The sequence below is a fragment of the Passer montanus genome, unplaced genomic scaffold (assembly GCF_014805655.1).
Source record: "Passer montanus isolate IOZ18808 unplaced genomic scaffold, ASM1480565v1 scaffold85, whole genome shotgun sequence".
Classification (NCBI taxonomy): domain Eukaryota; kingdom Metazoa; phylum Chordata; class Aves; order Passeriformes; family Passeridae; genus Passer; species Passer montanus.
The window spans coordinates 1,179,560-1,281,769 of record NW_024373812.1 but is presented as its reverse complement, the minus strand read 5'-3'; the positions used below and the strand labels follow the sequence as shown (position 1 = coordinate 1,281,769).

Sequence of the window (102,210 nt, the reverse complement as noted above, 5' to 3'; positions counted from 1 at the left end):
ATTTCTTCAATAAATATAATAAATTAATTAATTGATTGCTTTTTGGTCCAAATTTATCATAATATCTTCTGTCTATCAGTTGCAGATGAAATTCTTATTTATTCAATACTAAATTTGTGGGATATTATAAGATGGTGTGCTAGCACATGAATATGTCAGTGGTGTGAAGTATGACCTTTGCTAAGGGCTACCACTCCAGCACTGAAGAAAATTGCTAGTTCTGGTTTTAAGGGCAGCTTCAAACTCTTAATATATTCCCCTTTCTAAAGTTACAACTGGCCACTGTGCCACTAAGTATGGACAGAGGGCCCTGGGGAATGCTCTTGACTGTGCACAGCAGCAGTATAAAAAGGTGAGTTTCTAAAGATTTGTCGATGAATGAGAACATAATTTTTCTCCCAAGGTTGAGAAACTTGTAAAACACCCATGACATTATTATAATAGACTCTATGGTTTTGGTGGCATAGGTAAATTGATAAGGTTTTGTTGTTGTTGTTGTTTTTCCTTTTTGTTAATAATAAAATTATCCTTGTCCTGCATTTGAACACCACTGAAATCCTCTGGATTCTTTATGAAATATAAAAAGCTGTTTCATGTTACTTCAGAGCTCCACACCAGCAGCAGAGGGGCAGCAACTCCCACATCACTGCAATGACAGAAACTTAGCAAAGGCTTCTCAGGGTTTTCCTTTGAGGAAGTGAGATGTCATTACATTTAACTGAAGATACAAAGTTTTAAAATCAATGGAAAGACACAACAAGGAATGTGCATAAAGGATTGAGTGAAACTTCTTCTACCCTCCCTACAAAGCAAGCTTCCTCACCTTCTTCCTATACAAACCTAAACAAAGACAAGGATATGCATTTACCAAATCACATATTAAAGTCAAGGAAAATTATATGGTCTATTACATGCTTCTGCTTTTCCCAGCCACAAGTTACTCTCACTGTTTCATACAGGATGTCTGAATTGCCTAAAATATTCAAGGTGACTCAAGGCACTGTGCTTGCTGGTTCAGGTGACCTCAGAAGGGGGTTGGAAGGAGGGAAGCCTGGCAGAGATTGCACTGCTGAAGACAGCAGGTTCTGTCATAGAGTCAACTTTTTAGCCAGAAGAATGTTTCTCTACAGATTCAAAAGTCTGTTCATTTGGTGGTGGGAAATGAGTGTACTACTTCTTGTGCCTTGAAAATCTTCAGTCAACCCTTTAATATTGTTCAATCTAACTGAGCTGATGAAAAAATAACTCCTTTCCTAATTCACTAATGACTTGCTCAGCAAGAACAATATTTACCAAACATTTTTTCCCTAAGATTTCTTGCAAGAACATTTGCAGAAAACACTTTAGATTGTATTGGCGGGGGGGGGGGCAGGTGTGGCAGAGAGAAGAGAGACAACTAAAGAAGGTAATTCCTGGTTTGCCTGACTAATTGTAGTCAGAAAGTTTGGTTTGATTCCCCATTTCTGACTGTTAAGGATTTACAATTAATTTTTGAATAGTTAAAATTACCACAGACTTACTGAATGAGCTCATCTTCAAGGATCATGTGCAGAAAAAGATTATAGTCTTTTAGATAAACCCATCAGCATGAAACTTTGCTCAGCTGTGTTCTACAAACAGCATACTCAATTCCCTTTTGATTTTACATCACACTTTAATTCCACACATCTAGGTGTGAGACCAGAATCCAGGCACAAATACCAGCAGATATTTGGAGTGAAACAGATGTCTTTCGCATCTCTGTGAGGCATCTTACACCTTGGGATAGTCACAAAAGGACTCCAATCTACATTATTGTAAAAACATCCTCCTTTCCCTTGTCCAGTCCTTAATGTGTTCTCACAATGTAAAGTTTCTTAACAGTGCTTTTAACCCACGAAAACAATATGCCTTTGAGCACACATAGTAAGTTAACTCATTACTGCAGCTCACTGCAGTATAACCATTGTGATATTAAAGCTGTAACAAAGATATTTTAATAAAATGAAACACATCTATTTTCAGAGAAAAACACCACAGAAACAAAAGCAACAAAAACCCAAAACCATGCTGGAGAAGGAAGAGAACAGAGAGAACAGTATTAGTATTATCCTTTTCAATGTCTCTTTATTTTATAAAATATTGCACGCAGGAGTTACACAGGTTGAGATAATGAGAAATGTACATCTCTGCTAGGGATGTCTTTCAAAGCCATCATTCATGAAGATTTAACAATTACAGAATAATAACTAGTATACTCCCTTGGGTAAATGAAACAAGACAGTTGTGTTTAACCCATAAAGTGTCTGAGAGGATCTGAACCAAATTTGATCATATTGTAAACAGTGTCCAATCAGTTATGGAATTTATGCTTATAAATTTATGCATTTTAAATGCAACTGTCAAATAAAGGCATGGGAACATGAAAAGATTTCTGTGTTGTTGGGTTGGTCAGATTTCATAATATGTCACCCAGGATAAAGATGTGTATGTGCTGCCAGTGCTCAAGGCAGCACATTTGCAAAGGGAATGGGTACACCAAATGTGCTGCAAATCCTTTTTTTGGGGTTCTTATCTAGTGCCCCCGATTGCTGGCTCCCTCTGTTATCAGTGGGAATGGGAACCAAAGCACCAAAAAGGTTCATCTTAAATTCATATGTCAGTATGGTCCCTGCACAAGGGTGACATGCAAATTCATGAAGCATTCCATATTTTTGGGGCCAGTATGGACAGAACCAAATGTAGAAAAGTGCTCTAATTTGTAGCACACAAATGTTCTAAAATGAACACAAAATGTTCATTTTTGATTCTTCCTCTCTCTCCACACGAAGTATAAATCCAAACTAAAAAAAGCAAAATACTTTTGCTTCCAAGCAACTTTTTTGAACAACAAACTTTTCTTGCTCTGCTACTCTCTAATAATCCCTTTGTTTACTCCCATTAAAAAAAAAATTGTGTTACATGATAACTGTACAGAAAGTCTAGAAGAATCTGGCATAGCACATTGTATAACATAAAATGAAGACAGCAGAATCCTAAACATAGGGAGGAGAAAAAACATCTGTGAAAGGAGGCATGTCATAAAAACAGTCAACCTCCAGCTCCTAGCAAGCTGAAAAGCATACAGCAGAAGGAAAGTAAAATCCAGCTACACACTAAGTCAGCAGAAGTCCTGCTACAATTTAATCCTGAAAGTACAGCACTGTCTAGGTGCTAAGCCCTCCTGCTGGATCGGTACACAGAAGCCATTACCATCCCTGGAGAACATGCTGCTGAGATCTTCTCGGAGTCTGTCTTGAAATTATCTCTTTCCTCCTGCAAGAAAGGAAGCTTTTCCCCTCCTGACCTGCAGACACTGACTGCCTCAAGTCCTGGGCTGTGTATTCAGACTCAGCTCAGCATCACCACCCATCCTTCCAGGCCTGCCTCCTCACTTCTTCCTCCTCAGAACAGGGAAGACAGACAGGGAGTTGATACAACCTAACAAATTCAACCATGCACACTGTGAGGTGGTCATAATGCAGCAACAGGAGCTATATGACAAACTTCAGTATAATTTTCTATTGAAACTGAGGGCTTTGGGATTTTCAAGGATATTTGTCTTTAGTATCCAAACCTCAGTGAACTATTGTGTGATAGGTAGGACTGCTAAATTAGTAAGGCAGCACTGGCCATTTTGTGCTCACTGTGCAGATACCATATTGGCACTTCAACAGCAGCCCAGACCTCTTTTCTTGCCATTGTCTTTGGTAATTGCAAGTTCCTTGCTCCAATTGAAGGTGACACCAGTGGTCTAAAACCATTAAATCATGCTGTTATGGCCGCAGTTACATGAGAAAAGCCCAAAAACCCCAAGAAAATAAAACCCCAAACAAACAGCAGAGCAGCAGAGGAAAGTATGATATTTCCAGTTCTGTTCATTATAATGGTTCACAGATCTTTTCAAGCTTACCTTTCAGAAACCATAGATAGCTGCTCTCTGCTGCTGCTTTCTGGGTAGGCTAAACCAGTTGCCCAAGTTACAGAAGCCACACTAAACACTCGTTCGTTTGCACTCCTGCTCTATAGTCATAATGCACATCCCTGCCTCAGACTATATTTTGTATCAGCAATGGGGCTCTGGGACAACTGTTCTTCACGGCACAAGGAGCTAAAAGGTTACAATTGTCACCAGAGGAATAAAATTTTCTCTGGTACTGATGTATCCATTGCAATTTGGAGAACTTTTAGCAGAGAAACATCTGGTGTTTGGAGATGGGCTGCAGGCTATCTGTAACTGAGGCAGTCTCACCTTTGCCCTGCAGATGGACAGTTTGCAGCCCTTCTTGTGTGCACCCAATTTTTCCACCTTCTCCTAACTAACAGGTTGTCTGAGAAGGACACTGTTGTAGGCATCCACCTTCTTTATTCCTCTGTCTCTAAACTGCAGCACAAGGAAATGTGGCCAGCAAATATTGTAGTGGGACTTAGCAGAGTCTGTCAGGAAAGGAAACCAGAAACAGCAGGCCAAGATTGTAAAGAAAAAGGAAAAAGCAATTAATATAGCCTGCCACACTTCTGCAAGAGGGGATGCATTTCTTCATGCTTTCAGCATTGTGAGGATCAGGCAGGGCAAATAAATACACTTTGGATGCCTACAAGGTGCAGCACCAGGCCTTTGGGATAAATTTCTCTGACAGCACCAAATGGCTTTGCTGATTCAAGAGAAGGTTGGTAAGGTGTGCTGCAATGCTGAAGGAAAGGTTTTAGATGAGACTTTAACAAACATAAAGTGAATGTGACTCAGGATTTCTCACACTGGAAAACTGAAAGTGTCATGCTTGACAGGAGTTTGTCTGTCTCTGTAACAGAAGATGCAGGGGGCTGCCAGTGGTCCAGCAGGCTCCTGTTTTGACTCTGTCAGTGTTATTGTAATGAGAGAGAGTGGAAGTTAAAAGGAAGATGAAAGTGGCCTATGGCTTCAGAAACATCCTTTTTCTGCAAAAAGGACTGAGTATGCAAAAACAAAATAGTAAACAGTATGCAAAAAAATCATAATAAATGGTATCCCCAAAAGAAGATTGAACTCTGCAACCTTTTTTTTAAAATAATACTAGAAAATGTCAGAGAAAGTGTGAAAAAAGGTAAAAGCCAAGAGTGTAAATGCAGAAGGGCATGGTGGGATCTTTTAGGAAGGGAAGAAACAGTGCTTAGGAAGAAACATTAATTTGCCTTCCCTGAGCAACTCTGTGCCCCTGGAAATGCCAAATATAAGAACTGAGTTAGCATGACCAGCACCCTCACCAGCCTGAGGAGTCTTGTCTTGGTGGCTAAAGGTCAACCCTGTTGTTTGGGAGGTACAGTCCCGCTCAAGGAGGTGCATAAAGGGGTACAGTCTATAATTCTTGCTTGGCAGTGGAACGAGCTGCTTCTCCTCCCTGAGTGGGACATTGTGTGAAGCCACCATCACTCAGGAGTTCATGGGCTAGTCCAAGTCAGTCTAAATAGGTGGACACAGGAGACAAGGAAGGAATTGTATCCCTCAGACAGACATGTTGGCCATGGCCCTCTCGTACATGCGCTCCAAGATGCGGTGGATGCTGGCAAAGCCTGGACGGTCAGCAGGCAACTTGCTCCAGCAGAGGCGCATTAGGTTGTAGAGTTCCAGAGGACAATTGTCTGGGCAGGAGAGGACATTCCCATCCCTCACATAGTAGATGACCTCTTCATGAGCCATCCCATAGTAAGGCTGCATGCCGTAGGAGAAGATCTCCCACAGCACCACCCCATAGGCCCACACATCAGACTCTGTGGTGTAGCGGTTGTAGAAAATGGACTCAGGGGGCATCCAGCGGATGGGGATGGCATCATTCTCATTTGCTTTGTAATAGTCAGCTGAATACATGTTCCTTGAGAGACCAAAATCTGCAATTTTCACCACCATGTTCTCCCCCACCAGGCAGTTTCTGGTGGCCAAATCCCGGTGGACAAACTTGCGCTCGGAGAGGTACGCCATGCCGGCAGCAACCTGCTTGGCAATGCAGAGCTGGCTGGTGCAGCACAGCGCCAGCGGGTTCGGGAGGCGGAGCCGTGTGTCCAGGCTGCCCTGCGCCAGGCTGCACAGGTTGCGGGGCGAGCGGTCACGTAAGTACTCATTCAGATCCCCGTAGGCCATGTACTCGAACAGCAGGCACATCGGCTTCCCAACTGCACACACGCCTGGGAGAGGACAGACCACACAGGTCATTGGAGTAGCAAAGAGAGTTCCGCTGTGCAAGAGCCAAAGAGCACAAAAGTCCTTACACAAAAGGGAGGCTTTCAACAATGCAGAGAGACAGGTGACCATGCAAATACCATCCACTTTGCATGCATCCATCATGCATGCTTCCTCTTTTCAAGCTCCTTCATTAGGAACCTGATGCTGAGCTCCGTGGGTGATGTGATGCTAACAAGTCATGCACATGCCTGCATGCACAATTTTTCTTGAGATCGCAGGTAAAACACAGAGTTTTGGAGCTATGTTTAATGAAGAGCCAATCCTGATTAAGTTAACATTAACTAAAGTATTGCCTCTTCCCAGGTGCAACAACAAGGACTTTCAGGAAGTAACCTTTAAAGTTCTGATCAAGTTATTTTTTAATTCTTTTATTTCTTGTGATTGTTGTATTATTACAACAATAATATTGAATGGATGACACATATGCAGGAAGACTTCAAAAGCATTCACATGGGGCATGTTCAAGGGTTCAGTGGAACTCTTGAATTGCAAGGAAACTCCCACCCTTATAGATTTTTCTTTTTTTTTAAACAATTAATGTCAAAAAAAAGTTGGTTAAGGAATTACTTTTGGCATGACAGATATACAAAATTTAAAGAAGGACAAATCAAAAGCAGACAGCTGAAAGGAGACATTTGTCCTGTCAGTTAGATGTAGACAGCAGTCCCACTGAAGGGCACATGCTTGGCACTTTATCAGCTTTATTGGTGGGCCAGCATTAACCACACTTCCTTGAACCTTACTGATCATAGAGTAATATTTGTGGACCTATCATTAAACTGCTAACTAGCAAAAGCCAACAGTTAACATGTATGTGTTTTGCTATCTTAGGGTCATCCTTTAGCAACTGGTGATGCAACTTATTGTGAAATCTGAAATTCTGATTGTTGACCTAATATTTGAATCTTTGAGGAAAAACAAATGGCTGTTCCCAATCTGATGACATCAGGATCTGACAAGCACAACAAGTGCATGTGAGAGATTTACCATCTACATTGTTTTCAACAATGTGGCTATTTCTCCACAGCCCCATGATGTGGTACTAGTTTGTGCCTGTACCTTTGCTGTTTTCTGGCCTAAAATGTATTAACAATAAACACAAAGTTTCATCCAGTTTAGTGCATTTCCTGCTTTCCTTTTCTGTAGCCAAAGTGCCTGTATCAACCCAGCTTTCCCAAAACTGTGGTTTATCTATTTCAAAATGTTCTGGATCTTCCTGCTGAAATAAATTAAGATCTCAGATGCCCCTCTTCATGAGAATCAGATTTGCATATAACAACTTAGAGCAGGATTGCCAGATAAAGATGGCCAGCAGCATCTACTTCAGAAAAAAAAATACAATCTTCTAAAAGAATGTATTTTTGTCAGCAGCTTTTTTTCCTCATAAAGTGCCTTAGTAGACAAGCTTCAGCACCAAGACTTTCTAAAAAAAATCCAACAAAGAAGGATGTCCTTTCAGATGAGAATGGAAGGAAAGAAAGAGACCATTTTTGTGGCTGGCTTTTTTTGTTCATTTAATTTTGGGGTTTTTAATGCTATTAAGTGTTCAGACTCACAATAGTAAGTGGAACTTATAAAACTAACAAGACTTGTGCTATTTCTTTTCAGTACCCACAAAATAAATCACAGCTCCAGGAAGTTCACGTCTTCCCTGTAAGACATCTGGGTTAATGTTATTAGACTGGAAACAGAGTTAGGCAGCAAGATGGCTAGCAGTATACTCAGTGCAGCATGAAGAGGCTTTGATGTGATGCACCATCTTGTTAGGGCAGCAGGATGCCTCACTGAGATACCTAAAAGCTTGACGATATTCGGATTGTCAAACTCTGCCATGAGAGCTGCTTCCCTCTGAAAGTCAGCCTGCATGTCTGCAGATGCTTCCTCCTTCAGCATTTTCACTGCTACCATGGTGAAAGGTTCATATGGCAGCAGCCCTGGAGCCCTGTAAGGAGATGAGGTAAGAGAGGAAATCATCAGTGATGAATACATGCACACTGAATATAGGTTCTGTTTCTGATGCAAAAGGAGAGGCTGACCAAAAAAAAAAAAAAAAAAAAAAAAAAGTGGAAGCCCCAGAACCAACAGAAGGAAAGCCCAGTTTCATCTCTTGGGACTGCAATATGCATTGCATATCATAGAGGTGTTTTATTTGTTTCAGGTACAGGTAGGACTAAATTCAATATAGCTTTTTTTGATCACTGGTCTTGCTGCTTACAGGCTCATCACCATATCAGATAAAGACATAAATAAGTAACAGGTTGGTAAGAAGTAATTGCTCCCTAGGTTGGAAATCACATCATAAACTTTATTAAGGACAGGATGAATTCTTCAGTCCAAACAATTCACTTTTTTTTTTGGGTGTTACAGTAGAGTTAAAAATAAACCTATTTTTTATGAAATTTATGGAAGATCCTCCTTCCCCATACCTGGCACAATGGTGACTTTGGTATATCTGGCTGCTATCAGAGTGAAAGTAACCATTACAGGAAATGTATTTCCTTGGTTTTGTAAGGGAAATAGCCTTTTGTTACTGTTCTCTGTGTATGTGTGTGTGGCATGTGTGTGTACCTTTAACAAGTTATAAAAGCATTTGCTAATTTCAGCTGGATTTAATGTGGTGTAGCTGAGGTCCAGAAAACAATTAATATTCATTCAAGATTTGTGGAAACACTTGACAGGACAGAAGGGACAAATCAAACAGGTGCCTTGTCTGAAGAACAAGTTAATGTGTAAATACACATGTTTTGACACTTACAAATCTTCAACTAAAGCTTATAGGCACAAATCCTTAGGAAACAGAACCCTGACTTAGAGCAACAAACTTGTTTTCTTATCCACATGTTCCTGCAGCAAGTTTAATTAGATGGGCTTGCCAAAGATTTAGGGGTAGCTGTTGCTGGAGAAGAGTAACTTTCCACTCTTCAAACATGCACTAAACCTCAGACGTACATTTTGTTTCCTGCACAAATTCTTCCCAGGGGCCTTGCAGCTAAGACACATTCCGTACAGGTAGCCAGCCAGAGCCCATGGGGAGTGGTGCCCATTTATGTCTCATGTTGCTACACAGCCTGACTGCCTCCCACTGCTTGAATGCCAGGTTATTTTATTGCTCAGTAGCACCTAGAGGAGACTCCAATTTCCAAAGCAAACTTCCAGCTTCCTTGTTTTCTACTTCAGACACATGGCAGTTGCAACAGTTGCACTTGGATGCTGTAAATGTCAAATGTCACTGGATGGCAGGGTGTCCATCAAGATAGGAGTAGGAGGTGGCTAGATCACAGCTGAGACACTCAGGCAAGGAGGTCTGGCATGTCAGAGCAGAGGATCAGACCCCACACTTGTCTGCTACTGCCTTCATTACAGCACATTGTCTTCCTTCTTTCCCCCCATGCTGGCAGCAGTTCCCTGTCTAGGAGGACGGGAGGAGTATGAGCACCTACCACCTGCTGTCAATTCTCAGCACTAGAGCCAGCAGCAGCAGCCTGAACAAAGTAATAGGGAATTCAAAAGTAAAAATAGGAGGGCTTTATGTCTTCCAAATAGTCTCAGAGATCACCACTCATCTCCTACTACAGACCCAGCACAGTGCCAAAGCAGGAGTGGAGAGAGCTCTGTCTCCGCCTGCTTTGGAGACAGAAACTCACCCAAAGCTGATGTACACCCAACCACCCAATTTCACTGAATTCTGTAATGTAAACTAACCTAAATGTAACCAAGTGGGGTTAAGCTGCACAATGCCTTTTTACTGGCCCTCAGGCAAAAGCCAGAAATTTCACCTTTGGTAGCTCGTGGTGATGCACTACAGTTCTTAGCAGACCTGTGAAACTCACACTCCTCTGGCACAGAGGCAGAGACTGAAGTCTTGGCAGACAGCAATCAAATTTGATCCCTTTCATGCCCTAAAGACAGTCTTTGCACAAATGGTAGGGGCACGTCTGCAGGGTAGCAGTGTGAAACTGCTGCCTCTGAACTTGGAGAATTCAGATGGAGGGCCAGAAGGGGTAGTGTTTTTTTGAAAAACAGGTTAATTTTCTCCTAGAACTGGGAAACATCAAAAGAAATTATCTAGGTAATCTCTTTTGCAATTAATGAAAAGCTGAGGAGAAATTTACACTGTTTGTGCACAGGGTGGACAGCAACAGTCCTTTGCCTGCTTCACCACCAATGGATTTGGGCACCAGAGGCATTAATTGGCATTTAAGTGCATGCTGTTCAAAGTACAAACCAGCAGTGCAGTTAAGAATTTCATTCTGATCCTATCTAGATAATGTCTGACTTAAGTTCCCAGTCAGGTTTTCTTTCCTAAACAGTAACAATGTAAAAAAATGAGGATCAGTCTGAATCTGTATTTGAGACTGTCCCCATCTTGCTCACCATAACAGTTGTGTAGCTTCTCTTAGATGATTAAATAATGCAATTAACATCTACCGAGTCTGGTGGGAGCCTACTTTTACCTTATTCTTTGGTTAAGTTAATATGTGAACAGGAGACTGCTCTGAATCAGCAGGAGCTGCTTTTTTAGGGGGAAGGGAAGGTTGGGGTTTTTTTGTTTTATTAATTGACACCCACACTATTTTTCAGCTATATATGAGACAGCAGGTCAAATACTCTTGGCAGATGGAGAGAACATGAGGAGACTTCTGTCAAGAAACTCTGACCTTAGGGAACAGCCTTGTCCCTAAGGAGGGACAACAAGTTGTGCATTTGTAGTGTAGGTCTACCAGCCTGCTAGCCAAAACTCCATACTGGCCTACTAACAAAGACTCCACATCCAGGCTTTTAGGAAATCCTGATCTTCAGGCTTAGCCTGGACCACACAGCTCCAGCTCTTGAAGGAAGTTTTGCATGCTGGTCTGCACTGAACTGCACAGAGCTAGTGCTCTGGTGGCTTGTGTGGCCAGCGTGGTCCTCCCAGGAGGAGAATCAGCCACAAAGACCTAGCTGGACAGACCTGAGTCTGGTCCCGAATTTTGTTTTAAGCATGGTTACTTCCTTATCCTTCCAAGTGTGAAGCTGTTCCTGGTGAAGACAGTAGCCTTTCAGGAGAAGCTAGTAAATGATAGCTAGACACTTCCTGTCCTAACATGTTGCTTGACCCAGGAGTGAGTAAACACTGAATCAGGACTCACAGCAGCCAACTGGCAAAGGCATTGCTGGCACTGAGTGCAGAGCGGTGTTTACAGAAGAGCAAGAAACATGAGAGCAGAAGAAGTAAGAGGATTGCTAAACTTAGCTCGAGATGTCCATTTAACACATGCAGGAAAGTACATTTTATCCTTCTGAGATGGGAAGGCAATAATTTGCATTTTGATAGTTTCAGTAACCTGGATGGACACACAGCTTGTACTAGTGGATTAGTGGTCTGCACTGCTCTGCCAGCAGTGCATATAAATGTCCATATCTTATTATAAGGAATTATAAAGCCTTGGAGGCATTCTTGATAGAGATGGTAATAAAAAAGGAGGTCCATAAGAAGCAATATTTCTGTGGCTCCTTCCCTGAGCCACACAGAGCAAGCATCTCTCAGGATGTGCTACTGCTCACTTTGCAAATGCTAGATAAGATGTAATACTTTCTTTTTTTTTTTTCTGTGTCTTTTTTTCTCATTTTCATTGACAATAACAAAAAGGCTTAATTGAAAGAAATTGCAGTGCTGAAGTGGATGAAATCCACATAAAAGGTCTTTACACCACTTTGGCACTTGCTTAACTAGCACTTTAGTGACAATTGAATGCCCTTTGAGAAGTCTTTCTTGATATCCATGAAAGTCATTTTGAGCTCAGAAAGGTCTGTGCAGCACTCAAATTGTATTACAACCCCCAGAGGACAGCCAAAGCTGCACTTGGGAAGAAGAATGTCTGCCCTGCTTGCACACAGGTGAAGACTCCTGCAGCATGAGCAGAAAGTGATGTACTCAGGGCACCCCGAGCACTGCACGGAGGCTGGGACAACAGCTGCCCTTGCCCCTGGTGTGCAGCACCCCAAGCAGAGCTGCTGTGCAGTTTCTATAGCAGTGTTCTTGTTTCAAGCTCAGATGTGTTTGGCCACCCAGGCTAATAGTTCATCACAGGCTAAGCATCTGTGACAATCCCACTGTGCACCCTTTGAATTTTGTTATTTTTAGTTCTCTCTGTAACAAAGAAAAATATGCTTGCTTTTTTTCCATTAGAAAAAAATTTATCTTTTCTTTGCAAAAAAAAATAAAATCCATCACAGCTATTGAAATTGTTTCCCAGCTGCAACATCTAACCTGTACGGAACTCATTTTCCAGCAGCTACATCAACAGCTTAACTATAAACATTACAAATATCTGCATTATGACTGCTTTTTGCAAGGATAACCCTTTGCTTTGGCAGCCAAGAGAAGAATTTCACCAAGCAGATCTGGGCCCATGGTGGACTCTGATCCTTCCCTGGGTTTTTGTGAGGTTGTCATACACTACTCTACATACAGCTACAAAATCAGCCATGCCCCATCCTTGTTAACTGCAAAGGACAAAGGACTAAGCAGGGAACTATGCAGCCTGTACACTTTCTTCTAGCAATTTGGGGATGGGACTTTAGGAGGAAACAATTATTGCCCAGATTGTCTTGAAATTATGGATTCTGTCAAGAAAAACTAGATATCTTTCATCCTCCTCATTTTTGGGGTTGTCAATTAAAGATTTTTCACATTTGTAAAAGTGCACAATCTCACCTCCCATGATATTATCAGAACTGGGCTGTCTAATACCTTAGGTTTAAAACAGGTAACAGTGGCTGCAAATTCCAAAAACAAAAAATGAGAAATGAACTAAAGGGGACACTGTAGAAGTCTAGAGATAAGGAAATTTATATGTATTACTCAAATACTGATATCCAGATAGCCATGGAGCCAACCAAGGATTGTTATGGCAGAATAAAGGGGTCATACAGAGGTAGGGCAACATTTTTCTGAGACAAGTGTCCTTGTTCTGGCTCCTGGAGATAAGCACAACACTGTACATCAGAGGTGCAGGAATGAGGCTGAGAAGTAGGTGGGAATGGACTGCAAGGGGGCATCAAGAGCACCCACGACCCCCAAAGCCCCCAAACCGTTTCCAGAAAGGTCTGGAAGAAGAGGCTGCCCATGATAACTCATTTTGTACAGAAAGTGAGGAAATTAGGCCCAGGGCACAGAAATTTTACTACAGAAAGCTACCCTGACAAAGCCTAGAAGCACATGTGTCCTGGGACCATGAACTTCCTGTCAGCTGAATTGATGGTGGAGCTTTCCTTTCTTTTTCTTTCTTTCTTTCTTTCTTTCTTTCTTTCTTTCTTTCTTTCTTTCTTTCTTTCTTTCTTTCTTTCTTTCTTTCTTTCTTTCTTTCTTTCCTTTTCTTTTCTTTCTCTTTTCTTTCTCTTTTTTCTCCTCCTGTCTTTAATCCATCTTTTTGTCTCCCTTCCTTTTCACACTACCCCTTTATTCAAAACCCACTGCCCTGTGGTTATATAGGAGGTCAGGGACAATAAAAGAGCTATATCCATGGAAGGCATGTAATTTACTAATAAAAATTTGTTCATTTTTGCAGATACTTCAGCTTTTGCCATTCCTGTCACTCACAAGCATCTACAAATCTTGGATGTGCATTTTCCATTAAGGCTGGGACACCACAGACCATGTGCCCATTCCTCCTTTGCCCCGCCCCTTGCCTATGTAGGGAGGGTTTTTAGGGGATTTTTGGTTTGGTTTGGTTTTGCCACACAATCAAATTGAAATTTGGTTTGGGCTGAACTGTAGCATGACACAATGACTTTTGTGGTAATTACACAGGCCAGAAATGGTGTTTTAATTCTCCCCATACACTGACAATTTATAAATACTGCAAGAACTGTATTGCAAGATGTATTGTATTGGGAGATGCAAGAACTTCACAATAGGTCACATGTTACAGGCAGTACTCTTGGCAAAATTTAGCTGAACTTTTACACCAGACTTTAGTATGTGTGTAAGGCTTTACATCTACTAGGGAGTGGAAAAGAGTAATTTGCAGCAAAAGTTTAACAAACATTGACAGATAGCTCTGGACAACAAAAACAATTATTCAAACCCGCATCTTGTGTACCATTTGGTATGCATGCATTTGAGTGGATGGATGGATGGGTGGATGGATGGATGGATGGATGGATGGATGGATGGATGGATGGATGGATGGATAGTTTCCAGTGCTGATTTTTCACAAGTACATCCAGATAAAGAAGACTCACAAAGAGACTGCTCACCTGGCTTGGAAGACTCTCCCAAATGCTCCCTCCCCAATATCTCTCACATATTCAATATTGTTCCTGGGATACTCCAGGCTAAGCAATTTTGGATTGAGGAGAAGAGGCATGCGCTGGTACATTGGGTTGGGGTGCAGCCGGTCCAGGAGCAGTTCGGAGGGCAGAGTGGTGAGAGTTGGTGTCTCAGACTCTCTGAAACAACGGAGAGATTTTTGGTCAGCGTGTGCATAGCCCTCAATCAGGAGATAACTAGCTTCAGCTCCTCCTGAGCTTGTTTATTTCATAATGAAAAGGAAGGTGCAGCCTGGCTACTGAAGGAACCTTGCAGCAAGGTGTCCATGTCCCTAGTCACCACCTTCTACTCAGGCACAGGAGTTCAACAGAACTTACACTGGGCTCTCACAGGCAAAGGGAGTGCTGCTCTCTCCTCCCAGATGTTTGCATGACTTTTCTCTCAGAAACAAGAAAACCCTTTTTCCAAAGCAGCATTTCTTGCACTGAATTGAGTCCAAGCTTTACCTTTTTTTGTTTTTCCACTGTTTTCGACGACGGCAGCAAACCAGGGTGATAATGCCAAAGATCACAACCAGAGCAAAGCTGGAGATGATTGAGATGATAACAGTCATGGAGTATGTAGGAGAAAATGGAGGAGGAGGGGGAAGATTTAGAGTCTCTCCATTTGGTTTTCTTGTTCCTAGGGATAACAATGCTGTAACGCAAATAAACGCAAATAAAATAAGATTATGCCTCTGCTAGTTTATAGAGCTTTCTCTAAGAGGAATTTACAGAGCTAGCTTGTCACCCTGGGAATTACTGACATTACAGATACAGACCTATGACTGCATGAGAAGATCATACTAGAGAATCTTGATTTGCAGGAAGGAAAACCCATTTGTGCTTGCCACATGTGAAAATCCAAGATCTGGTAAGACCAATACATAGTTCCCATTAAGCTGGAAACACAGTTTTGGTATAGAATATTTGGAAGAGTTACAAATGGGAGGTCACATCTGATAGTCTCAAAAGTATTCAAATATAGTCATGTCTGCAGTGGGAAAGATCAATGGTGCACAATGTAAACCACAATGTATCATGTGTCCTAAAAGGAATCTGCAGGGAGGAGTGTAAGACCAAGCAAGTACAGAGTGATACTTTCCCAAAATATCCTCTTACCCCCAAGAGTTTGCATCTCAGTGTCTTTACAGGACAAATGTGGAAAAGTAGTTTAAAGCACACTTGGCTGAATTATTAGGGAAAAAATCACATCACTACCTGTGGAGTAGTTTCTGAGACATTCTAGAAAATACTGCTCTCTGCATGCAATGTTTGAGAACAGAAAGAAATTTAAACTCTTCTTCTTCTTCTTAATTGCCAGCTAAACTGAAAATTACTTGTGTTCACTTATGTCCATAGAACCTCTGTTTCCTGTGCAGGAAGTTTACAAATGCAGTCTTATTTCTGAGCACTGAAATCCAGAAATTTGGAATCTTGGATGAAATATTTTTCAAAAATTTGTCTATTTTTGAACAAGAAGTTACAGGAAAATTTCACTTCTACATCAAAACACAAAGGTGTTTCCATCTTTTTTTGGCTTATTTTTAGTTTAAATGGGTGGGGAAGGGGGGGTATTACTGAAAAAAAAATCACCCTAAACGAAACAACTTTGGGAAACAGCCTGAAGCTCTATCTTCTAAACTGTGTGACAAAACAGTTTTTCATAATACCACAGGACATTTCACTTCATCTTTGGCATTTATATAACCTAGGGCAAGGTGCTTGATTCATCTGTCTTCATTTTCCCCTCTTCATGGGGCACATTACACCTTCTCGTTAAAGATGCTGTATGAATCTATGAGAAGACGCAGAACTAGCTGAATCCAAAAGACAGAACAGATTGGTGTACTCAGGATGCAAACACCTTGCATGGCCACGAAATAACAACAGTGGCAGAAATCATAAAGTGCAGTTACCTACCATCTCCACAGGGAGACACACTGCAGTACTCCCAGGTCACAGCTGGATCCTTTGTGTAGCACCAGGGACGCTCGTTCTCACCTCCTGGATTGCGGCAGTAATTCTCAGCATCAAACAGCTCTGGGAAAACCTGAGGAGTCCTCCTGTGCAAATGGGGAGCCTTGCGGGAGGAAGCAAATTGTATTAGTGTTTCAGCATAATTTTCCACGCTCTTATTATTAAAGCAAAATGGGAAAGAAAAAAAAAATTAAAAAAAAAAAACCTAAAGGATTGAAGCAAGACAGAGCCTTTGATAAAGTAGCCTTTCAGTCACATGAAATGACAGAGAACACATCTTGACACAGTAAGAGGAACTTGCAGATTGAAATATTATGAGATTATAAAACACCAATGAGCTCAAGAATGAAGGCAACTTGTTCCCTGCTCATCACTTTCACTGAGACTGGGCTGCTTGACTCTGAGAAACTCCTTGGAAAAGCAAACCTCAAGCACAGCTCTCCATTTGGTGGGTCTCACACTGACGCTCACCTGATCACTCCACTTCTGGCAGGGAATGCCAGATGCTGTGACATTGGTCGTGCCCTGATAAAACTGGCCATTGCCGCTGTAGCAAGTCCCTGGGAAAGAAAAAAAAAAAAAAACAACAAACATGGGGTCAAGGGATTTCAGGCCATGTCCTGCAGCAGAGACTCACAAGAATAAAGTTCATGTTGTTACATGAGACCATCTGATGGCATCAAATGTGAAGCACACAGAAGGACTAGACAACACAGGAAGGGTACTGCTTAGATTCCTGTTTACTCTTTAATGGATTTTGCACTCAATACAGAGGCAGAAATCTGCTAAAACTTCAAAGAGGGCACTGCAACTCTCTCAGATTGAGAAAACAGGCCATATACCTGTGATGGTTGAGCTGCAACTACCTAGTTCACAGTACATCATGCAGAAAGTAGGCAGAGCCCACTTGGGTGGGCAGACCCACGCTGAGCCCACCCAAGGTAAACCAAAACAGAAAGCAAATCACAGCACTGGTTCCATGAGTCACAGCCTGCATTCTTACCAGGGCACTAATAGGAAGACACTCATATTCCTCATGTCAGTAGCAGGGAGCTGGGATTCATAAAGTTGCCCTCCTCCTGCTTCTGTACAGTGCTTATCAATACTCTCTGACTATTTGGAAACAGCCTATGGTATTCAGCATGCATGGAAACAATACCCTGAAGTATGATCTGAACTATGATCAAAGGAATGGTATCAGTATAAAACAATGTTCTTTATAACAAAGATAGTGTAATCACTGCATATACAGGGCTTGCTCCAGCTGCAGAAAAATTACGCAGAAAATCTCAGGATTTTACTGCAGGAATATGCACTAATATCCTCCTAGGACATATGTCCTCACATACACCTGTCCCCATAGGAGAGTATAATGCATGATGGCATAATCTAGGAAGCAGAAAGACAGCAGAGGAGATGCAGCCTTACATATTTCAATACATATTAGCTAAAGTCTAAACTCAGCTCAGCTGAGGCTAACATTGTAATAGATGGCGTATATTAGCATCCACTGCATTGTTAGACTTGGTAGAAAAATTAACAAACCAGCAGATTCTTCTGTCATAGTTTTATTTTCTATTGTGTACATAACCTCGCAGCTCGGGAAAAAAAAAAAAAAGAACAAGAAGAAACATGACATGTTCTAAAATAATGAATTTTTTAAGCCAATACTTTTCATCTTCCTGAAAGCCTTGTGTAAGGGTTGACTCAAATTTGACACAAGGCTCTCTGTCTTTGTGGATTGTATTCTTTCTCGTGTACAAGGTATCAACACACCATCATAACTATCTGGTGTTTTCTTCCTGCACTCAGGATTGCAGTTATATATTGTGATAGACTCTTAGCTTACTGAGGCTTTAGCAGGTAGCAGACACTATACACATGTAGGTGGACAAACTGCCTTTAAAGTTTTCACTCCAGTTGAGTGAACTTAAACAAAGAACCAAGTTCATATGGCCCTGAGGCAGCTAAACACTTCAGTAGAGGAATGATCATGGACTTTATGGGAGCATTTAAACCCATGACAAATGCAAAGTAAAATACACTCATGTGGATTTATTTTGCTGATACATAAATACTATTTATGACTCACACCTGCAATAAGATAGCAGCCCCACATGACCAGCACCTGTAGCTCTGCAGAGGTGTAACATCTTAATCAGAGGTGTTAAACTGTCCTGGAACATACTTGTGTACCTGAGATGAGAATTTTACTTATTTCACATTCAAGGGCAAGGAAAGCAGTGCCTGAAACATATCTCACGACACAGTCAGTAATAAACAAGGAAAAGTTTTCTGTATAGATCTGAAATAAATGTCAGTGGGACACCTTAAAAAATTAATGTGGAGAGATTTAGGGGAAAGAGCAGCACTAAGAAAGAACTTCAGAATCCTTCATACTCTGGAAATGCAGATGTTTTCATGGACTGTCTTCCTGCAATGAGGACAGAGGAATAATGGAGTTGGTCCACTTGGGCATTAATGAATAATCTGATAGCAAGCTAGAAAACAGCTCAGTTTTCAACAGTGCTCAACAAACCCTTGTGCACATAAAAATGGGTTTAAAGAAAAAAGAGGGGGCAATGTTACTAAAATGTTACTCTTATGGTTCATGGTTACTCCTGGTTCATGACTGAATATTGTACACTTTGCAATGAATATTGTACTGAATATTGTACACTATTGTGCAATGCCACTCTGGAAAAATGCTGTGGAAGCTGAAACGGAGAGTTCATCCATACACAATACACAAGAGACAGAGGATATGTCCTGAAACATCTGTGGGGAGACTGAAGCCATCCCACAAATGCTCCTCTCATATGCTGACACCCCTCTCTTGTGGTTCCTCTACCAGGGCTGGGATGGCTGCACTTGCAGGCTGTAGGCACTGGCCCAGAGGGTGCTGAAGTCCTTGTCTCCACGTCTGTGTCACCAGGCCCCTAGATCTCAGGTTGTCAGGTGAAGCCAAGATCTTTCCATGAAAGAATATTCCCCAAAATTCTTTATTTGCTTTTTTTTTCTTTTTACTTTGCCTCTCTCTCCATGCATAAGAAGATCTTTCCATGAAAGAATATTCCCCAAAATTCTTTATTTGCTTTTTTTTCTTTTTACTTTGCCTCTCTCCATGCATAAAGTGCATGCCACTGCGAAATCTGCAAACCACACCTGCTTAGATACATGGCAAGAGAGAGACTCTTCCTTTTTCCAGTGAGGTAAGTACAGTGCCTGAGCTTGAAACTGGAATTGCACATGAGTAGAAGAGTTGGGTGTATGTGCTTCAGCCATGACCCGCAGCAGGGGGAAGCCTGACAGAAGTCAAAGCAGCACTGCAGGGGATGTCCGGGTCTCACCACTGGTCATGGGAGGCTCAGACAAGAAACAGCCAGACTTCAGTGGTGATTTGAGGAGAGTACTGGGAGCTTAAGGTCTTGCAAGGCCAGCCTGTCATAAGTAACCATGTTGTTAACATACAAGGCTGGCAGACTTCAGAATCAGAAATACCAATATGGGTAGAGGGGAATGATAGCCAATGGGTAGGTAGAAAAGGAAACAGCTGGAGCGAAGGGCACCACCTAAAACATGCCTCTCTTAAAAAGTTACCAGCCCGTGATCTCCCCAATATCCAAAGAGCTGGAAATGTGTTTCCCCATGCCTTGGATGTGGAAACCCGAATATTCCTCAGTAATACTCTAAATTCAGCCAGACAGGACCAGCAGAAAACATAAAAATATGTGCAAATGGCAGCTTCAATAAAGAATATCATGTCCATCTCTAAAAACATAGAGTCTGGAGCAGTCTACTTACTGGTTATGTTCTCCTTCTTAAAATCTGTAAAAAAACAAGACAAGATGTAAGGAGGGATTGTCCAGGATTCAATATGACCAGATACCAGAAGCATGTTATAGGAAAAAGTTCCCTCCCTAGTAGTGCTTAAACAGCTTGTTTCTTTGCAAAGGCACCTGAGTGGCAATTTTGCTATCATTAAGACTGTTTTTTGAGATTGTTATGATCTTCTCAATAAAAATCCAGGTTTTATTTGCTTGAGGGATTTTTCCCACACCCCAGTAATGAGAGAGGTAAACAGCTAAAGCAGCTGTCACAATTCCATGCACAGGTGCTGACAGGACAGTACCCACCATCAGCTTTTACTTTAGTTGTAAATTATGGATCATACCCTTCCCCTCTCCCTTACCAAGAACACAGTTCTCTGGACAATCAGCAGCATGTGCCACCTTACCAAAGAAAGGGATGCGGGTGCAGGAGCTGGGATTCTGGTGCAGGCTGGGCAACCTGTTGCATTCAGGAAGAGTGAGCAGCATCAGCCCTGGCTTGTAAATCCCCTTCTGAGAGTTCTCCTCCATTGAGAGCCATTCCTTAAAGCAGTAGAGATCCTTTACAGCAAGGCAATTCTCTCTACATTGTTTTGTAAAAAACAGTGAAATACAGCTGTCAATGGCTTGAAAAAAATTGGCTGCACTTAGCAGTGATGTGCAGGGGTTATCAGGCTGACAGAAATCCATTAATGGGGTGATACTTCTTTAAAGCCAGGCTATCTGGCTCATAAACCATAAAAAACCTGTTTGAAATGCAACATCTTCCTTTAAGAAACATACAAACCTACATTTTTAATGAAGCAGAGTTATGCTCAAAACACAACACACACCAAGCTATGAGGAGTTCATTCCTATCTTTTTCTACAGATGTTTTTTTACTTCTTCTAGTAAATATCATAGAATCATGGAATGGTTTGTGTTGGAAGAGGCATCAAAGATCATCTATTTCCAACTCCCTGCCATGGACAGGGTCATCTTCCACTGGACCAGGTTGCTCGAAGATCCATCCAACCTGGCCTTGGACACTTCCAGGGATGAGGCATACACAGCTTCTCTGGGCCACCTGTGCCAGTATCTCACTACGCTCACAGTAAATAATTTCTTCCTATTATCTAATCTAAACCTCTTTCAGTTTGAAGACATTCCCCCTTGTCCTGTCATTACATGCTCTTGTAAATAGTCTCCCTCTCATTTCTAGAATTACAATTTTTAAGAATATCCTAATAATCTCACTTGGCTTCTGTAAATTATATAATAGAAGTGTCATCTACTAAAAGCAAAAGATGAGATGCAATTCTTAACCTTCTTATATTAAACAATTGCATATACTTTTAATCTCACTGAATAAAAAAACAGAATTTTTAAAATTGTCTTTAAAGGCAACTTTAAATCCATTTTTTTCTTTGTAGATATCTGCAGATTGCCTGGTAAAAATGTGACCTGTCTCCCACCTAATGTGTTAGCTCTATAACAATTGGAAATATTCACTGACAAGAAGTGCTTTGGATTTTTAAATGGGCCTTGTATGAGAAATTGTTTGTGGAGAAGGGTGAGGTAGAAATACCCGCACTAGAAGAAAAAAGGAAAAGAAAAAAAAGAAAACACACTATAATGGGAAGTTTGTGGAATTGTTATATTGGTCAATTTATCAGTGATTTGCTTATTTATGTAGCCATTCTTGAGAGCCTGGGTTACAAAATCGGCTTTGAGGTCATATGTAGAGATTTCTTTTGCACAGCTCAGCTGAAGTCTTTCCCACATCCACAACTTTTCCAACCATCACACAATGATGGAGAAAGAGAAATGTGCTTCTGGGGTCTGTGGTAAAGGATTTAGCTAAATTCACCACCTTGTGGGTTGAGGCAACTTCCTTAATTATACAATGGTTTTGACAAGAGCAGATGGTCATGAGTTTCAGCAATGGCTAACAACACTGCATACTGTCTAAAACACCTGAAGGATGGAGGTCATTGAGAATTCTACTAGAGCAACAGCTTTTTGGCAACAGTAATGGTTGCCCCTCAGTTCAGCAGGCTGAAGTCATCAATGCCCAGATACTCTGTGCTTGGTTGTAGCTAGTCCTTCCTCCCTTCTATGGAAGTCAGAATGCAGCCAGATGGCAAATTTATCTTTTTTATGTTTAACAACATGTGGAACAGGAATGACTTTGTGAAGTCTGAAGTAAAGAAATACTTAGAAGGGGAAAGAAATAGTTAGATAGGGAAATGAGAAAAGAAGAAGTAAAGAAATACTTAGATAGGGAAATTATAAAAACTTGTATTTGAAGCACTGGCTGAGACTTGGGCGATACGGTTTGAATTAGCTCTGTTCATTCCTGGATCCTGAGCATCCTCAAATAAGCCCTTTGTTTGGTGTTCAATTGCAAAACGCAGAAGACCACTCTTCTGCAATGCTGTCTGCTCCAGGGCTAAAGGAAGGTTATCTGCACCCTGTGAGAACAGTAAGGCAGCCAGAGGAGGGGTGGTCAATCACTTCTAGCTGGGTTCATACCGTTGTTGTCGCACCCAACGCTGCACACAGAGGGTTTGCTGAGGTCACAGGCAAAGATTACTTCAGGTTATAATTAGAAAAGTTATGTCATGTAAATGACAGATGGACAAAGAATAGTAATGGTAGAAGAAAGCAAGTGTGCCAGTGGTGTTTCTAGGGACCACAAGAGACTATGTAAGGGAGGGTGGGGACACACAGACCCAAACAAAGAGAGACTTTCCCCAACACAAGACTGTTCCCTACAGCCTGATCACTTCCTATCTGCACTGATTGAAACAGAAACTGGGGGTACTTCTGCTGTTGCAATAGCAGCCACAAACAAGAGGCAGACGTAATCAAGAATTATGAGATGAGATATCACTTTCCCTTTAGAACTCTCATTTTAATCAATTTGCATCTAAATTTACATTGAGTGAACTTTTCCCATGTGGTTTTCTTCTGTTTCATTTAATCTTGTTTTACCCCCTTATTATGTTTATAAAAGCTTTACTCAGCCTATCAGTTTTTATTCTCTCCAGCTAGCTTCCAAACCAAAGGAACATTAAAAAAATATGGAAAGAGAAAAACTGGTGAAGAAAATAAATAATAAGATAAAAAGACATGGACATATATTGAGGGCAGTATGTCCCTGAAAAACTGGAAGAGCTCTCCCACATCTGAGAGAGTTAAATTCTTACTCGTGAAGTATTTGAGCTGAAAATTTGTGTAGTCTAGCCAGCTTCTGCAGAAAGCTATAAAGTTGTCAGTAAAAAGAAGTTAAGAGAATTGCAAAGTAACCAAGACCATGGTGAGATGTGTTCAAGAGCGCCCAGACCTCTCTCAGCCATTAAGAAGTATATATTAGACATCTGAGCTATCAAAAGGAGTGTTGGGCTCTGGAAGAACTGCTGTCCAGCTAATGCTCTCTGAGGACAGGAATTCAGAAGGATGCTATTCCAGAACTTTTCTTATTAAGACAGCTGCATTAAAATCAGGGTGGAAGGAGGTAGGAATAATTAATAGAAACCAATATTGACTCATGGATTTGAAGAAAAATGGTCCCAGGCAAGTCCATTAACATTTAGATATATTTGCAAATGTTGTAACTTTTAGCTCAGGTGCATCAAACTCAAATGCATATTTATGTTAGTTTATATAATTCTGACTTTAGAAGTGCCCCAGAAGTACAGGTCTTCAGTCAAATCACTGAGAGTTCTGGTCCTGCAGGGCCACTCATGGGCAGGGGTAAATGAAGCAAGGCCAAGATGTAACTGAAATACCTTGCAGAGCAATGTGCAAAACCCTTAGCTGACTAATGTGCTGTGCATGTGTAGCTGAGATATAAATACGGTCACAGACCTTGAAAAATGGCAGAGCAATCGTGTATTTAAGGGCACAATGACAAAGAGCAGAATGTTGAGGTGGCAGAGAGGAGCCTGCCAGCAAAAGGCAAATGGTAGTACTTGGCTGCATTATTATCTCTGGATACTTGCACATAATCTTGTTTTGTAGGACATATGCCACCCCTGTGTCAATGGTAGAATACTAGGCAGCATAAGTACCAAGTAGAAAGCTAAATGTGTGGTCAATATTCACAGTGGAATTTTCCTCTGTGCCTCTGTTTTAGATATATTAAAGGAGAAGCAACGAAAAAAGTCCCAATTACAAAAACAACATGTTGCTGATTGTCTTAGAAAGTTCCTGTATAACTGGAGAAATTATTCCCATTAGACATCTGGCACAAGTCCAGCAAGCAGTGTGCTTGCCATGTCTGTAGAAAAGATTTGTATTTTATTTGGGACACTAGAGTTGGGGCTACTCTTCCAGTAAACAGAGATCTGAATAGTATTTTAAAATGTGTCTCAAGGAAAACAAGAACAAAGCAGTGCACTTTAGACGAGGATGTCAGTTGCCCAGATGTGAAGTGGGTAATGACTAGTTTTTAGGGGCTGAATATGACAGAGAAAAGAAAGCTTCACCCTGATTATGTGTGTGGGGCGCTGTCCTCTGCAAGAGCACACCAAGTAATCTTCATTCTGTTAGAGTTAAAAATAACCAAATCTGGACTGGGCAGAAGAGCAAAAGCTATGTGCAGGGCTCAGGAAAACCTGTTTTATTCTAGTCAGAGAATCTGGGAAAGATGTAAAATTTCACTGCAACGAGGAAAGAAAGAAACTCGCCTCAATGGCCATGGTGGGAGGGCAAGGAGCAATGAGGCAAGGGCTTTTCAGGACTTTGCATAGGGAGAGAGAAGTGCCTGTCACTGTGATGTGTTTACAAATACCTGTCAACAGTAGATTAGCTATAGTAAGAGATGCTTTGGACTCCTCAGGGTCCCTGTCAGCCCAATTTCAATGCACATTTCTCTGTATATAGAAGGGTACAATAACCACATTTTAGTATTGGTTTATCAGGTACAATTACACAGGCAATGTCTCTGGTCTCATCATTTTTGTCACATTTTTCCTGTCATAGCAAGAAGTGCTAAGTGATCAGTATATTGCCTTGGCCAGATTTGTCGCATCTTCTGGAGTTGCATTTAGTCAAAATTCTAAAGAAGCAATTAGTCTTTATAGTAATAAAAATATAGACACTGGCCTAGTAAGATAACAATAAAAGAAAACAATATGTTAATTATTGAAGCTACTCATGTAATTCAAATTGATAGTTCTTTTCAACACTGTCCTCCAAACACCTGATATAATGTAGAGGTCTGGACTTCAAATTCAGACCACACCCTAGCAATGAGCACAGTGAGACCTGAGTCAGTCTATGTGTACAGAGGAGAGAGCAAAGGGAAAAGCTGTGCAAACCTAGAGGGCTCAGCTTCACTCAGCTTCACTTGCTGCTGCAAGCAAGCCTGGACAGTCCCTCACCACTCCCCTGCTGCATACACATCCCCACAAAATGAAAGTGAAATATGAGCATGTTTTTCTTCATTTACCTGCACACTGGTTTTGGAGCTGGCCCAGCTCCCGAGGGATTGCACTCCTGGAAGATGTAGTTACACAGCAGAGACTCAGCAGCCGGTTGGCAGAATGAACTCACCATTTTCAGTTCAGTCCAGGCAGTGTGCACAAGCAGCTCTTGGGTCTCCTCTGGGTCAGCATACGAGGAGTTGAAGAAAACAAGAGCATTCTTCGCCAAGATAGCACTACACACCTCACCTCTGTATGTGCTGCAGTAGCCTGCGTCACCCTTGTACAGCTTGCTGTCGAGGACAAGAGCACACACGCACAGTAAGCTCACAGACATAAACAGCTGCATGAGCACAATGGCCCTGTTTCTGAATAAAGTGGCATGTGTAAGGCTAATAGAGGGCAGAGAAAATGGTAGATGTTTATACCACTAAAACCAGCTAATACAATGCAAGAATGAAACTTCTGCAGGGTACCCTGGTGTCAGCCCAGGTGAGCTCCAGAGATGATGAGGCCCTGACGAAGTGTTGTTACAGTTATAAGTGGACAGAAGACTGAGCAATCACACAGAACCAGGATGTAGCATGGCCCCTCACCTTGTCCCTGGGGTCTAATGGGAGAATATTTTACTTTCCTGCTTCCCTGCAGTAGGGATCAGCCATGCTTGCTGCTTGCTTGCAGTCCTGTGATAACTCAAGATTTTTCGCTCTGCTGTCTCACAAGAGTTAGAGTTTAATTTAAGATACACTTGATGAGCAGGACCCACGTAAGTTCAACCCATCTTGTGCCAGGGAATTTTTCACAAGGTCAGACCAAGCTCCTGCCTGTCCTTCCACAGCTCCTGCACCACTCCTGACCCTGTCCCTCTTCCACACCTTTAGCTGGGGGACTCAGAGACAAGGAGGACACAAACTTCTGTCTTTTCCTTCCCAGTATTTCTCTGCAAGGTGCATCCTCTGTCTTCACCACATCTCCCATTTTGCTAAGTCCTGACACATAGCATGAAAACAGAGCTATGCAGGAGCTTAAAAATCACAGTAGGGTAATCGTCTTTGAGGGCCGTTTATTTATCTTTCCCATGTTATTTGCATCTAGAAGGAGATCCCTCCCTTCTCCCTTGCTCCCTTCCTCCCCATGGCCATCAAAAGTAAGCAGCAGGGTGAGGGGAATGCACAGGTCAGCATTATAGTAATAAAAATATAGATACTGGCCTAGTAAGATAACAATAAAAGAAAACAATATGTTTCTTCCAGTAGCTCCCATGGTCACCCAACAGCAGTAAGGTCTGCAGGTGAGGAGGTGCCCTCTGCCTAGGCAGCCCATGGGATGCAGTGTCCAGGGTATGGGAGGCAAAGCTGTGAAAACAGACTCCCCGTGTGTGGGACATGGCCAAATCAGGGCAGAGAGGAGGGCTGGGTGCAGCTGTCCCCACTGCCATTCGGTCAGTGTAACTGGGGTCAGAGAGTTCAATTCACAACATGCCAACCATTTGGAGCAGTCAACAGAGCTATTTGTATCTTTGCCTTTTATTTCTTTCCCCTGTCCTAATAATCACCCATTGTTAGATCTGGGGTTTCTTGCTGGTTTTTTTGTTTGTTTGTTTTTGTTTTTGGCGTTTTTTTTTTAGAAAGCTGGAGGTACATGGACAAGGGATTACAGAGGATGCTCACATTTCTGTTCTTCAGATGCTGTTTTCTGCAGATGCTGTTTTCTGGCCCTGTTTTTGGTGCTCTATTTTAGGCTGTATGTGAATTTTTTCTTTAATTTTTTTCTGTGTCACATTGGATAAAAAAATACAGGAAGGCACCAACACGTGAAGTTTACCAAAATGGCAGTGATGCTCTGACACTGCATCATCCCAGGCTTCGTGGACACACTTTCATGTGGCACAGGAGTCTCCCAGCATGCTGCACTAGTCTCACAGCCCATGACATCTCCCCAGCACACAGCAGGTTTCCCCAAAGCAACGCAATAATCCCAGGACCCTGCTAAAACTGCTTTTGACATTGCAGGGGTCATGTTAGTTACATTTCCCTGATGGTTCCCATTGTGCTTAATCTGAAAATTGCATCCTTCTTGTGCCCCAGGGGCAAAAGCAGGGGACAGGTGTGCATGGGGCAGCTGTGCTGCTGACTTCAGGGGCCTGCAGAGGCAGACCAAGAAGAGCTAACAGTGCTAACATTATGTTTCCTTGCTTTTCTAAAATATGCAAGGAGAAACAGACCAAGTGGCAATGGAGAAGTAGCAACAACATGTTTCTCACAATGGTTTGTCACAGAAAGGAAACATCATGCAGCAAATGTTAAGAACACTTATGGGACACCTGGGGTCTGTGTCCCTATGCCTGTCATACCTGCATGGGTGCAGGTGTAAGGCTAAGTCTGCCATCATCATTGTGTGGTGACTTAATCACTTTACAAACTTCCTGAATCAATCTTGCAAGCTCTTGTGAAGGAGGCCTTCGCAGGGAGTCTGTGTCAGCAGAGTGGCAAAGCCATTTGCTCAGACTTTCCCAGGCTCTGCTGTTTTCTGTGGTGGCCAGAAGCTCCCAGCCCATCTCCCAGGCTAACGCTCTCATTTTCCTTCCAGACTGATCAGCCAGTGCAGCATGTAGAAACATGGAAGGATTCTAAGGACAAAAAGCCAGCCAAATTGTTCAGTCCTGCAAAAATTACTAAGCAGAAGTTCATTTCTTATCACATGTAGTTTATTCATCCATAACTCTGCTTGGAACAAATATAATCTTCTCTTGCCCTAATCTGGTGACCCCAAACCAAATTACATTTATTAACTATGAACAGGTAGGAGTTTACCTTGCGTTTAAGCTTTGCCATGAAAATTTATAAGGTCAAGAGAAACTGTGGATCTCTAATCAAATAGAAATTCCTTCAGAATATTCTCCCCACTACCATATTTCAAACACCCTTACTGCTGGCTTGGCTCAAAACCATTGTTAACCACCCAAGCTTAGTCTCCAATTATGCCTCTGTAAAGGAGCTCAGTGACCCCGATGGGTGAATCTCGTCTGCACAGCTGGAATTCAGAAACCCTACCCCTTCATTTAAGCCAAATTAACCAAACCCCCTTGGTTCATCATTCTTCTTCTCCCTGGCCCAGAAAGAGCCTCCACAAAAACACAGAAAGTCATTCTTACCTCCATTCTGCGAAGAGGCACCAGATCCAGGAATTGTGGTGAACCAGGAGAAAGAAGAAATGGAAAAGACATCAGTGACACTTTATTACTCCCTCTGAGATGCATAAGTCAAGATTTTCATGCTAGGAAAAGTGTCTGATAACTGTAAGCTGTATGAAAAAAATGCACCTAAATTCTGTTCCTTTGTATCTTCTTGTGAGGAAGAAAAGTTGGTCAACACCAAACATTGTAAAGTGACAAAGAATGAGGAGGAGGAAGTGGATTGTTGATGGCAGTGCTAGCTGAAGTGGACTCTTGCACCATAAACCCACACTTTTACCCTGATCCTTTGGGTCCCATGTAACCTTTGTTTAAGCCACATGGATATCCATTACTTCAGGCAGCAGCTGTAACAAGTAGGTGAAGCCAGGGCTGGAGATGCAGCACTGGCACACAGCAGTGGCCCTGGCTTGGCATGCCACAGGGAGCTGGACAGTGCCAGCACAGGGAGGAAGCACTGGGCATCATCCAAGGGCCAGGGTACCTCTGCCCTTGGTACCCTGTGAGACGGGGCAAGGCCAAGGCAGAGTCCTTCTCATGTCTAGGGGGTAGTTCTCCTGCTGAGCAATGCAGCCTGGAGGAGTACAACTTCCACCAGCCCCAAGTACGTGTCCACCCCACTGCATTTGTAGGACACCCACTTGCCTGGGCTAAAGGCAGAAATGGGGATGGGAAATACAGCACCAAGTGCTGAGTACATTATGGAGCAGAGATTACTGGTAGGTTTCAATGCCCAGTGTAAGACAGGGCATGATTATTTTCTCAAGAAAGCAGAAGCTAAGACACAGAGAGATAAACAAGTACCTGCCTCATTAAAACCAGAACCAGGGCTACCATCCCATGTCCACTGTGATTCCTCTTTCCTCTTAACTAGATTCCCTTGTACATCCAAAGAGGGATGGGACAAGCTACCACCTTTCTCTCTGTACAACAAATGCTGTTAGTTAGCTGACAGAGGTATTTCTTCACTTTGGAAATTCATTTTCACATTTGGGAGACATCTCTGAGGGAAGAGATAACTTCAGGCAAGGCAGGGTACTACTCTGACAGCAACCACCCTGCTTTCTGGATGCCAACCCCTTGTGAAGCTGAACTGCTTGAAGCTATTTTCACTTTGCTGTTAAATGATACCAACGCTGGGTCATGGCCACAACTTCCTCCATATGGATGAACTTACCAAGTGTGCTTCTGGGACACAAAGTACAAGACAGCATCAAACATTCAGGAAATGACAGCTATGCCCGTCTCCGAAGTGTAAGAGTATATGAGGAAATAGCCTGATGGAGGATGTACTTGTACTCAATTTAGGCCCCCACACATTATCAGCTCTCCAAGGCTTCCTCTCTTCCACCACAGTATTCCACATCCCTTTCCTCTTCCCCAGCAGGAAAGGCAAAAAGAAATAATGGCCTCTTCCTTCCCTGTATACCTGAAATGCTGATGGTTGCTGCTGCTTTTGCGGCTCCAAAAGTTTTGCTGTGCTTGTTTGTGGCAAGACAGGTGAACAGGCCAGGTCGGGTGACGTACACTTGCAGTCTGGAATCAACCACTCTGTCCTTGACGCTTTCTGCTATCGACCCCACAGAAACCTAAAAGAGGGAAAGCCCAGTTCAGCAATATTTCCAACAAAGACACAAACTCGCAAACCAAGGAAAAAATCTAAGAGACGGAGTCCCAAGCATTTAAATTAGCAGAGGAAGATGTGGAGGGAGACAAAAGTGGCAGAGACCTAAAGCTTCTGGTGTTGCTGTGGCACTTTTATAGCCACTGACTTCACACACAGAAATAAATGTTAAAAGATCTCTCCTATTTCGCATTTCAGCAATACTTTTGCAACTAGGTTTCAGCTCAAGAGGGTCATAGTCACAATTGGGTTTATGTAATTGAGCTGGCTAATTACTGCAGGGCTTCTTGTAGTAGATTTTTTGACTCTTCATACCTTAGGAAGGAACAGCACAGGACGACTTTGTGAACATCCACAACACAGAGGAAGAAAAGAAAGTAGTTTGGAAGTCACTGATTCTGGATTAGTGTAACCACTGCAATACTCTGAAAGCAGTCATGAGTATAGAAAGTGCTCTGGCTCCAACACTTCAGCAAAGTATCTGGTAGATTTTCTTATCTTGCAACTAGAAATATGGAAGGGGATGAAAATATGATGATTTTGGCCAGCTTTTATCCCAGATCAGTAATTCACAGTTAAATGAGCTTAAAGCCTAATGATTTTGGCCAGTTGGCCTTGATTTACCATCAAGCTTTTCCTGGCAACATGGCATTCATTAAAGTAGGAGAGCATGGTACATACAGAGTCTGTCTTGCAAAGGCAGTAGGAAGGACAGCATAGCCTGCTTTAACCTTCATACTGATAAGAAGCATCAAATATAATTCAAGTGAGGTATGTTGCCTGTGGACCCCCTAGGTGTGACCTGACTCTAAGGACATTGCAGATTGTCACCCTGGATTCACCCCAGCAAAGCACTCTACCTACACGTGTGACTAAGACAGAAATATCAATCTGATCTCCCTGCAGGTCAATAAAAATGTGCTTTCAATGAGACCTTTCAGTGAAATGAAATACCCATGGGTATTGAGAGCAATAATTGAAAAAGCAAGAGTGTTGTAACATGTCTTGTAAGGAGATTGGATTCTCTATGAAAAGAAAATGTTGAAAAATATATTTGTTTTGACTCTCTCAGAGTCAGCTTGGACTTGTGGTGAGAGAATGTTCATGGGAAGAAATCACTAAATAATCAGACCAACACAGTTTATAAGTACTGCACCAGGTATATCAGCCACTGTGCAAATGAGGGGACCAGGCCTTATATTTGGTCTTATAACATGAAATCAGTTCAAGAGGGTGGGAGCCCAGGGGATATTTTTTCACAGATATGTCTTTTGTTACAGAGCTGCTCAAATTTAATTTTAGAATCCTTGTCTCTCCAGAAACCACTCAGCATTGAAATGGTGCAGGGACCTTCTCAGTGGGAAGGAGGTATTTCCTATAGACCCCCCACCCCGCCTTCCAGCATCGTGGTGGGATAGGTGGCTGCTTGCCCTGAGCAGCTTGTGCTAATCCAGTCTTCTCCCCCTGCTGGCTCCTCAGGCCTCAGATGTACCACATCTGACAGCACTGGACTGTGCCTGCTGAGCACAGATAACTGGGATTGCTCCTTTCAGCTTGGGACACAGGAGGAAGAGGTTGCTCAAGTAACTGCAAGAAGCACAGGCAGTATGCACCAGGTACAGTGGAAAATCACAGGCAGTGGTGCACATCCACACTGGCCATCTGCCGGTTGCTCAAGTAACTGCAAGAAGCACAGGCAGTACGCACCAGGTACAGTGGAAAATCACTGGCAGTGGTGCCTAGGACTTCCACACTGGCCATCTGCTGTTTCCTTTACTGAAAACTTCAAGATGTTCCCTTGTGTTAATTGATTCCCTTGCCTTTTCAAACACATTTCCTGAGATTTTGTTTCTAGGAGTTCTCTTTTTAGCCTTTAAAACATCACCTCAGCTACCAGGAAATTAGAGACCTCTTCATATCTTCACACCTGGCTCATTTATTCCTGGATATGTGGAAAACTACATTATAAGGTCCATGATACCCTGTGGTGCATAGCAGGAGAAAAATGAATTGTGTTTCTAAATAGGCCAGGCAGCTGCTGCACAGAGGAGTTTCCATCCTCCTCTTCCAGGGAAGCTCAATAAGCTCAGCAAACTACTGTTCTTTGAACCCCAGGACAATTACAGGTTGGTGTTCAGAAACCATAATGCCACAGGCATGCTGCTTCTTCAAATGACTCATCCTTGCTGTGAAACAACCCTCAAATTCACCGTGTCCCGTCCACTGGCTTCCTGCTGACTCTCCCAGAGACAGGCTCTCATTAAGGTTTCCTTGCCATATTTAAAGTGAGGCAATCAGGAGCACTACCCTCCTGGGACTGGGCTATGCCTTTCAGACAGGAATGAGGCAGAGCAGATATGACCGGCAGTGGCCCAGGTAGGGGCTGAGCATCATCTCGTGTAGCTCAGCTCTCTGTGGGACTCACTCACTGGGATCTCATCAGAGCACAGGTCTGTGCTCTGGAAATATATTGGTCTTTCCAGGTACCTCAGAATCCTGCAAAAGGTTTCATTCCCAGTGGGGAAGAAGTGTTAAATAAACACTTGCAGTTTTCTCAAACTAAATATTGTCAGAAACCACCAAGAACCCATGGATCTCAGCAGAGGCTGATCTCATCCCTTTTCTGCTCTGCCTAGCAACACTGAAGGAATATAGAACATTAGCCCTAATCAGACTGGAGGACACCATAAGATATAGAGGAGGCAAGGAAGGCAAGACAGCCTGTAGAGTAGCCATGGGGTCTTAATAATGTATTTTAATGTGTGGAGAGAAGAGATACAAACCAGGATGGTGATAACCCCCTCAAGTAAGAGTCAAGTGATTTATTGATCCTCTGGACCAGCAAGTCCACAGGAATGGTCAGGATCAGCCTGTGCTCAGAAGGACTCAGGGCTGACAGGCGGTCCATGAGAAAGAGCAGAGGGAAATTGCCAGCCTGCACTCAGCAGACACTCTACCTGCCTCCACAGAATCATGCCCTGGAGCTCACATCCTTTAAAAAGCTGTCAAAATACCAGAGAGAGTATAAAACATGATCACCTTAAACACATGAAAACTGGAGGGAAGCTATGGCAGGCTTGGGCTGCAGTGCTGCCATCACTGTGGTTCCCTGCTCACTCCCACACAGGCAATACTAGGCATCAAGCAGGTTTTCTCTTCACAGAAATGAAGGCATTGCAACAGCCTACACACAGGCATGAAAGCCAGGCAAATTGAAAAGCAAGAACCCATATTAAGTGGTCAGGATTATTAGACCACAGAAGCTTTCCTATGAGACACAGTGGATTTGCATCCCTTGGTGCCTGCCACTGAAGAGGGTGTGCCTTTCTTAAGAACATGCTTCTGCCCAGGGATAAATTCATGACATATTTCACATCACCTATGTCAGCCTAGAAAATTTCAGATCTATTATCTTCTTCAAATATGCTGTGCATAATGTGGTTCCACAGGTATTTGACCTCAAAACAGTTTGCTCTATCTTACTCCTTGGTTTATGGTACTTTGTAAAATATCCATTTTTGCCTCGTTATTGTTACCACATTATTAAAAAAGGAAAGGAAAGATAGCTGCAGTGACAGACACAATGAAGACCTAGAAATTCTTGGAGGATGATTGGAAGGGTGTAAAGCTCCCTTCATCTTGGACTTTTCAGATCCTAACAAATGAAGTCATACAACACCCTTGTATGACTGACCCTGGATAAGGGGGACAATGTTTTTCCAGAGAAAACTGAAGCAGAGAGATGAGCTGTACTCAACCAGTTTGAAAAACAAGGTGCTAAGTTATGAAGGAATAGAAACCACAGGTGCTGACTAGCAGCCCTTCCAGATGATAGCAGTCCTCCAGGGCCAAAAGGATGAAAAAGAGGCACTTACAGCTTTCCCATTTTCCAACCAGGTGACAGTAGGGACTGGAAGGCCGGTTGCTGTGCACCGCAATGTCACCATGGACCCAAAGGTGATGTTTTGGGATTCAGGAGCCTTCAGGATTCTGGCAAACACTGTAAGAGAGGACAAAGGTGCTAGTTGAATGACAATGTAAAGCTGAGGCTGGTGTCGACATGGGGATACTCCCTCCCCAGCGGGTCTTGATGTAAGTCACAGTTCCATGAATAAGAGTACAGCATAGAACAGGTTTCCCAGTAAGTGACATTCTTGGGAGACACATGAGGAGGAGAAGAAAAATATTTAGTGTGGTTACATTCTGCACTTTACAAACCCAAAGTTTACCTCTGGAAATTTCTGTATCAAGTCCCAAGCCTCAGAGGTTATGTACAAGAAAACCAAGAGGAAACTCTTCAGTAGAAAGCAGATGGAACAGCTTACAACAAAAAAAGCAGCAAGTTACCATGCTGCCCTGCCCAGGTTGACCTGTGAAACTTTGTCCAAACCATTAAGGACCGTCAGTGTGGACATGTGCTGTGATGGGTAAGGGTCAGATAAACATCTCATTCTGATTGCAGTGATTAAGGCTTGCCACGGAGTGCTGCAAACACTGGCATTTTCCATGCAACAACAAGCTGCCCTGAGGGGCAACTGTCTAACATCAAGCATCAAGGTATGAGAGAGCGGCCGGCAAAAACTTTAGGAAGACGAGATTGCAGTAGAAAAGTAGATTTTTAAAATGTTTTTTTATTTCTACGGCTCTTGCTTCTTTTGTGGAAATATGGTTACTGGGCACTTTGCAGATAAGCAAAGTAAGCATTCCCTTCACCCACCCTCCTTCTGTCGTTTTTGGCCGGGGGGGGGGATGGACTGGGGGGATTGTGGTGGGGAGGAAGCGGGAGGACTGTTAGCCAGAAATAACAACTGAAGTATTTTTGCTGAAATCTTATTTTGATCCAGAAACACAACCCTGATGGTCTTAACAAGCTGTACTTGGACCACATAGAGAAAAGCAGAGAAGAGAAACTTCCCACCTGGAACATTTGAGTTTTGACCTAAAATTTTTAATGGAAACACCAGAATGTCTGTATGGAAGCAAGCTCAAAAGCTCTGCCATTTCTTACTCAAATTTCTCATGCCTAGTGAGTAACACCTTCTAGACCACACAGTAATGTCTAAAAATCTCCATCAGAAACTTTAATAAGTAGGGAAGTTTCTCTTGGAGTTGTCAGAAAAGCCTGAAATCTTATTTGCCACTTTCATCTATTGTTTCTCTTTATCAACATACCTCACCATGCCAATATCTTCTGTTTGGTCTGCTCAGAGTTAGAACATCTAGGTGTTCTAATAGTGTCCCCACTATTTGGGATGGGAATGCTTTGTCTGCAAAATTTCAGCTGAACTGAAAAAAAGCATATGTTTTCCACACAGTCCTTCCACCCAGTTCTGAACTGGTATGCAGCTGAGATTTGTTTTGACAAAGAGCCTAAAAACAGCTTTTGCTCATAGACAAGTAGCAGTAGGAGTTAATTTCAGCATGGAAGCCGTTTTGCCTTTCAATAAACTCTTGGGCAGGGGCATTTTGGAAGATCAAGTTTAATGTCAGTTAAGTGAAAATGGTGCAAGGAGAAATATTATTTTGAGTTTCTTAATTCATCTGTGTGCTTCAAGCAATCCCTGTCTCTGCTCAGTGCCACCTGCCTAAAGTTAAAGCAGAGCAGCATCACGCTTCTGCACCCCCTTACCCCTCAGCGAGGCAGCAGGTATGAAGTAATTATCAAAGCTGCAGTCACTGGCCAGAAACTTTTCTCATGAATAATAAGTAAAATGAAACCTTTGTCTGAAGTTTCAGTTCAGGCCATTAACACCAGATGGTTGTGAACTCGGACCCAAGTTTTGCAGGCTAAGCTCATAATTATTTTTATACTTCATTTGGAGAAATACTAAACTTTGGGGCCTGTCCTCTGGCAGCAGTTATGTTCACATGGCTCCAGCTGAAGCCAGCACGTTAGCTTCCAGGGTTGGAACATGGCCCTTAGTGCTTCTCTTGTGCTGCCCAGTATGCTGCTGGGACCCTTGCCCACCTGACGCTGCTCTCTGACTCTGCTGCTCAGATCCTGCCCAGTTAAATTAATACCAAAGTTACAAATTCCAGCACCCAGTTAGCTGATGCTGGACGGTGGAACATATGTCCTCCTCTATACTAGCTGCTCTCCCAAAATCCACTAGGATCTTTCAGCCAGGAAGAAAGAAGGCACACTTTAAAAATGGCAATAGCAAACACAGGGTGCAAAGCCAGAGTAAGCTCACTAATGCCTGGCATGGTGCCTATGGGGAGGTCGGAAAGCTGCATTCCTCTTCGCAGGATCCATCCATTAGCACTGATCACTACACCTGCTTTAGTAGCCCAGTACTGCTAGGTAAGCAGCTGTCTACCACCATAACTAAGGTGAAACATCAGGCCATTCTTAAAATCCTAAAACACCAAATACAGGGAGCAACAGCTCCTAAACCTTCACAGGTTTCTGGTGCCAAGTACTGCAGGGAGGGACGGCTACATAACATTTGGTCTATAAGGAACTAAGCTGATTTCCAAAGTGTGGAAGAATTGAAATTCCTTCTATCCCCAGTGCTATCATGCATTTTTCAAGATCTTCAAAACTGAAGTTACAGATTTAATTCTTTAACATTTCAGATACTTGCATTTGCATGTTTTCAAATATTTTACTTAAAATTTAGCTATACCTTAAGTATGTAGCTGTAGATGGTATTACTGGAATAAATCAGAAGGGGGAGGGATTAAATTATTTTATTTTTAAATGAGACATTTCCTGGCACAAGAGCCAGATTTTCCTGGTCGTAACAGGTTTTGGAGCATGGCTGATTGGTCGATCCAGGGACATATTTTCCAAAGGGCTCTTAATCATTCTGGAAAACAGTATTTAAAAAAAAGTATCATCTGTTTCTCAACCACATAATCTATGGGTAGATGATCACACTGGCACTGCTGTCAGACTTAAGTGCTGTGGGAAAGTCAGGAGGGCTTGCATAAGTGCAGCTAGTGTCACCATCCACCTGTGCAAAGCAGGGCGAGAACACCAGGATGAGCTCAGGGTCCATTTTGGCAACTGCTTGAGCAACAAAACCTGTCCTGTATCTAAATGGCAGAACACAGACTCCTCAACTATTATTTTTCTGTCCCCTCCCTCTTCTCCCCCACCCCCCAATTCCACAAGTGAAGAAAAGAGGCAAAGGCAATTAAGAAATTACAAATCTGCTGCTAGTGTAGGTGGCAGGAAGAGGTGGGTGAAAGGCAAGAGGAAGGATCAGGATATAGCAATAAATGTTTGTAAAATTCATATTTTTGGTGGGCTCAGGACCTTGTCTTGTTCTCAGTTTTCCTCTGAGTGAAAATTTCCAACAATCAGTTGATTTCTAATTTCCATTACTTGTCTGCCTTTTTCCACATCCTCCTGAATGTGGATTTTCCCTTTGCTTGTTTAACTACATTACCATTACAAGGTTAACAATATTCACATCAATACCCCTGGGCTCTCTGCACTGGATTCACCCACAGGCATGCCAAAAAAGCAATTAGGGAAAGTGGGCAAAGACGGCTTTATTTATTTATTTATTTTAGTGGAAAATAAAACAGAGGAGATGTAAATGAAATCCAGAGAGCTAAAAGCCAAGACAGCACGTCAAATTTCACTCCCAAGCCCCTTAATAAATGTATTTTTTTACAGTCTTGGTAAATGATGGTCTGTGCACTGCAGGGCTTGCTAGGAGGTATCTGTACCATGGCCAGCTGCTCTCATTTCTAAGAACTACGTAACATCATCCAGTCCAAACAGTAGGGCTTTAATTCAGTCACAAAATTTTTATACTATAAAAAGATTAAAGCAGCATGCCTTCCCCCCTGCCTCCACATTGAATGGCTAACTCTTTCCAGGTGACTTTTTTTCCCCATTGCCTTTGCCTGAGCTATGTTTCATTTCCTAGATTTGGGATCTGGTCCTGCAGTCCTGGTAGATGCTTGCCCTCAGTTGGGCTAAGGCCTGTTTTTTTGTTAAAGAAGGCTGGATTTGGCCAGTCACAACCAGACAACTGTGTAGGTGGCCTGGGGCTATGCTGCTGCTTTGGGGAAAGGACAAAGTGATGCTGTTTGGTTTTTGTTTTTTACTTTATATATTCTCTGTATTTTTCACACATATATTTGTAGCTCTGTAGCTTATTGTACTAGTGGCTGATTTTCCCATTATTTTTCCATGACATTTCCCTAGGCAGAAAAACAAAAGAACTTCCAGACCTCCAAGCCCTGGGAGGTGCAGGGCCCCTCTGCTGTCTTGGTTCCTCCCGGGAACCAAGGCCTACAACAACTCTTTGGGACACATTTCATGGACAAAGCCCAGCCAGTGCCGAGGGGGACTCCAGAGAAGGGGCTTGACCTGGGTGGTGGGGGGCGATTACATCACTACTTGCCCTCCTAATTGGTGCCTTTTATCAACTATGCTAATTTCCTGAAACGTACAAAAAATGTACTCATCCTTGGGAGTGTGGGACATCTTTCCATAACTGCACCCGAAGGCCTTCAAATAAAGATCCACTCTTATATTACCGCCTTACTAAAATGATCTCAAGTTTCATTTCCAAGTTGGGAAAAAGGCAACACCAGGCCCAGTAAAACACTAGCTTTGGGGTGTGGGGTAGGTTAGTTTTTATCCAGAGGCCACAGTTGCTTTGGTGAACCTTGTATTTAAGAGAATATGAGCAACACTTTCCCATGTATGTGAATTAACTTAGCTTGTCAACATCCACAGGTGTTCATATCCACACGTTTTTTGTCAGAGTCCTGACATACTGTAAAGCATCTGCTTCCCCAGTAGTCCATAGCAAGATAAGGCCACCAGGAGCTAAATTTGTTTTAGCAACCACCTGGCAACATTCCCTTTCCACTGCAGCCAAAGCCTGCCCTCATACATGAGCCAGACCCCATGTGTCCATCCTCCAGATCTGATATCTCAACCCACCTCGCTTTCCACAACTGCTTTGTATTTATCAATGAAACATGGCCTTTTGGGTGACTGAAACCAAGTCTTATGCATTTTTTTTCAGCTAAGCTGTAGAATACAGTGTGTAAATGCAAATCTTGCATGCACAATGCATTTTCCTTTGCATCCAGTGTTGTGTTGATATCCAATGTGTCTACACTGCTGCCGGAACTGGTAAACCACATATTGTCTTGAAAGGTTACCAGATACAAATATCCTGGCAAAGACTTTGCACTGTGCAAAATTCATGTGTAAGTACTTAGCTAAATTGCAAGCATTTTTTGTTTGTGTTTGCCAGTGTTCCTATAGACCTTTTGTACCTGAAGCATGAAGGTCAGAATTATTTCTTGTCTGCAGAAGTGTCTCTGGGCTTAGACTTTGCTTACTAAGCCATAGAAAAAACATTTCTGCTTGGTAGCTATATGCTCTGAAGAACCATGAACTTGTGCCACTATGATTTTTGCTAGTGAGACGTCCATTTTTCTAACTTCCCATTCAGATTCATTCAGAACCATTCACTCTTCCTGACAAGCCTAAACCAGGCAGCCAAGGAGAGGAAAAAAATAGAGGGACTACCATTTCCTTCCTGCTGGTGAGAGATGAGTCTGACAAATACATTTTTAAATACATAGAAACCTGCAGCATTTGTGTTTTCTAACATTACCTGCATTAAAAGAATTCTTGAAATACCAGTGCCAAGAACAGGCCACACACCATGCTCATGGATCAGCAGTCGCAGAGACAGTCATGCCAAGCTGTGGGCAGTAGCTAATCACATTCCAAGAGCCAGGGCTGACCAGACAAGGTACAGTCTCTGCAGCTGACATGACAGAACTTGGAGACATCCCAACTTGGAGACATCAGTCTTGGACTGACTGCGGGCAGCAGCTAATCACATTCCAAGAGCCAGGGCTGACCAGACAAGGTGCAGTCTCTGCAGCTGACATGACAGAACTGAATCCCACCTTGGAGAACAAACATATTCTCCAGCAAGGACGAAGAGACAAGGAGTTAATCATTCCTCTCACAGCAGCAGCAGCAACAGCAGCAGCAGGTTCTGAGTGTGGCTTAGCACTTCCCAAATGGGGATGAGTTAACAATTAAATTCCAAGATAACTGCAAGGTCAGTTTCACTTTGATCTCCAAGTATTTCTTACCTAGGCTGCAGCACTTATCTTTTTTTGTAAGCCTATCAAGTAAATAAAAGAGGAGCAAAACAGCTCCAGCAAAGCTGATATGAGACTCTTCCATTTATCTCTATCAAATTGCTTACCTATTTTATTTAATCTAGGTACAAACATGCTCATTGCTAGAGAACCGTGTGTTATCAAAACAAAAAAAAAGTACACACACAGTGCAGGAAATCCACGTATCTTTTTTTGTAAGCCTATCAAGTAAATAAAAGAGGAGCAAAACATCTCCAGCAAAGCTGATATGAGACTCTTCCATTTATCTCTATCAAATTGCTTACCTATTTTATTTAATCTAGGTACAAACATGCTCATTGCTAGAGAACCATGTGTATACAAGTTATCAAAACAAAAAAAAAGTACACATACAGTGCAGGAAATCCACAAAATCAATGTATTATTTCTCAAGGGACAGCACTATTATGTATGGGGTCCAAAAGAGCAAGGTGAGGAAGAGCTTTACACAAGCTCTAAGCAAGCAGTACTTCATCATCCATTGACCTGCACACTGTTATTGTGATAACCCAGGAGGATAAGCCTTCAATGCATCTGAAGTATCTGCATTTTTTACACAATGGCAAGATGCAAGTTCTTCTGACTCCTGATATATTAGTTAGGACATTTGGGCCTTGTCATAGTCCTTAAAGCGTCATGCAGCACAGGTTAGACTCCACAGCAATACATAGACACTCAGCTTGGATCCTGAGGCTATGAGATGGGCACCAGGGACAATTCAAGATCTGTGTGAAAGGAAGATGCAGCAAAGCACAACAACTCCATCCTGAATCATATGCCTTCAGATTCAAAGCTCTAGTGTCTGATATAAAAGAAATTTTTTTTAGCAAGGCATTATTTTTCAAGCTAACTTTATTTTAGGGTGGACTCCTAGATTTATGGGTGGTAAGGTTATTTGCTTTAGTAGAAGGTTCATGTGATGGTAAACATATCAGCCACTAACTTCTCAGCTGTGGAAGACTTTGCACTGCATGTAGATGTTTCTGGAATCCTAAAAGGAGACACCACAAATACGCAAAGATGTAATAACCAGGAGTAAAATGTAAATAGATAGCTTATATCCTGTGTAACTATATAAAACCTGTTCTGTACAAGAGTTCATCTCTATATACAGAACAAACACTAGATTCAAGGACAAGTGAGGATAATGCGTTCAAATTACTTCCCAAGGAAATGAATGAGGAAATTCTTTTCATGTCATTACTGGTCTTATATATGTGTTTGGTTTCTCTGAAGGAAAGACTCTTTCAAACATCCCCATGCTCTGTCTTGTCTACAGTACAGTCATATCAGGTGCATTTATCTCTGCCTCTACCCACTACTGAATCTGAAATTGGAAAGTTCCCAGCCTCCCAAAGTCAAGGAGAGATTCCTTTGCTAGTTCCACTCATGATCACGACCTGTCATGACTGCTGCTGAGGCTACCAGTCTGTGTGCAGGTATTGAAATCACGGCTATGCGCAAGTCTCCCTCTCCCCCTCCCACTTTAAGGAATTGAGCAAGCAATTATGGGAAATCACTGGGATACCCAAAAATGAGATAATTCTTGCATCATCCTGACATCTGGTCTCCACCACTGGTATTAGCAATGCCATAAATTTAATTACATGTCATGTGAAAAGTACTTCCTTTCATCTACTTTAAAGTGCTGCTAGCAGTAGCTGCTAGGCTGTTCCTAGGTTTGGGGACAGCAAGGAGCCTGTTCCCTGATCACCTTATCCATCACACATGCTTGATTTTTAGTGTTGAAAACTCATCTAGCTCCTCCTACAACAGAGATCCATCTTTTTTTCCAAATTCTCAATTCGCTGTTTGATATACCCTTTTTGTGAGAGTCTATGAGGGGCTCCAGCCACTTCAGAATGCTTGTCTCAGTTTGCTCTGGTTGCCTCTATCTGATGGCTATGGATATTCTCTATCCTCCACTCCCTTCATTGTTCTGAGGGAAGCTCGTGCTTTCTAGCTAGCCAATGGTTTACAAGAGAGAGGGATTTTTAACTGCCATAGCATTTTTCTCTTAAAATCACAATTCATGCAGTGATGTGAGAAGGTCATAAATTTTTCAAATGCCTTCCAAAGGTCTTTGTTAGGGGAAAGAGGTTTTTGTGAAAGGAAATAGCAGGCTCAAATGCTTTTTAAAAAGAATTTTGTGTATGTGCCTTGTTTGAAGCCACATTGCAGCTTCTCATTGCAAGAGGCCACCCTGTGATAATGACTCAAAGGCAGCATGAACTTCATGCCAATGTCACAGCACAGCAAACCTTGGGAGTAAATTGAATATCTCACGCGTACTTGTCATTTGTTGAAGGTCTGAGGCTGTTTTCTTCCTCTAGCAGCTTGCCCTGTTACCCTGTAATTAGGGCTATGATTGGTTCTGCAGTATCTCAGAGCCTTGGGACGACTCTGGGGAGTGCCACAGGTAGGAGGAGATTTAATGAGATATTCTGGGTTTTCAGTTACGCCCATGCCACCGCACTGAGGTCAGTCAAATACTTTGGTATAATTACAGGCAAACTTGTAATGCTTCCTCCCCATAAATCTTTTGTAATGTTTAAAATCAAACTGCTGTATTCAGTCTTTACTGTCATAGGACAATGCCTGCAGGTACATATTGCCGGCAGCAACACAAACAGGAAAGGCATCCTTTCCCAGAGTTTCTGCCTCTGCTCAAGGCCAAGCCAAAGACTCTTCTTCAGTATTGGTATTAGAATTTCCATGAGGAAATTTCATCCAATACTTTAATTAAGAACTTCAAACTTCCTTGTCAGTTTGCTATTTGGCAATTCACCTGACCCAAAACACTCTGCCTCAAAAGATAATAGAGATAAAAATTTTGATTTCACACTGAAATCTAATTTGTGGGAAATGCAAGGCAACAGTGCCAATTGGCTGCTTCAGCAGTCTCTTGGTATCTCCCTTTCCTACATCATCTATGCCAAGTGCAGACAAGTCGACACAAAAGTGTAAAAAAACTTTTTGGATAGCATATCAGGAGTTAGCTTTCGTTCGAAATATAGACCACCTGTGGAATGTGGTCTATTCAAATTGATAGAATTTTCTGCACATGTTTTTATTCCTATTACTTGAGTTTTTATGTGACTTGCTAGCCTGTTGATTTATCTGTGATGCAAATTTATCCCAAGACTATGTAAGATGTCCAAAAAACAGCTGAAAGAAGTTAGTTCTTTACACTTCACAGGTATAGTCTCTTAACTGAGTAGCAATGGCATTGCTTTCTATTGTCAACTAGTCTGCCATCCCCTCATTGGCACAAGAATTAGACTACATGATTAAAATAAAAATCTAGACCAAATCTGGCAAGTCCTTTCTTTTGAAGGGATGGTTCTCCAAGGAAAATCTTCCTATTTTTAAGGCTAAGGCAGTTTTCAGAAGTGGCTTACAGGGGAACATTTTTGTGGCCAGTGGCAGGGTATTATTTTAGTAGCTAGTAATAAGCAACAAAATGTGGCCAGGAAAAGACATCTATCTACCAGAGCTGGAACGCAAAACCAAACATCTAAGTCAGGGGAGTGTAAGGAGATTTGCTTCTACCATTGTTTTAATTTGATTGTTTTATGTGCTGCCACATAGTAGCACAGTATGAAGTGGAGCAGCAACACTTCAGTGGAGAAATTAATTAAACGGCCTGGTTAAAGAAAGGATCAGTAGTCCTGAACCAATAGATGCCTCTTCAGACAGCTGGAAAAAGCAGAGATTTTAACCAAAAATGTTCATATATCCATGGAGAATACAGGTCGTTTTTTTTGTTAAACACACTGCATCTTCTAATGTTTGCCCTGGCTATTTTGTTTGTTTGTTTCCTTACAGATGTATGATTGCTAATTTCTAGACATATGTCTGTAGAGTGATGACTTCAAAACTAAAGGTTATCACACAGTATGCTCCTGAATTCCACAAGTCTCTGGTGCCACAGGCTGGTGGAGATCAAGCTCAGTTTCGTATAAATCACAAGATGGAGTTGCGTCTAACTCAGTACACAACCAACAGGACCATTCACATACTCTCTCCTCTCACATAGCAGTCCCTATATTTATTGCCTTTTTCTACACTTTTCAACATTAAAATGCATCACTGAGCAAACTGGAACTTCAGAGGTTTCGCTAGCTGGATGCAACACTTAGAAACATGGGAAGTTTGTTCTTTACCCGCAGGGGAAGAAAAACCTTTTGTACACCACATTCCAGTAGACCATTCACGCTGTCTTCCTACATCAGAAAACTGCCATTCACATGCTGCTGTTGGATTGGAAGGACACCTCTCAGGAAAATATTTTACCTTCTGTTGTGTTAGTGCCTAATACACCACAACCCTTTGTACATTTCAGTGACAATTACTCGATTAATTTCTAGAAAATGTTCTTTCAATAGTTGAAGCTAAATGTAAGGTTAGGGCTGAAACGTGGTTTATGACATTTTTTAATTTTTAAGCAGGTGTTACTTCTAAACTGTCAGAAATTCATAGTCAACTTTTCAATTTCTTTTGAGATTTTTTTTTTGTTTTGAAGAATGAAGAAGAATGAGAACCCTTCTTCATGTTAATTCTACCAGTTCACAAAATGACACTTTCTTTCCCCTAAGGACAGAGAAAACATTCTCCAAAACAAAGAAAAAAACTAAGCCCAGGTCTGGCAATGACATCTGTAAATCATCACAAAATTTACTGGTTTGTGGCTGTTCTGCAATAGACACTTCTTTTTTGATGCAGGAATTACATATAATCTGAACACTGCTTATAAGGATAACATCTGGAAAAGATAGTAAGAGATTAAAGCAAAACCATCCAATGGAATTTATTTTGCATGTTAAGAAAAAATTAATGAGGCAGCTTTACTCGGTATCTGAGTGATAAGCATGCTCATAACAGGGATATTCCCATGCTTCACATCACACAAGAACTCATGCCTTTAAATATACTCTTTTAATATCACACAATTCACACATAACGGATGAATATAATTCTTAACTCATGTCAGACCTTGGAGACTGTACAGTTTTAGGCAGCAGGCCCAGAAGCTGAACCTGAAAAGCTCTTGCATGGCTTTTGTGGAACTGGTCCTATTAATGGCCCAGTCTGATGTCACTGCAGATACCAACAAAAATGAAAATTCCTCCCCTTCTATGGCCTATGTACATAAATAGCTGTCTAATGCACCAAGGAAAAAACCAAAGGTCTTACAGACCTACAGGTTTCAAATGCTCAGAGAAGGTCCAAAAAATGCCTTCTAGGTACAGCTTAAATCTTTATACCCTGTTCTAAGTTTTCCCTTTCATCAATGGTAATTTCTGCATTTGATGACAAGTCTAAACACTATTGATGGCAATGACTGCTTCTCTATTTCCAAATGAGTGATTTCAGATAAAAGTGCAACATCTTAGCCATCTCAGTCAATATCTTGTCAATAAACTTCAGCCTTCAGACATCTGTGTGAACTACATATCAGGTAAGCAAGAAAATGCCTGTATTCAACCATAGTCCTGAATCTTGGATTAATTTGGGAACCTTCAGCCAGAGATTCACTTTGATAATCAATACAGCAAACAACAAGAAATCTGTGGAACTGCTTTGGCAATGTACTGCTTCACTGAGTGTATAAATACTCTTCTAGGTTTTTCAGAAGTCTATATTACCAAAGTTAATAATGTAGTGATTAAAAAGCCAGTTAGCAAAATGTTTAAGATGATATAAAATTAATACAAAACTGCAGGTCAGAAATGTTGCCTCCAGGAAATTAAAAACTCATTTCTTGGCAAACAGTCAAGATTATAATATTGTTCCTTTACCTCAATGCACATGTTACCTTCTGTATCTCAATGCACCTTCTACCTTGTTACCTTCTGTATCTCAATGCACCTTCTACCTTCTGGATGAACATAGCAAGAGGAAGTAATCTTCACATGCTAATTTTAGCAAACCAAAAAGACTCAGCATTTCTTATTTGTTTGGCTTTGCAGAAAGCAAAACCCTTTTCCTTTGTGGAAAAGGCTTGTTTCTGCCTATTGAACTTCTCCTTCATGTCACTACTTTCACTAGTCCTTTTCTCATAAGCTGAGTGGGCTGTAACTAGGAGAACCAAGTGAGGAAAATATAACCATGCAGCTTCTGCACAGCTGTGAACCAGCTCACTAGTGAAGAACTAATTTATAATGACCCCAGCAGATGTCAGAAAGCACCAACCCTACTCCTTTGAAACATTCCTCAGAAGGAAACCAAAGAGCATATGCATCATTTTAATGCCACAGGACACGTCAAGATCATAAAAATTGTGTGTAACTCTCCTTCAGGAGTGATGCCTGTCTTGCATAGTCACTCACTTGGCTGACTTGACCAATGCTTGCTTCTTGTATCCTTTCTCCATACCTTTTCTCCAGAGCCTGTTCTCTGATGTCAAATCAAGGGGATGTTCCATGGCCTGTTTCTTCTCCTAATAACCCCCAGGCACCCCAGGCAGACCTTGAGTGAGGGCAGTGCTATCCATGGACTCAGTACAGTTCCCAGTAAGGAGCTTGGTTCCTTGGTTCCCACAAACCAAACAATTAGGTCCATTATGATTGTGCATCTACCACTTATGGATTATGCCTTTAAAGAAAAAAATCTATTGCACCATCACTTGTCCAAATTCATCTGAGTTTTCCCCAGACTTGGATAAAAGATGCAAAAAGACAGGCTTTTTAATCCTTTCAATTAAAATCCTGACCCAGGATTAACTTATTATAATTCATGGTTCCTGAAACCTGCCCTGGGAAAGTAAAGAGGCTGCCCTAATTTCGGACAGGTCTGTGCAGAGTGAAGAGCCTACAGAATCCTTATCTCCTTCACAACATTCACTGATGAAAACTGAAAATTCAGTTTTTGAAAAACCACTAAAAGAGGCTTTCAGTGCTTTCTTTTCCCTGACAAGAACTGCATCTGAATTTTCATCTAAAGCTTATTGCTCAAATTATTTCAACTTTGCTTTAAAAATAATAAAACCTTAAAAATACTAAAGCTGTGCTTTAAAAGTAATAAATAGAGGTCAGTATTATGAATGCAGAGCAAAGATGACAAGGAATAGAGGAAAAAATATTTGGAAAATCAAAACAACCACATTTTTCAAATAGTTCTACCTTGGACCACTGAAACCAGACAAGTAGTACTGTAAGGTACCTCAGTAGTGTAAACTCTTGAGCCAAGTCTGTTGTTGGTTTGAACAAATGGATCCTGCACAGTTCATTCTATGTACTTGTGACTTGCTGCAATTTCTCAGCCAACTTGAGCAAGTCATTTAAGCATGTCCCTGATCAAAAGCACATTTAGGAGCCTGATTGCCTGCAGAAGGCAGACAGTCAGTCTTTCAAGAACACCTCTGCACTTTGAACAATGCCTTAAGCTAATTGCAGGATGTGGGAGCCTGGAAGATAAGGGGCTAATGTGTATATCTCAAACACTGATAGCCACGTAGCTGTGGAGCCAACCAAGGATTGCTGGTAGCGGTGGCCTATTACCAACCATGTCTGGAGAAAGGGGCCAAATGGAAGTAGGACAGTCCCTTTCTGGTACAAGTGTCCTTGTTCTGGCTCCCGGAGCTAAGCACAACAGAGAACAGCTGAGGCACAGGAAAGATGCTGATGAGCCAGTTTGGAATGTAAGGGGGGGAATCAAGAGCACCCAAGATCCCTGAAGCCCCCCAACCCCTTTCCACAAAGGTCAACAAGAATGGGCTGTACATGATAACTCATTTGCCTAGAGAGTGAGAAACTTAGCTCCAGTGCATGGAAGCTTCACTATAAAAAGTACTACAAAGCCTGGACACACATGTGTTCCAGGGGCCTGCAGACCCATCAGGTGGATTGATGCTGGAACCAGGACTGGTAACACCTTCCTCTTCCTTTATTCTTTTCATTCTCTCTCTTCCTCTTTAACCCCTCTCTCCCTCTCAGGCCCTCCTCCTTTCATCCTAGCCCTTTATCCAAAACCCACTGCCCCATGTTTATACAGAGGTCAGGGATTACCATAGGTATTTTCATGCCAAATGCGTAATTTATTAATAAAACTTTGTAAGCTTTTGTATGCACTCTTGTCATTCCTTTCAACCACAAGGACCTATGGTCCTTGGGTGCTCCCTTCCATGCAACGGTGGGATGCCACACAGGACTAATGCCAGACCCATTTAAATGGAAGCACACAATTAATCAGGATCCATCATCTAGCTCTAGCTAGGCATAAATATTTACACTTTTCCTTGAATGGACACTTGCCTTGAATTAAATATTCCTAGTTAACCAGCCACGCTTATTCATTTTATTTTAATATTAAACCATACTATGCAGGATGGGGACTCCAGTAAATACTAGGACTAGGACTGAAAAAAAAATTATAATGTTATTACAGAGAAGCAATAAACAACACTTTTCATAAATTTTATGAAGACTGTGAATGCTCAAAGAATGTGATTTTCCTGCTCTGAATAATTTTAGTATATTATTTACTTGTAGTTATTTTAAAATGCTGATACTAATGGGGTATGAGAGACAGGAGGAGAGGGATACTAAAAATAATGAAAAAGGTGTGTGAGGGTGATGTGTACGTGTACCAACTTGCAGGCATACACAGGTATGCTCACATATAGTTATGCTAAATATCCATGACAATTTATCTAAAATACCATGAGGGAAAGGGATTTGTATGCACAGCAAGCTGCTGTGTCAGGATTACGAATGATGTTGTCAGTTTGAACAAATGGATCCTGCACAGTTCGCTCTGTGTACTAAGTCAGGATTAATACCTCTGGATTCTGGAAGCCAAAAATATAAACCAAACATGTCTGTCTAGTTTGGGTGGCCACCTGAACTTAGGTATATTATGCAGGTGTCCTACCAGAGAAACCAAGATGAGCCTGGAGGAGAGCATTTATTTGTTCACCCAACACATGAATGGAACATGAGGGGACAATTTGTGTGGGAGCATTGACCTGCCACTGATCAATTAGAAACTAATCTTCTTCCTTTTAAAAAGAGCACACGTACACACCCCAAGAAGGATATTTGTGATTTATTTTGCCTGTCCTTGAATTAAGAGGCCACTGCATAATTCTGGAGATGGAGAAAAACCAAGACATCAACCTAAGCAGCCTGGATTTTTGGTGCAATTCCAGCTTGTTTTTAGATTCCCTAACTGGCTTTGGCAGATCTGGAACAAAGATCTGTTGCAGTGACAGAGGCCCTTCAGCGTTTGTGTTCATAGCACCAAGTATCTGCTATTCACAGTTTGACTCTTGACAAGCCTTTGCCCATTGTCTCAATGACAGGGGCCAAACTAAAATCCAGGACTCAAGCTGTTTACATCAAGATCCCACTGTTTTCAGTTTGCTTCATTGCTTTTAGCATGGGAGAAGTACAGCCTGAATTTAGGTTAAGAATATCTGCCTTTCTGTTTTAAAGTTAAGGAATTTTTAGTATACGCAGCCTGTATGTATAAATATTGAAAAGGGAGGGAAAAAAACCCAAAAAAATTAATGCATTTTTTAACAAAATAGCAGACCTACCAATGTGTAGTTGGATCTAATATATCTGGTACTGCTTCCAGAAGGAAGTCTATGTTCCTCTTAGAAATTGGGTTGCATGCTAAGTAGCCTCTGATTGCTCCAGCCCAAAAGTAACCTTAAATAGTATTTTGAAGCTTACTAAGAAAATGAAGACCCTTCTCTACTTTCTGCATTACAGTCATCCTGAATAAGAAATAAAAATTTGTTCATCTACTGTATTAGTCATTTCCCCACTCACTCCACAAGCCCTTGCCCAAACCAAATTTCTTATAAGATTCAGGAAGATAGAGTGCCTTTTTGCCAACATTTGGGCTCTGTCTACTGTTCTCAGCCCTCTGAAACTGGTGGTGGTTCACACCACAAAACAAATACCTTCTGTACATAAGAATTGGACAAAGAGTACATAAGGACCAGAAACTAAAAAACCAATTTAGTGTTCATTTAGTGGGCAGAAAATGTTCAAGTCCACAAAGGCAAAAACCTTCTCCTCTCCTTTCCTCTCCTCTCCTCTCCTCTCCTCCTCCTCCTCCTTTTTTTATCACTCTCTAGGGCGGTTCTGACAACATCAACACAATACTTCAGGATAATTCAAGTTAACTGGGTATGCATGAGGGGCTGGCACATGGAGCTTGAGACTGGTTCAAAAGTCACTCACCTTCTACAACCACAGTTGCAGGTTTCGAATAGGCTGTGCCCAAACTGTTCTTGGCTACACAACGATACTGTCCTGCATCTTCTCTCTGAACATTGTGTATCCTTAAATTCCCAGAATCGAGGACGGCAATGCGAGCAGTCTCCTGCCGGAGGAAGGAGCCATTGAGGTGAGGACTCTATATGCAGGCTGCACACAAACAGCATCAAAAATCTGTTTACAAAGTTTGGGCTTACATGCATGAACACTATACATGTCCTACAACTCAAGCAGCTATTCCTGCTCAGCACTGTCATGACACACTGACCCATTGCTATTTTTGCAGATCAGTGAATTATAGCTTCAAAAGAGCTCTTATTTAGGAGAACACTCACAAGTGCTTTCCTCAGTATTTGGCCATACTTAGTAATGACAAGCATATATCACATAAAATATAGATACACAGAGAATATTTGGTTCGTATGTAGAATCATTGCAAATGAAGGTATTTATGAGATGAGCCCTGGATTTTCCAAATGCTTCCTTTCTAGCTACTAAAATTTGCAAACACTATAATTAATGCTAATATTTAACACAGTTCCTTTAGCAAATAATTAGTATTACTGAAAAACATTCCTACTCACCTTTACAACTGTTTCTCCTTTGACCCATGAAACAGAAGGTTTTGGATTCCCCATTGTAGTGCATGGAAGAACAGCCTTTAATCCTTCTATTATTTCCACATTTACAGGTGGGCGGGTTATTTTGGGTCCTAAAATTTTAAAAGCCAAAAACTAAAGTTGAAATGAAGGTACAAGATAACAGAATGAGACAAATTCAGAAATTACATCCAAAAATCTGCTCTTTTTTCTGTGTATTGCTGAAAGATAAAGCAGTCTTTCTCGTTTTTGAAATTATTTGGTAAGAAGTTTCTTCAGCACAGCATTCAGTTTAAAAGCTGCAAAAGCAGCTAACTTGCATGGGTTATTTGTTTTCCTGAGTGGAGTTTGACAGTCATTTGAATTAGGGCCTGGGCTAAAATCCAAATTCAGATAAGAGTATTTCCAGTATTGAAGAATGTTAGCATTCCAGGTTCTGACATTTTTCACTGTGTAAACACTTTCTTGTCTCAAAGCTCAGATCTGGATTGAATTGATTTTGAAAGAGTTTTAACCCAGGCTTGCCTCTGGCTCAACAAGAAGGGCATGTAAATGCAATTAATATCCACAACTGAAGGATTTATAACTATGCCAGTGAAAAGGACAATCGAGCCTTAAAGAAAAAGCAATCAAACTCCCTTAAAGTTAATGAGGGATACATTTAAATTCATTTTACTGAAAGAACATGGGCTGCCTTAGTCTGAGCTGAGAGTATAAAGGATTATTATCTCAGTACTTTGGGAGATCTGACATTTTGAGGCCCTTGCATGATAATGAACCAGCAAAAAAACAAGTTTCAGAGAGCATCATCTCCTGGCCACCACCTGCAAGTGACGGGGATGACGCAGAGTTCCAGCATTATCAGACCTTGAGGGTCATCTCATTAGCACAGACAAATCCTTTCCTATATACCTCCTATATACTGCCTTTTGAAGTGCTTGTGTAAATAACTCTTGCCATGTGAGTCCAGATTTACTGAGTTTGGCACATATGTAGCTCTCAGCAAAAGGAAATCTTTTGCCTTCCATGTGGGATGATGAGATTTACAACATGGTGCTCCAGACCATTCAACACGGCTATTGAGTGCATCTGAACATAATTTAGTTAATTTTGCCATCCTCAGGAGGAAATCTGATTGGTAAAATTTTACAATTAAAATTCACCAGGGACCTATCCAGTATTGCCACAGAGGACTAATCTATCAAACTCTTTTACAGAGTTTTGTACAAAGGGCATTCTCCAAAGCATCAGGGTTTTTTTCTGATTTTAGAACAAATGTGTGCTATTCAAGGTAAATAATCACGACTGCATTAAGTTATGATCCCATACACCATGTCACTGACTCAAAGAACTACACCCATCTTCCCAAGAACATGGGTTCGCCCTGAATGTGGATCCCCAGGTGCCATAAGTGGGAGTCTGCTCAGGTTTTCCATTAAACACTCACGTGGCATCAGGAATAAATTGCATTCCCACTTACGCATTTTCACCTGGAGAGCCCCACAGCTCTGTGCAGCTGCTCCAACTCCGTTATCTGCTGTGCAGCAGTACACCCCATCATCGCTGTCCTCCACACTCAAGATGGTCAGGAGCTGCCCATTCCTCTGGATGCTGTACCGTGTGTCGAACAGCCTGCAGGGCACAGAATGGATTGTCAGGGACAACCACGGACAGAGAAAGGGAATTGCATTTTAATATGCAGCCTGCTGATGTCACTACAAATGGAAATAAGCTCTACCTTTGATTTTCAACCTACAAGCAGAAGGAAAGGTACTGAAAATGCTGAGTTCAGAATTAAGATTCAGGGTTTCACTAGACCACGCAGTTCCTGACTGTCAATAGTGTAATGACAATTCTTCCGTCACCCAGACATTGGTAAAATCAGTAGGCATCATGTTGGAGTTTTGACTGGCCAAAGACAGGCATAAGCACAATAAATCTGTTCCAGCCAGGTCCTGTTTTATGTATCATTGTTCAGTGTAAGAGAAAGATGCTTATATAGGAAATAGAGCTGGCTGAAATTGTTTAAAGAAACCTTTTTCAGGAAAACAAAACAAAACAAAGTTTAAAAATTATTTTTTTTATTAAACAGACAAAGTTAGGGAAATATTCTTAAGGTTGTGAAAAAGACACAAACCAAAGATCGTGAACTTTTGTGTCTACATCTTGGAGTAGTTTTGCCTATTTTGTTTGCAAAAAAACCCTACCAAACCAACAAACAAGCAAAGAAATGTGCTGAAGTCATCTGAAAGTTAGAGGATTCAAGGATAGCTATGGTTTAAGGACAGTAGGCTTTAACCTGGATATTTCAGAGGACTGCAGAAAGCCCTGAAGTGGGAGCAACAAAAATATGGGATATTGTAACAAAGTATGCGGGGCAAAGACCAATTTCATATGTGAACATGACAAGAGAAGTGTGGTATGTGAGTAGGAGGAATGTGTGTATTCAAGTGGGAGAGCCAGAGAAATCAGAAAGAAAGATGAGGAGAAATCAAAGAGCTTTATATTTATCATTGCAAAGCTATGATAAATATAAAGAAATAGTATAAATAAAACACAAAGAAATTTATTTTTCATAGTGTCTATTTTCACACCTTTGTTGATGCTTTTAGGAAGCACCTTAATGCAAGAGGTCTTTTATTCCAATGAACAGTGGAAAAAGGGTTGTGACCTGAGGATTTTATCCCCAGCAATCACAAGTATCTGACCACTACATATGTCAGGTTTTTTCTTTTACTGTTAAAAATTGTACAGTAGTCATTGACTAATCTGAATGTACCATTATGATGGCTTCGGCATGTCTTTCTCTTCAACAGCACTTCACCACTCATTATTACATCTTCTCCTCTTTTCCAGCTTGGGAAGAAAGAGTGCCATGAAGCCATCCATAGTGTAAAAGGCATGCTGACTCTGTCCCATTCTTGTCCTAAGGAAGGCTTATTGTGGACAGCCCTGTTCTGGAAGATGGGCCAGGTAATAATTTCACTCAGGACAGAGCACCTGCTGGTTTACTTGCAAAAGTTTTGATGTCAAAAGGAATGGCACTTCCAGAAGACTACTGCTGACTCTATTCTCTGCACTGGCTCTATTCCCTTTGAAGTTGAAAGTTTACATACTATTTTGTTTTGAAGGTTAATCTTGCTGTCTGTCCAGGATGCTGGGACCTTGGTAGGAGAAGAAAATTTTGGAAATGAAATAACTGATATAATTGCTTTCAATAACTAGGCCCTTTGAAGTTTGATACACACACACATAGAGGCACAGAAACATATTTATATGGGGTTTTTTTCAGAAAAAAAGTGTCTGCTGATCTGATGCTTTTTCATTGTACAAATACTTTCATCCGAGTTTTTAGAGGGTAGCAAATATATTCAGCTTATCTTTTCCTCTGGCTTTGGTCTGAGCTTTTGTATCTAGCAGTACTGAATATTAATGCCTTGTGAAATTAAACCCTTGGTGTTATTAATGCTGCTTCAGAAGTCCCTGTGAAGGAATGAAGAACCTGCGCTCTATGGCCTTACCAGAAAAGGTGTTTTTATCTTTATTTTCCATTTTGGTCAAAGCACTGTGTCTCAGACAGAGAGTGGAATGGTTTTAAGAATTATGTGTTTGGCTTCTGGAAGAGGGGATTGAGGTGAAAAATTATCTGGATTTCAAATTACCTTAGAACACAGGGAGAATGATAATTTTAAAGACATGGAGTGAGAAAGAGACAGTTCTTCATGGATGGCTTTCTCTCCCTGCTTTGATTTTCAGCCATGATGTCACCAATGGGGAAAGAATTAGCAGAAGGTAGCCTGATTTGGAAATTACATCCATTGAAGTTCAGACCAGTTCTGACCCTAGCTGGAACAAAGCTAGGGTCAGAAGATTAGGGCAAATTTTGCTGAGATTGCAGACAATTAAAAAAATATTTATGAAGGTCTATATTCATATCTGTATCTTTCTGCTTTGTCCTACTCTAAAGCAGTTTTCCAAGCAGTGGGACCTCCTTCTGCTACAGACTTATTTGGAGTGTCCTATGCCAATGGTTTAAAAGCTTTTTGGATGTTTCTCCACAATAGTGAGAACCATACTTCAAGTGGCCATCTGCCCAGCAAGCACATCTCTCTGGAGGCTGGGTATTGACTATATTGACAAAGTTGTGTTGTGCTGCATTTTCCCTAACAGAGGAAGTCACTTACAGCCATATAGAATGAGAAACTGGTGTGAAGCCATGTGGCAGACGTAATGTGATTTCAGAGCTAGAAGATCGAGTACAGTTTACTTTGTGGAAACCTGTCTACAGCAAAAGAGTTCCTACAATGGTAGCAACTTCCATAACATATTGCCACACTTCCAGAAGGCTGTCTTCTTTGTTGACATCTCGATGTCTGGTTGTTAATGTCTGACAGTGCATAACAATGAGAAGATAATTTCCAGATCCAGAACTAGAAGCTAACAAGAATGGCACAGTACAACCCCTTCCATGCAAAGTTTCCAAGAACATTGAGACAGACAACAAGCCCTGCTGAGCTCCTTTTAAATATTATACAGCATCCTCCTCCTTTATAAATGCATGAACTGAGGAAGAGAGCACATTGAATTGTCTGAAGCTGGAGAGAAAACTCCTTGCAGCAGAAACCAACTCTCTGCAAGCTCAAATGTGTGAAGGTGCAAGAGCAACCCCCAAGTGCTCTTACCACTCCCTCAGAAATACAGAATCTAGATAATTACAGCCACTCATGCTCTCTCCTGACACAGACCAATTTTTATATTTCCAGATTTCTCCTGTATCATGAAAAGAAGCACTGCCAATTTTGGCAGAAGGTGCCGGGGTGCTGGTGAGGGCTGGGACTGCTCCCTACCTGATGGGAATGCTGTTGCGTGTCCATGTAATCTCCGGCTCAGGATATGACTCCACTACACAGACAAACTTGGCAACATCTTCTACCAGGGCATCCACTGTTTCCAGAGGAGTACTGATCAAGGGAGCTGTGTGAAGAAGAAAAAATGAGAACACCTTCTGGTGCCTGCTGGAGAGAGTTACACAGCCTACCAAACACGGAGGGAGCCATGCTCCTGCAGGGTCACTCAATGGCATTTTCCCTTGAGGTCTCTCCATAAGATGCAAAACACAGCAAACCAAGTTCCAACAAGCTCAGTGCATCCTGTGTTTCTGATCCACCTTTTCCTCAAGACTCACAGCAATAGGTGAGCATACTGCAAGGACAGAGGTGAGGATGCCCCACTGCTACAAGGGTGGCATTACATAGGCTGGGAGTGCAAGGGGCAGCACACAAATTGAAGCCAAGCTGTCCTGCCTCTGGAGTGGGAAGAGTGCCTCCTTACTAGTGCATGAGATGTGGGCTTTTTTTGTCATTTGTCACACAACTATTTATCTTTTAAAAAAAAAACAAAAAAACCCACAATCAACAACAACAAACCTGTTACATACAAACACCAAACCCATTATATAGCGCTCTATTTTTCTAAGCCAGGCTCACAAAGACCATTCAGGTCATTCTGATTTGTGTCACGTCTAGGACACATTCTCATTTTCTCACATTTTCTAACCAAAAATCATAAGGGTTAGAAGTTTAATAGCTATGTCTAATGCTTATTATCATAGACCTGTAGTCGTATGTTACTTGAATGCATCTTTAGAAACATTTGCCATCGCTCTGGTGAAAGACTTGAAGCACAGCTGGAAGGGATCAAAGCACAAGCCTAGCCACTCGCTTTCCTGCTCATGTTATTCATTGCAGCCACTGCCTCCAAAAACATTTGAATATCTTGAAAAATGGCTGCAAGAGACACACATCCTTATTGGTTGGACTAGATTTCACTGACAACTGTGCTGAGATAAACTAGTTTTTACTATATTCCTGAAACACTACCTTGAAAATACATCATGGATTCCGGAGTCTTCCTGTTCCTCACAGAGCATAGCAGCTTCTGGCCCATTATTTTTTCACTGAGAATCCCACCTGCTGCGTATCTAGTACAATGCCCTTCATAGTACAATGAGATTCAAATTCAGGCAAAAAATAAACTATATCCATTTTACCCTTCCCTCCCAAAGGAATGGGCAAAAGAGAAGACATTCAGATTTAAGTGACTGAGAATAATAGAAAATCAATACCTTAATCCTTTTATCAATTTACATGGAAGTCAAAATTAGAATGTCTTTGGAGTTCTGTCAGAATGAAGCTAGAGGAAGAAAGGATCAGCTTCCACTATCAAGTTTATGTAAAACTCTAAACGCTTTTGATGTTTGATTAGAATGAATCTGCCTCAATAATATTTCTAGATTGTATGACTTTGGATCATATATAATTGGTTAACAATAATGACTACACTTATGTAAATCTCAAAACTACATCTAAGATAGCTCTAAAGGTCATATGGATGAAACTCCAATTAGAAGAAGTCTGTGACGAGTTCATTGTTTAAGATCACTGCTTCAAATTATAGCTTGCATCACTTTATTAGGTCATTTTGGGTCACATTAAACAGAAATAATCATCTATATTGTTCCCCAGATGAATCCCATGCCAGTGAAACCAAATGGAAGACTTCTATAAAGTCTTCATTTTGCTACTAATGAAGATTGTCTTAGGAGAATAACCCCCACCAATGGTTATCCTGTCTGCTTTAAATGAGAGGCTGCTATTTCGTGACAAAGTTTATCGGGGTTTAATTGCATTAACCCCAGAGTTGTTTTATATAGTATGGTTTTGTTGCTCTTGTCCACATTCCTCAATCTCTGGAAGGATGCTTTTCTAACCCTGAGAAATGTAAATTTTTACAGTAACAATAATTCAAAGCAACTAGTTTTATAATTGTTGTAACAGTAAACACAGCCACTCCCACACTTAATAAAGTTACATTTGTGCCAAGAGCTGGTATGCATAATGACAGTATTTTGTTCTTTGGGCAAAGAAGTCCTATCAGGTCTCTATATTAAATAAATGTTCTAGAAGCAGTTATATGCTTTTAAGTGTGTCTTTTATTCAATAGATGACAGAATATTGCATATTCTGTCATCTATTAATATTCTGACCTCGTCCCATTTGAAAGCTAGCATACTGATTTTTGGGCAGACTCAAGCCGCGTGCTTCTAAGAAAATAGTGACCAAACTGACAGCACCACAGTAACAGGAAATCATTTCAAAGCTGCCTTCCCAATTCTATATCCTCAGAAAGCAACCATGACAGCAACAAGGATGTATCATTTTCTCTTATGCTCTTTTCACCTTTGTGATATTTATCCCAAGTAAGGACAGCGAGCAGTGAGACTTGCCGTCATTTTGTGAGGCGGCAACAGAGTTCCAAAATGGCTGAGATAGTACTTACATCTAAAAGCTATTCAATCACCTTGGGTGCTGGTGTCAGTCCACGTTTTCTCCAGAAAGCACTCTAAACTCATTATGTGTGCATTACCATTTTTTAACATAGGAAAATAAAATCTGAAAAGTGTATGGACATATCTATCATCACATAGAAATGCAGCCAGGCCTTTCCATGTGCGTATACTGGGCCTTTCTGATATTTTTAAGGGATCCTTGTGGCTTTAAATAAATTGAAAATAAATTAATCTACATATGTGTAAAGCCACACAGGTGCCATTTTTCTGGATGTCAGCTGTAGTTTCCGAAGATAGAAAAATGACCCAAGGCTGGTCACGGGACCATGAGAAAGCCAAATCCCCTTCTGTCCCCAGCCCACCAGAAGCTTCCAAATGTGTTGGCTTTGGATTTGGAGTCACCAGACCAACCAGGCAAACAAAACAATACAGAAAAGAGAACCAGTCCCTCTGCAACATTGCAAACACCTGGAGAAACTGCAGTTTGTATGGTAAAAAGCAGCTCAGCTGTGATGTCCTAGAAAAGGGAATGTGTCTATTCATTACACTGTGATACCAGAAAAAAATCTATCCCTGTCCTCTTTGTTTTTCTTGTCTCTCCAATACCACTTATTTTACCACAGCATTCAAAAGCGTAAAGTTCACAAACTTACTTCAATGCCTTATGAATATACCAATATTTTTAGTTCAAAACCTTTTTAATAAGATACGTTTTGGTTTTGGTTTTTTTTTCATTTTGGGAATAACCTGACTAACAATTGTAAAAGCATAGCCCTGCAAGAGCAGCAATGTTGGCCTAACATGGGAATACTGGCATTCCCCTTTCATTTTGTTTTCCTGAAGCTGCAAAATTTCTAGTAAGCATTGAATTTCAAAAGTTTTAAATTGTAACTCTGAATCACCGTTCAGGAAATATTGTTGTCCGTAGTTTTACCAAATGGTACATCCAGAATGGTACCACGATTGCATTTTGTGCCTCCAATACTTTTACCAATTCTTTTGTTAGCTACAAGTATGTGAGCATATGCCCATATGCATGTGTGCACACAAGATAGGAAGAAGGTAGGATAACTCCCATATTATATGCTACAACAAACAGTGCATATTTGTACCTGTGTACGTATACTTTATAAAGACATCATAGATATTTATTTCTTTTGCAGCTTTTTATACTTAAAAACCTACAGAGGTGTGCTGAACACAACAGATTTTGTGTTCTTCAGCAACTGGTGCTACCAGCCATTAACACTTCTGAGCTTCCTTTCACGTGAGAAATTTACATCCCACTCAAGCTGAACCCAAAGGTCTCCCCTGCCTATTACAACGGACTACGTGTTCTTCACAGACAAAGAATTCCATTCCAAACACAAATATGAGAATATTTTTACTGCTATCCTTCCAAAAGCAGAGAACTGACCATAGAAAGCAGACCATTTTTGTCTTTTTCGGGAACGCTACAATACCACCCACCCCACTGTTAGCAGAGATGCCTTCCCCTTTGTAAAACCTCCTTCAGTAAATGGCAGAAGAAGAGCAGGAAAAAAGCAAACCTTTTAGAAGAGTCTCAGCCAAGCTGAGAGCTGACAGGGTGAGGACGTGCACCAGGGGCACCTTCAGCAGGTCATTCATGTTTGATCCAGAAGGCATCCAGCTCCTTCAGGCACGGCGTGCAGACTTCCCAGCCGGCTGCATTTCGGAAGCGGTGTGCAAGCAGAGCTTCCCTGCAAGTGACAGAGTGGGGTCTGAGGGATCTAAGTATAATCAGGAATTCTCCCACCCAGTGGTGGTGATGGACGTGGCCAGCTGGTGTGTATCCACTTTGGTCAGTGTGAAAGCGTGGGGCTCATGAAACAAGAGAAAGCAAATCCCTTCTGAATTCCTTCTAAGCAAACAGAGAACAGTACAATGGGCAAATGCATTTCCAGGGCAGTACCCTACCCCAGTGTTGCAAAGTCATCAGACTTTTATTCCAGAACACTGTAAGTGCAATAGTAGGAAAAAATGCTTGCCACTGCCTTTTCCTTCACCTTAGTCCCCCTCTTTTCCAGTTTTTCTCCTCTCGCTCACACACACTCCCTCTTATTATAACCTTTAAAGATTGGCTGTAATATGCCACCTGTTGCCCTGCTGATAGTATTTCTTTCTTAACAGATGCATTTGCTGGAGCAGAAGAGGTTGGCATTGGTGACTAAAAGTGCCTTTCTGTAGGGAAATATAACAGTGGGGTTTAATCTCCAGAAATATCTTGTAAACCACCAGGTCTCTGCCTAAGATGAAAGACAGACAATAAACACTCATTTTCTCGGAAGTCTTAAAGAAACATCGGAATCAAGATCTTCTGACTCACTCTTTCTTGCCCCATCCTACTACAAAGGCCTACATTATGTTTTCAAAAAATGTCAAGTCACTTGTACTGCCTGTTTTTTCAGTATAAATATTTATATGAAGAGCAAAGAGGCTTACCATTGTGGAAAGGCTGATGCGGGGGTAACATCTGCATGAGCAGGGAAAAAGATGAATAATCAGTCCGGGAAGAACCTAACTGATGATAATCTTCTTGGAACACGACTCCACATACTTTTCATCATTTTATCAGCAGAGTGGACCAGACCCTTGCACTAAACTACATGGTTTGAGGAACACAAATGTGCAGTCATAACACATCACAGTAAAAAGTACTTTGAGATCTCTGGAATTTCCTTTATTTGCTAAACCTCTTGACTTAAACCACTTCTAAACAGTAATTTCTGCAATGAATGTACGTGGCTCAGCAGTGCTTCTTCTGAGGCACAAATGGAGTAAAACTGACCAGTGCTGGGAATGTGTGAATCCCTATGGTTTGGTATAGCTTTATAATAGCAATATTACTTTGGGGACATGCCACGGTTAATTAAGAACAAGGATCTCTAGACAAGCATTTGTCTGAAGATGAATGAAGGCAGAAACACTTACAGAACATGTTAAAGGTATTCCAAAAGTTCTGGAGCTAAAATTGACCAAAAAAAAAAAAAAAAAAGACAATGATGAAAGAACAGTAATCCTACCACGGAACAGAGAAATACTGATTCATGACTGAAGTTACAAGTACTTCTTTTCTTTAAGTCCAGACATATCCAATTAAAATGCTCCATAGAAACGCAACTTGGATTTTTAGGGTAAAATTCTGTTCATGAAGGGACTTGGCTAAAGACCTTTGCATTTCTGCATTTCTGGATTCCTGTTTGGAATGTCTTATAAGTGCTTTGAAACTGCACCATCCATATGAGTTCAAAAACTAATATTTCCCTTTTGTTTGTCAATTGCTGCATTTAGAAATGTCACTGCCAGCAATGGCTGTTAAATGCTAATAATGCCTTTGCACTTTGGGGGTTACCAAAGTACTCTTAATCTCTGATTTCCTCTCCTTCATATATTTTTACTAAGGATCATAATGAGCTCCACTATTCTAAACAGAAAGGATGTAAATTTACTCAGTACATGAGGGTAGAGAGGATGCATGGGTAAAGGTACACAAGCTCCAGCTACACATGCCACACAACTAACATACAATATATATGGGAAGCTGGTGGTCATTTGTGCCTGTCATGGAAAAATGTTTCTATGATTTCACAGTGAAATCAGTGAAAATCAAATGTTGGTGACAAAAACCTTCTTTGATTCCAAGTATTTTCCGAGCTTACCTTATAAAAGTAAAACCCGTCTTTAATTTTTACTCAAGGGATTATAAGTTTGTTGCTTATTGGCTGTTGTGCTTAGGATTTTTCCTAACAAAGCTGAGATGCATGCAATTTACAGATAATTGTTTCTACATCTGTTCTTTCTTATAGTCATGGCCCAAGGTTTCTGCTGAGATGAGGTCCCTGCATCCTACACAATAATGAGAAGAAAGTCCAGTCCCCTGCTTTCAGATGTTGTGGGAGAAGCTTTGCTCCCAGGGATTTCTGCTTATCTCTCTGCACTTCAAAAACTCCAAAGAAGTCAGTTCATGAAGTTCAGTACACAAGACAAGCTGTGTTCATTCACCTAGCTGCCATTTTTTTCCACTGCAAACTGTTTGTGAAGTGACAAATATAGTATTTTGAAATAAATGCATTAATACAAAGAAAGTAGTAATTTGTTAGAGTTGGCAGAAGATATAATTGTCTTGCGGTCAACTAATTGCTTGACATTTCACCACCATGATGAGCAAAAGCTGTTTGCAGGACAGAACCATGCTGGACCTTTTTTCTGTACATCTCTGTACACTACCATGCTTCTCCCAAGTATTCTGCTGGAGGCTGACAGTTTTGCATGCTAATGTGTCAAATTTGACCACTGAATTATTTGAAAACTGCCTTTTCTCCCGCATTACCCTCTGAGATATCTTCTCCCCAGGTAGTCCTAGATGTTCATCCAAGTAGACAGGCTAGGACAGGTATTTCCAGCAGAAACTGTCCAGACAGATAACAAAATAATCCTACAAAGAGACTTAATGAAATTGCTTTGGCAGTGGTCCTAATCACCCAAGCATCTGGTGATTCACACTGAAATAATGCAAGTCAGCACTACCCCAGCCTGAGTAGTGATTGACTTGCCTGACCTCAGATTGAGGTGAGACTGAATGGCCTGTAGATCCCTGGATCCTTTTTCTTGCCCTTTAACTGGGTGGCATTTTCTTTCTTCCAGCTCTCAGACACCTCTCCTGGCCACAACCACCTTTCAAAGATTTGTTGATGGTATGAGGTGCAACACCACATCCTTTGTCACTGGCCTCTCCACCTCTTGCATGAGAAAGCGATCATCAATACTGTCAAAGAACATCCTGGATTATTTGTGTATTGCTGAAGGTAAGCCAAAAATTGATCATGCCCTAACCTGCCAAGATAGCAGATGTGTACAGACACAGAAGACAAGCAGTTTTCAAATCCCAAGCTGCCATATCATGGCTCCAAGCCTCTTCCAGCTGGCAGAGAGATGAAAAGGATGTATTGTGTGGTCTTCCCTTCAGATGGATTGCATGCACATGTCCCTGCATACACTAATCTGATGCCTGATGCACCCTTGCTGCTTCCTGCCTCAAAGATTCTGGCCTCTTAGAGAGTGCCATCCTCTCAAAACATTTGACATCCTGGGGACCAGGATGGCTGTTGGGGCTGCACATGTACCTTTCTACACAGAAATTAATCAAGGTCACATTGTCATAGAGTCATGGTCACACTACTCCTCCCATTTCACCCTGCTCACTTTGCCAGCAGCACCTACAGGCAGCACAAACTCCTGGGTGTCTGAGATAGAAAAAGCATCTTTGACAATGCATGCCAGCATTAGGAGAGGAGATAAACATCATTTTAGTTCTCTTATTTCACAGTGCAAGTCACCTCTTTACAGTGATCCTGTGTTGAAGCAGCTCATGTAGCCACCAGCTCCAAGGGATTTGACCCAAACTCCAACACACATGTGGCCAGTAAGGTAGTGTTGCTTGTGTCAGAACAGCAAATGCTGTACTCAGTGTAATATGTAAAGGAGTGAGCTGTACTGCTGCTGTTCTTCACCCTGCACTTGACGGTTTTTTGTTCAGTGTTTTTAATTTTTAATTGTCAAGATTAAAGAAAGGCTTTTCTCTAAAGTCCTTTAAGAAACACAGACCCTTCCCAAAGCCCTGCTTAGTGTTTAAATTCGAGGGTTTCAGACACACTTGGCTTGGCCTCTACCCTCAGCTATCTGGACCAATCTCTGGTCTCCTACTAATATTTCAACACTTACTAAGCACTGATGCCACAATCTAAAATAATCCTCTTTTATTTTCTTGAGATTTTGTAGCAATTGGGAAAATTAAAATTTGCATTTTATTTAATTAAATTTGCATTTAATTTCTTGCTATCATCTGGCAATAAACTTCTCTATAATTTTTCAGCTCACAGGATCTAACAGTACTGACTAAGGACAATCTAAGATGCCATACTATGTTTTGTGGTGAAGCAAAATTATGTAGGGTTATGAGATGTAGTTAGTGTGGTGGAATAATGTAAACAATGTAAAGAAAAATGACCCTTGTTGTGCGCCCAGCTAGCTGTGCACAGTATATATAGCACAGAGGGTGAGCTGAATGCTGTTGTTTCATAATGTATAAAACTAATTCCTCTGCTGTGAGATCTGCCTCCTATTTTAGTTGCTGTCAATGTTATCCAGCCCCACACCATAACACAGGAAACACCCCACCCTCGATAACACTCTCCTCTCGGACGATAACACTGTCATGAGCTGAGCTGGAGTGGGACAGAGATGTCCTGTTTCCCCAGAGAGAGTTGCCACAAAAAATGTATGACCCTTGATCCTCAGCTTCTGGTTTCAGTGTGTTATCCTGTGCTTGCCATTGGAAGAGTGCAATCTGGGGACCAGGATGGCTGTTGACAAACAAAACCTGCTCTCCATCACATGGTATGACAACCCAGTAAGTGGGAAACAAGACCTGCATTTAGATATAGTTACAGCAGAGATCTTACTGACCCCTGCCTAGGGAATTGGGGAAGGAGGGACCCAGTGTGGATTCCAGGCCACAGGAGCCACATGAAGGAGAGCATCTACATACGGGATCCCTTTTTGCAGAAATAAGGAAGAGTTTCACAACAGACCTACATCAGGGACTTAATATATCCCACTGATTTTGATTCCAGCACCTCACTCTCAGAAGAACATATGTTAACATATCTTTAAAACAATTAAAGTTAAAACCAAAGAAAAGCACAATTAAATAAACCTATACTGCATCTCCTGTGTCAGATCAATAAATTTTCAATTTTCAGATTTTGTCTGTTGTTACTTGCTGTTCTCGATTGCTATATTAGATTGTGGAGGAGCAAAAGGCAAGCAGTGGGAGTTTATATGCATTCCAAAAACAAACAACAGGCTTGATTTGAAACATACAGCATCTAGCACAGCTGGCTTCAAGTGAAAGACTGTGGTCCTGTACACAGTGTAGAAATCAACTGTCCTGAGTGATCATAGAATCATAGGCCTGTAAATACCTTTTCCTTCCATCACAATGACACGTCTGAAACTCACAGCATCTCTCTGCAGCCATCTGAGATCCAAGATGTGTTACAACATAGGGGTGTGATATGAGGAAACACTCAAGTTTCAGAAGTACCTGCACTCATGCAATAGCTTGTCTGCCAGTGGAACAGGACACTTGAAATGGAGCTGCTGCATCCTGCCAGCTGATGGCAGGTTGCCATGAGTGGCTGCAGGAGGTGTGTAACACACAGGTCCCAGGGGCATCCTATCTATCCCTTTTCCTTTCACTGAATGTGGGCAGCGTGCAGTAACATGCAAAACAGCTCCATCCTCTTTTTCCAGACAAGATAGCTTTTTCCTCTTGCTCTGATAGGAAGAAGAGCTTTACAGCATGAGTAGCTGAAGAGTTTGTAGACACTGTGCTATATGCTGAGAGTCATTTTGGGGTGCTTTGGCTATACACATTAAAAATAAGAAATTAAATTCTGCTCTGAGCTCACCCCAGGCAACCCCACTGACGTCAATGGAGTGTAACTGAGAGCAGAAGGTTGCCTGTGATCTTTTTTACTTAGAGTTCACCTGCTGCTCATTTGAAGCCATAATCCTTGGTGACATCCCAGTCAGAGAGAGGCTTGCACAGCAGAGATCAGGTCCCAGTGTGAACTTCACTCAATGAGGCATTCTTGGCTATGGCATTTTGGATCATCTCAATATCTACCTGGTAGAGCAGTTACATAGGCAGCTGTGTATTTAAACATTGCTGTGTATTGTCTGGAAGCACAATAACTAGCACAGAAGTCTAAGTGAGTACATCTCAATCAAATGGCAGATCATGGTCCAGACACACCCAACACATTCAGCACATTTAAGAGCAAACACTGCAATAGTTAGATCCAGATGATGTGAAGGAAGAAATGGGAGGAGAACCAAGACAGAAGCCTCAAGCAACACACAATTCCCCATGGAGAATAGGCTCCTGCAGGAGAACTGTAGCCAGAACAGTGCTTTCTGCAGGAACCACAGCGGGGTTCTGTGCCCTTATGCAGATTTAACAGCCAGCAGAAAAAGCATATGAGGCACACAGGGTAAGAGGAGGGTGTTCAGGAGCCTATAAGATGCTACAAAAGAGGGATAGGTATGGGAGTTTGCATGTGCCCTGTAAGGCTAGGGAAGAAACCTCGACAGTGAGAAGAACCTTCAGCAGGTTCAGCATAGCAGGTGGCATTTATGACAAGGAATGAGATGTTACGCTTTTCTGTCCTATATTTATTGGTGTGGTCCGATAATCTTCCTTAGGTTTGTTTAATTTTGAGAAAGAACAAGGAAATAGAAAACCTGGTCCAAAACACTGGCATATCCACAACATCAGTCCTTTAAATTTATTGGACTTGACATGAGGGTCCTGTCCCTGCATGTTGTCAACATAGCATCATTATAATTTCATATGTTTGAAGTGAGGGCAGTGTTCACTGTTTGTGGACCTACCCCTACAGCCCAGGTGTGTAGGATGTGCTTCTGCCATTTACTGTCTTGTGAGTATATAATGAATTGTGCATCAGCTGTACAGCTGATCAGGAGACAATACAGATGGGGTCAAGGGTTTGCACCTAAACTGAAACTGTCTAATGTGGCTAGCTAAAGCAAAACGCTCATTTGAAAATCCCACTGAGCAGAAGCCATTTTGGATAAATCTGCAAGAGGCTAAGACTCGGAAGGTAAGTTTAGAGCCCTTTCCAAGGGCCCTAGCTACTGCTGCCAAGGGACAGTGACTTCTACATTCACTTGCTCTGACATTTTGTCCCTAGATGGCAGCTAGACAGGGACATTAGCCTGGGTGAGGGTTTTTCCTCCCCTCCCTCCCTCCCTCCCTCCCTCCCTCTTCTCCATCCCACTCCAGAGGGAGAGGGTGATTCTGGTCACTGCTTCAGCACATCTCCATCTTGAACCTTCTTCCCTCACTAGTGGCAGATTTCTTGTGGGCAGAGGGTCACTGGAGAAGAGGTCAGGTTAGGGAAACCTGCATGGGCTCAGGGATGTAGATGTTCCCCAGGAGTAGTAAGATACCTGAGCATGTTTGCAGCAGTGGCCAAGGTTTCATCCTGTCTTAGAAAACATACTTGACAAGCAGCACTCTGTTTCAGCCCCTAAAATAGCTTGCAACCTAATCCAGTCAGTGCTTCTGTGGAAAGCTTTTGTCTTGGACATTTTCACAGCACTTGCCTTTTTTCTCTGACTAGAAGTAGCAGCTCTGGAGCATCTGGATGAATAAAAAATTCTCTGAGCGAGTTCATCTCCTCTGACCATTGCAATAGGCATGCAGCAGGGTTGGATTTCCCCCTGCCCAACACCAGTTCAATGCACTGCAGCTGCTGAGCAGTGCCTGCTGGCATGCCTGGCGCAGGCGGGGTTTTCCCATGCTAAGATCCTTGTGTGTTTGGTTGCAGACTAGGCCTGTCAAACTGCAGAGTCATCCATACTGCTCAGTCAGGCCACACAGCTCCACAGGATGCAATCCTCTGTGTCCTGCAGCCCTCTCTGTCCTACATCAAGGCATTGCATCCCAACTTCATTACTCTTCCCCAGCCATCTAGAGTCACAGGGGATGCCCATGAGGTATGCACAGAGACCCACTCCTCTCCTAGCAGGAGGTGGAAATCCCACTTTCATTGACACCAAAGGCCAGATTTCTAATGGTTGAAGACAGTTGAAGATGCAAGACAGAAAAGCACAATGGACTTGAATTTTTCAGCTAAATGTCTACAAATTTCCAAGTGGTGTAAACTGTTATCGTTCCCTAGGCAATAGTGAAACTATGCCAGCTTGCCTTTGCTTGAGCATTTCATATTTGATTGGTATCACTGACAATTCAGCTCTTTGTCTTATCTGCACATCAGAGTTTCCCTGTGCACCTGCTCTGCTCTCTGAACTACTCTCTCTCACACCCTACCTTCAGCTGAGAAAGAAGTTGTTTATCCCATGGACACATTTTAAATCCAGTCTCTATGAAGACTTGTGACACAGAAACAGTGTGGAATGTAAATTTAAACTTCAGTGGATCTATCTTCCTACTTGAAGATAAATCAGGGCAGAAGCCAGATTCTACATTTTGAATATGAAGTTTCTGTTAAAAGTCTGAATTACTCACTTGGTTAGAACATGGTGCCAATAATGTCACACTTGTGGTTCTGATCCTCATGCAAGCCATTCACTTAAGATTTGGACTTGATGAACCCTGTGGGTCCCTTCCAACACAGAAATTCTATAACTCCTGTAATTTTTTTATAATGTACCATGTGTGAGGCAAAATGCAGTTTATTTTTACCTGAATTAGGATAAGAAGGCTTTGTAACAGCAACCACCACCAGTCTATATCCATGCTGTTGAACCACTCAAGGTGGACAGACTTCTGATCACTTTCTGCCAAGGGCCCATTCTAAAATGCAAACCACCTCTAAAAATTGTTTTAATCTAGCCCAAATCTGTGTCAAAGAGCTCATAAGCTACTGAAGAGTATGCACCTTGAGCTGCTAGCACTGGGACTATCTATCACTCCAATCTCCAGGTATACATGGAGCTACAACATCCAGTCAAAGTCAGGGACCCCTTTTCTAAGAGAGCCTAGAATTTTAGTCTAGACCAACAAAATGTCTTTGGGATATCTGGGTGTTTGGCCCTTCCTCATCTTGCATGGCCCCAGAGCTGCTCTCCCTATTCATGCCAGGGTGCCTTTCACACCAACACTAGTACTCTGGACAGGCCTTTCACAAACAGCCATCACTTTCCTTTCTTCGCTCAGATGAGCTGGGCAGCTATAAGGCAGCTGTCATGTAGAAACCACATCCCTAGCTCTGGCAGCTGCTGTCACTAATGCCAGCTGGTGATGCTTGTGCCAGACTCTGTGCTTATCCCAGTAAACTCCTGTAAACATTGTTGCCTATCCTCTTTCTCCAGAGCTACAGCACAAAAATTCAGCTACACTTTAGTGGAGGCATTGTCTTCTTCCCCCTCAGTTCTCTCCTTTGCCTCCTGTGAGCAAGGAAAAGCCTTACACAGTCATGCAAGAGACAGCATCACTCACCAGCATTATCAAGGATCAGACAACATGAGATGCATTTCTTCCAGGAGTCCCTCAGGGGGATGAGAGCATGTGGCTGGGTAATGTATAACTTTATCTCACCAGATACTGGGCCAGAAAAAGCAGGAAACAATTGTACCTGTAAAGTGACAAAACCATGTGGGACAGCTGCGTATAGTCATGGCGTGAACATGGGTGCTTCTGCTTTCAGACATTGGAAAAGGAAAGATATCTCCTTTCCCTGATGAAACTTACATCCCGAAGAAAGTGTCATCACAGAAAGATGTAAAAAGAGACATCCCATATCTGAAAATGACTGTTTTGTTGGGGAATTTTTGTTTTGGTTTTTTGTTTGTGGGGTTTGGGGTTTTTGGGTTGTTGTTTTTTTGGTTTGTTTTGTTGTTGTTGTTGTTGTTTCGGTTTGGTTTTTGGGGTTTTTTTGTGAATAAGCATGATTTTGGATCTATTAGTGTGTGGTATCACACTTGTCAAGGCACCTCCAACAACAGATGCATGACAGAGGCTCCTGGGGGCTTGCTTCTGGAATGTCAAATATGCATTACAGAGCTACAGTGTTCAAAACACCCAGAGGAAGAAAAAATCCCCGAATTAGGCAATTCTGTCAGGCTGAGGAAATAAGATAACAAGCTGAAAATCTGAAGAATAGTTGTATTTTCGAAAATACACTAATGCCCCTCAGGCATTTAAAAGTAATGAGTCAGATCTTTAAAAAAATCACAGTTGCCTTAAAAATGACAGTTGTGGGGGTTAGTAACCTTGCATTGTCTGCACTATTAATGGTCACATTCCTAAATTCTTCTGGAAAAAAATGGAAATTGAACTTTATTTTGTAATAAAAGCAGAGATTCTTACATAATCTACCAGCCCTAGGGGCTGATGCATTTAGCAGAACATCAGATAATATAAAACCCTAACAGTTGACAATGCTGGAGCTAAACTTATTTGTGTAGCCCTGGCAATAGATTTCATGGCTGGTTCAAGAGCCCACATCAACAGGAATGGTGTGCTTTGGTGGAGTCATTCACAGACATAATTTTTCTAAGACGCAGTTTTTGGATAGTGGCTGTCAGAAATTACATGATATCTCTGTTTCATTCAATGGAAAAAGTCTCTCTGAATAAGAGAAAAGAAAAGCCCCTGAGGGACAGATTAACTAATTTCTGCAGTGACAAATTAGCTAGTACAACAAAGCACAACATTTCAAAGGAGATTCTGAGGTTTTAGGGGCTTTAATAAAGGTGAATGTCTCCCATTGTATCTCAATAAATGCACTGTGTTCCTCTAAAACTTGCGCCCTTTATATTGCAATGCAATGACGTTTATATGTATATGTTTGGCTGAAATACACTTATTTATTTGCTTACAACTTAACTTACAAGAGGGCCTAAAGTTTTATTTAAAAGGAAGAAAAACTCTCAGCTTCCAACACTTCCAAAAGTCCTTGCTGATGCCTGGCCTCTCCTAGCATAAATCAAAGCTCTTCCAATTGTCAAGCTCCTCGTGCTGGGAGATGACCTGGGGGCTCTGGGTCTCCACCATCACACTGAGAATGGATCTGGCATGGTTTCCTAGACTTTAAGGATGTCACCATGCACTTTCCACTGGAAGAAGCACTTCCCGTATTTAACTGGGGATTCCAATTTAGAAACAATTCCATATTTAGAAACAATTCCAGAGTCACAGACTTATGCTAAACATCATATCCTCCACATGTTGGGCTTTTTCCTGGAACACAGGTGATTATAATCCTCTGTCAGACCTTTCATAATCCTCTGCCAGACCTTTCACTCACCCCCTCAGATCCATCTGACCTTGGTTGTTGCCTTACATCACACAGTGACCAAAATGTTTTTCAGAAAACAGGTATCAACATTTCCAGCAAGAATGCTTCATCACAATTTCTTTACCAAGTGATGCCACATCTGGCCATGACTCCGTTACAAAAGACAGAGCACCATATGCATTTGCTAAGAAAAGTGATGAGGCTCTTCCTCATCAGCTGTTATCCTTAAAAGCAAAGGTGCTGCCAATGAGCACTCTGTGCTCAAGCAATCCTCACGGGCTGCTCCCCGCCTGTCAGAAGCACAAAATTATGCAATCCTTTCTGTGCAGCTGCTATTTGAGCAACTGCGGTAATGTCTAGACTCTCTTCTCCCTTGCATGAGCTCAGAGGCATCACTTTGTCCAAGCTCCTACAAGGAGCTTGATAAAAGGCTTGATAAAAGATCTGTGACCCTTCTTGTGTGCCAGCAAAGAACATATCTGTCAATGTGGTCCTCCAGCATAGGAGGATTCAGACTCTCTCATACAGTACCTCATGCTGAATTGGGTAAGAGAAGCTGGGGCTAATGAAGACCTGCTGTTTCATGGCAATGACTCTGCTGTTCTGTGCAAGGCTGTAGTACATGTCTGCGACAATGCACAGCCTCCGTTGATGTCTGTGTGGGATGAGACACCTTCCTTTGCCTCCACACTGCAACTACTTGATCTCAACATCAGTGCTGGTAGAAAGGAAGAGGGATGTGTAACAGGAGATGAAACTGGGTGTGGCACTAGTACAGCACAATTTACATGTGGCAAGAAAGGAGGCAACAGTAAAAAAAGAAAGTGAGAAACAAGCACATTCACAGCAGACAGAGAAGGGGATAGAACCTGAAAGATGTGGAGTTGACCAGGGGTGTGGGGAGAAGCCAAGTTTGGCCTTGAAAGGTGAAGTCACTACTCAGGTTGGAAGTAGGTTTTAGACAAAGGGGATTGTGATAATGGAAATAATCTGTGCTTGGTGGTGTTTGACAGAAAGAGATTTTACCCCAATCTCACCAGCATATGCAACCAACATGCCTGCTCTGCTAGGAATGGTATTGTGCAACCAAAGCAGGCTCACCTAGACTTTCACACTGAGAGGCTGCACATCATATATTTGTGATGCTGCCTGCACTAGGCGAGGTCAGGCACTGACTCTGAACACCACTGAAAATATGAGCAGCTAATTTCTTCTTAGCAGGAATTCAGAAGGTGGTGTTTGCAGGACAATTAAAAAACATAACCTGGGGGTCTCAACTGAAGGTCTAACCAAGAGTTCTTTAAGTCAGGGGAAAGTCTATCAGGACATAATTTACAATACAACTTGTGACTTTTTTATTATCCTTGTGCAGGCAGTCTGAGTCTGCTTCCAGTCTGCTGCTTTAGGAATGCTCTTTAACCCCTTGTATGGGTTTAAACTTGTAGTATGGAAGTATTAGTCTATAAATATCTACATCAATCGCTGGGCATCAGCAGCAATCAAGAAACTGTGCAACCAGAATAGTAGCTTTTCTCTTTATTAGCTGCTGACCTCTATGTTACCATGTTAGTACTAGATCAACAGTGTGGAAAAAGAATTCTAGCCACAAAATCCCTGATGCTTGTGGCTCAAGGTGTGGGAGCATTTCCCTAGTAGTACCCAGCACCATGAGACAGCAGAACCAGAGGGCACAGGGCTTACACAGTGCTGAGTGGGACAATAGAACAGCATTGATCAGATCTGGTAGATTTTCACCCTGTTGTAGGTACTGGTGACCTGGGAGCCAATATACAGGGCTGATGCCTCTTGCAGGGCATGAGACTCTCTAGTGCTACCCTATATCATACACAGAGTACTCACAGGGAACAAACCCTGATACCCAAGCAAAAGAGGAGTTCTAAAATGTCTGCCAAGGTTCCAGAAAATATTTCGTAGTGATACATCTTAATTTTGAATTTTATATGCATTGCAAACATATTAAACAAGTAAAGTAACTCCTGTAATAATAAAAAATACATATAAATTGTTAATCAGAAGTTAATTACAAATATGTGTTCCACTTCTTTGCAGAGATATGGATTAATTTCACAAGATTTTGTATTACTACCAAGAGTCATCTGCAGAAGCCTCTTCTGTATAGGTTTTGCTGTGCATCAAATATTGATTCTGCAGAACCTCATATAAAAAACTGTCAATGAACCAAAATTTAAGGAAAGTCTCTTGATTTTAAGTTGGATTCTTATTCAATCTTCAGATAATCATTCTGTAATACTGTCTTAAGTACCTGATTTTATCTAAAAGCTGTTATTTTTTACAAGTCAATTAATAGGGATCATTGCAAGTTAAACTCTCTTAAACACTAAGGAAAATAAGTGAGGCCTTAAAAAGCAAAATGCAGTCTGGGACTAATTCCCAGGAGATTTTTGTAATACAAGGCCCCTATTATATTAAAAGTACTGATAAATCACAGGAATAGAGCATGGATAATCTTCTTCTTTAATTACACTTCTATTTAAAGTACTTTGAATCTAGCTGAGTTTGGACTACTAAAACATCTGCCAGGAGTTTTCAGATTGTGGAAAGACAAATGGGATACAGTAAGTAGTGCAGTAAGCATTAGTTGATCTGAAAAATAACCTCACTTGGTACAAAGTGCAACATTCCTTTTAAAACACAGTCCCTGGCAGTGGCAAGTACAAAGGTTGAAGTATGCAAATGAGGCACTTCAGGCACATATGTGAAATCGTGCACCTTATTTACCTCCAGTGAACTCAGTCTTTCATCAAGACATTTCTGTGAGCCATGGCATCTGAATTTCTGGGAAGAGAGGCTCATGAGAGCAATATATTGGGTATGTGCATGTTACTGAACTAGAGATCATGTTAAGTAAGGTTGAGGATGAGCTTGGGAGATAACAACCAAGTCAAAGGCAGATAAGTTCAATTATGGTGTGAGGTCATTTTGAAAGGAAAATTCTATATTGAAAATGAGTTATTGCTGTGTGGGTTGCCTTCTGAGCCTATGCTGGCTAAGGACACACATGCAGAATTATCTGCCTCTTTTGCACATGTTCTCCACTAAAAGGACAGGACCAGGTCTCAGATGTTATTTGCTGTTAAACTCCCAGAGACTAAGATATCCATTTCCAATGGAGTCAAGCTTGCACTGGTAAGAGACATTTCATGGAGAAGACTAAGACTTGGCCCCATTTTTGTCTCATATAGAGGAGCACAGCCCTTAAGAAATAATGTTCTGTGATGTGAAATTACATGCCTTAAAACCCTATTTTGAACCTGCAGTCTTAAGACCCATCCATAGCTCAAGAAACCAGTATCTGGCAACTGGATAATACTGGGCATTTTTAACAAAAGGATAAAATCAAAACCATTAACATAATTGGTCTAGGGCCTTTTTGTTTCATCATTGCAACATTTCACTGAGAAAGTGTCTTCCTGCAACAATTTTTTTTTGTCGAGGCATATTCTCTTTGGGGTTTTTTTAATGCATGATCCTGAATAGTCTGGTATGAAGTCACAAGGACATCTAGCCACACATTCTGGCAGATAATGTTGGTCCTCACAGTTGAAGAACCAGGGCACTGACAGCACAAGAAAAAATGTGAAAAAATTAACACAATTCAACATATCTAACAGGAGAAATAAAATGCTGACTGTAGGGACACTAGTTCCTACCAGTCTGCTGTTTTGGTGGCACACAGGAAATTGCAGAGTTGACTTGGACTGAATGAGTCCTACTCCTGTAGCCCTCACCTGTGGTCTGCAAACAAAGGCCACAACCCTTCTGACATTGGATATAATGCTGTTGAAAGCCTTGTGCAAGTCCTCACTGGGATTTTTCATGAGCTGTTTTCATTCCTCCACCTCTCACTTCCTTTACAAGGGATGATTCTGTCAAGGGCATAGATAGAGAAAAAGTCCATTCTTTCAAAAGTGGTGAATCTGGTTTGTTTCTATATTACTGTTTATTTTATGGTAGTGTAACAAAGCCTGTAAATGTTGTTAAGCCAGAGTCAGTATTAGCAATGGAAATAATTACTACCACTTTAACTGATGTTTTGTTAATGTTACTGTAGCACTGTCTCATGAGTCATGACAGGATGGAAATTAATTTGTCACTGCTGTAGGTCTCTTTCTTTACTATAAAGCAAGTTTCTCCTCTTACATTCGTCTGCTCTGTAGTAAAACTAATAAACCAAAAACATGCTTGAACATCCTTGTACGTGGTGCCTTCTCCATGGCCAAAGCATTTTAAGTGTTGTTTTGCTTAGGTAATGGAACAGTCATGTGAAATTGAGGCCCTGGAGAAGGCATCTCTGAAAGTCACATAAAGGGTTTGGACTCTTTCAGCCTTTGAAAAAGTATATTTTTAGTGTCTTCACAAAGACATTTGCTTCTGAGGACTTCATGGTATAAAAGTTGTGCCTACTATCAATTCACAGCATAGCCAGCTGTCCTCTGTCCAAAGTCAACTGACAACATGGCAGTGCTGTCCCCTTGGCAGCCTGCAGTGGATCTTCATTTCTTCACACCCTTTCCAGGTAATGTCTAGACTAAAGGGGTTTTCACCTCCCTTAAACCATAACACACACATAAAGAAGAAGCAAGAAGATGCATATTCTACCTGGTGACCAGAGAAGGTCCTTGCAGTGGTTAGGGCTGGAGCATGGACCATATGAGGGATGGCAGAGGGTGACTGTGCTGGCTCAGCCTGGAGAGGAGAAGGATGGACCTTATGTCCCGTCATTATGTGGTGCACAAGAGGCAAGAGGACATGATTTGCAAAAAGGTTGATTTTGGTTTATTTATTACGAAAGGATTTTCACTTTGAGGGTGGTTATTCACTGGAAGATAGGCTTGGAGATTGCAGGATCTCCAGCCTTGGAAACACCTAGCACTTTGACAGAACAAGGCACACAGCAACCTGTTCTAATGGGTCCTGCTTCGTGCAGGGGGTTGCACAGCTAGAGGTCTCTTCCCATCTCAGTTATTCCATGAGTTAATTAAGTCTTTAGAAACTTTTGTGTTTTATTTCTTTGTCTAAAACCTGGCTTCTAATCCCTGTTAAGTTTCTCTGCCTTGGATTTAGCAAACTCACAATGTTTCAAGCAAAATCTTATACCAGCTTTCTACATAAGCATTTTTATTCTAAAAACTCCAATAGGAGAAAATTGGTAGATTCTTATTTAAAAAAAAAAAAAAGAAAAGAAAATTCCTCTCCACTTTTTCTTTGCCTGTTAAAGCAGGAATTTGTTCCATTTTTGCAACCACTTTTCCTTTATCTCTGGATATGTTCAACTGTTCTTCAACACACCAAGTCTGCAGCAGCCCAGTCAGTTTTTAGGTGGTGGCTTAACCTGCATTTCCCAGTGTGGATTATGACTAAGACAGCTGCAAATTTATCTGACTTCATCTGGCACTCTTCAGATCTGCTTCCAGACTCTCTGAGGAGTGAATAAATAAGAGCCCTAATGCTAAACTCCTACTGAAGAGCTTTTTCTCATTTGCAGAACTCAAAGAAGCCTTTCTCCATTGTTAAGAGATTTTTATTTTAAAAATTAAATTTAGCATTTACTGAAATTTAAATCTGTTGTAAGCTGGAGGCATGTACTTTGGGGTGTTTTGTGATATTTTAATGTCTGGAAGCAGTACAGTCAGAAAAGCTGTAAGAAATTAGACTTAAAATTAAAACCAAACTTCTCCTCAAAACAGACTCCAGCAGTGAGGAAGCCTAAAGCTCTCATTCACATGTGTAGGAATCCAGCTTTGTCTCTGGGAATGTATGCCTGCTTTCTGTGACCAATGAGGAATCATAGCCAATAGCTTACCTGCCTTGTACTTCACAAGTAAGATCTGAGTCCACCTCACACCTCCACCTGCTCCCTTCACCCAGGCTGGAGCATTGCTCCCTGCCCTGAGCACCTTTGAGGAGGTGACAGTTCCCTCTCAGCACCGTGCTCATGCTCTCTTAGCAGCCTGGATGTACAGCATTTGCATCCAGCCCTGAAAGGACCTGTGGACAAAGGAAATGTCAGTCTCTTTTCAGAGGCTCCAAGCATGTAGTTAAACATTTAAATGTTTCATTATGCCAGGATGTGCTTTGACGATACACAGAGGAAGTAATGGTGGGCTTTCCATCTGTAAATTCCACTTTTCCAGGTGAAATTTCAGCTCTTGAAACCAAATCCTATTGTGAAATTCATTCCAGAGGGCTTTCTGTGAGATTGATGCATATTCCATAAGTTTTGAAACAATGCAACACCCTCCTCATGACACAGTTAAACTGCACCATTTTCCTCATTTCACCATGGCTGTCTGGTTTTAAGCACTGCAGAAATACAGATGTGTATTTCAGACTTGAGAAAAAACAGGAGTCTGATAGTCTACATGATGTATTGGTCTGCAACATGGCTCTCTCTTGTGTCAGGCAAAAAAACCTTATCAAAGAAGGACCTGAGGAGGGAAACAGCTGCTCACTTTGGGGGTTAGGAGGGGTTGGCATGACTTTTTTTCTATTCCAGTAGTAGTTTCACTTCATTCAGTCATATCACAAAATGTTTGGACCCGAGGGCTTGTTCCCAAAGTGCATCAAGTTTCTCTAACCACTGCCTGAGAAAACCATCACACCAGTATGTTACCCACAGTACTCACAGTGCTCATAAGTCAAGACCTGAAGGGCATTTTCTCAGATTTACTGAACAAGATGCCAAAGGCTTGGTAGAAAACTTGATATGTTATATCCTTCTGTTTCTAATTTCTTCCTCCATGTCTATAATCTTCAATCTCTTGACCCATAACTTTCACAGCGTAGCTTTTCCTTATTGAATGGATCACAACATTATTCAAAGTAACACAGAGCAGAAGTAAAGTTACAATTCTCTTTCAGTAGATATTGCATTTTAACATCTGCACTCACCATATGTCGAATGCTATGCTGCAGTGCTGATGGAAACCAACAGTGCACCTACATAGCACATGAAGATTTGCTCAACTAAGTGAGAAAACCTGAATTCTTCTTGTAGATGATACAGGATTTCTTGGGACTTGGCATGAATTGCAACAGATAGCTTGAAAGCAAACAGAATTTGGGTCCTAATAGGTTATTCAGGAATATAATATCTTGCTTCCTTCAAATACAGAGAGAGAGGTTTAGCCAGCCTTACAGACTAAACAAGTAGAGCTGAATACATCCAGCCTGAGACAGTTCCTAAAGCTCTTGAGACATCTGTCTTTCAGATTTGATTTCCTTTTTCATTGGTGTGTAGATTCTGTCATTGAATGACATATGGAAGCCTGTCCACTGTGTGGTTCAAATTGAGGAGCCCTTCTGCCAGTTTAACAAGGCAAATAATGAAGTTCTATTGTCACCTATGATCTTGCCAACTTAGTAAATATTCTTCTGGATGGGAGAGAATGGGCTGACTGCCTAAGATATAAATAAGGTCTGAGATGGTCCCTATTGCTTCCTCACATTGTCTTGAGCGTGTACAGTCGTACTGTATAAGCAGTACCCCCTTTGTGAGTATCACTTCTTGGTTTCTTTGACATCCTTGCTTTGTGTGTTAGCAGCATGGATTTATTAGATGGGGAAAGTCTGTTCATGAGGAATTCCATGGAGGTCATTAAATCAAAGGCACAAAACAGTTGTCAAATGTTATCAGTGTTCAACCAATAAAATCTGATATATGGCCATGACTTAGAAATCTAGATGTCATGAGCATTTTCAGTAAACACCAGCCCTGATTTTCATCACTTCTTCTGGTTTCTCTGTATTTGGAGCACTTTCATGGAACAAAATCTACAGAGGGCAAGAAAAAATGCAAAATTATAAAAATAGCATGGACACTGCTTGATTCTGTCCATGAGTAAAACACAGGTAGCTTTCCCATGCAAATATTTAATTCCCCAGGATTAATTGTTCTCCTAAGACACGTTGTATAAGTAAGGAGCAGCTGGACTCATTTGGTCTGCTCAGGGAGGAGACTGAGGGGAGACCTCACTGCAGTTACAACTTCCTTGTGAGGAGAAGAGGAGGGACAGACACTGATCTCTTCTCTGTGGTGACCAGTGACAGGACCTGAAGGGATGGCCTGAAGCTCTGTCAAGGGAGGTTTAGGCTGTGCATTAGGAAAAGGTTCTTCAGCCAGAGGGTGGTTGGGTACTGGAACAGGGTCCCCAGGGAAGTGGTGACAGCACTAAGCCTGGCAGAGATCACTAAGTGTTTGGGCAATGCTCTCAGGCACATGGTGTTACTCTTGAGGTGGTGCTCTGCAGGGCCTGGAGCTGGATTTGATGAACCCTGTGAATCCTTTCCTACTCAGCATAATCTTTGATTTTGTGTAAGTATTAACTTCCGAAGGGGCAATAAGCAATCTTAGACTGTCCTCAGCACAGTTTTAAACCACCTCCAGTGATTTGTTCTTTGCGAACATACTGACATCTTGTGGTTCCATCTGAAACTGTGACTGGTTCACATTCAGAAGAGAAATTTCTGCAATGGATAATCTTTTTTTTTTTTTACATAAATTGCTTTTTTTTTTCTTTTTTTTTTTCTGATTCCAGGAAAGTAGGGGAAAAAATAGATGTTAAACTTGAAAAGAAGAATTTTTTTAAGAACAGCTGTTTGTAAAGTGGCTGAACAGACTCTGAAACGTGGAACACTGAAGTGCAGGAACTCATAGTTTCTAGCAGAGCTACCAATGGTGAGACTCAGCTCTGTTTCCATCATTCACTGCACTGTCTTCAGATAGAGGGAGGTGAAGTTATTGTTGGGGGGTGCCTACTGAGGGTGATGCAGCCTTGTCCTTCTCCCCAGGCCCCTGGGTCAGTGCACACATGCACTGACATAGACCACTGCTGTGAACATGCTTACCTAGATCTGCTCTGTTCACACCAAAGAGCATTTCTAAACACTGGCTAAATCAAGAATAAGGACAGCTGAGTAACATGTGACATTCAGGCCACAAAACCTCCAGTTTGTCAGTAAAAATCTCACCTTCTCCATCTAAGGAGTTTTAACAAAGACTGTGGTATTGCAGCAATGGAAGCTGTAATGAAAGGGAATAGACAAGATGTGAAGAGGAAAGGCAGCAGATGCAATGTTTGACTGTAAGGATTATTAATTTATCATGGAGCTACTCCAATTCAGACATGCAAGTTGTTTCTTCTGGGCTGCATAAAAAAACCTTCTTCCCATGAAAGTGGTAGTCACAGTAAGTGAGGGAAACAAGTAACAGGATTGCTCTTTGCTGTGAGTAGAAAAGTTGTCCATTTTTTTTAAGTTGCAGAGTTAACAAGTTAAACCAATTGCTGTTGTTAATAAGTTCATGTTGTAATCATCTGTTGTTAATAGTTTTTCTTCAATTACCAGTTAATGGTTAAAAATCAGCTCAAGTGTCCCCCTGTTGCTTCCTGGAGGATGACACCTGAGACTGCGGGTAGGGGGGTAGGTGATGTCAGAGCTGGTATGCAAATGAGAAAGCCTCTCACTAAATCTTGCAAGAAAAACCCCTAAAAGAACCTGCCAACATGGAATTAAGAGATCTAAGTGATGTCTAAAGGTGAGGAACTAAATCCAGTATCTGTTAAGATCCTTTTTATCTTTCACCCTGACCTAAGGATGTCGGCTAGAAGGAGGACCTCGACTGTCAAACTGAAAAATTGGAATCTTCTGGTGCTCTCCTGAGGATGGAAGCCCCAGCTCTGCCTGCACACCAGCAGACAGAGTTGCACTCATCTTCCTCTTCTCTCTCACTCTTGGAGAGCAGGGACGGCGTGGGTGTAAGGTGTTGTTTCTCCCCACTCAGGCTGATTTTTAATAAAGGCATTAAAAAAAGGAGAAAGATCTCCTGCCCTTTTCATTTCACTCTAAAAAACCCACAAAGATTATGTGATCAACTTCTACCTCTGTCAAGCAGTGAAAAGTGGACCAGGTGTTCACAAACCAGTCATACATTATGCATGCAAACTACGTGGGACAAGAGCTATCGTGTCCTTGCAAGGAGCTTGTGGCTGAACAGCAGCACTTGGCACAGGCAAAGCCCAGGGAGCCTACAGTCCCCCACCATGGGGCACAGTGCACCCCTTATGGTCAGTGTACCCCACACACACCAGCAAACTGCTAACAGGCAGCTGCTCTGCCCCTTCCCTGGCTTCTCTCCACCACTAGCTCCAGAGATGTTTCCTCCAAAACATCCAAAACGGCCAAAACATGCTGATCTAGAGATGGGCTGACATAAACCCTCTCTCTGCTTGAGACAGGAGGAAGATAACTGTGTTAGGAAGGTAACCATCTCAGCTTGCAACAAATTGCTGAGACATGAAAGTTTTGTCCCTTACACTCTGTGTTTAGACACTCTGTTTTTCCTTTTCCTTGAAACAATCATACTGGTGTCTCTTTGGGACAAATTCTCTAGATTAATTTCTGTGTTGATTCAGCATCACTTGTCTCTTTTTCATGTAATGTCTAACTGATTCTATGAAGCCACCAAGACTAGTCAGTGTGGTGGGGAGCACATCCAATATTTATCCCTGGCCATCAAAATATGCAGGAATGTCTTGCCTAAAGCCATGGTAGCCTTTGTGGATAATTAGATAATTAGGTATGAGGCTTAGTCTGAGGCTCAGGGTGCAATTACCATCGACATGTCTGTAGTGATGCCTGTTACACTGCAATTCCCTCTGAGACACCCTTGTTACTGTGGGGAGTATGGTGCAGGAGGAAAACTGTATGAGGAAGAGGGGTTGTGTAGTACAACTGTTACTTGTTCATTTCAATCCTGAAAAAAAAATACCAAAAACAAAACCAAAAACAAACAAAAAAACCACAAAAAAAAAACCAAAAAACAAACAAACAAAAAAATTTTAAAAAAAATTAAACACCAAAAAAACCAAGCAGAGATATTTCTTGTGAGTGAGACCATTGCAGTTTTCACGTGGGTTCAGAGATAATACTGCATTGAATGGTTAGTTACTTCTTTCTCTAGCCAGATGACATTGCCTGCTTCTTGGAAAGAGCATTCCAGCTGCACACTGCTAAAATTAACTTCATGGCTGGAAAGCTCAAAGTATTTACACCAGAGGAAAAGGCTGGAGATTGTATCTCTAGTCGTATCTGTTAATGTTCAGGGTGTATTGCTCTCAATGTCAGATTTTCAGGAGCTGTGGAGAGTGTTTTACTTTAAGATCCATGCAGCAGTCCTCAGGAAGATCTACGCAGTGCCTTAATTCATTAAGGGTCTGCTGCATTTTAGATATTTTGGGATGGGCTTTCCTTAGAGCACAAGAACTTGCATCCTTTGGAAGATGTAAGCAACCTTTAGAGAATAGGAAGATTTCCCTCAAAAACATGAGGCTTCACTTTTTACAGTCTGCATTTGCAACATGTCATAAAATCCATGCCAGCCTCTCCTCCTGGTTTTCACTGCCAGCTTGGCTGAACCTTAGTGATGCCCACAAGGAGAGGCTCTGGCAGGGTGCATGGCCACCCACAGCAAAAGTTGCCATGTGTGGCTCCTTTGATATGGATGGCGGGTGGACTTTGTGACAGGGGCAGCAACAATCAAATGTCAAGCTGTCAGCTCCAACCAGAAATAAGCTGTCTGGGGACTGGAGGACACAGCTGGTCGGAGAGGAAACCCTGCAGGTTTGGCCTCTCTCAGAACTGTGAGGTACTCTTCCCAGCTCTGTAATGTTTTCTCTCTCATCCTTCCCTAAGTGATCCCAAAGGCTTGTGAGGGAAGGGATCAAAGTAAAATTATTATAAAATGTTGTTTCAACCCATAAAGTCCCTGACCAGGGGAAAATAAGAGCAGCAAAGAGAAGTCACAAATATTGGGAGTGGGAAAATATCTGCTTCAATGGATTTTGAATCAGCCCTTCAAAGCCCATCACAACTATATTCTGTCCTTACTGCTTTCAACACCATTCTCTGTCCCCGCACCTGAAATGTGACACCAGCAATTCTAATGGATGTCTCTCCATATGCACCTACCTGGTCCTCAAATAAGAGACCACTTGCTATGGCTTAGCTGTGATGGAAGTGGTAACAGATGCTGCAACCAGGTAGAGAAAATAATGGACAAGAGAAGAGAGGGACAAAGTATTTTCCCATGTCTTCAGCTGACAAGATTGTCATTCTTCTACCACCCTGAAATGGAGAGGAAAACTTTTGAAAAAGAGCAGTGCTGGGCTGAAACGAGCAAAAGGTATTATTGATCTTTAAATGAAAATTACTATTTTTCGATTTGGATTTTCTTTGTGTGTTCAAATGGCACAGCTCTTGCTTTACAATATCTATTTTATTGCAGTTTCAAAGCAGGCTAATTTTTCTGGAAAAACCTCATGGGAAAATGCCACTTGTTGTCTACTTTGCAGTGTACCACTTCACCCTGTCTATGAGGACACATGAGATTATGTCACCAGGCAGAAGTGACCAGCTGCTTGGTTTATTGACTTTCTTTGCCTCATTTGTGCCGCTTATTTTGAATCACTTTTGGCTGTAATGAAAATAATGATCTTAGTAACTGGTGGTTGTTCAGATTCTCCTCAGAGCCCTTGGGTATTAGAGCTGCTTCAAATGTCATTGTGTCTATAGTATGTCAGTAATTGAATATTTGTAGCTTGCCTAATTTTAAGTTTTCCTTGTATCTATCGCTTAAAACACCTCCTCTTCCCCAGGTAGATGGCAAAGTCCTGACTTAATCCATCTTCACCAGGTGTTGGATGTATGCTGTGTTCCACTGAGTCAGATGGGCAACCACAAAAATTGATCTTTTTCAGATTTGGATCACATTTTAAGAAAGCATTTGTGTTAGTGACCATACAAGAAAACTGCTAATGCTTGCAGCAGTTTCACTACAGCATCACCAGAGGGTGGCAGGACTCTTTGTTGAGGCCACTGCTGCTGACTTGCAGTGCTGAGTTTGTACAGACACCCATCTCACCTCACCCTGCATTTGTTCTCTTGATCCACAAGAGACGTTAGCCTCCTGAAGGACTAAATGATATTTATTCTCCTTATCCTCTTGAAGGAGAGCACAGAAAATTGGGACTGAAATCTGCATCAGAAGAGTTTTTGTTGTCTCTCTTGTATGACAGCATGCCTCGCTGCTCAGTTTTAGTGGAAAGACCAGACTCACTCTTCTCATGCAATTTCACGAGCAGTTACTGTCCTCTGACCTACCTTCAAAAGCAAATGCACTGAAATAGGACTTTGTCTTCTACACTTTTCAGAGCTGTCTTTATGGAAAGCAGTTGTTAGAATGCTAATTTCCAGAATGTAGTTTGCACAGCTTTACATAGTTGCTGCTCAGTTGTGAGTACTTGCAGGACCCACAGTTCTTCCTTCTACATACCAGACTTCTTTTCTTTCAGAATTGATGGTCTTGGAGGGTTTGGTAGGACCAAAGTGATTCTTGTCAAGCAAGAAAGAAAGCAACTGAGGAAAAGAGGAAGAGGTGTATGTCCCCCAGGAACTTTCATGCACTTCAAACACTTCCCACTCATTGGCATGAAGATAGAGAACCACAATGTTCATAGGTGCACCAACATGTTGTTATTTTTCAGTTCTGCCTTTGCCCGCTCAGTTTGGGAGTGTCTACACCTCTGCAGAAGGAGAAGGCTAGTCTTGGTGGAGACACTCAGCTCACCTAGCAGCTACTACACCAGGCTGTGTGTGGCTTGGCTGGACCAAGTCCTTTCCAGATAACCTTTTCTCTTGGGAGGAAAGAGGGCATTTTCTGCTTCATGTCAAAAAAATGTTATGGGCATTCGTTTACATTCAGCTACCGATCGTGCAGTCGTGACTCGAACAGTTTTGGTCAGTTCCCACTAGATGATGCTGTAGCCCCTCCAGGAAAGAGAGGCTATTGCTGGCACAAGGTGGAAGTGCATCCCTAGTTTTAACTACAAGTTTAGCTGAAGCACTCTTTCTACTCATCCATGGACATCCGAACTCTAATCTTCATCTTATGCTAAGAGCATTCTAAGCAAGGTGCTTTGCATAGATGACAAGATGATGTGCCGAGATGACCTCCCACTTACTTAACAGGATATTCACGCCTGGGTGGCAGCAGGCTTCCAGTGTTATCCTGAAGTTCCAGATCTCTTATGTCCTCCTCCTTTCTTCTGTACTTACGGGATGTTATTTAGGGTATTTTAACAATGAGGTTTAGTGGTCTATTTCCAGAATATATTTGCATCAATCAAGCAGGGCAAATGTCCAAAAATTCTGTCTCATTTAGCTGGGAGCTGAAACAACTCTTCTGGTAAATCTGCGATGTGGTAGCAATGGGGATCATAATTTTAGGAAAACAAAACCTAAATTATCATCTTTCATGTTGTAGTGGTTGGGGAAAAAATGAGAGGGAGGGAAGTTGTATGCATATTCTCTGTGAGTGACTTTCTTAACGACACTATCATTGAGAGTGACTTTTGCCAAATGCTGTTTACTTTTTGCTGTCAAATCTGTCTGAATTGATTGAAAAGTGAGACTTGTTCCCCTCTGCTTTCTAAGTGACACACAGACTGAGTGTGAGAAACAGCCTGCCAATGGCTCCATCAGGAATCCTGTGTCAGTACAACAGCTGAAAAATAGAAGACACTTTGCCAAGTCTCCATCTTAGCCCATGGTCTCTCCTACTGCTCTTCCATGGGTGCAGTTATATGGCAAGAGCTTGGAGAAGGCTTAGCTCTACAAAATTCATGACCATGGAGCTGTTCTTGCACTGCTAGAAAATTCAAAAGAGAAATAAGGCAAGAACCTTGTTTCAGACCAGACTGATCATGTAACCTGTCACACAGGTTACAACTGAGAGAAATTAAGCCTGGATAACAGTAGATATGAATTTAGGAGAGCACATGAAACCATACTAGTGGACTAGAAAAATATGAGGGAGTGGTACATCAGATTTAATAAATTGTGTTCATTTCCAGGACTGCAAAAATTTTCCAGGCTTTAATGCAATCTTCACAGAATAGCTGGACTCTAGAAGAAGCAGTACTCAGCCTCTCATCCTATGAACACATCCTTTTCTACAGTGGCCTATTCAGTATGTATTGGTGGTATTTATTCTGACCTTACAAATTAAATAAGGAATTCTTGTTACTTACTGGCACTTATTTCACAAAAAATAAATACTCTGTGACTTTTTTTTCCTCTCTTCTTTTCTCAAGACATTAAGTTAAATGTGTTTGCTTCTAAGATACCTGAGTTGTCATTGGTTTTCCAGGTGCTTCACAAGAAGTTAGATCTATATTTGACCAAGTCACATGGTCAGTGTTGTAGCTTTCAAGGTCTAGTTATAGCTGTGAAGATTTTTTGCTGGCAGTACTTGATGACATACAAATTCTTTCTGGGCTTGACCAAAATACATTACTTTGGTGCTACATTTCGCGCAGCTGCAAAAAGTGCAGGACTCAAGTGACAGTGAACCGCCTTCTTTGAGTGACCCTTTTCTGGATAAGATGTTGACAAATGGGAAGCATAAGTAGTATTTTAAAACCTAAGCATTAGAGGAGAAAATTAGTATGTTAAGTGATCTCAGATGCTTCCACATGAACAGCCAAAGCAGTGCTCAGCACTCTCCCCTATTGGAGACTAGGCAACCACCATCACTTTTTACAGGACAGAGGCCTGTATGAGGATGAATTACAGGAGGCAAAAGCTTTGTGCCAGCCTCTCCCCGCCACCTGATCCTCATTGGGGGCACATTATCATTACTATGCTGTTTCTTCCCTTCCTGCCTAACACCTTTGTTCAAGAGAAAGAAAAAAGGAAACTTCATAAACCAGCATACTAAGTCAGAAACATTGGGGATTAACTCTATCATGGTCTTAGAAATCTAGAGGATTTTGCACAGCCATCATCTGCCTTTGCACTAATGCTAATGCTTTGTCTAAAAAATCCTTGTCAGTTTGACAGAAAGAGCTAATTCTATGCAAAGACACTTTATGATTTAACTGAATGGTGAAAATCTGTTTGTTCTCTGTACCTCAGATTCTCTAAGACAAGTATCATGGCTGTGATCCAGCCAAGCTTTTAGTATGAATCTACACTCTAAGTATGTGCACCATCTTATCAGATGCAAGCAGTAGCAAAAATAGGAGCCATCATAAGATAAATGCTCACTGGATTGCATATATAAAAATTTGTCTCTTTAAGATGGATGTTGAATATCCTCTTTGCATGTGCTTTTAATTGGTCCTCACTTGAACAGAAAGCCTCTTTAAGAATTTTTTTGTCATTGAGCAAGTGGGGACAAAGGGAAACAGATCAAGAAATTGCCCTGAAGACAAGTAGAATGACAATTTCAAGTTACCGTGAACTTGTAAATGTTTGTACAAACCTTTCATATGTTTGCAGAGTAAGTCGTGTTCTGCATTATTTTTGGAATCTGGGTGGGGTTCCTCCACTGTCAGTTCCAAACTTCTTCTGCTGTCTGTACAGGCCTCTCAGGCTATCCTGTCCCTGGGTGGTATCTCCAGGTCTGTCTGCTGTTCCAAGACTCTCACCTAACAATTGCTGTGTCTAAACAACACCCCAGGGAGTGAGCTTTCCCTCCCTGTCTGTCTTCAGGAGGGGTGGGAAACAGACTTTCAGCTCTCAGACATGCACTGTGCTCTGTTCTTCCTGACTATGTCCAGGTTAGCAGCATGCACAAACACACTCAAGAACTCAGCTCCTGTGGTGACAAGCTAGATAGGGCTAACAACAGAACATGTCCTGCTGCACTAGTAAATGGCATATTTCATGATAAACTGTAAGGCTGCTCTATCACATTTGTTGTACTTTGTGGCACCTGAATGAAACAAGACTTTCCATCTTGGCAGTGTTGAACAGCCAGTGCTAAAAGTATTGACCTGCTCACAAGCAGGAAAACATCCCAGTTATGTAAACAGCAGAGAAGTATTTTTTTTTCTCTGCATTCCTAGAGTAAGCTGGCTTTAGCTGAGTCCATAACTTCTGTGTGTGCTGTTCCCTTTGCTGCCTCCATACACACACAAATTGGTTTTTTTAGAACCACAGCCTGCTAAGTAACCTCTTAAGCAAGGGGTTTCAATGTGTTCTTGTAAAAGCTAGCGAAAGATTTTGAAAAGAAATTGAGTGACCAGCTCTAAAGTGCATTTCCAAAATAAGCAAAAACTGCTATGCTAAATGAAGCCAAATGCTGCTCTGAGCAGCAATTGTTTCCAACAACAGTTGCTAATGACAATTAAAGAAAACTTTACAACAGGACAAGTTAAGACCTCTTTTTTTTTTCCTTCTGCTCTTCTTCTTCTTCTTCTGTTTCTTCTTCTGCTTCTTCCTCTTCTTCTTCGTCTTCTCAAAGTACTGACTACAATAAAGATTAATAGTCATACATAGTTGTCTTCCTTGAATTTATTGAACCTGTTTTAATCTGTTAATGTCACTGTCCTCTTCAAAATTCCTTTCTAGTGATTTTCAATCCAACTTCTGTAGTGTGTGTAGTAGAGAAGAGGCCAAAAAAAGGAGGGAAAGAACATATTTTTGCTAGTTTAAATTGGCTGCTTCCATTTTAAATTCGTTGCTCCTAACTCTTGAATTATTAGCAGTAGTAATTCTCAATTCTCTACACTTTCACTTTTTATAGGTACATTCTCAATCATCATGTTCCCAGAAGCAAGAGTTATTTCACATATGTGATGGTTTTTCTGTTCTTTTGTTTGCTGTGACTTTGAAATGAGGCAAGAAAACAGGCATATAATGTCACTGATCTGGCTACGTGACCAGTTCATATGGGGCTGGAATGCTTTTCGTTCTATCTTTCTCTCTGCAGCTACAAGAGAATTCTGCATCTCATTTTTTTCCCCCACAATATATACAGGGTCTTGAAACGCATGGAGTGCAAGAATATTGTCACAGCAATGCACAGTGGCTTCTGGTTTTCCTTCATTTGGATTGGACCTCCACCTTGACCACAAAAACAGAAGACAGGTAGAAATTATGCTTGAAGTAAAAATACAAATCTGAGATTCATCTTCTGCAGGTCAAGCACATTTCTTCATTCATTTATTCAGGAATGTAGTCAGCAATGTATGTTGCAATCAATCCAATCCTACATTCATCCTACTAAGTTGACTTCACCCTATGAACAAAAATGTTATAAATTTTCTGGTTCATTTCCTTTTCAAATTCAGTATGAAAAAATAACCACTGGAGTGCAATTGTTTCACCTTGTCTTGACTCTTTCTGATGTATTTCAGGCAGAAGACAGAGCAGAACAGACAGATTAACTTCACTTATTTGATAACTAGTATCCACGGAGTCCTCAAAGTAAGGCTTCTCTGGAATGTCAGAGATAACGAAAGCCCCACATAACTAAACAAACAGCTCAGAACAATAAAGTGATCCATGCAATTTCCTGTATTGTCTCTCTGGAGTCCATGGGCTCATGAGGCTCCTAGGTGAGCAGGAAAAAGACAACCAGCTCAGCCAAAAAGAGAGGTACCGCCATAAAACAAACACTCTGCAAGAGCTGTGTCAGCTGCAGTGGGTGTTATTTCACCTTTACAAACTGCAATCAAAATTGAGATTACCAGGGAAAAGAAACAGCTTGGGAAGTTTGAAGAATGTGTGTGTAAGTTCTTGCTCAGAAACCATAATTCTACTTTGATTCTAGCATAAGCATTTTTAAGAGTGGAGAATACATTAGGAAAACCCAATTTTCAGGTGCACACCAGAGTTTCATTTCACATAAACATGTGGAAATAGGGACCATGTTCTCAAATGTTGGATACTGACCTTTTTCTACTGAATCCAGGGAGAGTTGTGTTGGTGGGTGCATTGTTTTGAAAAATTTAGATTATCTGAGTAGCATGTAGCATTATATACACAACTGTTCACATTAACTATTGAAAAGCTCATGGATTACTGGAATGAGATGTTTTCTCCCTGTATCTTTTTATCCCTGATGGATTTTTTTTTTTTAATTACTTGGAAATTTTTTAAAAGTTATCTTTATTCCAATTTGAAGATTAAATCAGATGCTTTTTTAAATAAGTAGCAAATGTTGACTTACCACCCTGTTTTTGGCATTTTGGTGTAAGACAATAAAACTGATGTTTAGCTTAAATTGACCTTAAAGGACTCTGTATATCATCCACATAATGCTGTATCTTCACTACAAATAAGCTTATAAATAAAATCAGAAGAGCAGCATGAAGCAAACAGACCTGCAAGCTCCTCTTTCTATCAACACATACCCTTGCTAAATGTTTGGTAAACTATTATGAATAGTTGTTGGTCCAGTTAAAGGATCCAGCAATGTTTGTATGCAGTAGCTAGCCCTATGAGAGGCACAGTGTTAATTTAGACTAATTCAGTGTGTGCAGCAAGACTAATTCTGTCAGCACTCTTTATTTATTATAATTTCTGCCTCACTCAGAACAAGCAGCTTTGTCCCAACAGCCAAGAAGACAAGATATCTGTGTTATTTCCCAGCCTCTGAGTAACCACTTTTGCAATTCGAATGTCTCCCTACAGCTTTTCAAGTGGTCTTAAATATATGATTAAGGTAGCAGCCAGATATTTCATGTTTCCTGTGGCTCTCTGGAAAAAATGGTGTTCTATTTCTGGTGCTCTAAAATACGAACTTTAAAACATTTGGAAGGCAAAAACAACAGAATTTGCCAGAGGACGGCTGTTTCACAACAGCTCTCAAATTTTCAAAACTTATTCTCAACGAGTGTTAAAGGAAGAAACAAAACTCTTTCAGTGTTTTTAGGAGGCAGAGGCACTACAAAATAGATCTCCCCTGACAAAGAAGTCCGGAGCACACATTTTCCACTTCTCAGCAGCAAATCTGTCATGTTGGGCTTGAGAATCCTCAAACTGTATGTAAGACAAAATCATGTTTTGTAAATGAGGACATTTTGAAAGCCTTTGGGCATATCTAGTGCATCTATGAACTCTAAACCAAGATCTGACAGGTTTAGATCAGCCCCAGCTCAAAGGAAAGGAGACAACATAAATACTCTGGGTAACCTTTCTACAATACAAGGAGTTTTTGTTTTTCTTGGTGGGGTGGGATTAAGTTGTGGTTTTTAATATATTTTAGTCCTTTCTTAGTCCTACATTTATTGTCTGAATATAATCCCACCTGTTCCTATTGAAAATAAATTTTAAAAAACAAAATAAAACAAAAGCACAAACAAACAAACAATCCTGCAGTGTGGAGAACATATAAAAGAAATTCATGTCAGTAGAGCAGAGCCATAAGCTTTCCAGAAGGACCCATGTACTCCATGCTGGTTTTATTTGTTCTCACAGTGCAGGAGCACATTTTGTATGTTCTGTATGTTCACCCATAGGATGCCAGAACATTTGCCAGTGAACTTAGCATTTTGCCATTTAACCTTTAGCCACAAATATGCAGACTATTTAACAAGGCAGGCCAAGGAAGCTAAAGTTTTTAAGCATACTTGTGTAGTGATCTTAGAATCTTAATGTGTAAGTGGTCAAATCTTTTTATATTCAAAGCCCAGAAAAATAAATGAGCTTTCCCATTTTTCTTCATGTGACAGTTAAAGATTGTTTTATGAAACAATAATCAATGTGACTTTCCAAGGTCATGTGCATGCTAGTGACAGAATTCAAATATAAAATGTCAATGCACTCTTAATTAGGTCAAAATGTCTGAGCAAAATTCCTCCTGTCCAAAGCATCCTCTTATTCCATGTGCAAGATAATTAAAATAAATTATGCTTATGAGAAAAGCCATGCTCTAACATCAAAATCCCATTTATCTAGATAAGTCTCAAATCCTTCCTTGTTTTGTTCTGATAAAGTTCATCTGTCTTTATTTACAATTGATCTGGCTTTGCTTAAGCTTAGTGAAGTGGGTTGTTGGGGGAATTTTTGTCTCTGTATCTTCCATGATTCAGTTTAAATAATTGAATGTAGGAGTCCTTAACCCCTTTTACTTTCCAGCTTCCCTCATGCTCTTTATCTTAACCCTTTTTGTGACCTTTAAGGCCTCCATTCTTGGCTATTCTCAAGAAGCAGCAATCCAGAGTCATCAACAGGTCCATTTCACCCTGAGGTCATAAGGTGAGGCATTGGTTTAGATTTCAGGGAAACACCACACTTTGGTCATAGGTATAACAGTGGACAGTTCATTTCACTGCATCTGTTCTCTGGGGAGAAGGCTTGAGACAGGCAGTCGTGCCAAAGACACAGGAAGAGGATTAAATGCTCTAATATTTATTTTTCTAATAGATACTTCATTTCCTGTTCTTCCTTTTCAGTATTTACATTAGAAAAGTACCTCCAGCTCCATTGCATCCTACAGCACAGTTCACTAGCAGCAATCGTACTCACCCATAATGGTATACTCAACACAAAAAAGCCTTTAACACCCTAGCCTTTAAAATTGGAAAAGCACCCTCCCTTCTTTCCTACCACCTGGAGTAAGAAAATTAGCCACCACATGCAAAGGGCAACTGCTTCCCTTACACCCCACAGCTTCCCAAGAATTCATCATGCTTCTACTCTGGGTTTTTCTGAGCTGTTCTCTAGGGGAATGGAGGTTGCCCCTGAGTTTTAACACTGCAGAAAGATGTGTCCTTACAGTAAACTCTCAAATGTGCTTGCAGGAGAAAAAAGCAAAAGCAAACAATTAAAGAGAGGTTATGACACAAACAGAAAAAAGTTCCTCCTTATATTTAATAGAGAGGGGAAAAGTAATGCCCAACTAGGTCCAGCCAACATTTGTTATTTTAAAAGGTTCTTGCTTGATGGTTTGTAACATATACAGCTGCTAATAAAGTAACAACATTTAGTAAAGAAATTAACAGGTTTCAAAACTCTCACTAGTCTTTCATTTCTGTATTCTTGTAGCCTTTCATTAAGGACAAAAAGCAGTTTCCATTATTATCTCAATTTTTCTGTAAACTTTACTTTGGGAGTTGAAATTTTTTACTCCTTTTTTTTGAAATCCAACTATTTAATGACTTCAGAGTGAATTTAGCTGTCTCTGGATTTGGTTTTGATTTTGAGAGGTTCTATCATGCATGTCTGTCCTAACCAGAGTTACATACATTAACTGAAGCATTAAATGCATGTATGCATATCAATTTTTTATGATTTTTGGCAGGCCTGCTGGCAACTCCTGCGGCTATGAACTTGAGATCGCATGGGACAAAACAAAAGCTAGAAGAAAAATTGACAATTTTGTTGATCATAAATCTATGGGAGTGTAAGAATAATTTTCAGTATAATAACTATTTTTTTTTTTAAGGATACCACAGTAGTAAAATTCAGGTTTAGATTTCATGCAGAATTAGGCTTCCTCTTCCCTCTTGTCTATGCAGGTATTTTAAGGGTTCAACAAATAAAAGGAACCTTTACAAAAGCATATGGATGTACTTTATGCTTTTTTAACATTAAAACTTTCCCAACCTGTAATAAACAATATAGATTTGTGATATACTGTAGTCCTTTTTTCCCATATTTTTTAAAAATACAGTAATATTACACTCCTAATCCATTTACTGTTGCAAGTGGAACATGAAAATCTGCAAAATTCCTGGTTAGGAAAATGCAAAAATTCTTAGAAGGAACAAGACACTTTGACCTTCTATAGTTCTTGAAGGACTTATCAATTAAATGATACTAAATCTCTATTGGGGAAAAAATGTCCTTTTTTTCAGTGGTCATGGTAAGAGGTCTGGAAATACATCTGGAAATCACTCTGCTGTTTCTGCATTCCTCTAATTTTAAGAAAATAAGATTTGTTCCACTTTTTTTTTTTTATCCAAACCACCATGTCTACACAAAAGTTAAAATCCTTATCAACAGTGACAAGAGCAAAGAAGAAAGCAAGGTTCTGCTAGCATGGGTCTAGCACATGGAAGAAGAGGAAAAGAGTGATCTTATCCTCAGCAAAACGAACCATTTTATAATTGGGTCCCAGTGAAGCTGGTGTGTTTTAAGGTGCTTAGTTTACATAAACAGCTGGTTGTTAGGGGTATCTACAATGTACTTGAAGAGTTAACATATGGTCTTCATCTGTAAGGGCAGGGAGAGTCACTTCTGGGAGCTTGTCCATTCTTGAGGTACTAACAACAAAGACTGTGTGCCCCCATTACTGTTATTAAGTAACAAAATTTTTTCCAAATATCTTACTCTTTCCTTTCTAAATTACATTATACAATGCCACCTGTAAACGCCTTAACAAGCTTTATCTAATAAGGGTAACCCCAAGCTAACACTTGCACATGCACAAACAAAACAACACAGGAACAAAAAAGTGAAGCAATTCTTGTACTTCTGAAGAATAAAAAAATCATCCTTGTGGAATGATTTTGCAAGTGTGTGTAATCAATTGTAAATAAATAGGAAAATTGGTGTTTATAAGCAAGAAGATTTGAGTGTAAAAGATTTTAAAATGGAGTGAAATAAGCTATTGCTTCCGTTCACAGAGAGAATTTTCAAACCAATTATGTTCTGTTATGGCACTTCTTCTGATGTCAAGAAAGACTTTAACGATTGTATCTAGGAAGATATTTTAGTCAGTTCATTGTGGAAATAATGGTATCCCAAATATATGAACAGAAAGTGTCTCCCTTTTCTTGGTGTATATATATCGTCACAGCCTGAGTCTACTAAAATTTAAAATTAGCATTTAAAATCAATGTAGAAGTGTGTATTTGGAGGCCTAAAGGGTCTATTTGAAAGACCAGAACACAAAACTGTTTACTGAATCCTGATATCATGGTACTGCACTGATATGTTTAAAAGAGGAGGTAAAATCAAGAGCACATGTTTTGTGTGCACAGTCAAATGATGAGGAGGGAAAATGCAAATGCAAAGCTTGGAAGGAGAACTGAAACCACCAATAGGCAGGAAGGAAAAAAGCAAAACAGAGCCAAAATACTTCCACATACAATTCATGATCCAGGATCTTCAGTTCCTACCTAATGGCTATTACTAACAAGCCCTGGAATTTCCCTTCCTGCTTTTGAGCAGGTATTCTTTATATCCTGTAAGATAAGTTCTCCACAATGCTGCAAGATTATTCCAGCCCTGGTTTCTGGTGAACACCTGTGGTTAAAGCTTCAACTCATATAATCTTAAGAGACTTGATCTGAGCCAACTCTAAATTGATTGATTCTCTTAGGGGTCCATAAGCTATAAGCTATGACAGTCATACCAGGATCCACCAAGCTGCCACAACTCACCTAGAAAATGGGGTTGTAACATCCCTGATGATGAAGACTGCAAAGCTGCAAGAAGAAGTAGATTCTAATTGAAGCTGATCTTGGTCATGCAGCACTATTAAGTGCATGGTGCTGATAACAGCTCTGTAACCTGGCATGTCTTAGGATGAGACACTGCTGAAGCAGAATTAATTCCTCTCTGCTTAGCTACCCTCAGCCAAAGCTCTTCCCTCCCTGGGCATCTCCGTCCTTGCCCACAGTGCTCGCTATAGGGACAGACTGTTTATTCACTGATGACAAAGTCTACATCACAGCAACAGAATGGAGATCCTTAGACCAAATCTATACCAAAACTTGCTGTCTAATGCAAAGTAAACCAGCAATTAAATAATAAAGACTTTAGTGAACATGGCACTGAAACACCAGGTGAAATTACAGTGGCTTTAAAATACAGTTTCAGTTAACTGTGCCTGGAACAAGGAGAGTACAAAGGTACACATAAGTAGAATAACTTTATAAAACAAAAGAGTAGTACCATTAATTTCAGTGGGGGGGAAAAAATAATTTATTTCTGTTTATGACAAAAATAGGCTTTATACAACATACAGTAAATTTATTCCAGGAAATATATTCTACATCTTTTTTCCCAACATATTTTTATGAATAGTGACAGTACTGACACATACAGCAATTTTTTCAAAGTAGTATGTGAGCTTTTATTACTAGTTGTCCATTGACAAAGGATGGCACAAATCGTCTTCTACCATACACTTTTCAAAGAGATAGCAATTAACTTTATTGATTGCCTTTCTGATAATAGCCATTATTTTATTTCATGTGAGGATCATGATTTACATGCTGAGAAAATTCTTCTAATGGAAATACCAAAAACAATAGAAGTGAGAGCATATGTTGACTGAACTAGATTCATCTATCTCCTTTATAGTCATGCAATACTGATCTGCTGCCACATGTAAAGAAAATTTTGTGACAAGTAGACAAATTACAAGACCATGGAAAAAGTAGAAAGCAAGATACAGTTCCAGACATGATTACTGTACAGAGAGGGGAGTACACTATGCGTAGAGCTCATCATACTGATGTGTCTTCTTGCACCAGACAGACAGACTCAGGGTCATCACTTACATGGACCATGGACACATAGGCGTGAAGACAGAAAGGCAATTCTTTCCTTCATACAAGAGAATACAAATATAACATTTAGATTATTAGCGTCACACTCAAATCTGAGATTCTGAAATGGTGTCAACTGCCATCGACAAATTGCATGTCTCCATTGGTTTCACTGATTTCCAAAGTCCATCCAAATTTTGGGTTCTTTCGTAGACCTTACTTTGACAAAATTTCCATAAGCAATAAACATGAACTTTGCTTGAATATGCATGGAAGGATTAGTCCCAGAACACTGAGTTGCAGTTTGAGTTCCTGATGTTTATTTTTGTTTTGCTGAAATCTTAGTATTATCTAGCCTTCTTTAACCAGAGGAGACGCTTTGGACTGTTAACAATAAGAGTCTATAACCTGATTGTCCCTTCAACCAGAAAATAAAAAAACCCACATGAACCAAACAGGTCAGACTGCTTAAAGACATCTTAAGCTTACTCCAAACACTTTTTTAGTTTAACTGCTGCAAACACATAGACCTTTAGTGTGATTTTAAGTAGGCGAGGGAGCCAAATGCAAAACACAGCATGTCCTCCTTTCTGTTTGCTTTAACTTCTGATAGGCTGACAAAAGGGTTGTGGCATGGTTGCGTGAGTGACTTCAAACAAGGGTCTGTAAGCTCTTGGGGTGCTGAGTGTACCTGCTGTTAGGATAGAAAAGATGCGGCAGATGTCTAGAAGAGTACAGGATGGAGGCTGACACTCTTCCAGCTGTCCCAGTATTGTGACATGACTGCTGGCTGGGATGCCCCAGTGCTGCCCTCATTAATGTGTAAAACAGGTAACTGGACCTTTCTGCTGACCTAGCTTTCATTTCAGTTTTTGTCTGTTTCCATCCTGAGTTCAAAGTTAATTATTACTGCTGTCCCTGAAGTTAGCTAAGAAACTCACATTTCTTTCTGTAAGAGAGAAAGAGGCATTCTTTCTCCAACCTTGTATATTTTCTTTCTTGTGGCACTGTGGTTGTAAGAGTTCTTTGTCCTAGATGTGTATCAGAGTAATTCTGAAAGCACTTCAATTTCTCACATCTTCAGTCCTGGGCTGGCTTAATTTCAAACTAATATTGTGGGTAATATGCATAAAAACTCTTATACAGAGGGAGAGTAAGGTTGTATAAATACAATGAGCCATATCAGACTAGAATAAGGATCTGTCTATGCACAAATCTTTTAACTAACATATTCTAGGAAACAGTTTAAAGATGGGCAAGTATAGTTAATACTCTTTTGAAATCTGGGTACACCACTTCATGTTTTCAGAGGTGGAAGAGATATATTTGTACTTTGTTGGAGAACATTGGCAATGGGAGGATTTTTTATTCCACAGCTTTTCTTCACACAAATGTTGAGACATCCTCCGTATTACTCTATGGCTTAGACTTCAAGTGCTTGACCACATGCTGGTGTGAAGCATCTCCGTTTCAGAGAGGTCCCAGCATACTCACTTAATATCATATAATTTTTTTATTAGAAATGATAGTGAAGTCTGTCTCAGTTCATCACCTCTGTTTTTCCTCATAACATGTTATCCTATTCCTTTTTCTGTGTTGGTTTTAACACTAGCTGGAAATTAAACCCCAAGTAAGCCACTTCACTTCCTCCCACCCCTTCTGGTAAAGAAAGGGATAAATGCAGAGACTATTGAGGTTATGACTGAGGTTGAGGTAACGATTTCTAGAAAGCACAAAGCAGTGAAATAAGATATGCACCATAACAACAGCAATATTAATAATATTAACAGAAAGAGAAGGTGTTTTACCCACAAAAAGGTGGTGTTCACCACCAGGAACAAAACCATGATGGCATGGGTAGGCCACATCCACATGGCTTCCCCAGAAAAAGGCACTCACACAATTCTGCAGTCAGGACACCATCACACCTCTTTTCAGTTGTCTCCACCAAGCTGAAGATAATTTCTTGTCTGAGAGCAGTATTTTCATCATAGTAACTTAAATACTCATCCAAAATATTTCATATTCATATGCAATACTAGAAGTTGCATGAATTTTAAGGTAGCTGTATCCTTCAAAACTGGAGTCCCTTCTTTAATCACAGAGAAAACTCACACTTCTGCTTGTGAGTTTCAGTTGCAATTGGGAAGAAGTTCTCTGCATGCCCCAAACCTTCCTTCCCTTACTCCTTAAACTTCAGTACCTCTGGAAATTACAGAACTACACGACATGTTCAGAAAAGCACTTTCCAGTCATGTTTGTGAAGGTCATTTCTTAGATGCTTTGGAGCCTGTTTGACATAGCAAAGAGTGTTTAGAAATTTACCCTCATTATCCCAGCTCTGCTGGGTTAGTGCAGAACATCTTCAGAAGGACACATACACAATCAGCACTACTTCTATGCTGTAAGTTAGCAGAGTGAAAGACTTTTGTATTTCAAGGCTAAAATATACAGCAAGTTTTGAAAAAGCAACCTGGAATAGCCTGTCTACCAAGCCCATTTTTTAAATTGTATCAGCCTATTCAGGAGCAAAAAATGTCATAAATAGGCTTCACCTTACATACTTTGTCTACATCTTTTGTCCCACCCCACTGGAGTTTTCAGAATCTGAAGTTACCTTGAATATGAACATGTCTTTTATGATCAAAGGTGCCTTCCATGTTTTTCTCACATTCAGTTTGCCTGTATCTTTCAAAAATCATGCAGCGCACACTTCAGAGTGTAGAATATGGCAAAATATACTCACTTTAGCATGAATGTTGTGGGCCAAAGACAGACTGACTGTGTGCTTATGGATAAAGTATTCTTCATGAATTCTCAAAAGCTTAAGTTAGAAGTGCAGAGAACATCTGCTGCGCAAACAAAAACCAGCAGATGTTTTGATTTTGCCTACCTTTTTTTTTTCAATCTTGGAACCTAGCCATATGATATCCTTATTGTGTATTGGGCTTGTCCACCAGTGAAAACAAAATTCTTATGACTAAACTTCATCATTGTCTGAATACTGAGAAGCAATACAAAGCTTGTTTTTTTTCTTTTTTTATAACTTGAACTAATAACCCATAATTTGGCTCGTTCAAATGCTTGCTTGCTCTGCTGAAGACTAAAACACACAGACCTCTGCCTGAAAGGAGCAATTTTTGGCAGACTGACACTTCTCCTCCTACATAATGATCTTTTTCCAAAGTCATGTGGACAGACATTTTACTCTCATTTAAGTGCTATGTATTCTCTTCAGTCTGTGTCAGAACTCCCAGAGGTGTCAATGGGATTTGTGTGTGTAAATCAAAACTGACTGTCTTCAATTTGTGTGTGTCTAAACCATATTTACGTGGGAAGTCTGGGCTTCAAGTTTCTGGCCCTGGAAAATTTATCTTAAAGTAATTACAACCAGTGAATTATTGGTATTTGAGAGGATTGCAAAGTATCTCTTCCAACTTTTAATGATAAAAAAGTGATAATTTAAGAGCTTAATCTCCTTTTATTCCTCCATCTTGAGAATACTCTTATATTTATAGAATATTCTCTGTTTCCTCCATATGTTCTGGTTATGACTGAGACCTAAAATGGCCCAAAAAATCCACTTAGATTTTATGACTAAGATCTTGATAGCCTAACTTTGGCTCCTCAGTACTAAATGCACAATGCATCCTGTATAATGCTCTTATCCACTGTCCTTTCACTGTTACTACCAAAAAAATTTTAACTGCCAGAAAGTGCTGAGACAGTGTGTTCCAACAATGCATTCTAACATAGGGAGCTTCCAAGAGCAGACCCTGCTTTGCAACAAGACTGTAGTCTTGCTTGATCTTTGCTATAGTCTGGAGGCAATGAATGAAGCTGCAAGCAGGTAAGGCACAATGAGCACTGGGAGGTGAAGGTTGTCAGCCAAGAGGAGAAGACACACATCCCAGGACTCAGGAGCTGGATGTGTTCTTTCTCCTAAAGGGCATAGGAAGAAAGAGGATGAAGCAACCTTTCCTTCTCCCCCTTTCCTAGAACAGCTCTGCTGCTTTCATTTAAAGAGATTGAATGCATTTCTACCCCTTCTTTGCTATTCCTGAAAGCTTTCCTCCTCATACAGTTCCTTAAACACCCCCTGCTGAAATAGTCCTTAAACACCCCCTGCTGAAATACTTCCCTGACATCTGCAAGGGGAAGTAGACAGCACAGAGTAATCCTCTACCCTGGCAAACGCTGAAGGGGAGGAAAGCCTAGCTCTGCTAGCTACACACTGTGTTAGGTTTCCCCAGAAGGATGCTGTGTGCTTGAGCACAAAGAGACTCTTAGAACAAGCTTAACTAACATCGGGCTCTGATTTCTGTTCTTAAGCTGTTGTTTTATCTCTAGTTCAGCTAAAATCTAGAATGTTGTAAAATTCCTGGAGACCTAACATTTCAGTTGCAGCTGGGTTTCCACTGTGGTACCAAGTTGCTAGCAGATCATTCTTACGGTAAAAACAAAAATGACCTGCATTCCTTCAAAAATTGTAGGGTATGTGATATTGTGGTGCTGTCTCTGCAGGCACAAGTACTGTGTGGGCTGAGTAAAAGGATGTGCTCTGTCCAGCTGTATTTGGGGGAACATGAAGGGGGGGAAACACAATGCTTTTCTTCTCCATATTTGGAAAGATGCTTGGCTATGTTTCATTGAGTAATTCAAGCGAAAAGCTATTTGGCTAAAGGACAGCAATCCTCAGACTGTTTGTTTGCAGAAGGGTTTTTAACTGGGGGTAAAGATTTCCCTTTTGTTTAGTAATCAGAGTGGTGTTGAATGACCATATGATCTTGTGGGGAGACAGTAAAGAATTACTGGAATTCACCAAGTCTGTGGATTTTAATAAGACAATTAAAGAGATACAGTAATGTGATCATAAAAGCAGCTGAAGTAGTGCTCTTAAGCTATCCTTTTCAGGGTCAGTCAGCTCTCTTCTGTCACATGACAAAGACAGTTTATTCACAAGACCTATTTTTTTTTTATTACCTGCTGTTCTGTAATGGAATAGAGTCACAGTCCAGCACCACCTTCTTAAGTAGCCTGTCATCAGAAGCCACATTAAATCTGCATTTTCTGTTCAAGTAATGAAGCACAGGGCAGATATTTCAGACCTTCAGGGACGCTTA

General features: G+C 41.1%; 1 protein-coding gene across 2 annotated transcripts; it reads right to left on the bottom strand.

Moving 5' to 3' along the window:
* Window positions 1-2,080: 2,080 nt before the first annotated feature.
* MUSK (muscle associated receptor tyrosine kinase) lies at window positions 2,081-60,597 on the bottom strand. Of its 2 annotated transcripts, XM_039733261.1 has the most exons (18): window positions 60,435-60,597; window positions 56,384-56,510; window positions 53,017-53,168; window positions 51,522-51,649; window positions 50,902-51,043; window positions 34,441-34,565; window positions 30,371-30,530; window positions 28,903-28,909; window positions 25,993-26,041; window positions 25,775-25,821; window positions 20,745-20,920; window positions 20,312-20,335; window positions 16,979-17,067; window positions 16,451-16,610; window positions 14,996-15,185; window positions 14,477-14,668; window positions 8,029-8,177; window positions 2,081-6,177 (listed from the first exon to the last, which is right to left on the bottom strand). In XM_039733261.1, the coding sequence occupies exons 1-18, from the start codon at window positions 60,529-60,531 to the stop codon at window positions 5,501-5,503; spliced, it is 2,691 nt and encodes an 896-aa protein (XP_039589195.1). In that variant the 5' UTR covers window positions 60,532-60,597; the 3' UTR covers window positions 2,081-5,500. The 2 variants fall into 2 exon arrangements, with proteins under 2 accessions (XP_039589195.1, XP_039589194.1); XM_039733260.1 differs by having other exon boundaries at window positions 25,775-26,041.
* Between the last annotated feature and the right edge of the window lie 41,613 nt (window positions 60,598-102,210).

Coding starts and splice junctions, on each gene's coding strand:
- MUSK (XM_039733260.1), bottom strand. CDS start 60,531: ATGCCTTCTGGATCAAACATGAATGACCTGCTGAAGGTGCCCCTGGTG. Junction 56,511..60,434: donor GGCTGAGACTCTTCTAAAAG/GTTTGCTTTTTT, acceptor TTCTTCACACAG/CTCCCTTGATCAGTACTCCT. Junction 20,336..20,744: donor CACCCGCATCCCTTTCTTTG/GTAAGGTGGCAC, acceptor GTTTTTTTACAG/ATTTTAAGAAGGAGAACATA.